The following is a 119,306-nucleotide window of genomic DNA, read 5'->3' as shown; positions in this document are numbered from 1 at the left end:
GCAGTGTCAAGGTCGTCGTCAGTATAAAAGTCGTCGTCAGAATACTCCATCTGCCATCAGAAGTGCAATCTGGGTTATATGAAGCAACGGGAACACTTTTTGTAAGCGAAGAAAACAAAAATAACGACTTTATTCAATAATTCCTTTGTCACCTGTCTCCTCTGTGTCTCTCATTATCAACGTATGCTGTGTATGCTCTTCTGTATCATCCGCGCCACAAGGATGCGCTGTTTTATTTCAAATCAAAGCTAAATACACGTAGAAACAGCGCATCCTTGTGGTGCGGATGACACAGAAGAGCATACACAGCATATGATAAGGAGAGACACAGAGGAGATGATTAATGACAAAATGTTCATTTTGGGGTTGAGTATCCCTTTAAGAGTGCAGTAAATTGTGATCGTAATTAATAAGATTAAAATATCCTAGCCATCTGTTTAAATAACTTGAAGACTATCATTTTGAAGCACTTTTGTATAATAATCCAAATTTGCCTGCTAATATATTAAGACAAAAGCAGAATATTTACAAGTATGCTCATAATTTATTTTAGATCATTTAGGAAATTCCCAGAACGAATGAATCTTTGCCAAACTGGCACAAAATCCAGAAGAACTTGCTGCAGTCTACAAAGGAAGTGTTCTGATTGATCATATCCACTGAAGAGACAGATACTCCCCAAATTCTTTGGTGTAAATTATGCTGTGAATTTAAAGGTGAACTATGTGGTTTTTTTAAACACTTGTGGCATCCAGCAGTTACAAAACTTTTAAACAAACAGGAAGTGCTGTCCCAACTTTCACCAGTCATTTAGAAAGTGCAACTATGTAATAGGTCTCTTAACTGAACTACTCAGATGAGTCTGTTCTGTCTTGCTGTATATATATTTTTTATAAATTAAATCTATATGGAAGAAGATGACAGGCTTTGCAAGCCTGATAATTAAACACTCCCAGTCAAGTCTTTGACATTTAGTGATTTCATGTTCAATATTCCATAAAGGCTGATATCTTAAAAGATGTTTAACATACAATTTGAACTGAAACCATATAGTGTAAAACACTAATTGGCAACTAAAGCCCTAATAGTCTTCTGTGAAGCTAATGTATAGGACAAATGATTGTGGTTTGTTGCATGTCTACACTCCTGACATTTCTCTGCTGGTTTTCCTCACCCCCATCTAACTGATCAAGAGTTCTTCATAATGAACAACATTTCAATTTTTTTTCTTAAACTGTATTGATGTATATAATTGCACTTAATAGTTTTAACGCTGCTCTAAGTGTCATTCCACTTCAGTATATTTCAGACAAATTTCTGGCAAAAGGGGAAAAAAAATCTGTTGCCTTGTTAGAGACTTTAATTGTGCTGTAGTGCTTTGTACAGAATAAACAACATTACACACTTGTTGCTTCTTTGCTGCTGTTTTTACCATCTCTGTAAATAGTGTGATCACAATTGTACTTTTCAAATAGATTTATTGCGTTAATGAAAAGTGAGTAGAAATGTTGAACTGTAAGTCTCACAAAAACTGTCAACAAATGTTTGGGAGATATTTCACCCCAAAATAAAAACAAATTACATTTTGTACAAAGAAAAAGAGGTCTATTTTCAGGATAATTAAAAGTGTTTTGAATTGCAACATTAATTGCATGACAATTAGGCAGATTTCCACATGCAATTATCTTGTCATTACTGTAACACAAAACAATTATATTTATATTGCAAACTGTAAGTATACATAATGATAGTATTAATTGTATATACGCAGACAATAATTTAAGCTTAAATAATAATAATAACTGTTGTTGTATCCAGAGAGGATAATTTTAATTCTGCATTACAGTAATGAGAATTTTATGGAGAATTGGGGCAATTGTCATTAAATTAATGCAAAAATCTTGCAACTAATTAAAGTTTCTTTGTGCAAAAGATCCTGAAAGTGCAGAGAGCTTCTAATTTGATTCCATTTCACTTTCATTTCTATGCAATCTAGGCTGAAAATTTTTTTTTTAAAAATGTTTTCATTCTCTCTTTCTATATATAGATCCCACACAGAGGACACATAAGTTTTTTACAAGACAAATTCAAAATATTCATAATCACTTAATTCTAGTCCTCTGATGTGGTACACTAAATAATAATATTATTTTGGTGAAAGAGTACCTTACTCTCTTAAAAAAAAAAGAAGAAAAGAAACACTAACTTTGATAAGTGAGGGTAAGCAAGAATAGGCAGCAAAGGATGAATATGATATGTAGTAAAAAGGTTATTACTCCTCAGAGTTCTAAGATACATTTACAGTATTATCATTCCAATATCTGGCAGTCTTAAATGACTTGGTCTACTTTGCTTATACTATTTTGATACCTTTAAACAAAATATGCACCAGCTGTTTAAGATTTTTAATGTAATTTCACAGTAAAATGTGACAAAGTATTATAATATTGTCCTTCTTTCCTGTAGGACAACCAGTGAAAATGGCACAATATCAGGATTTCTCTGGAATGACGTAAAATGCACAAAGTTTCACAAGAACCATATTTTTAGCTACAGGCCTTGTTGAGCAGTATTTAATACAGGCACAATATGAACAGAGAGTGAACTAAGGCTGTATGTACAAAGTATGCACAAACATTTTCACAACTGACAAGTTAGTGTCCCAGTTTACAATATCTTACCGAAGTAAAATTAAATAATAATAAAAATAGCATTGTAAACATTAACATCACATTCATCAAATGCTGCACATTGACTTGCTTTTGGAACCCGGTAAAGATATGTAAAATAATGGACAAAAAAGATACAGGAAGCTATGGGCTCCATTATCAAACACGAGTTGAGTTTTTTGTTGATGTTGCTGAGTTGATACTCCTGCATATCAGATGAATCATGATATTATAAATGCCTCAAGTAACTATGGTTATTAGCCTTTGACATTTTGACATCGATTTTTCAATTTAAGAACATATTAATTGGAAACTGCCTTTTAATTTTACTATGTAATTTTCCACTCTATCAACATCTAAATCTTTATCATTATGAGAAAAATGTTTAAATTGGTCTCAGATCTGTGAAAACTGAAACTTAAGTGTGGACATATGAAAGTAAATTGTTCATACATGAGTGCAATGTGATGAATGAAGGGTGTAAACATTACGATCCTCAAAAGATCTATAAAATAGAGACAATTTAAATCATAAAAGGAGATAAATCATTCAAGGCATTGTTTGTGAAAATTGGCAACGATCACCTCCATGCAATGACATCTGTCCCTAAAGCTTGCTTTGTGTCTTGTCTTTTTGGTAAAACGGATTGCCATGCACTGTTAATATTTGCTTCAGTCAACATTCTCAGGTCCAAAAAATAAAATAAAAAACATGTTCCTGATAAAGAAAAATAGGAAAAAGGGGAAAAGTGGATTCCTTCATGTTCTACAGCACACCAGAAAATCATGAAAGAAGGAAGGAAAGAGCCAAAAAAAAAAAAAAAAAAAAAAAAAAAAAACTCCAGCTGATGCTTTGAGGAGTATAAAAGATGTTGAGCCTCCAGTCATCCCAAAATAGACCATATGACACAGCAGTTTTTCCAGTGATAGGTCAGTTATGGCAGCAGTTGTCAAAATAAGAGTCCTTCTTTTGCCCAAGATCCACCCCCTTCTTTTCTGTGAGGATACAATACCAAAATAAATAAATAAATCGGAAATTCAGAATTTGATGCATCATCATCTTAATATTTCTATCCACTTTATTTTGCAACGCAGAAGTAAGCTAATGTCTTTGAATGTGTGACTTCTGATACATTAGCAGGTATAGGGAAATAACAAGAAGAATAAAGTGCAGTGAACAGAAGAGCTATTTGCGCTTCAAACCAGTGGGTTTATGAGTAAAATAATATATTAAAATAACACGACAATAAAAAACAGTTTACGTTATAAATCAGCATAGCATAATTGTGATACATGTAAAAGAACTGAAAGCAGACGACACAAAAGCCTTGCCCATTCACATTACATTTGGCTGCATACTGTATGCCCTTACATTAAAAATAAGGGGGACAAAAGGATTAGAAATTAATAAATACTCTGTACTATTATTGATCAAAGTTAAAAGAGCAGCTACTATGATTTCCCATTAATACTGTAAAAAATAAACATGCACATGGAAATCTGTTATAAAATAACTATTAGGCACTATTAAGCCTGCGTAGGTTAGGTCATGAAATTGGTTGTGGGCTGCTAATGCTAAAAGGTGCAGCTTGTTTTCTCTCAAAGATGGTCCTTGCAAGCAGTTTGCTTCATCTATTGTCATTGTAATGACAAACATTTGTGCTTTTCATGCTTATGCTAAGCAACAAATAACTGAGAGAGTGAGGGTCTGAAAAGCATGGTCCCTGAAACTTACAGACCCAGGTGTAAGTCTAAAATAAGTGTTTTCACTTTGCAGCAAATTCTCACCTTGCATGAACTCTAAAGCACAGTTACTGAAATCTTCAGCCACTTTCTGAAACACCTCATCTGTATGAAAAAAAACAAATAAAGAAGTGAAACTTCTCGGTATCTAACTGTACGTTACACAAAAAGAGTGCTCAGTAGAGCAGATAAACTGAAGCGTCACTTACCAACATTTTTTCCTGTTTTGCTGGAGGTCTCGAAATGTTGTGCACCTATTTCTGTAAATTATAAAAGTTAATGTTGTTTTATTGAAATGCTTTGTAGAAAACAAAAGCAGCTAAATTAATGCATACCATCTGCAAAGTCTTGAACATCATGGTAGTCTACTTGCCGCACACTTCGATCGGCCTCAATCAGGTCACTCTTGGTGCCACACAAATATATCTTGCAGTGCTGAAAATAAAAGAATGTGTCCATAAAGTTGTGCTGAAGATGTTCTCATGTTTTTGTGAGACGTGGGTTTATTTTACCTCTTCACAGTTCTGTAGCTCCTTCACCCAGAACCTGGCCCTTCCAAAGCTGCTGCTGTCAGTTAAGTCTAAGTGTGAAAAACAGACACAAATTAAGGATAAAAAAATATTTAAAGTTTTTTTGAGCTAATTTTAAGCTTGGAATTTTTTTTTTTGTATTTTTTTTTTAAAGAAATTAATATTTTTATTAATGGTTTTATTATACTCAAACTGTTGAATGGTAGTGTTAAAAAAATACATTTACATTTATAGTGTATGAGAAAAAGATGAAGTATTATATTATTACAACAAATTCAAATAATTGTTTCCAGATTTTATTATTTTTATTACATATCTAAGAAAAACTAAACAGAGAAGATTCAAATAAGATAGTATTAAAATAACCAAATAAAATAAAATTATCTTAAAAATTTTGGCAAAATCTTTAAAATGTAGAATAAAAACGTAACATCATATCAATTGAAAAAAAAAAAAAAAAAATAATATATATATAAAATATAATCTCAATGCACATTTTACAGTCCAAAAATGTTTTTGTTATTTTTTTGGGGTCTTTTTAAATTTTACATGGGCCCCTGATTAACTTATTTTAATCAAACACATGAACTGCCTAGCAGGATTGTAACGACTGTAATTTATACACAGAGTGAGCAAGCATGAGCCATTTCCTTGCTCAGTGTCACCTGACTGCTAGACTGAGCTGGTACATGCTGCACTTTGGATTTCTTTCCGACAAAAAAAAAACATTTCCTGTCAAACTGCAACAAAGAGATATACCGTAGCAGACAATGGCAGCGCGGGCTCCTCTGTAATAGATTCTGCTCATAGCTTCATAGCGTTCAGACCCAGCAGTGTCCTATGATCAAAGGAAACACATGAAGTCACTAAAGAGTGGTTGATCAGCATATATAAAGTCCCAAGTAACTACACTTACCCATATTCCCAGAGTAACCACCTTGTCATTGACATTAAGGGCTTTCGCAACAAAGGCAGCCCCTATAGTTTAATGAGACAAAAACAATTCATTAAAACACACATACACACACAAACACATAAAACCTACAAACATCATATATGTCATCGTCAAAGAGCCACTGACATCCGTGGAAGGTGGCTTTACCTGTGGAGCTGGTTTGTAGCATGAGACACATGATTAGAGATTGTTGATAGCCAGTCAAAATTACATCATGCACAAAAATATCTTTAATAAGAACTAACAATCTCAGAAAATGGTCAATTAGCCTACTTCAAATGGACTAATTACTTCTAGAGGCTGCTATGCTAACACACACACACTTACATTTTGATATGGTCCCACAAGAAACCGGCGATGTACGTATCTTTCCACCAGACTGGTTTTACCCACACTCTCCTTGCCAAGCATGACCACCTTAGCATCCACTCGCATGGCAGACATGATTATACGGGTTTGTAGAAAAAGACACTATAAATATAAGCATATAAATGTTTATATAAGACATATTACAGCTAGATATAGAGATATATATATATATATATATATAGACAGTATCATCCTAGAAAACAGAAGTCTGATTAATTGAATTTAATGTGCATTTAATTGCAAAACAAATAAATAAATAGAGCTGTACTTGCAAGTAATATATTAATAAAATAAAACGCCACTTAGGTGTACTTTAAGAGAATACACTTTCATGACTATGTCCTTGACCGACATACTAAAAGCACACGTGAGTTACTTTAAAGTTAAACTTTTAACTTTTAATATTACATAAGTCAATATATTACAAAAAAAGTATAATTACAAATATATTTAAATATATAACATTCAAATTTAAATAAAAATGACATTAAATGCAAATAACGCAGTTAGGTGTTTGAAAGCATTACGTTCAGTTAGAACGTAAGTATATTCTTTTAAAGCATATATAAAAACACTTTTTAAAAGTACACTTCAGTGTTGTGTTTATAAAATTTCTGCCACTACTGTTACATATACAGAGCTAGCTTTGGCTAATAACGCAGTCTCAGTATATCAAATAAAATATTGTCCATATGAAACACACTAACGTTAGCGTTCTCACATTTTTTCTCTTACCTGGGCTTTTGGTGTATCTGTTGACAGGACTTCAGAGTTCCAGAGTGACTCTACTGACAGATCAATACTGTAACCGGGTTGGCTAATGGTTTAGTTAGCAATCCACACTGATGTGCCACAAAAGCTCATAATAATAAAATTGAAGACTACTTGACGCGTAAACACATTAGCAGCGAAGTCACATCGAACTGAGGACACGTTCAAAAAAAATCTAATGTTAAGTGATGTTGAACGTTTTTTACCCAAATACGACAGGAGAGAGAGAGAGAGCAGTTTAGCGTTCAACATCACTAAATACAGCAGAGCTAGAGAACGTCCAAGCCATGTTTCCCAGTTTACATGAAAAAAAAAAAAAAAAAAAACTCTGCAGTAACTGGGCTATGTTATGTATTCGGCCAATGAGGAACTGTAGTGTGTGGCTAGCTGGAATGAACTAGTGTGTGTTTTTTGTTTATATAGAGGAGGATGTGACTTCACTATGACCAGTGGTCGTGTCTCAAATAGCGATGTACGACTCGTTTAAGAATCAATTTTTTGAGTCGAAGCTTTTCAATGAACTGGTTGAACGGATCAGTGGGAATCGGTTCCAGCGAATCGCAGAAGTATCAAGAGTAAAACGTACTGGAAATATGTTTACAACTTCTTTTAAGAGACAGGACTTTTCTAAATAGCATGTCGTTAAATATGGAAATTAATTTAAATATTATTTAATATGAATGCTAATTAGGCCTACACTTAGTCTCAATATAACCTTATTTTTATCAGTTGAATCGTGGTTGTAAGAAACTGAACATGGACACGTTACATTTCAATAAATGCCTGGTAATGAAACGTAATTTATCGCGTGTCATATGCCGCGGAATTACTATGAGGAATTACTTGATGCAGTTTTTGCTGTCTCTCAATCGGGTCTCTTCGAAAGAATTGATTCGCGGAAATGATTCAGATATCCCATCGCTACTGATTGGCTGCTCGACTCACTTGGCGCGTGATTATTCCTCTGTGATTTGCTGCTTGTCTCTGCCACTCAAGGTTTCTTCATCCAGATTGGCTGCTCTGCTTCGGCACCGCTTAAGTTTGCCAAAATGCTGTCTAGGTAGACAGTACATTACGTTTTGAAACACAACCCGAGTATTTAAGGGGAGGAGAATCAGCGCTCGTGTGAAAATGGCGTCTCCGAAAACAGTGCCTAAAGATGCACAGGTACATAATGCTTCAGAAACTGTTTTATCTCCGTGTTGTGCAATATGTGTTGTTTTTAAACCACAGCGATTAAAGCAGCATGTTTAAAGAGCTACTGTGTACTTTACTTGTCTTATTCTTCTTTGTGCACACACTCGTTACCACGCTAACCGGTCCACTCTAATACGGTTTTAATTCGGTGCGATTTTAACAAAATATATTATCATTTACTGTGTTTTTATGAATAAAAATGTTGTGGTTGTATTTACAATTAATGCGTTAAAATGTAATTCAAGCTAAGCTATTTGCTGAAAAATATGCAGGGATGCAGCTAATATATTATGCATGATATTTTCTTTGTGCAGTTTTAACTTTATTTTATTATCTTCAAAGGTTATGATGCAGATTCTTAAGGACATGGGGATCACGGAGTACGAGCCCAGAGTGATCAATCAAATGCTGGAGTTTACATACAGTGAGACAATAACACTAAAAACCCAAAACATTTAAAAAAAAATTAACAAACAAAATCCATCACTGTTCTGTATTAGTGAGTCGTCCAAAAGCATTTTGACATTCACTGGCTGATGTTTTTTTTCTTCAGGATACGTAACAACTATTATTGAAGATGCTAAAATATATTCCACCCATGCCAAAAAGTCCAGTGTGGATGCAGATGATGTGAGGTTAGCAATCCAGTGTAGAGTGGATCAGTCTTTCACATCTCCTCCACCACGAGATGTAAGTTGTTCTTGTTGACTTATGTTTTTTTTTAATGCATAACACATTTGTGACTTCTGATAATTTAATAGTGGTGGTTGGTCCATGGTTTTAGTTTCTGTTGGACATTGCAAGACAGAAGAACCAAACTCCTTTGCCCCTGATCAAACCATACACAGGCCCACGTCTTCCACCAGACCGCTACTGTCTCACTGCACCAAACTACAAACTGAAGTCCTTGCAGAAAAAGGTATTATTTTGAATAATATGTGATAATATACAGTTTTTGTAGTTTGGGTCTAAAACTTGGATTAGCTGACCTAGTGATAACTGATAACAAAGTCTTGTAATGTATTACTGCTGTTATTGGACCTGTAGTTCAATCGTTCACAAGTGGATCCTACCCTTTTTTTCCCTTTTTTTTTTTACCAATGAGTTCACATGACACTTTCAGTCATTTGTGATTTACAGGCTGAAGTGTGTTCACATCCGCAAATTTTATGAGCAAAAAGGTCAGCGCACTGTAGTCAGTAGTATATGAATCATACGTATAAAGCACAGCTCAGACAGAGTAACTTTTTTTTTTTAACCCTTTAACTGTCACCCCCCATTTTTTAAATAGGCATTAAAGTGCACTATCCAAACTTAAATTGTTGTAATTTATGAACACTTTAGAATATAGACCTAAGGTTGGTCTCTTTTTAAAGAAGAAAATTAGCAGATTTTGGCAAAAGTGGAATTTGTTCAAAAAGTTATAGAAGTATAAATGTACTGTAAATAAAATGCGCTATATTAATTTTTTATTTATTATAAATATTTTACAAAACAGGTTTTACTCTAAAATTGGTATAAAATTAAAGCCTTGTGTCTAAATAAGTTATGTTCCAAATTTGAAGTTGATATGAAAAAAATAGAGGTACCTGTGAGATTTTATTTAGGGTGTCATACCACAAACAGCCACTGGGAGCCATCAAAACTCCTTTGAATTTTGTTTAATGAATTTTTCTCTAGATTTCTCTGTCAATTTTACTTCTATCTAAAAATAACCACCAAATATGGAATCCTGAGTCTCAGACCTTTCCAATGATATGTTTTTTGCCAAGATTATAAAAAGTTTTGATTCTAAAAGACTGTAATGCATTTTGTAATATGACACTTAAAGGGATAGTTCACCCAAAAATCAAAATTATGTCATTAATGACTCACCCTCATGTCGTTCCAAAACCCGTGAGACCTCCGTTCAACTTCGGAAACACAGTTTTAAGATATTTTAGATTTAGTCCGAGAGCTTTCTGTCCCTCCATTGAGAATGTATGTACGGTATACTGTCAACGTCCAGAAAGGTAATAAAAACATCTTCAAAGTAGTCCATGTGACATCAGAGGGTCCGTTAGAATTTTTTGAAGCATCGAAAATACATTTTGGTCCAAAAATATCAAAAACTACGACTTTATTCAGCATTGACTTCTCTCTTGGTCTGTTATGAGCGCCGCCGTTCACAGCACACATCGGGTTCGCGGAACGAATCACTCGCGATGTAACCGGATCTTCTTGAACCAGTTCACCAAATCGAACTGAATCGTTTTGAAACGGTTCGCGTCAAACAATAAGCATTAATCCACAAATGACTTAAGCTGTTAACTTTTTTAACATGGCTGACACTCCCTCTGAGTTCAAATAAACCAATATCCCGGAGTAATTCATTTACTCAAACAGTACACTGACTGAACCGAGCCAGATAACGAACGAAAACATTGACTCGTTCTCGAGTCAAGAACCGGTTGCATCGGTTTTCCGGATCACCGGTAGTGATGGGAAGTTCTGTTCTTCTCCGCGAACCGGTTCTTTCGGACAGTTTGATTCAATAAACCGGTTGCCGAAAACGGTTCACCAGTTATTTTGCACTCGACGTAATGACGATGGCGATGATTGCCCTTGATTCAAGCCTTCGGTTTACCCGTGCTCATAACATTAGCACAGAATCAGTTCAGAATCAATCCTCAAAAGAACCAGTTCGGTTCAGACGCGCTGTGTGTCAGTCTGCTTCACGCATGCGCAGTATCATCAGCTCCTCGGGTTCTCGAATCGCACGCGTCCGACAGAAAACGGTTCTTGACTCGAGAACGAGTCAATGTTTCGTTCGTTATCTGGCTCGGTTCAGTCAGTGTACTGTTTGAGTAAATGAATTACTCCGGGATATTGGAGTGTCAGCCATGTTAAAAAAGTTAACAGCTTAAGTCATTTGTGGATTAATGCTTATTGTTGACGCGAACCGTTTCAAACGATTCAGTTCTATTTGGTGAACTGGTTCAAGAAGATCCGGTTTACATCGAGTGATTCGTTCGCGAACCGGATGTGCTGTGAACGGCGCGCTCATAACAGACCCGGGAGAGAAGTCAATGCTGAATAAAGTCGTAGTTTTTTTGATATTTTTGGACCAAAATGTATTTTCGATGCTTCAATAAATTCTAACGGACCCTCTGATGTCACATGGACTACTTTGAAGATGTTTTTATTACCTTTCTGGACGTGGACAGTATACCGTACATACATTCTCAATGGAGGGACAGAAAGCTCTCGGACTAAATCAAAAATATCTTATACTGTGTTCCGAGAGATGAACGGAGGTCTCACGGGTTTTGGAACGACATGAGGGTGAGTCATTAATGACATAATTTTGATTTTTGGGTGAACTATCCCTTTAACACTGCCCACTAAGGGGGAGGAGACTGCCATAAGATTTTAAAGTACCATTTCCATGGTAACGGAATGTCTGATTTCACAGGATGAATTTTAGACTTCTAAGCTTTCAAATGATATATCATTTATTATGATTACTAAAAGATTTTATAGAGAAAAAGGACAACAACAAAAAAAAAGAGCGCAAGCTCCGGTGGGACGGTGACAGTATCAAGTAATTTTCTGTTCATCAACACAGCGAATTCACATAATCTTGAACACGTTGCAAAATCTGTATTGGAATCCCCCCATATATATGTGAAGAGTTTGGTTCCAAAACGCTGTAAATCTATTTTTATTATGCTAGGTAAAAATGGGTTTTCTTTTACCTAGAAAGTGGCAAGATGAAAACCACTATTTTTTGTTTCAAACTTTCACATAGCAACTTTAGGTTATAATAACATTAAAAATTCAAATCCAGATTTTGATTTTAGATAGATTTTCTGAACTTGGTCAATACTAATCTTATATACAGGCACTGGACTAAAAATACATTCATCAGTCATCGCTCCCAAAATGAATTCAACGGGTCATATTGTTGATGCTATAAATTATTACAGCAATAAAAGAAAAATTCATCATGAACAAGAACATGAACAACAATATCACATTAGACCACAGAAATTGCAAAATGACATTTCCCTTACTTTCAACTTCCAAAAGTGCATTCATCTTTGCCATGTTACATTCATTTAGTTGACTAGTGCTATATGCTGTATTAACAAAAACATAAATGGCATTAATGAAAACACTAAAACTGACAAGCTACGCAATATAAATGCGATTCATGTAATGAATGCAATATTGTGTAGCTTGGTGGTGATCTATGGCTCTGTGTATTAAATGCCGCTCCATCTGAAAGCATAAGTTTCACTTTACTGTAAAATTAAGATATTAATGTTAAGACTTTTGCATATTCTAACCTGGAACTTGGATGTGGGAAATAATTACAGTTAGATCCAAAAGATAGTTTTAGCAACATAGCGCAGATGCTACAGAACACAGCACAGTGTGCTACACTAATATTTTACTTCACAGGCATTACTGCTTGTATTTTAACATCCATAATATTATAAAATTAGAGTTTATCAATGGTACACTGCTGTAATTTTTAAAGATTTCATATTATTGTAAGATGAGCTTAAAGGGTGCACTACTAAAAAAATGATAGCTTCAGTGTGACATCAATAAGAAAAAGTATAATTTCATAGATATTGTAAATAATAGCTGTTCATAATAAAATATGTATGAACTTAATACATGACCTAGATTGTTTATTTTGCAAAATCTTGTCATTTTAATAAATATTACATGAAATTAATAAAAAATTATTGCTGCTCCAATTAAGCTCAGTGTGCTCTCTTTAAGCTCTTCCACATTGAACATCTATGTAAATACTTCATAAACAGACATTAAATATTAACTGATGGTTGTCACTTTAAGTTAATCAATTTTCTATAGATTCTGTCAACTAAAATCTGCAGACTGGCTCTGACCTTTGGCAACTAGCATCAACTTCTCCAGACTGTAAATCAGTCAACAATCGGAGCATAAATCATGTAGTGTATTCCAGCCTTAAGAGACTATAGATAAGGTGAAATCCATTTAATAAGAGGCTTCATAATGACGCTAGTTTCTGTGTTCATCCCCATGAATGAAATGTTTTATTGGTTTGTTTTAATTGATTTTTGAATTTGTGTTACTTAGCTGAACATGGAATATTTTAGATGTTGCAATGTGCTTAAGTGACACTTCATTATGAATATATAACTGATTAAATTGAATGCCTTGTTGCTTGATTTTAGTGTTCTGTTTTTTTTTTTTTTTTTTTTTTTTTTTTTTGATGACTTTGTACCTTCAAAAAAAAAAATTTTCAGTTATTCTTTAAAAGTTTTCTAAAATGTTTTTTTAATAAAACAGGATATGAGCATAATGGGAACAGGGGTGTGTGAGATATTAATATTTTATTTTAACATCTTTTTATACTGAAACCAATATCATGTGCACTAAACATCTCAATGTAGATTTTGGTGAGCTTAATAGGTACGTTTACCCCGTGTGTGTGTGTGTGTATACATATATATATATATATATATATATATATATAAATATATGATATGTATGTTTCTTCCTGATAAAATGTAATACTTGGCATAATATGTATGTGTTCTATTAATTTCCTTGACCTTGTGTGGTATCGTAATTTGTGTTATTTTAGAATCATTGAGATACTATTATAGTGTATTAATATTTTGAATTTTTATTTTCATGCTGGTTCTTCAAAGGATACAAACAGATGTAAATTAAAATGTATGGCAGAACGTACAGTCTGATATGGTTTTGATTTGAATGTGTAGGTGCCTTCATCTGCGGGCAGGATAACAGTGCCACGGTTAAGTGTGGGGGCAGTGTCCAGTAGACCAAGCACTCCAACTCTTGGTCAGTTATTCTAAATACTGAAGTATACTCAAAGATTTCAAGAATTTGCATTCACACAATTTCCAATATACATTTGCTAATCTCCATTATTACAAGAGGAGCATCTACTTTTGTTTTAATTTTAATGCTTTTTTTTTTTTTTTTTTTTTCTCTGGTGAACAAGTGCAAAATCTAAACCTGAGTTTAAAGGATCATCATTGTATTTACTACAGGTACGCCATCAGTGCAGACAGTGGGAACTAAAGTGGGGACGCCTGTGTCACTGACCGGCCAGCGCTTTACAGTTCAGATTCCCTCCTCACAGGCTGCCTCTGTCAAATCAGGTAAGTTTCTACCTTAGAATAAGCAGTTCTTCTTGTACGGTCTTCTTTTATATTGAGGACCATATGGAACATTTTGTGCCAAATCAGTGAGCAGATGAAGTTAAGCTATCGATTGAGCTTAGAGAAATAGAAACATGCCAGATTTAAGATCATGCAGTGAATTATAGCAGTAACCTCATTAAAACAATGATTTAATTTGTTTTCACAGCTACTCCTACCACTCCCACAGTTCAAAATGTCCTCATCAACCCCTCTCTCATTGGCTCCAAGAACATCCTAATTACTACCAATATGGTGTCACAGAATTCATCTAGTGACTCCACCTCTCTTAAGAGGAAGCATGAAGATGAGGATGACTATGATGCTTTATGACCTGCTGTGGTTTCTTACTAGTATAGAAGTGATTCTGTAAATAACCAATCGATAACTATGAATTTGCCTTTCAGTAGCTTTGTCTTGTTTAGATACTTACACAATAACAGCCAATTACCATTTATTGTTCATTTTTGGAAGTAAAAAAAAATAAAAATAAATTCATAAATTGTGTGTTTGGTTGTTGTTTCACAAGCTCTTGTATCTCATGTATTTACATAGAATACATTGAGTTGTTTAAAGTTTTTTTTTCCTTTCAAGGACAGATAATTTCATAAATACCTTCATTATTTGAAATATTAGTAGGTATAAATAAAATGTAATTGTATATAGTTCATTTTAAAATAAATCAATGAAATGCCAGCAGAGGGAGCTGGTTATACTGGGAGAGATCTGTATGCTTTTACTCCAGGAATAAATGTTGACACTACTATAATGCAGTTATATTAATATAATATAATATTTAGACACTCTTCTTGCATGTCCTGGTCATCTGATATGGTGTAGTCAGTGGTCAGTACTGATGATGTATGGAGAATATATAGATGTATACTTTAGAAACAGCAAATGAGATTTACACAGTGTATTAAATAAAAATTGTTAAATGGTTAAGTGTACATTATAGCAAGCTAACAGTATCTGTAGCTCAGATGGTAGAGCAGGGTGCTAGCAATACAATTTTATCTTATGTATTTACAGAGAACAAATAACATCAGATGTAAATATATTAGGAAATCCAGAAATGTGTACAGGTCCTTCTCAAAAAATTAGCATATTGTGAAAAAGTTCATTATTTTCCATAATGTAATGATAAAAATTAAACTTTCATATATTTTATTGTTTTAATACTGATGATTTTGGCATACAGCTCATGAAAACCCAAAATTCCTATCTCAAAAAATTAGCATATTTCATCCGACCAATAAAAGAAAAGTGTTTTTAATACAAAAAAAAGTCAACCTTCAAATAATTATGTTCAGTTATGCACTCAATACTTGGTCGGGAATCCTTTTGCAGAAATGACTGCTTCAATGCGGCGTGGCATGGAGGCAATCAGCCTGTGGCACTGCTGAGGTGTTATGGAGGCCCAGGATGCTTTGATAGCGGCCTTAAGCTCATCCAGAGTGTTGGGTCTTGCGTCTCTCAACTTTCTCTTCACAATATCCCACAGATTCTCTATGGGGTTCAGGTCAGGAGAGTTGGCAGGCCAATTGAGCACAGTAATACCATGGTCAGTAAACCATTTACCAGTGGCTTTTGGCACTGTGAGCAGGTGCCAGGTCGTGCTGAAAAACGAAATCTTCATCTCCATAAAGCTTTTCAGCAGATGGAAGCATGAAGTGCTCCAAAATCTCCTGATAGCTAGCTGCATTGACCCTGCCCTTGATAAAAACACAGTGGACCAACACCAGCAGCTGACATGGCACCCCAGACCATCACTGACTGTGGGTACTTGACACTGGACTTCAGGCATTTTGGCATTTCCTTCTCCCCAGTCTTCCTCCAGACTCTGGCACCTTGATTTCCGAATGACATGCAAAATTTGCTTTCATCCGAAAAAAGTACTTTGGACCACTGAACAACAGTCCAGTGCTGCTTCTCTGTAGCCCAGGTCAGGCGCTTCTGCCGCCGTTTCTGGTTCAAAAGCACACACCTGTGCACGGTGGCTCTGGATGTTTTCTTCTCCAGACTCAGTCCACTGCTTCCGCAGGTCCCCCAAGGTCTGGAATCAGTCCTTCTCCACAATCTTCCTCAGGGTCCGGTCACCTCTTCTCGTTGTGCAGCGTTTTTTGCCACACTTTTTCCTTCCCACAGACTTCCCACTGAGGTGCCTTGATACAGCACTCTGGGAACAACCTATTCATTCAGAAATTTCTTTCTGTGTCTTACCCTCTCGCTTGAGGGTGTCAATGATGGCCTTCTGGACAGCAGTCAGGTCGGCAGTCTTACCCATGATTGCGGTTTTGAGTAATGAACCAGGCTGGGAGTTTTTAAAAGCCTCAGGATCTTTTGCAGGTGTTTAGAGTTAATTAGTTGATTCAGATGATTAGGTTAATAGCTCGTTTAGAGAACCTTTTCATGATATGCTAATTTTTTGAAATCGGAATTTTGGGTTTTCATGAGCTGTATGCCAAAATCATCAGTATTAAAACAATAAAAGACCTGAAATATTTCAGTTGGTGTGCAATGAATCTAAAATATATGAAAGTTTTATTTTTATCATTCCATTATGGAACATAATGAACTTTTTCACAATATGCTAATTTTTTGAGAAGGACCTGTATATCGAAATGTACATGTATCTAGTTTAAGAATGTATGTAAAGAGTGCGAAAACAGCTGATTGGAATGTACTTATCCATTTTGTCTGTGCATACATTTCTTCTGTGCATCCCAAGCATGCTTACTGAAGTGAAAAAACAATTCACTGACCCAGAAAAGGGGTTTATTAGAGGTATTAAATATAACTATGATCATATAATGTTATTCATTTGTAACTTTTATGTCTCGTTCCACTTAATAGCCCTGTAAAAACTTGATTTAGACCAAATCCACATAACTCATTCTGTTTAGTAAAAAAAAAAAAATGGTTTGAGGCTTTTAAATGCAACAGACTCCTTTGATTGCACAGAACGGTGAAACATCCTTGGTCGTGTTAAAGGGACACAGTGCAACTGTTTGCTGTTTACTTCACTACAGCCACTCACGTAATTACGTCTTGAGCGGCTCTGTGATTGGCTGAGGAGAGTGTCAATCAAAGCCCCTTCATCCAATAGACTCGTTACTCGCGCTCAAACTATGGCGGCCATGTTGTATCCGCGCCCGCAGGGGACTGGAGGCTGTTCGGAACCGAGTCTGTCTTCAGTCGGGAGTATATGGTGGGGCTCTCGGGCTTGAAATCGCCTTGGTTTTACACCGTTACAGATCTACACTCCTCACCATGAGCCGGCCGTCCTCTGCGGGTGGTGCGGCCGGAGGACTCGGAGCTGGCAAAGCAGGAGGAAGTAAGCATGGAGGTTCTGGAGGAACAACCGCCTCTGCCGCTGCCGCCGCCGCCGCAGCAGCCGCAGGGGTATCCGGCTCTGTCGCGGGCTCTTGTACAGTCCCCGCGGCCGCTGTAGCCCTCCCAGCCGCTGTCCTACCGGGACAGTCAGCCGAACTGACAGCGTTGTTTGAGTGCCCGGTGTGTTTCGACTATGTGCTGCCCCCGATCTTGCAGTGCCAGGCTGGGCATCTGGTGTGTAACCAGTGTCGGCAAAAGCTCAGCTGTTGTCCAACTTGTCGCGGCCCTCTCACGCCGAGCATAAGGAACTTGGCAATGGAAAAAGTTGCATCTACTCTGCCGTTTCCGTGTAAGGTAAGAACAACCCCGTAGCACGGGTGAAATGCATTCGCTGCCGTCATAACCAATCCAAAGTTGCATGCAGTATTGTTTCATTCAGTACTGTATGATGGTAGAGAGGCAGCTCAGATGCCACAGGTGTATTTTGCATCAAGCCACTTCTGCTTCTTTCATATTTTTAAGTCACCTTCTTTTATATTTCCAGTGACACATCCAGCTGAAGTGTGTAAACACTTTCCTCTATCACACCGTGATATTTAGTCATTCGTATGAAAATATCGCTGAAAAATCTAAGCTATTTTTTAAATGTCCCGATCATCGCCAGCGTAAAAACAAAAATTCTCACACACAGTCGCGGTTATAACATTTTCAAAAAAAAATCACATATAGAGAGCTCTTTAAAAACCTTTTAGAAAACAATTGTTGTTTTTGTAATTCCAATTGAAGAAATTGTACATTTCAGCTTTAAAATAGGGGCATAGTTTCACAGGCACCCCATCAAAAAAAATCATCCCTATATAGCCTAAGGCTGATGATACACATTTTGAGTCAATGTTGCAGTCAACAGGCAACCAGGGGCTTGTTTCATAAAACAAGTTTACCAAGTTGATTTGGTTCAAAACAAGTCAGACTAACTGAAATAAGCCTGGCTTGTTTGGTAAACTTGTTTTATGATGGAACAGCAAAGATTTTTATGATACGCCTATGGATACAAGTATGTGCATTGTCTTTACAGTTATAAAATGCACAGTCAATAGTATGTACAGTGCCTGTCATTGTTAAGACTGTAAGTCTATCCTTCACAGCCTTGTTTTCATCTGCGTTAAATTCAATATGCTGTCTAACCTGGCTAAGGTCTATATCAGTCTAATCCAGTGCTGTTGGTTCTGCGTCTTATAAAGTATCCTGTTACTATTTCAGTGTGAGATATCACTACAAACAATTCTGTGCATGAGTGAACTGTCCGAATGAATCAAACAAAATCTCAAACATTTTCAGACATTTTTTGCAAATCTTTTTGATCAGTTAGGAGTCCCGCCAGGATATCTTTCAATTTAAATGACTGATTGTGTGGTGTTAGTTTCCAGAATTTTGTGGAAAATTTATAATTAGTATATCACATTTACCATATTATTAATGCCATTAAACGGTTAGTTCACCCAAAAATTTAAATTAGCCTGTTTTACTGTTTTCCTGGGTGTACATTTAAAAATATATATTTCTTTTACTTTTTGGGTAGTTTGAGCTTTTTTATTTTATATATATATATATATATATATATATATAGATTAGATAAGATATATATATATATATATATATATATATAAATATAAATGCTGTGACTGACCTTAAACACCTTGATTGCATCATCAGTACAATAAAATTGTATTCTCTATGTTATCACTGTCCTGTGAGATTTGATCACTACTCTTGTTCCCTGGGGTAATGTTTCCTCCTTTACAGTGGCTGTAATCAGGACGTGGCTGGTATGTGATGTAGTGCAGTCTCTAGAGTGATAACAGCCATCAATAAAGGAAGTATCCTTGACTTTGTAGTGAAAGTAAAGCTGGATCCGCTGTTGTTTCAGCAACTTAAGGGCTTTGTCAGCTAGTTATTCGATGGTCTGTACTAACAGCATCAAAGTATATGGGACCTCAGTTTTTTTGTGGAGGGATGGTTTGTTTAATGCTACCATCTGATGTTATTTAACACTTTGTTAATGCTAGATTCTTATGGTAGCTTGGGTTCAATAAAATTGTGGTTTTGTACCGGGAGGGCACTGAGATTTGAAAGTTACAGTATTACAAATCTTTTAAGGATGTTTTTTCAGAGTTATGACTCTATGATTTTTTTTTCTGTGGAACACAAAAGGAGATATTTTTTGAAGAATGTTGGTAACAAAAAAATTTTGGGTGACCGGCCATCAATTTACTTTTATTGTGTGGACAAAAGAAAAAAACGAGAGAAAGTCATACACAGGTTGTGGGATTTTGCTCATGAGGGGATGAATAAACGACAGAATTTAAAAGAAATTTCAAATAATGGGATTAAAACTGTTTTCTGGGGTACATTTAAAAAAATATATAATTTCTTTTACTTTTTCGGGGTAGTTTGAGCTTTTTTTAAATTTTATATATATATATATATATATCTATATATATATAAATATAAATGCTGTGACTGACCTTAAACACCTTGATTGCATCATCAGTACAATAAAATTGTATTCTCTATGTTATCACTGTCCTGTGAGATTTGATCACTACTCTTGTTCCCTGGGGTAATGTTTCCTCCTTTACAGTGGCTGTAATCAGGACGTGGCTGGTATGTGATGTAGTGCAGTCTCTAGAGTGATAACAGCCATCAATAAAGGAAAGTATCCCTTGACTTTGTAGTGAAAGTAAAGCTGGATCCGCTGTTGTTTCAGCAAAGGGCTTTGTCAGCTAGTTATTCGATGGTCTGTACTAACAGCATCAAAGTATATGGGACCTCAGTTTTTTTGTGGAGGGATGTTTGTTAATGCTACATCTGATGTTATTTAACACTTTGTTAATGCTAGATTCTTATTGTAGCTTGGGTTCAATAAATTGTGGTTTTGTACCGGGAGGGCACTGAGATTTGAAAGTTACAGTATTACAAATCTTTTAAGATGTTTTCAGAGTTATGACTCTATGATTTTTTTCTGTGGAACACAAAAGGAGATATTTTGAAGAATGTTGGTAACAAAAAAATTTTGGTGACCGGCATCAACTTTTATTGTGTGGACAAAAAAAAAAAGAAAAAAAGAGGGAAAGTCATACAGGTTTGGATTGACATGAGGGTGAATAAATGACAGAATTTAAAAGAAATTTCAAAATAATGGGATAAAAATATTTAATTTTGAGTTTGAATTAGTGCTGTCAGTCGATTTAAAAAAAGAACTAATTAATTAAAACTAATTCATTTTTTTCTGAAATTAATCATGATTAATCGCGATTAATCCCACTTAACATTAAAGATTTTAAATATAGTTTGATTGCAATAATTTCAAATGCAATCTTTAAATTAATGTAGAAACAACATAAAAACAGTATATTTTTAATATTTGTTTAATGGCATCTTTTTTATTGCTTAAGGCCAGCATTTGAAGGCCGGATCCCCCCGGAACATGTAATGTTGACTATGCTAATATAACAGCATAGGCTACTTGAGAGCTAGCCTATCAATTTTAACCTTTATTTGAATTTTTAAAAATAACTTCTAATTTAAGTGAACTTAAAACAATCTTCACATAAACCCATTATAGTAAATGCCATACCTCTGCCCTTCAGCAAGTAGGAAATATACAAAAATTAAATAAAGTTATCAAACACTAAATTCTAAATTAAATATATAAATCCATAAAGCTATGATAAGTTATTGATTTCCTCAGTTATTATTATTATTTTTTTAATTATCAGACTTCACAGCATCTGGGTTATTAGGTTATTTGGCTGCTATTACTTTAAGAGCTGCCACTGCTGAACGTGACATGAATCTGAGACACATGCTCGTAGTTTCATTCGTGCTTTAATATGAAATGATACAGGCCAAAACGCACTCCACCTTATTTGTGCATGGAATTGAAGAGCGCACGCTATGAGCACAGTATAACGGCTGACAGAACAAGAAGATTTGTTTTCACTGACATATGGCCTGACAACATCTCATCTGACCACAGTTCACTGTTGTTGTTCTGATGCTCCCTCGTCACCTGTACCTTTTCCACACTCATCTGACAAGCGCCTGGTTCTGAGTCAAAGTTGGCGTGTGCGTCTTATGTCTCCCGAACACAGATGTGGTCAATAAAGGCATTCTGCATCTAAATAAACACAATACTTGTCAAGAAAAATGAGGCAGAAGCAGCAGTTGTGACTGGGGTGGCCAACCCTAGCCCCGCCTCTGCGTTAACAGCATTAAATATTTTTAACGCCGTTAAACTAGAAAAATTAATCACCTGCATTAACGCGCTAAATTTGACAGCACTACTTCGAATATGTAATATTTACTGATTTTGTCTTTTCACAATTTATTGGTGCATGTTTATATTATTCTAAATGAAAATAAAAGTGTTGGACTTAATAATATCCATAAAACATCCATAAAGCAAAAGGAACTTAAACAGATCTCATCATGCTTTCATCAGCAAAGCGCATGGACTTCTTTTATGTGATCACAGGTTACAAAATGTGGTGTATCTGTGACCATTGTCCTTAAGATACTGTATGTCTGATTATCAAAGACCTAGAGTAACATTAATGGGTGTTAGTGAATAGCTTGGCTTTGGTAGCCTTCTTTAAAAGGTCATGTGGTGTAACCATCCAGTTAAAAGTAACCTTGAGTACACCTTGAGTACATGTAAGTGTACACATCTAAATCAGTATTTTTATTATTAATTTATTTAGCTATTAATTAAAAAATATGATAAAGTTGTTGTGGATTTGCACTGGAGGCTGACCTTGAAACAAAATTACTATTAATTACGTGATTGGGATGTCAGTGTCCAGTGAAATGTCAGCGGGAGTGGGCGGGACCAAGAATCATAATAACACTATGATACCCAACTTTATACACAGATATACCTTTTATATAAATAAACTGTATATTTTAATTTTGAATTCAATTCTGGTTGCCTTGTCTCTTTATGCTCTCCTTCTGTTTGCTTTGGCTGGTTAAGTGAATGACGTATGCAGTCCGTGACGGACAGATCGTTAACGGCTGGTCTGTGTGGTAATATAATACATCGGGCAGGACATCCAAACACACATATGTAGTAGCAACTTTACATGGCTGCTCAATAGAGAAATGTGCAGTTTTCAAGTGTCTGTGCGGAGTGTGGAAGCTGAACAGTAGTGTGCTCACTGCAGGACAGATGGAGGCGCCGGTGCACTCACTTGCTCTTAAAATACTCCGTAATTTTTGTTCATACAGATAAGAGTAATACATCTTTTGAATCTGTAAAGAATCTACATTTATTTGCATGCACTCAGAATAACAACTAATCGTTGCGCTTCTGTAAAATAATTAAAGCAGACAGGATGCGCTTTCTGCTTTCTCGGTCTCTGAACTTGAGTGAGAAACGTTGAAACTCTGTGTATGAAAAATATATCTATAGAGAATGAAATGTCTACTTTCAAATGAACCAATTCAAATAGAAAACGTGTGGGTGTGTTTTCATGGATGATTTAGATGAAATTTAATGTGTGTGTAATGCACACTGTGCATTGTTTAAACTGGCTCTAGTTCAATAAAATAACAAAAAACTATATTTTGGATTTTTATTCAGCTAAGGTGGGCATGCTGTGATCTGTACTGTATTTTCACTGGGACAGATTCTGCCCCAAAAAAACAACAACAACACGGGATTGGAAGGGATTGGGACAGGATGGGATTTTCCCCCAGTTTTTTGTGGGATTGGGATGGGACAGAATTTATTTATTTATTTATTTATTTATTTATTTGTGTGGGAGTGAGGTGGGAGAGGTTTGAAAATCAATTCCCGTGTCACCCTCTAATTTGCACCACATGACATTTTACAACCTGAACTAACCTTCCTTATAATTAAAGAAGGCCAGGTTTCTGAGATTTCTGAGATTTTCTTTCTTTTTTGATGTTGACACATGAGGGAATGCACTTTCTTTTAGTGTGCATGTTTTACCAGATGACTTGAATTTTTCTGATTCATTCTTAAACCTGCTATAGATCCCTGTTAGGATACAACAGAAACAGTATCTGCTTTTTTCACATTCCTAAGAATGATTTATTTGGTTGTTAAGAAACGCACACTTCGGGAAAAGTGGAAAAGGAAATGGAAGACTTGGATATCAGCCGCAGTGTCTCCTCAGATGTCTTAGTAGCACACCTCATGTAGGATGTCTGTTTGGAGTACTGTCCAGAGAGTCTGGCAGGAAGGGAGCAATTCCTCAGAGCTGTCACTGAGCTGCTTTTCTCACACGCCAGGCTCTGGCAGCGGGCGGCTGTGTCCGGCTGGCATACGTAACCAGATTAGACATGGATACACTTAGTCCCCTCAGGCTTGGGCATTTTTGCTGTGTGAGTCTATTTTCAGCCTGTTCTGTGGTTTGTTAAGACACAAGCTGCTGTCACTATGAATAGAGGTGGGTCAACAGCGAATTAGAGGTTTGTTATGATCCCCATCATACACTGTTTAAAGAGGAGAGCACCCCAGTGTGGTGAACACTGGTGACACCTGGCTACTGCGCATGCATCACATTGATTGCAGCACTGAGTGTAATGCTCCTCCAGGCATCTCTGTACACAACACAAAGCTTTGCTGCCTTTGAAAACCATTGTGTTTGTGACTTTACTAGCTTATATTCTTGTAGATTTATTCTGGCATACTTTAGGAAATTTTTATTGTTACCATGATTTACCATAGTTTCCACTTGGCTGAACAAAGTGTTTACATTTAAATAAAAGTAAATAATTTGCTGATATTTATTTATAAATTAAAAATAAATATTAACCAGTATTTAGGTATTATTTATATAAAATATCAAATATTTACAAAAATTGAACTTGAATTTGAAATATTAATATATATTATTAAATGTTTATTGAAAAAGTCAATATATAATGATCTGTGACATTGTTTTTAGATTAAAAAAGAAATATTAACAAATCATCAATATTAACAAATATCTTTATCTAATCTTTACAAACATTAAATAGAACAAATATTAAAATATGTTGTAAAAACGTTATTTAAAAAGTCAGTCATATATAAATTAAATCAATTGGGTGTTGGAGAGTGGAGAGATTGAAAGATATTAATTAACATACTCCATGTATTTTAATTCACAATTCATGTTGATTCTATATAAGATGTTTGTTCATTTTTATATTTACATTTTTATTTTATAAAATATATACTGTTTGTGTGTGTATTTATATATACATAATAAATATGCACAGTAGTACACATATATGTATACATATAATGTAAAAACTTTTATTTTGGATGCGATTAATCGTTTGACAGCACTATTTAATTTATATAAATTTAAAATATATAATATAATTGAATATATAAAAATAATTGAAATTGAGTAAATATTAAAATATTGTGAATTGTTTATTGTTAAATAATGTTCAATCTCATTTAATATCATTTGATTTGACTTTGAATTTTTATTTTGGCAATTTTTTTTTTTTTTTTTTTTGGAATATAATACCATGGTAGTATCTTGTGCCATGTAAATATGTTCCATGGTACCATTCACAATGAATTGCTGTGCATTTTGTTATATACTGTGTACATATATTATACATAACTCTTTCTTATACTTTTTTTTCCTCAATTATAGGCAAACTAACCCAAGCGTGCTGCTATTCATAGACCATGCATGTATAAACACATATGTCACATGCATTATTATACAAATGTACACACATATGCACAGAGCTCTCAAGGCACTCAGTGTCAATTAAGTAAAGTAATGAAAGGATTAATGAGAAATCGGCAGTTTTCACACATGAGCTGTGCTAAAAGGTGGATCAAAAGACCATTTTAGTGCACAGCGTTTCCTCCCCCTCCTGTAATAGCTGCTGCCCCTTCATCATATCACTGGAGGAATGAATGTGAGCAGCCCGTAATTAATTTCACAGATGAGTTGCTCACAGGGTGACTCGCTCGCCCCTCTGCAGCTGCATACACACAAACTGCATGTGTGTGATTGCAGGTAGTTTTGAGAAAGGACATGGTCAGCACGTTGACATGAACTTCAGAGGGCAAAGAATGACAGAAATGAAAGAGTGACTTTGAGTATCTCTGGAGGGCGAAGGCAGAAAGGATGACCGAAGTGAAGCTTTAAGGTTAACGCAGAGCACTTTTAATGGCATCTGTACATTCGGTAATGTAGGATGTGGCCGTCTTTATACTTCAAGGATCCATGTGGTCGATAAAGGGCAATTGTTGTTTTTCAACATGTCATGCACCATAATACCTCTTGCTTCTGCACAGGAAGTTCACACCTGCAGAGATTATAAAAGTGAGCAACGCTGGGCTCAGTGATATCAAGTGTATATATTCTTCATTGTGATCATTTATTTTTTTATTTTTGTGTCTTCAAGTAGTTGTTGTTAGCCGATCTGCTCTATCAATCGGACTTGCAGTATTTTTACTGAACATTGAGACAACACTCTTAAAATTAAAGCTTCTTTGCAGGCATCAATAGTTCCATGAACAACCCATCCACGAAACCTTTCCATTGCACAAAAGCTTCTTTACAGTGAATGAAGTTTCTTCAGATTATTAAAATATTCTTTACTCTAAGAAAAAAAAAAACAATGGTTATTTTAATAATGGTCCACTTAAAGTTTCATAAAGTAACCCAAAATTAATATTTTTCTGCTGTAAAAGCCTCCTTTTGGAACCTTTAATTTAAAGAGTGATTTTTTTTTTTTTTTTTTTTTGCAAATACATTTTACACTGATTTTGTTTTTTATAGATAGTGGCATCAGATGTATCATTGTATCATGTATCATTTTATATATGTTATATACAGTGCCACTTGAAAGTTCGTTAACCCCCTTGCAGAATCTGTGAAAATGTCATTTTAACAAAATAAGAGATCATACGAAATGGATTTTATTTTTTATTTAGTACTCTCCTGAGTAAGATATTTTGCATAAAAGATGTTTACATTTAGTCCACAAGACAAAAAAAAAGCTGAAATTATTAAAATAACCCCATTCACAAGTTTGTGAACCTTTGGTTCTTAATACTGTGTGTGGTTACCTGGATGATCCACGACTGTTTTTTGTTTTGTGATGGTTGTTCATGAGTCCTTTGTTTGTTCTGAACAGTTAAACTAAGCACTGTTCTTCAGAAAAATCCTTCAGGTCCTGTGGAATCTTCAGTTTTCTTGCATCTTTTGCAAATTTGAACATATATATACATATACATATACATACATACATACATATATATATATATATATATATATATATATACATATACATATACATACATACATACATACATACATAGATAGTACAGGTCAAAAGTTTGGAAACATTACTATTTTTAATGTTTTTGAAAGAAGTCTCTTCTGCTCATCAAGCCTGCATTTTTTTGATAAAAAATACAGAAAAAAACAGTAATATTGTGAAATATTATTACAAGTTAAAAAAAATAGTTTTCTATTTGAATATACTTTTAAAAAAATAATTTATTCCTGTGATGCAAAGCTGAATTTTTCAGCGTCATTACTCCAGCCTTCAGTGTCACCATGTAACATCCAGTCTATCACATGATCATTTAGAAATCATTCTAATATTCTGATTTTATTCAGTGAGTGTTGGAAACAGTTCTGCTGCTGTCTATATATTTGATGAATAAAAGGTTAAAAAGAACTGCATTTATTCAAAATAAAAAAAAAATTCTAATAATATATATTCTAATAATATATTTTCTTTACTATCACTTTTTATCAATTTAACACATCCTTGCTGAATAAAAGTATTGATTTTATTTTAAAAAAAGAGAGAAAAAAATTACTGACCCCAAATTACTGACCAGTAGTGTATATTGTTATTACAAAATATTTATATTTTAAAAAACATAGCTTCTTTTTTTTTTTTACTTTTTATTCATCAAAGTATCCTAAAAAAGTATCACATGTTATGAAAAATTATTAAGCAGCAGAACAACTTTTCAATACGTTTCCAACTTTGATAATGAATCATCATATTAGAATGATTTCTAAAGGATCATGTGATAATGATCCTAAAAATTCAGCATTGCATCACAGAAATAAATGATCATTTAAAGTATAATAAATTTAAAAAATGTTTCCAAACTTTTGACCTGTACTATATATATATATATATATATATATATATATATATATATATATATATATATATATATATATATATAAAACGTTATATCCATTTTATAATTTGTTTTTTTTTATAGTGTTTGCAACACTATAATTGAATATTTGCATAAATAAAACATTTATGATTTGTATTTCTTTTTCAGACAAAAAAATACCACAGTCAGCAATATTTTATGGAAAGGGCAGAAAGAATGCAAAGTTAGCTCTTTTAGCTTTATTTAAAGAATGCATGGTAATGAGCAAACTAGTACTAATTCTCACTGCTGCTGCTTGCTGATTCAGTGAATATTTTCTTCGCATTGTCACTTGTCATTTTGGAAGCAGTTGAATGCATACATACCTCTTTGCACCACTGAAGAGCATAAGACCTCTCAATTGTTATGTCCATAGGTCATATTACAAAGTAACAAGTGTAATTGCTATGTGTGTATGTGTGTGTATATATATGCACACGCTTAAAGATAATTCAGTAGCCTTTTTGATTGCTGTCACATTAAGCCTTGTTTGTTTACTTTACAGCTAGCCACAAGGTCAGTGTCATGTTTAGGCCCTTTTATTGGCAGATCTTTTTCAGATCTTGATTATGTCAGTAAATTTTATCAGCACCTCTCACTAAAAGACAAAGCTTTATTGTGTAATGTGCATTTCTGTGGGACAAATATGCAACAATACGGGGGAATTCGAATAATATTATTACTTTTATTGGTTCTGTCTCCCCAAATGTTAGTGTGGAGGCCATCATAGCTAGTGCATGTTCTTATAGCATGATTTTTTTTATATATATGGTCGCAGTTTCAGGCGTTTAACTCCTCCACTTCATTAGGAAGCCCAAAGTAATAGCACATTCCCGTAAGCACAGTAGTTGCATTTCCTGCAGCTCTTTAATATATAAATGGAATTGATTTTCATCACGCGCTGAGCGATATCATCCCTGGCTCCATTTTCAAATTGGATTATCTGATGCTGGAATGCAGTGCACCCGAGCGGCTTCTTCCTCCTGCTCTCTAACTGTAGATTGTGAGGACGCTTATGGAAAATGGTATTGACCTCTGGTGCCATGTCAGCAGCATTTTGTATCTGCCTCGTGGGCACACTGATGTGTCACTCTTCACTTCTCCAGCGCGTTAATGATGGACGCAGCGATCCTTGACCACATTCTGCTCGCCCTCCCTGCCTGGCCTGTTTAATGATGCGACATCTGCCTCGCTTACGATTCTGCCCGAGGGCCGCAACCTTCCAGTGGCTCTCCACTGATCATGGCTCACTGGCCACAAGGAAAATGGCCCATCGTGGAATCTGGACAGGGTAATGGGGTACAACGATCCACAGAAAAAGCAATTAATAATTTAAAAGTTAATAGGTTAATTGAACTCTTTGTGACACATCTTCGAAGAAGCAAACTCTAGCATACTTTTTAAAGAGGTCATATGATGCAATTTCAAGTTTTCCTTTCTCTTTGGAGTGTTACAAGCTGATACAATTGTATCACAGTGGAGTCAGCTGGCTGTCTGTGGCTTGTCCCTTTTCAGGCTTGAACTGATGGTAAAACTACGGACATTATTAACTGTCTTTACATTTATTTTGAAAGATGAAGCTTGTGATTATGGAAAGGGGTGTTACATTTCTGACGAGTGCATGTAGTGTTTGGCCAATCACAATGCACTCAGTCAGTTGGCCAATCAGAGCTGACTGCGCTTTTCAGAAGGAGGGACTTTGTAGAAAACAATGCTGACATTTTCATTTTCAAATGTTGTATGTGTGTGAATGTGTATATGTGGATAAATGTATACATGTGGTTATGTTATATGTAAGTTATATTTATGTATGTTATATTTGTGTATTTTAACTGTACATATGTTTTAGCACTTTGATGGGCCCCAGGAAGACTAGCAACCACACAGTGGAAGCTAATGGGCATAGAGGACCTACAATTATGTACAGTATTTGAAAAATATTGTTTTTTGAACATTAAAGCACATCCAAATACACCAAATACACAAAATAATGATCTTTAAAAAAGCATCATCTGACCACTCTAAAAGAATACTTATGGTAATTATATGCCTTCAACGAATAAAATGACTGTAATGCTTTCAGACACTTAATTATTTACAATTAATCAGAAACAGTTTAAATGCAACTAGGATGATTTTTTTTTCAATCCACTAAAGTAGGACTTGAGTATATTTTTATATATAATTACCTAATTGTTTCTGTTTTCTTTGAAATATGGTTAAAGTGTACTGCTGAATGTACACAAGCATATGGTAAACAGAAATATACTATGTCATGTATTAAAATATATTTGTAATTACACATGTAATGATGAGGTTGCAATTTAGTACATTTAAAAAATTTGACTTTATATGTAATATTAACACTGCACATAAAATTATCATCAAGTAATGTTAAGTGTATGCATAAAATGTACTTTCAAATTTAAAACTTAACCAGCCATTACAAAATGCACCTTTTTTAAAGCAACTTTTAAACTCCAAGTACACTTAAGTGGCCTTTTATTTTATAAAATAATATTAACTGCATATACAGTTTTTACTAAAAATGCTTGTAAGATTTATAATACATTACAAGCGATACAATCAATCAAGCACACATTTTGATGAAGAAAAGATATGTTGTTCCAAACCTGCATGACATACTTTCGTCTGTTAGAAAAATCTTTGAAAAAAATCTTTGTTGTCGGTTTTGTTTGTTTATTCCTCCATACAATAAAATTCAATGGAGACCAATGCCGTTTTGGGCTCCATTGACATTTATTGAATGAACAAAAATGAATGAAACCTTTTTTTATAATGTGTTTTGTGTTCAGCTGAAGAAAGTAAGTCATATGGGTCTTTAACAGAGTCGAACATTCTGATGAATGGAAATTGCAAAAAAAAAAAAAACGTAACTTTCAAGACTCCGTATGGGAAGTAAACCAATTCGAACATCCAGTTAAATATGCATTTAGATGTTTTGATGGATTTTATGTAGTTTAACCTTAAGCCCTCATCCCCTAAGCTTTGTTTAATGTCCATTATAGTGCAGTCAATGAACTCTTTAGCCAGCCGTAATCAATCCCTTACTGGGTGACCTTTCCTCATACCATTAAACAAGCGAGCACTTACCTTAAATCCATGGATGGGTTAAATAAGCTAAGTGAGGGCCACCAATCCTCTTTGTAGATATATGGCTTAATATATTCCCCTCCCAGATCCAGTTCCTCTATGTGAATATGGTAAAAGGAAGTCAGGCGAGATTAATGGGATAGCTCAGTTGTCTCTATTTCAATCATCTTCTCTTTTTAGGCCTTCTACATTCTGTGCCTGTCCCCATCCAGCTGCTTCGTTCATTCACTAAACGGAGCCTTTTAATCAGGGGCCATTTGGAGCAGAGACGGGCAGCTTGGACTATTGTGCCTGCACTGAATGACTCCCAGGAGGCTAAACTCAAGTGGACACAGCAATGTGTCATACAATGGGACTCAAATTAAATGAAAGTGCAATTGAACCTTGTTCTACCAAATTAGGATTTGAGGAATAGAAGATATTTATGGTAGGACATGCCTCTAGACAGATTTTCAGGCCAGATTTGTGTTTCCTGTCATGATGGCAAAGGTGGGAAACATTTGGGAAAAGAATATGAAAACCTATTGCTCTTTCATATCATACTCTGTACTTTTTATTTTTGGGCTTTTTGTTGTTTTTTAAATTTTTTTTTGGTAGGTAGGTAGAAAAGGAGACACAGAATGGGGACACAATGCAGGTCAGATATGAAATGTCGATGCATTACTAGTTTTCAGTTTTGGATTGCCTTTAGTTCCCATGTGGATGGATGTTTTATTGCACTAGATAGCACATCAGTAGTTTATAATATAGCCAGGCGTAAATGCAATGCGAGTCAGCATAATGAATAGTGTTTAGACTAAATGACTTGTGGCAGAATATAAATTTGTATAATGCCAGACATTTCCACATGGAAGTATCCATGTTGACTGCTGCTTCCAATCTGGGAGGGTAAAACCTCCCACTTATAATTTATTCTCTCTCTTCCTTCCTTTCATAGTCTCTCCATTATTTGCATTTCACACTCTGCCGACCCTAAAATTTCCACATTTCTCAGCTCTTTACATTCTGCTTATGTCGGTGTAAGAGCTGCTGTTCTCTCTAGCGTTCGCATGTGCAGCACTTGCAGGAAAGAGAAATGGGAGTGATTTTGGAGTGTGCACACACTGGCAGGCTGCCAATCTCATCCCGTCCCTGTCTCGCTTGGCTCTTTAAGCGCTCTGTGTTGGGGTCTACAGTTGATTGATTGACAGGTGGTCTTCACTGTTGAGCTCTTCGGGTATGGCTTTGGCATAAATCAGTGCCTGTTGGAAGACAAGTGATAAGACTGTGGTCTAGCCTATCCCTCTGTTTGGGTAGGTTTGGAATTTTATACATGCACAGCCCTGTGCTTACATCTATATTAAACCGCAGTTATTTCCGGTCCAACTGGGATGGACTAGTGCTAATATTTATTATAATTATAGTTTTAATATAGGAATTCCATTGTTGTACGCGCTTAGGAAAAATATGTACAAAAAGTGTCACTGGGAAAGTATGCAAAAGGTACTAAAGTTACTAATGATAAATACCATTTAGGTACTAATATGCAGCTTATAAATATTGTACAAAGATGCACCTTTTGAAATGGTACCACCCCAGTGACATCTTTGTATTTATGTTCTTTTTTTTTTTTTTTTTTTTTTTTTTTATTATGCAAACAGACTATTACAAGATTTACAAAAAACAAATTAAATGCAAAAAACAAATTCAGAGACCGACATAACATACATATCAGTACGATTTGTGTGTGTGTGTGTGTGTATGTGTGCGTGTGTGTTAGTGTAACTGGATGAGGGAGTATTTATGTTCAGCAGCTTTACTAGCAGCAAACATTTTTTTATTGGCTAAGCAAAAAATAAACAAATTACCAGACCAGAATGTGTCAGAAATATCCCCTGATGGTGAATATGTTTGTTTTTATTTTATTAATTAATTTATTTTTTTGTAGAAATCATGCCACTAGCAAACATGCTGTTATACTAAATATCAGCACTTATGTGATGTTTCTTTATAATTTCACTATTTGCATTTGAAAGCAAGTGGATGAGCTTGTGTCAGCTGTAGCCAAAGAGAAAATAAAATGTTTTTCGAAAGTTGTTTAACAGAGAGCTGTTTATTCAAGCTACTTTGAATAGGTGAGATACCTTTCAATTCCTGAAATTGATGATATTGCATTACTGTGAAAACATGTTACCTTCTCCTATAAAATAAAAGGCCTAGTGTTGTTGTGCTGAAGTGGTATCAATACGATCTGTCTCTGACCCTGCTCAGCAAACATTCAATTTAAACTGCAATCATGGGTCAATCTCTCATGCCCCATAAATCCACGAGCACCATTGCTTAATTGAATTGCCTGGTTTTGAGAACCCAAGGCAAGTCTAGCTCTCTCTGTCTCCATCCGTCTCAAGCATATCTTTCATATCTCATCATAGGCTCCAAATAGAAATGCATCAGGCTCTTTAGCTGAAGAGATACAGTACACCTTGTTCAGCTCATCCCCTGTGTGTGTGTGTGTGTGTGTTTATCCCCATATTCTCATTACGGCTCAGTGGTATGACAGTGCGTAACGTCTGTCAGTAGAAATGTCAACAAATATCCAGTCCTGCTGTCTGGTACGATATGTTTCCAGCATGATATTAAAAATCTAACAACACCAAGCAAAAATTTTATTCTGTCTGATAAACACAATATCATTTGACAATATCGGTTATCTGCCAATTATTTTATTTCAGTTGATGTTGAATTGTAAAAACAAATTTTCCTAATTTTCACCTGTGCCTTATATGCACACATACTGTTAATGTTTAAATTGAATAACACTGTTAAATTTAATCTTTGGCACCCCCCACCACTACCAAAAACAACAACAACAACAAAAAAAACCCAAAAAACAAATTACACTAATTATTATAGTATTTTCTAAATACACTTGTAATTTTTAATTTTAATTTACAAAATAGTATAGAATTTAAATATCAGCCATTACAATATTTAAGTTATTAGCATAACATTTATCATATTAGACAGAATTTAAATATCGGTGCATCCATAATGAGTAGTCCCTAATTAATAATATATGTTTGTTTGTTTTTTGAATCAAGAAAATAATTTAGGTATTTGGTTAATTATCAAAAAATATCACTACAAGCTTATTTATTCTATAGCCCTAATGCTTTATAGGTTGTGAATTTTCTTGCAAAAATAACTGTGCCGTGATATGAAATTACTCAGGTTGCAGTGTTGTTCATACCACCCACTCCTTATTGCTCACGCATGTCATTGTAATGAAATGAGAATGCAAGTGTCAGACTCCATCTCATGTACCCCTCTATTTGTACCCTCTTGATTGTGCTGCCAGTCATCGTCAGGCTAAAAATAGGTGGCCTTTCTACTGCGGGGAAGCCAAGAGGCTTGTGTGGATGTGTGAGGGCACTCACCCAGAATGTGAAATGGCTAAAGATGAGTAGAATACAGTGAGACAGATTGTCTTTCTCCCTGTGCTTGAATGTAAATAAAACATGTGGTAGTGACGGCTAGATCTACAGTCTTCCAGCTACACAGATGTGTGACTGCATCCGGAATCATCTGAAACACTATTGCAGGAGGGCCGAGAAGGGAAGAGAAGATGAAAGGGAAATGGACAATAGGGAAAAATATGAAATGTTGGAGCTTTGAGGAGAAATCATATTCAGCAAGCCAGCTGTGCTTCAGTAAAGAAAATCCAGTGCCTGGTGTGGTTATTTCCAGGCAAATACACAAACACTTATGGAATATTGAGGATTGGGGCTGCGCAATGTATTTATATACACAAGTCGCCATATGAAACTGAAGTAAGCAACATATATATATATATATATATATATATATATATATATATATATATATATATATATATATATATATATATATATATATATATATATATATATATATATATATATATATATATATGAAATGGATTAGAACATGATTCTGTTTATCAGTATAACATCAGAAACCAAATCTTACAAAAACATTTAATTAACTAAAAAAACAAAAAAAAATGTATATATAACAATAGTAACTAGTTTATATAGACATTTGATGAATTATAAAAGCAAATAAAAAAACAAAAACAAACATACTGTATGCATGGATGAATTATTCACAATACTATAAATAGTATGCATTTAGATATTAGATAAGGTGATTTTTTTTTAATGCCAACTTTGCACTGGTTACAATTTTCAACCTATCATCAACATTGATAATAAGAAGAAATGTTTCTTGAGCACCAAATTAGCATATTACGCTACGTTTACATGACAACGATGTAGTCAAAAATGGAAAAGTTTTTCCCCAAAAGTTTCATGTATACACGACAAGCGATTCGCATTTACACACATCCGCGAAAACGGCCAGAAACGCTGTATTATGTATGCCAGGCCAGTAGTTGGTGCTGTCACCTTGTTAGTAAACAGTACCTGTTACCGTGTGTATATGATGCGTCTCCGCTGTTGGTTGTAATATTGGTGAAGTAAATCCACACTTTGCTGAAGAAGCGTTAGTAAACTCTTGAGCAGCAACAACAGTACCATGTATTCAGCCATTGTTTTGTATGTTTGTTCGTGCTTGCCTTTAAAATCGACATGTACTGCGTATGTCTACATACCTAACGCATACTATGCACGCCACCTGACGTCACCATTTTTTAAAGATTTCCGTATTGGGTGTTTACACGGAAACGATAACAGTGGGGTTTTCAAAAACTTTCACTTTGAAACCCGTTTTCAAAATTATGCGTTTTCAGCCCCCAAAACGCCATTGTTGTGTAAACAAACAGGCAAAACGCATAAAAAGTTTCCCGTTTTTGGCTGAAAACGTTGTTGTGTAAACAGCTGCTTAGATTTATTTTTTTCAAGAGTAATGTGACATTGAAGATTTTTGGTAAACATTACAGATTTAAAAAAAAAAAAAAAATGTGTAGATATCTTTTATTTTTATTTATATCTCCCGTCCCTATAGAGCACAGATGATTTAGATATTCATAATGCATTCATAATCATCTTTTTACGGCTTACTCAGTCACGAGTGTGTATGAATAGTGTATGTTCATATATCTGCCCTTCAAAGTGCCGCAGGGGAATAAACGAGCCCAAATCTAACATGAAAGACCTGTAGATTACATTCTGCTTGAAGTCCACAAATGGCTGTGCTACAGGCACGAAAGAGAGAAAAAAACATGAGCGGAGGAATGGGGAGATGAGAACCCCCCTCCATTCTCTCTCACACACACACACACACACCTCCTCCCACCCCCTCCCGTCGTGTGCAAGCGTGCTGCAGTCCAGAATGTTTTTCCGCGTCCGCAGCTCTGCTGAGTTGTCACCCTCCGGAGCGCAGCAACAACAGAGGAGAGAGAGGGAGAAAGAAAGGAAGGAGAAAAGACTGTTTTGCAGGAATCCCAGTCACTTGACAAGCTGTATTTGTAGGATCTTGCACAATATGGGACGAGGCTGATGCTTTCCCAGGGGCTACAACATCTCACCTGCGATCTCTGACTGTGTTTAGAAGCTTTTTATTGAGGCTGATCAATTTTAACTGGATGTTGTGGTTTGTAGATGTTTTTGAGGCTTATTCTGAGAGCTTTCTAGAAGAAATAATCTGTCTTCACTAATTTGACCTACGTTTGCTGAAAATCCTGAATTGGGAACTAAGGGGAAATAATTATTTTGAATCTGCATGGAATGAGAACAGAATTTAAATTGGGATTGAGGTGTTTCAACAATGACAGTTTCTGTACGGCTAGTGAATCACAGCATGGGTCTCTTTCTGGTCCTGTAGGCGACAGTGCAGTCCATGGTGTTTATTTTGAATCAATAGATCGCTTGTTTGGTTTTACTGTTGTTGCGTGCATGTGTCTGCCAGCATACGAGGAGGCTGCGTCACTTTAACGGGTCCGCGAGGCTTGTGTTTTGGCAGTAGATGTAAAACGTGGTTTATCCCGGCTGTGTCCTTCAGGACATAAAAGAATCCTTGTCAGAATCAGAGGTAAACAGGGAGGCATTCAGTGTAATTACTCAGCGCTGTCGTACACACTTGCACTCGTGGGAATGGTGTTTTCGCTCGAGTGAAAGAGTACAGAGTGTTCAGTTTGCCTCCTTGACTCTTGGGAGGTCAGTAGGTTCATTCCTCAAAAAATCTGAAGTAAATTTCTTTGCAATACACAGTAAGCTTCTTAAGACATTCTCTACAAGTGAATGGAGAGACCCCAAACAGTTTTCTTGCTTTTTTGAGCATTATTTTGGGTTTGATTTTGGACGCTGAAGCTAGAATTAGGTTAGTCTAATTTTGTCCGAGAAGGCAAACGGTCTCAGAACATTTTGACTGAAGAGTTATTGTAGGGTTGTGTTTGAAGTGATGTTGTGCCCGGCCTCCTGTTTCCCACTCCTGAGGGATTTGTCCCAGTTGCGGTGCCTACTCGGTTGGCCACGACAACGAGGTGTTTGTGTCACAGGCACAAATCGACCGGTTTGTCATACCAAGCCACTTCCAGGAAGCAAAGTGAGTATTGAAGATCATGGTTCCATCTTTAGTATATTATGGTTTTTGTTTAGATATCATATATTATGGTAATTGTTCATTAGCTGTTTGATGCAGGAACATACTAGATTTTTTGGCCTTCACTCATTTTACTTGTTTCCATACATGTCAACTGGCAGTAAAGCATGCATTTACTGGTGGTGGTGGTGGGGGGGGGGTTTAATGTAATACAATTTCTGGAAAGACTGAACATTACAGGAACAGGGAATGAAGTTGTGCCACCTATGGGGAATGTTGTTGCGGTGCTTACAGGAATATAATCATGCTTTTAAGAATGCTTTCATAATAGTATAATGGTAACTGAATGCAGAGTTTTAAAGTTGAAGTGAAGCAGTCCGTTAAGTTAACATTATTTAGTGAAGTGATTTCCACTTTGATTAAAAAATATATAACAAACATGATTAATGTAACCATTTTAAAGAAAAAAGGATGTTTTGTTATAGCTTTTGGAGCAAGGGCGCCGCCATCTTGCAGTACCAACGCTTGTGACGTCACGTTGGTTCGTTCCGTTGGCCAGTAAAGTAATATAAGCATTTCTTTACATTTTTAACACACAAATAATTTTGTTTTCACCATAATTTGGATGAATATTCAAAATCAAACTATCTTTATGCTAAATTTTTATCATGGTATCCCAAACATTGTTTTCATAATGCGAGGCGCAACGTGATGTAACAAACCACGCTTCATACAATATCATTCATGTCGCATTTTATTGTTATGTCAGACCATTAAGACATATGCATTACATTGACTGGTTCACCAGTTATATGTATCATATTTTATGTTCACCTGCGAATACAATTAGTTTTCCTGGTGTTAACAGAACGTAGTGTTTAACTAATCACCTATCTGAACAATCGGACCAGTGCTGCTTCCTCAAAGTTTATCATTCTCACATGTTTTAAGCCATTCAAGCATGAGACAGCACGAAATAGATTTCAGTGCGGTATTTGCATGCTGTGATAGACCATTTTTTTGAAAGAGATTTAAATGTGTTACTCATGTGATGTGATAGATCATTTCTTTTTGCACCGGCAGCGCCACACAGCTCGGCTAGCATGTGAGTGGGCTACCAGATTAAGCTTTCTTTCGCGCCTTCATCAGCAAATGCACACAAAAGCATGTTGGAATGACAGTCTTAAGGAGTATCCACATAAATGAGTATTGTTTCCGATCCGCACTTTACCCCAAACCAGCAGTTTCATGACTTCTTCAACCCATAATACTGCTCGTTCCTGTCGCCGTATTTGCTCAAATGCATAGGCAGTTGCAGTTATTATGGACTTAACAGTGCTTTCAAGGTAATCTTCTTCCATTTCAAAACAAGCGTGTGTTCAAAATATAAAGAAATGCTTATTACTTCACTGGCCAACGGAGCAAACCAACCCCGTGATGTCACATGTGGTGGTACTGCAAGATAGCGGCGCCCTTGCTCCAAAAGCAATAACAAAACAACCTTCTTTTTTTCTTTAAAATAGTTACATTTATCTTGTTTGTTATATACTTTTTTTTTTATTAAAATGGAAGTTATTTTCCTAAATAAGGTAAACTTGACTGACTGCTTCATTTCCACTTTAAAGGGATCATCGGATGCCCAATTTCCACAAATTGATATGATTCTTTAGGTGAAAATTGTTTAATATAGTTTGGTTACAATTTCTCAATGGTAGTGTAAAACAACACCGTTTTTACCCTTTCAAAAACAGCTCTTTTCAGAGCAAGCTGTTTTCTTGTATGCTGCTTTAAATACAAATGAGCTCTGCTCACCCCGCCCATCTCTTCCGAGCCGCTCGGTTATTATAAAGTAGCACGTTATTAGGAAAGGCAATTTATAAAGATTCATTTAAAAAACCTTACACTCACTTCGTGAATGTGAGCTGGATCACGAATGATTCACGCGAAGATAGACATATTTAGGTAGATCGGGGGCAAATTCCCTTCACGTAATCCACTGCGTCTTCAGCGGCTCATATGTCGGGAGTAAATGATGACTGCTATGTTCATTATTACATCCAACAACAGAACACCTTAGTCGCTTAGGAGTCATTCTTGTCTACCTCTGCTCCGGCAGTGAAACAATAGCAGAGTGATGACAGCTCACTCAGGGCGGGTCTAAGGTAAGACCCCAGTCCGCTACTGTAAATCAAACTATCCTGGGAGGGGCCTGTCTGTGTGACATCACATAGACAGGCGTCTGAGATCGGCTTGATTTGAGAAAGGGGAAATGATTTAACGAGATTAAAAAAAAGAACACTGGGTGGATCTTTATCATTATAGGGTGGTTGTGTACACACACTGCCAACACACATTTCAGTTCAAACAGCTTGTAAAAGTGCATGTGGCATCCGATGAACTCTTTAAGAAAACATAAGATTAAAGTTAAGACAATAATGGCACAAAGAAACTAGCTTAATTAGTAAAAGGATATGGTTTATGACTTGATTTTTGTATAAGGCATATTATGAAATTAATTATTCCCAAATATTGCCTTTTTATTTTTGAAATTGTAATTATTTTATTTTATTTTGTTGCACTAAAATTTTCCTACTGTACAAAAGTCTCAGATGCTTTTTTTCATCTCAATGTCAATTATACTATGTATATACAAACACATTACACTAATTGCTGTGTAAAAAAAAAAAACATTAAATGTAATTGAAGAACTGAGCAAGAGCGAGATGATGGCAGGCAAGGATTCCCCTCCCCCTCTAACCTAATTACTCTGGCCTTCACTGGGCTTATTTCAGCTTTGAAACTTTTAACTAAATTGCCATTGATTCCAGAGTGGGAAAGCGAGTGTCTAGGCTTCCATTGCAGTGGTTGAAGTGGGTGCAACGGCTTGCCACTGATCAGGAGAAATCAGATTTCTCTGTTCCTGATGCACGGGCCTTTTCGTAAGGCCCCCATAGAGTTGATTCTAATTATGACCCGAGCCCAGCCCCTTCCCAGCAGTGATGAGGTCATGTGCAGACATGGTGTCTTATAAGAGGGGACCAAAATGCTGGTGGCCTCACTTGGTCTCAAGAGCGCTTTCTCTTGCCATTTCATATGCACTCACCCTGTCCTTGAGGGAGAAGGGAAAAGAGATGGTAATGATGCCATCTCATCTGTCCTGGGTTCCGTCTCAGGGGATTTGAGTGCGGAGACGCCATCCTTTTCAACTGACACGTTGGTGATGGCAACTCAAGGTCCTCCTCCTTGTTAATGGAGGAGAGATAAGCCTGCCTCTCATTCATTTCTCTGAATAGGTGTATGGGAAACATCAATAGTTTCTTGAAATGAGGCTACCCAGCACTTCCCAACTGTCAACATTGTGGCCGAGGCATCAGTCATTTGGTAAAAGCAAAGGTACCCTTGAACTGAACGGTACTGGTAGCACAGTGTGTTTATCTGACCATTTGTTGTAAACTTAAGCATATTGCTTGCATACTTTTAATAAATTGTATTAAGTCTGTTTGGCCTTAAGATGCAGAAATACTTTTAAGGACTTAAAGTTGTTTTTTTTTTTCCAAGGTCTAGGATTCTTTTATTGTGCATTGAGAAATATCCAGGCCCAGATGCAGTGTTTAGAAAAAAAATAAGCTCTTTGCTGCTAATGAGTTTTAAAAAATTAAGCATTTTAGCTTCGTGTCAGACAAAACCACCAAAGAACATCTGAAGACTGTGACTCTTATGTGCCCTTTTCCTGTGCTGGTTTATTTCAACACACAACACACAAAAAAATCTAATTAATCAAACTGTCAAAATTAATTGTCATTCATCAAAATGAGAATATCCAATGACTTCCCCTCTTGGCTAAAGTGGCGAGATATAATTTGCAACTTAAATGCGGAAATGTGTAAATAATTCAGTAGCTAAGCTCCCAGCCCAGGGTCTCCACAGGGCTAGCTTGGCACAGTGTCAAGGGTGTACTAGAAAGAGAGCACTTCACTTATTATTTCATGAGGTCTCTGGAGCAATGTACGCTGGTGATAGATTTGAAGTTTTAATTAAAGTGAATTTAATTTGTAGCCAGTGGCAGATGTATTTGTATGTTGGTCCTCTGCTCAGTTTATCAGAATTATACAGTCATTGACTCAATGTTCTGATGCATTGTTGAAACGCACAGTTAATCTGTTCACTTTAAGGGGTAATCAATGCAAGGTAAGTGATATACAGGGCTCACCTGGATTTAGGTATAGTAATGACTAAATGCACACATGCACATACAATCACACACTTAACAGTGTACCCTGAACACTTGATACTATTTCTTCCTACTACCCCAATACCCTCAGCTCCAACAGACTCTAGACAGAGGCTTTATCTCCACCGTACGGCCTTAGGATTACTGCTCAAAATCCTGTCATTCTCTCATTAAAAAGGTGGATAAGAGGATAACTGTCTGAATGGGAGGGAAGAGATGGGACGCATAAACCTTCCACACCTCCAGAAGTCAGATTGTTTGATTCGTAAAAGAAAGGCTGGGAAATGAGGAAGGATTAGCGTAATGAATTTGAGGTTATTTGGACATAGGCCATGCCCTAGTAAAAGACAGTTTGGAAAACCCAGTGTTACGTGAAGGAGATAAAACGATTCTTTCTCCCGAGCTGCTTCTTAACAGCTTTTGACTATAAATGTCAGTGTTTTAAGGCAGTTACGGCCTCTAGAGTCTTCTGGACCACTGGATAACAGCTGTCACTCATTGATTTTTGTTAGGCAGCCAGTGACTTGCCACTCAGATTAATAATTAATTTGGCAGATATTGAAGTTGGGTTGGGTTGGCTCTGAGTGGGCTGAACGCCCACACCTCAAGCTTTGCTCTAACCTGATAGCAAGGGATTATCCTGTGGTGTAATGATTTACTCTAACTGATGAAGTTTACATAGATTTTCTGGAAACTTCATAAGAAAGAATCAGATAATGCTTTATAAAATGATTTTAAATGGGCAAAAAAAATCTCTAATTAATTTTCCCATTCAAGCAAGGATTTTCTTTCTTTGTTTCTTTGTCTATGGTCTGACATTTCTCAGTTGAATTCTAAACCTTTACCTATAATTTGAGCTGAATACCTTGTATTTAATGCAGTTCTGCTAAGCTGATGAAATTCCATGGGAAGGGTATTTATCAGGTTATTGTGGGACAAGTCCATCCTGTAGGCCAGTCAGAGAGATAAATGTTGGTTTTAGAGTGAGCAAAGAAAGTCATGCAGTGTGCACATTTCCAGCAAAGTGAGCAGATTGGGGTAACATTCATATTTGACCTTCATTTATATTCCCTTCCTGAGATAATCAAAGAGAGAGCCTTGCTGTGCAATTCGTCTTAAAGCAAGATGATCCGTCCCACTTATTTTCCCAAACTGCATGGACACCTGCATAAAAAATGAGAGAGCTGTCACAGCTTGACACATGATTAGCAGCAACGTCACTTCTATATCAAGTACACACCCGAACAGACGTAAATTACTCTATGCAATTTATGGATTTGCTTCAAATGATACTGATGTATCTCGACACATGGCCTAGTTTCCTCTTTGCTTTACCTATATATAATTCCCTGTCTCCTGTGTCCTTGACCTGCCCTCCTGAAATCCCCTTATCTGTTTTCCCTTTTTTCCCCTTTATTCTCACCATTTTTCAGCCTCCCACTCACCTTTCCTGCTACTCTAGTCTTTGTCCTTCATCATCAGTTACTCGTTCAGTGTTTTCCCATTACTTACCCGAGCGCTCTTGATCCGAATTCTCTTCACTCTCTTTCAGTCAGTCATTAAGTATCTCTCCAAATGTTTTTTGTACCAGTGCTCATGCAAGTCTTATTTCTGTTTTTTCCGCAGTATGCCTCAGCTGGATGTCTGCTGTCCCTTCACCACAGTGAGAAGCCAGAGCACGAAGAAGTCTGTGAGTTCCGCCCCTACACCTGCCCATGCCCAGGGGCTTCCTGTAAATGGCACGGCTCCCTGGAGGCTGTCATGCCGCATCTCATGCATGCCCACAAATCCATTACCACCTTACAGGGCGAGGACATTGTCTTTCTTGCCACAGATATTAATCTACCGGGGGCTGTGGACTGGGTCATGATGCAGTCATGTTTCGGCCACCACTTCATGTTGGTTCTAGAGAAGCAGGAGAAATACGAGGGACACCAGCAGTTCTTTGCCATCGTGCTTCTCATTGGCACGCGAAAGCAAGCGGAGAACTTTGCCTACCGCCTCGAGTTGAACGGCAACCGTAGGCGACTCACGTGGGAGGCCACGCCGCGCTCAATCCACGATGGCGTAGCAGCAGCCATCATGAACAGTGACTGTCTTGTGTTTGATACCTCTGTTGCCCACCTGTTTGCAGACAATGGAAACCTGGGTATCAACGTGACCATCTCCATGTGCTGAGGTGGCAGCGTAAGGCTTTATCCAGTGACCCAAACCTTGGACAACCTCTGCTCCCTATCAGACTGCAGGGGAGATGTATACATTTGTGTATATTTCTGTTCAAGAGTCATCCGTTAAAACAGCGCACACTTTCCAGATTCACAAGTAGGTTAGTTTGCTAGGTTAGGATGACAAGAGTCCTTCTCGAGATGCTGCGGGGCATTGGTGCAATTGAGAATTTCTTTTGCACATCCCAAGGATACAAACACCTCAACTTTCTGAATACACCTTCAGCAGAAGTTCAGGTGTGGATGAACACCATCACAGTATCAAAATGCTAACTTGGGAAGAGTCTAGGCATGAAGGTGTAACATTTTCCTCAGAAGCTTATAAAACCTATGTTGTACAAAACTGCACTGACTACTTTGGTTTTCGTCTTTGGATATTGAGTGAAACCATGGAAATTGTACATGGCAATGTAAATGGTAATCCTCTGAATTTCATGGTTGTATATTGGCTTGATAAAACAATGCCCATGGTGGAAAATACAGTGTGCATGGTGGAAATAAAATTCACTTGCAAAATGAGTACATAGCCACCATGTTTTTAAGGCAAGAAACTGACCTCTTCAATATGTTTTTTTTTTCCTTTCTTCCTTTCTTTTTTTCAATACCATATTGTCAGTGTTGCAAGACGTAATGAGGACGATACTTAATTTTATGGTCCTTATCCAGAGGAGAGAACTGGTTTGTGATCAACACAGATATAATCTCCATAAAATGACAGAACTACAGCCAGCCATTTCAAATATTGTTACCCATGATCTAATGCCACACATTTTCATAGATATATTTGTATATGATACTTTTTTTTTTTAAAGGGATAGTTGGCCTATAAATGATAAATCTGTTATTTAATTGCCCTCATTTTCTAATACTTACATGTGGACCACCAAAGGAGAAGTAAAGTAGAATATCTCAGCTGTTCTCTTGGAGAGGACAAAAAGCACCATAAATGCAGACCATACAACCTGTGCTCTATATTTCAAGTCTTCAGAAGCCATATGATAGCTTTGTTAGAGGCAGAGACTAAAATGTAAGGCTTTTTACTGAAAATATCTAATTGTATGAAAAAGAGCTGCTCACACATTTTGCTTGATGACTTCTATACATGTTTCAATAACACACGGTGAGGAAATGACTAAATTCTCATTTGTTAATGAACTATTTCTTTTATATAGTGGTCCACCTTTGCTTTTTAGCGTACTTTGTCTTGTCAACAGTGACTGTATGTAAAAGATTTAGCCTGTGCACAAACAACAACCTGTTATTTGCTTGTTGATAAAAGTGTCCACATTTAATTGGTTTTGTTGTCTTTGTACTTTTTCTTACTTTATTTTTGAGGTTATGTTTAAGGTATCTTAAAAGAAAAGCTTTTGTAAAAAATATAAACAACTTTAGTTTTGTTGGTATTTGTTGTTACTGTTACGTCTCTTACGATCGTGATCGATCTTAATGATCGTTTAGTCTAGCTTTGTTTACTCTAGTTCTTTAAAACCCAGTAAGATCTGAGCAATTTCTCACTCTCCTCTTTGGTCAATGAACCCACACAATGCCTTACTTGTATACAAACTCAGTCTTTTAGAGTCTGCCGCCTTCTAGGAGTTCAGGTCACTATCCTCCAAACCTCCAGTGTCTTGAAAGAGACTTAAATTTTTGAGTGGGAAGGACATGGCACGTCATTTTACTTTGTCCCCAAAACCTGCTGCAGTACCAGTTTCACTTACACCGTTCAAGTACGGATCCCAGCCTCTTTTCAAATACCTCTGATGACTTTGGAGATGTCTGTGTGAGAAGAGCATTGATATCCCTGAATGTGGTTGGTTCTGTCGAGATCTCAAGTTTGATGCTTAACTGATGCTCTCAGCTCTTCTTTATCTGTCTGCTGTTTTACACCTGAAAAATTATTTAAAAATGTAAATTAAATGTTTTATAAATCTGTTGTGGAGCAAATGTATTTTGTTGAATTTTTTTTTTTTTTTACACATTTAGAGAACCATAGGACCAGATGAAAGTGTGCTCATGTGGTCAGTGTCTCCACTCCTCAAACATGTGGACAGACTCTCGTACCCCATGCTTGTTCTCTCTACATGCAGTTGTCATGGCAACTAAATATGCAAATGAGAAATCTAGCTCATTCATTGCTAGAAGAAAATTCTTGTATTTTTTTTTTTATTATTATTCTTGATTAGTCTGAAATCACTTGTTCACACTAAAATTAGTAAATCTGTCATATTTACAGGGTCATTCCTCTAAAGATCTATAAAAAATTATACAGTTGAACTAAATGGATAGTGACTGTACAACCTCTATCATTTTAAGTCCTGCGTAAAAATATCAAATGCATGTTGAACAGGACAAAGTACCTGCATGTAGATCACAAGCCCTGAAGGAAGCTCCAAGCTTCCAGGTCTATGTGGTATGACTCCTACGGCATTGGGATGACAATGCAAAGCTTGTGCAATAAAGAATAACAATTTAGTCTCAGAAAACCTAACCATGCTCAGTTTGCACATTTAGCCTAATCCGTTTCTATTTTCAAATAAAACACTGATATATTCTGATGTCTTAACTCTGATATGACCATCCACTTCTTGTAGCTTGTTGCAGATTGGTGAGCTCCAAGACAGAGACAAGACATACCATGTCAAAAGAGACCACCAGCCATCTGTCTCTCTCCCACTGCATTTTAGACTCCCCTACACAGAAGTGAACACAAAACTGAATAAATACATTTTAATGAAGTGAGCAGGTGGTTTCCTGAGCTGTGTGCCATGCCTCGCAATTAAGCCATCACGATCAATATTGAGGACCACATCCTAATGAACTTGCGAATAAACAAGTCTCCGTCAAGGCCTAGAATACTTAAAGGGGGACATACAGTGGGTACGGAAAGTATTCAGACCACCTTAAATTTTTCACTCTTTGTTATATTGCAGCCATTTGCTAAATTCATTTGTTCATTTTTTTCCCCTCATTATTGTACACACAGCACCCAATATTGACAGAAAAACACAGAATTGTTGACATTTTTGCACATTTATTAAAAAAGAAAAACTGAAATATCACATGGTCCTAAGTATTCAGACCCTTTGCTCAGTATTTAGTAGAAGCACCCATTTGATCTAATACAGCCATGAGTCTTTTTGGGAAAGATGCAACAAGTTTTTCACACCTGGATTTGGGGGATCCTCTGCCATTCCTCCTTGCAGATCCTCTCCAGTTCTGTCAGGTTGGATGGTAAACGTTGGTGGACAGCCATTTTCAGGTCTCTCCAGAGATGCTCAATTGGGTTTAAGTCAGGGCTCTGGCTGGGCCATTCAAGAACAGTAACGGAGTTGTTGTGAAGCCACTCCTTCGTTATTTTAGCTGTGTGCTTAGGGTCATTGTCTTGTTGGAAGGTGAACCTTCTGAGGTCCAGTCTGAGGTCCTGAGTACTCTGGAGAAGGTTTTCGTCCAGGATATCCCTGTACTTGGCCGCATTCATCTTTCCCTCAATTGAAACCAGTCGTCCTGTCCCTGCAGCTGAAAAACACCCCCACAGCATGATGCTGCCACCACCATGCTTCACTGTTGGGACTGTATTGGACAGGTGATGAGCAGTGCCTGGTTTTCTCCACACATACCGCTTAGAATTAAGGCCAAAAAGTTCTATCTTGGTTTCATCAGACCAGAGAATCTTATTTCTGTTTTTTAGCAAACTCCATGCGGGCTTTCATGTGTCTTGCTCTGAGGAGAGGCTTCCGTCGGGCCACTCTGCCATAAAGCCCCGACTGGTGGAGGGCTGCAGTGATGGTCTCCCGACTGCATCTCTGGAGCTCAGCAACAGTGATCTTTGGGTTCTTCTTTACCTCTCTCACCAAGGCTCTTCTCCCCTGAAAAGCTCAGTTTGGCCAGACAGCCAGCTCTAGGAAGGGTTCTGGTCGTCCCAACGTCTTCCATTTAAGGATTATGGAGGCCACTACGGTAGAACAACCCCGTATTTTTGAGAAACCTCATAACTTGATTTTTAACACTTTTTTGATACATCTCCTAGATAGATTAACTAAAGTAAGCGCTTTTCCTTCTTTATATAGGACTGATGTTAAACAAATACGCTCTTCCATATAATTATTACACTCTATTAGGACATGTTCAACTGTTTCTGGCTGACCGCAATAATCACAACCTCCTGTCTGATGTTTCCCTATACGGAATAAAGATCTATTGAGACCTGAATGGCCAATCCTTAAACGTGTCAGCATTGCCTCCTCTGACATGCACTGTGAGCTGTAAGGTCTTATATAGACAGGTGTGTGGCTTTCCTAATCAAGTCCAATCAGTATAATCAAACATAGCTGGACTCAAATGAAGGTGTAGAACCATCTCAAGGATGATCAGAAGAAATGGACAGCACCTGAGTTAAATATATGAGTGTCACAGCAAAGGGTCTGAATACTTAGGACCATGTGATATTTCAGTTTTTCTTTTTTAATAAATCTGCAAAAAAGTCAACAATTCTGTGTTTTTCTGTCAATATGGGGTGCTGTGTAGTGGGAAAATTTGCATAACACCGCTCAAATGTTCGCGCAAAGAATGAAGACGTAACTTTTATTCTCACTGTTGCCGCCACCACCATGTTGTGGAGACGCTGTGTGTTTCGAAACTATTTTGTTTGGTCTTCCAAAAGAGGACACAAATCAGTGGTTAAGCTGTATTTACAACATTGTTCCAGAACTGTTCAACCCAAATATTTAAATGTGTGCAGCGCATTTTACAGAGGATGAGGACTGTTTCCTGTGAGAGTAGCCTACAATGCCGGTGTCTGTTTCTATAAAATGTGGCAATTCCAACTTTGCAAGTACAGTCTGGCGCTTCTGACTCACAGCCTGTAAGTAATTTTTTTATATTTAAATAATTTGTCAATGATGATTCAAACGCGAGTTTTGAGCAGTGTAGAGTAGCACTTGTTTGTCGTTTCTCAGAACACAAATGCAGCCATGGTTTTATGTTTACGCAGCGTGATACACAACGCAACGCGTAAAAAGACAGTATAAGTCATTATAATCCGTAATTTTGTCCCCACTGGATGCAACAAATGCCTCGTTTATAATGGGTTTTATTGTTTTTGTCTTTTGCACCAGGACACACAGCATCACAGTATGGTAAATGGCATAACATTTCCTTCACATACTTGAGGAATTTGGCCAATCACAACACATTGGATAGCTGGCCAATCAGGGAACACCTCGCTTTTCAGAACGATGAGCTTTGTAAAATTCTACGCATTTCAAAAAGGCGTGGCATAAAGGAGCAACAGTAATGTACATTATGAGGAAAATAATGTGTTTTTTGAACTTTAAACCGCATAAACACATTGCATTACACCAAATACACAAAATAATGTTCTTTTTAGCAACGTCATATGACCCCTTTAACATTCACGGCAATGAAATGATGAGATGTTTCCTGTGCCAACCGAGTGATACAAATATTAGCATGTGTGAGTTTACAGGTCCATCAATATGAAAAACCCTAACTATAGTTATTTCAAATGCATGATTTTAAGAAAATGTATTTTAAATAAGTGGAAGGTTAAAGTCACAACGAAACACAAGTACTGACATCTTTTCTTCTGTACCGTGATGTACATCTGAGTGAAACGGATTATCAAAAAATAAACAAAATGTAGGGTGGAAACATTTTTCCTTGTGGCAGAGTTGTAGTACTACAGGTATTTGGAAATCTTCGAAAATCACAGGGTAGGTGAGTTTGATCAGGGTTGGAGCGCAATGGCCGTCCAAGGCAAGATTTGAGGAACTCTGATTTAGATGTTGAGTGGTGCTCTTTTATATGCAGAGCACAATTTCAAGATAATTTGCTATTTATTATTATATATTTATGTTGGTTTCTCTGAATCACATGTAGCACATTTGAGAATTGAGATCTGATCACAAGCAGGACAGTTTCTATGGAACAATTTATAAATGAGGCTCCTGAATTTCCCGCTTGTGATTGTCTTTTTTGTTGGAATTCACGTGCATTCAACTCGTAAATACAATATTTCAGAAAAGATTTTATTCCACCTTTGCAGTCGATTGTAAGAAAAGTGTAGTTCAATAAATTGTTCACAAAAAGAACATGCATTTAGAAAATCTATGAATTTATTACGTACATATCATTTAGTAAACAAAACCTGGAACATATACTATCCATCTCACAGAAATCGCAACCATTTCAATAATCAGTACTGCAATAAATTAGTCTTGCTTTCTTACCCAATTCTACTTTTAATTTGTTTTTAGAGGCTATTGTAATTTAATTTGCAGTATTGAATAGTGTTGCTGCAGAAAACTAATATTTGCTTTTGACATGTTTAACATTCTCATGGTAAATATTCACAATTTACTTTAGAAAATACTGACTGTGGCTAAAATGCCGATAAGACTGCTTACAACTACAGAAGATGGCTTCATCCAAGGACCTGATGACCTGTGGCAGCTGTTTGTAGTTTCATTAAGAACTAGCGTGAACATCTTTTTATCTCTATTTTTGATAGCTTATTCAAAATGGGGCTGGTAATTGATGTAGTCTAGCATGTGAGCATTGCAAGAAGGGACATCACACAGGGGTGACCCAACAGCATACACTATTAAAGTTCAGTGCAAACAGATTTGACCTTTAACCTTGAGTATTGACTTGAACGTTTAGTGTCTGTGACAGAACAAGACTAATGGAGTCACATCTGCAGTACTCCTGATTGGCCAATTATGAATACTTCGTATTTGACCGTTCATAAATTGAACAGATCATAGTAACTTGAGATTAAAACAGATTGACTTAAGGATGATTTGCTTAATTTACTTTATTGTTTTGCTATGAAAAGAAATTGTTTTGGGCATGAAAGGAATAGTGTGATTTTGTTATTTATTTTTTAATCAGGCTAGATAAATTTACAGCAACAGATTTCCAATAATCACACCACACATTTAAATGTTCAACTTAGTGTTTATTAGTATTGAATTATGTGTGTGTTTTTTTACTCAGAGTATATCTGTGTAATTGTTTTATCTTTTCTTGCTAGGTTATTGAATATGTTGTCGTGGCCATAGTGATCATTATTATTCAAAATTAGCGACAAAATGCTTTTTCCTGTTGTGCAGGTATAAATGAGTAATGTGCACATCTGCTTGGTCTGAGATGTTTTTTTGTAGTTTTTGTTTTTTATTTAACACCCTTATCTAAATGTTTTTTTTATCCATAATGATTCGTGTTCTTTGATTGCATCGTAATTTTGGAGTTTATTGTTGACACTATTACGACATTTTTGGTTTTTGTACCATTTAAATTCAAATAAATTAATTTATTTGTCAAATGAGTGTACTGTGTGTAACATAATGCCAGGTAGCCATTATACAGTTAATTATTGCAGACAGATATTTTAAAATTCTGAACATTTATTTACATTTCTGAGGTACACACACAAAAAAATAGTAGAGTCCATTTTGTCCCCCTCCCCGCCCCCACCATGAAAGTTAAATTACTATCTCTGTTCAATTTCGCCTGTATTCTCTTTCACGACTGTGATCTCTGTGTTTGGAAAACCCTTGGTCACTTCCTCTGTCTCGCTCCCTTCTGTCTCTCTCTCGTTCCCTGTCTCTATCACGTTCCCTTTCTCTCTCACGCTCTCTTTCCCCATTATTCTCTCGATCAAAACCTCTCCCTTTGTCTCTTTCTCTGTCTCCCTGCCGTGTGTCTTCATGTCTTTTATCCTCTCTGTTTCTGTCTGTCTTTTTGTCTTCCTCTCTATCTCTTTCCCTCTCACCTCTATACCTATCTCTGAATCTGTCCGCCTCATCTGCTCTGTCTTGTGGGTTCCTGAAGTCTTGTCCTGATCGGTCCCTTCTGCTTCCTGCCGGTCCTTTCGCGGCATACTTCTCATATGCCGTGTCCTCCTTCTCCTTCTTCACTCTGACAGGAGATGATGCTGACGGCTCAGTCTGTGCCTCACGTTTCTCTTCCTTTAGTGCTTTTTTCTTCTCTTTCTTCTCCTTCTTCTTTTTTTTCTTCTCCTTTTTATCTGAAGTATAACAACATAAATCAGTCATTCAGTCAAAAAAAAAATACTGTTTATTAAATAATAAAAGATAAACATCTTGAAAAAAATCATATCAAATGTAATAACATTTACTGAACAAATATAACCTCTTTTCACCTTTTTTTGGCTTTTTCACAGGTACAGCATATTCTTCCTCAGACCCTGACTCAAAGGAGGAAGGCGGGGGGAGTTTAGGAGCACATCCCTCTTCTCGCAAACGTTTAGTGACATCATCAATGTCTTCGTTGTCCTTGGGTGGTCGATAATTTGCTACATGGTCCACACGTATGGTCCGGCCCTTGATCTTTAAAGCAGAAAAAAAAAAATTAAGAAACAAAAATATATGCAACAAATGGGTCAATTACATGACACTATTTTTTCCCCGATATATGAGTTCCTTTCTTAATGAATAGATGAAGGAAGGAAGGAATTAAATAAAATATAATCATTTGACCTCTTTATAACAAACTAGGGCTGGGCGATAAAGGCAAAAATATTATCACAATATATTATTTTCCATATCACACAATACTGATATTTATCACAATATTAATTTACCATTAATGGGGAATTAAATACTGTCCACGTGTTTCTAGGCCTTGAGAATAAACAAAAAAAAAAACTTTTCACACAATAATAATAATAACAAAACAATAAAAAAAATTTAGGGCCCCATGAAATTCGCTATATTTTTTCCTTAATTCTTTTTTCCTTTTTATTTTTTTCTGTATTTTGTGTTTTATGATTCAATACAAATTTATCAAAAAAATGGTGTCTAATAAAATAAATTAATAAATAATAATAAAATTAATAGTTTGGTCATTCTTTTAAAATGTAATGAAAATAAATAAATTTACAACAAAACATTGCATTTTTATTGTCAAGCATACTGTATAAATGAATGAAAAATGCCTGTTGTATGTTATTCCTTAAAAATAATAATAACAATAATAATACTTTGAGAATTATATTTTAGTATACAAGTGTAATATATTTCTGACAATTTCTTCAAGTTAAACCAGACTTTTAATGTGACATGTTGTCGTGAAGTTCTTTCAGTTTCAGTGTGTATTTGATGGTAGTAGTTTTTTTTATTTTTTTTTCAAATGAAACAGTATAATCATGCAGACTTATTAGCAGCATGCATGGACTGGCTGCTTTCGCCTTTACTTCTGCTGTGTAATAGACTGTAAGGTTAAACCATATCAAGTAAAAATGTCCAGAGCTTATCATCTTCAACATAAAATTTTACCGCAATCTCAATATGATATTGTTTTATCACCTATCCCAGGTGATATTGTAAAACAACAACAAAACTTTTAACTAATAAATAATGTCACTGACCTACATCTATCATTTACCAATTTACATTTTAATATATATGTAAGAACATTAAATATGATTATTTTAACACGTAGAACATAGTCCATTAGTAAGCACACAACTGAATAAGCAACTGGAAGAAGCCTTTCACCTTGATTCCATTAAAGTTATCCACCGCCAGAATGGTGCTCCTTTGATCTTCATAGCACAGGAAGCAGAATCCTTTGGATTTGCCCGACTTTTTATCTCGCACCAAATTGATGTTGGCAATCTCTCCGTACCTGAGATGCACAGATCAAGCTTTACTAGGAGAAAAGTGCTGACTTCTTTAGCAGGAAATGAAATGTAGGCAAAAACATGGGGATGAGCAATTAGGACTTACTGAGAGAAAACACAGATGACGTCTCCTTCTGTCAGCTCATATGGAAGTCCACCTGTAGATTTATTACAGCATATTTACATACAGTGCTGACTGGGTTGGCATTAAATAAAATAAATACATAATTCACTAACAAAATGTTGTTACATTTTTTAACAGTTCTCTTTAGTCTAGCAAATATATGTGAGATAAAAAGCAATGAATATACATCACTTTGAAATCTGACACGATCAAATCAGGATTACAGTACTGTGTACTAGAACGGGCTTCAGAGAAAGACTGAGATTGTGCCATTTTGTACAGAAGCACATTTTCAGTGTCAAATAGGTGAATGCCGCCACCATCTGGCAGAATATATCCTATCCCAGAGATCTCCAACCGTGCTACCCGAGAGTTACTTTCCTGCAGACTTCAGTTCTGCTTCAACACACCTGTCAGTTATTTTCAAGTAACTCTAAAGACCTTGTATGGCTGGTTCTGGTGTGTTTGATTAGGGTTAGAGCAGAAATCTGCAGGACAGTAGCTCTCCAGGAGCAGGATTTGAGACCCTGGCCTATGCAGAGAGCATTTTAGTGTTTAGTCTAAGAAGCCCATTGCCCAGTATTGTTAAAGGGATACTCCACGCCAAGATGAAAATTTTGTCATTATTCACTCACCCCCATGTCGTTCCAAACCCGTAAAAGTTTTGTTCGTCTTCGGAACACAATTTAAGATATTTTGGATGAAAACCGGGAGGCTTGAGACTGTCCCATAGACTGACAAATAAATAACAGTGTCAAGGTCCAGGAAAGAATGAAAAGCATCATCAGAATACTCCATCTGCCATCAGTGATTCAACTGTAACGTTATGAAGCGACGACGATACTTTTGTACACGAAGAAAACAAAAATAACGACTTTAGTCAACAATTCCTCTCCTTTGTGTCTCTCCAAATTAGCGCCATTTTGGCAATTCTGAGCTGTACACAGCCGGCTTACGCTCTTCTGTATCAGCCGCGCCACAAGGATACGTTTTTTACGCGTATTTATGTTTTGGTTTCAAACAAAACACAACATCGTAAATCCCACAAACACAAAAAAGGACATAAACCATCTGCGTACTGCTCAGATTTGCCAAAATGGCGCTACGCTGATTTGGAGAGATACAGAGGAGAGGAATTGTTGAATAAAGTCGATATTTTTGTTTTCTTCGTGTACAAAAAGTATTCTCGTTGCTTCATAACGTCACGGTTGAACCACTGATGGCAGATGGAGTATTCTGATGATACTTTTCTGGACCTTGACACTGTTATTATTTGTCAGTCTATGGGACAGTCACAGGCCTCCCGGTTTTCATCCAAAATATATTAATTGTGTTCTGAAGACGAACGAAGCTTTTATGTGTTTGGAACGACATGGGGGTAAGTGAATAATGACAAAATTTTCATTTTGGGGTGGAGTATCCCTTTAAGCAGTCACTTACCGATAAAGATCCAGGCGCTGTCCTTATAGACTGAGTGCCAGGACACACTGTCTTTGACATCAAGTTGAGCCTCTTTTTCATTCAGTTCATTGATGAGTTTCACTTTGGTAAGCGGACTGCACATAAATAACAGAGATAAAACTAGCATACATTTGCATGTCTTTTATCCTGTACGCAATTTATTGTCTCTATTATTGTTATTCTGTTGTGGGGTCTGCATCATAAGATCAACGTGTGTAAGAATTTACGATTCATCTATCAGGGGCATTTATGACTACTTGTAGTCGTGAAAAACTAAACATTTTATCACAAATATTTAAATGTGGCAATACAGTAACCTATAATGTAACGTTGATAAGAATTATTTTTACTATGTATTCCGAAAGATTAACGTTAGTCGTCTTAGTGTTTCATTCACGTTAACCAATTTAATTTTCTTGTTATTTGTCGGTGTACTATAAATTAATCAAAAAGAATAACTGAATCGAGAATAAGTAAAGTAGTTTACGTTTATGTGTTAGCAGATGAATAATTAGCATTTGGCTACTGCTGCAAAAACCGAGGCCAGTTATTTAGATTTCAACTTCCTGTTTCAATCCTGACGGCTCTAGGAATTTTCTTAGACTTATTAGAATCATATGACAACAAATGCACGCGAGATTTTTTAATTCAAACATTCAAATCATCGCTTACTTCATTGTGATGAGCCGCAGTCACTCCAGAACGATTTCTTTCCGAGTTTTCGAAGTTCACACGTGGACTATTTTCTTCCGGGTTAGGAACAAAGGATTGTGGGATATGTAGTTGACTCACTGAGCAGTGCAGTTTCTGCGTTATCATTACATATTGTGTGTTTGTAACTTAGAGTGTATTTCTCAAAACTAGCTATTGATTTTACAGTTGAAGGGCTGAAGCAAACACTGAAGCAAGGTCTTCAATAAATTAAAATAGTAGCCTAAACAGTTTGGTTGGTGTATATATTGCCTGTATATGGAACCCAGAACACTGTGGCAGGGACCTTTGGGAAGCTCTGGGTGACTCCATTATTTAAACATGTCTGGGTGCAGCAGAACTTAAACTTAACTGTGTCCACTTAAGTTAAAACTTAACTAACTATAACTAAACTAACTAGTCCTGCAAGACACTAAAACAATTTGGAAAGTAACCTTCCCAACACTGGACCCTCCTCACCATGAAATGTTACAAATTAGACAAATGGTATAAAAACACAACTTGTCATCTGTGCATTTTATGAGGATTGACTATATGACAGTTGCAATGAAAACATTGGAAGCAGCCGTCCATATTCAGATCATATTAGAACAAACTAAACCAACAAACAAACAAATATCAATATATTTGCTCTTCAGGCAACCCAAATAAAACAGCAGCATTCTGTACAGAATGATGGAGTAATGCCTGGTTATTACCTTTAACTTCACACCTGCTTTCTAAGCTGGAAAACATGAGTCATGAGGCCATCTTTTATAAAACCACTGTTTTTCTTTATTTGTATGATTAAGAATTGAAAGAGTTCAGATGCAAAAGTCTCTAAGTGCCGTTTGAAATTTCACTTTAATAGCAATGAATAGGTACTTTCCATTGCCGTTTAATTGAAATAACTGAATAAACATAGGAGCCTGATAAAAAATGCTGTTTTAGAAGAAAATTTCAAATGGCACTTTGGATCTCTTTAATTGCAATGCTTCTTTGTTGTAATGAAGATCTCACCATCTAAGAAGCCACTAGTATCCATCGAACTGATATCTCTGCTGTCTGGGGAAAAGCTGGTGATCATGCAAAACAGCATTACCTCCAGCAACCACACCGTTGCCTTCTTCCCACGGTTCTCACTCTTTTCAAAGTACTCAGGAGGGCACTACCTTGCTGTCCTGGAGGGCAGACGTATGTTTTACCACTGCATGTTTTGTCACTTTACTCTGACATCATTTAATTTGGTCTATGAAAACACTGTTATGATTGGCTTTTTTTTTCTTTTTCACTCCACATTCTCATCCTGAGTTTTGGTGGATTTGGGGTGGGACAAACAAACCTCTAAAACCTCCTTGAGGTCGGTGGCTGTGATTGGCCCCATGTACACACTCCTCTCCTCACTCCTTTCTCTCTACGAGACCATTGTTGTCCCATGATCAACACAATAAAACTCACTAAAAGTGATTAAACAACTGTATAGGCTACACAATGTAAACACGGTTGATAACAGCAGGTGAATTTCATGCTTTATATAGTCCAGTGTCACATTCTGAAACCCATAGAGAGCTAAAAGCAGGAGATTGTCATTATTTAATGTTAAAACTATATATATACATACACACAGTGCCATGAAAAGGTTTTTGCCCCCTTCCTGTTTTGTACATTTTTTGCATATTTGTCACACTTAAAATATTCAGATCATCAGACAAATGATGATTTCATTTTTTAAGGGAAAAAAGCTGTCCAAACCTACCTGGCCCTACATGAAAAATTAATTTTCCCCTTGTTAAATCATGAAAGAACTGTGATTAACCACATTATTTTAGAAAGCTGAGCTAAATTTCACTAGCCACATCCAGGCCTAATTACTGCCAGACCTGTTGAATCCAGAAATCACTTAAATAGAACCTGTCTGACAAAGTGAAGCATGCTTAAAAAGCAACACATCATGATCTAAAGAAATTCAAGAACAGATGAGAAACAAAATAGTTGACATGTATCAGTCTGGAAAGGGTTATAAAGCCATTTCTAAGGCTCTGGGACTCCAGTGAACCACGGTCAGAGCCATTATCCACAAATGGAGAACACTTGGAACAGTGGTGAAGCTTCCCAGTAGTGGCCGTCCTACCAAAATTATTCCAACAGTGCCACATATGACACATCCAGGAGGTCATAAAAGAACCCAGAACAACATCTAAAGAACTGCAGGCCTCACTTGCCCCAATTAAGGTCAGTGTTCATGATTCAACAATAAGAAAGAGACTGGGCAAAAACAGCATCCATGGGAGAGTTTCAAGGCAAAAGCCATTGCTGACATAAAAGAACACAAAGCCTCGTCTCACATTTGCCAAAAAATATCTTGATTATCCCCAAGACTTTGGGGCAAATATTCTGTGGACTGATGCGACAAAAATAACTTTTTGAAAGGTGTATGTCCCGTTACATCTGGTGTAAAAACAACACCGCATTTCATAAAAAGAACATCATACCAACAGTCAAACATGGTGGTAATAGTGTGATGGTCTGGGGCTGCTTTGCAGCTTCAGAATCTGGATGACTTGCCATAATTGATGGAACCATGAATTCCGTACTCTATCAGAAAATCCTGAAGGAAAATGCCCAGTTGTCAGTTTGTGACCTCAAGCGCCCTTGTGTTATGCAGCAGGACAATGATCCCAAACATACCAGCAAGTTCCCCTATGAATGGCTCGAGACAAACAAAATTTAAGGTTTTGGAGAGGCCAAGTCAAAGTCCAGACTTAAATTCGATTGAGATGCTGTGGCATGCCACATGACCTTAAACAGTCCATTCATGCTCGAAAACCCTCCAATGTTACTGAACTTAAACAATTCTGAAAAGAAGAGTGGGTCAAAATTCCTCCACAGCGATGTGAAGGACTCATTGCCAGTTATCACAAACACTTGATTACAGTTGTTGATGCAAAGGGTGGCACAACCAATTATTAGATTTAGGGGGCAATTTCTTTTTTACATAGTGACATTCATACCCTTAAAAAATTAAACCATTAATAAAAAAAATCATTATTTCAAAACTGCATTTTGTATTTACTTGGGTTATCTTTGTGTAATATTAAAATTAGTTTGATTTGAATCATTCAAGTGTGACAAATATGCAAAAAATAAAAAAATATTCTTATATATTTTAAGTTCTTTAAGTTTAGGCTATTAATCTTTGTGTGGTTCAAAATGTATATTATTATTAGCAGTAGTAACTGTATACTGTATACAATGTAGAGATTTAGTTTTAACATTTTACACAGCACTTATGTGACGAGATTTTAACATGATGTAATGTGCTGCACCTGTATTATTTTTTTTTCATTGACCATTAGATTATTTAATAATTTACCTGAAGAAGTGGCTGATAGGAAGTGGTTTGGATTCCTCTCAGAACCACATGTGGGCAGCAGACATTGCTTTTAATGCCTTTCTAAATGACCTTTTTAAGTGTTTGGTTCTTTGAATCAGAATATACTGAAGAATGTCCTTTTATAGAGGACTACAAATATTTTACTAATTGTACTTTGTTAATTCTGTAGAATTATTTATAATTCCTATATAAAAACCAAAGCAAATATTAAAATATTTTATATATGTACTTCATATAAGTCTAAAATATTTTTTTCTACCAGCAATGGTAGACATATAAGAAGAGAAACATTTTCAATCAAATTGTTACAATTTATTTATATAGTGCTGTTCACAATGAATATTGCACAAAACCATTTAACAGAGAATATTGCCCTATCACAGATATCTTATTAAAATGGCTCATAGCCACCAAGGGTCATTTAACCATCAGTGGGCAAGATGACAGTGATGATGAGAAACACTTTACAAAAATACAACAAAAATAGTATTTAATTTATAGAAATAAGTGATTTGGTTATAATGTATTGTGTTCAAATAAAAATAAGTGATTTGGTTATAATGTATTGTGTTCAAATAAAGCGTTGTCTGTTGTATTTGGACAGATACTCTGGGCTCTGTATCCATTAATGGATGTAGCATTTTTTCTAAACCTTTTACAGTTTCATGGTCAGTGGACTAAAAGGATATCCTATCTATTGGAAATATTTTCTGGATGTTGTTCAGGAATTGTGACAGACCTATAATTTAATGGGGTGGCTAGCATCTTGTCATGAAACCTTACTGCCTGAGTGACAATCGGGTGGTCTGTGGGGCATCTGTCTGCCGTCTCAGAATGTGTCACACAACGCAACCCAACTTTAATATGAGCGAAGATCTCACAGATCTGGCTTCTCACCTCCCGCTGCCAGCAAGCATAAACAAGGGGATTTATTAGGGAGTTTGAGAGCCCCAGCAGCCAGAGTTGGTTCTCCAAAAAGTCATAAAGTTCACAGGTTGGACATAATGCCTGCACAATACTGACCACAAAAAAGGGGCACCAGCAGAGTGTGAAGCAACCAATCAGCACGGCAACAGTCCGCAGGGCTTTTACATGACCCCAATAACGGCTAGACGTCAGAATGCGTGAACCTGCTTGCTGGGCACGGATGCGCTTCTGATGGCCACAGGCAATTTTCAGGATGTCCATGTAAAAATAGATGAAGACTGAGAGTAATGGAAAGAAAAAAAGGCAGAAGACCACAATGATGCTCTTTGGCTCTATGACGGAGAAGAATGTGCAGACTTTGTGATAGCCTTCCTTCTGCAATGTTTTCAAAATGCTGGGTGAAAATCCCACAGTCACTGAAATGAGCCAGACGGGAACCAGAGCCCCAGCAATCATCTTACCGTTCATTAACTGCGAATAGCGCAGTGGCAACTTGATAGCTACGTAGCGGTCCAGTGAGATCAAGAACATGGTTAAGATGGAGGCTGCAGAGGGTGCCATGATAAAGGTCATGCGCAACAAACAAATGCCCTTCTCCATGGAGGCCGTCGTTCCTTCGAGAGCATCGGTGGCAATGCCAGTGATAGCCACGCCAACCAGGATGTCCGCTATGGATAGGTTTAAGACAAAACACCAGCTCTGGCAGCCCCTCTTGCGGATGAGGAGGACCAGGGCAATAACGACTAAAAGGTTGGTGGAGATGATCAAAATGGATACCGCACTAAGAATATAGCCCACGGCCACGACTTCTCTTTCTATCACAGCAGGGGTTGTGAGCTCTGGACTGGGTGCTGTCACTACGTAGTTTTCTCTCATAGTTTCCAAGGATGTCTCCTGAGTCCCATTGAAAGTGATCATTGTTGCATCAACTTTGATAAGAATTTTAAAAGTTTAAACAGACCAAGATACTGATGGTTTCAAGATTAAGAAATGGACACTGAGATGTAGATTTACTTTTCTCACATGGAACAAAACAACTTCCTTCTTCTGCTTCTGTAGTTTTGTTTATCTGCCCCTTGCTCTGTTTGGCTATCATCCAGGTCCCATCAGAGCATACTTCCTAGTGGAAGCGGCTATAGCCATGAAATTGCGATTATTTTGAAATTACAACCTAACCTTTCTGAGGTACAAGAAAATGTAGATCTTTTGATGAAATCTTTATCCTTGACTTTTCATAAAGAAATATTCTCAGGATACTTCTCAGAAGTTTAAGACACTGAAAAAGCGATAAGAGCCGATGAACTCCTTTCTCATGAAATCCATTCTCATCACAGTGAAAAAGTCTGATAAATTCAACAGAGAACATATTCCAACTGTGGAAAAGATGTCCAGAAGAAGGATTTCGAGTGAGAAGTCATTCTTGCATCTCTCAGTGCATCTTTCAGATTCGGTTGGCTTTAGGATGAAGGCAAAAAAATCATTTCTTCCATTTAAAATGAGGTGATGTGCCAGTGTCCTTTTTGTTGTCCGCAGATGTTTCTCTACCAGCATGGAATCAGTCTTCTAACTTTGGACAACCTAAAAGGGGGAAAGGAAACTGATGGACATGAAGAGAGGGTTGGGTTTGGAAAGAGGGCTGGGAGGTGGGTGGACACTAATAGCATGACTGTGATTACTCATGAGTGAACAAACTCTAAATAAACAGAAGCACTCACGGGTGAATAAATGCTTACCATATCCAAACCCTTTAACATTTTATCATTGGAGTCAGGGTGAATGCACAGATACTGATATGTTTGGGACCAAGACAAATCACTTAAAGCAGCAACCTCTTCAACTTCTCTCTGGAGTCATGGGAATGAGTCAAAGCCCTCAAGTACAATGGACTTAAAACCACACAACTGGTTTTTAACAATCTGCACATAGTCGTCCATACCGAGGAAAGATCTGACAGTGCTACACAATAAAGCCAGACTCCCACTGGTCAACAATGTGGCAATGTTATTCATCCCTACTAGACTGTTCACTGCTATTGAAAGTGGATTTTGGTCAGCAGTTGTTGTGCCCTCTGCTACACTCTGCCCACAGAAAGCTCTTGGATGTGGTTTGTCCTGAACTTTGCCAACCCCTAAACTAGACATCACAGCCCGTCTTTACATTGAGCTGCCTAAATAAGGAACATCTTGGGCTCTTTGAAAGGAATACTAACAATTGTTCAGGTTGTTTAGAGCACTGGGCAGAAGATGTCTTTAAAGCGAAGACTGCTTTCCATGTTGCTGTGCTGTGCGTACTGTTTGGCATCACTCTTCTGCCTTCACCCGGACAGAAACAACTGCATGTCAAATGGTGCCCGGTGAGTTTTTGGTTACACTTGTATTACATTTTTTAACACATCAAAATAAGTTAAAAATTTGTAACTTTTTAAAAATATGTTATACAAGATTCAACTCAAGTAGTTAATGTACTTCAGTGTATTTTAATGTATTGTTAAGTTAGTCTGTAGGGTTCAGGGGACATTTGGTTTGGGATTTATATGTTGTTTTTGATTGTTTGCTTTTTGATCTTAAACATATTATTTTATACTAAATTCCAATACCAGCTACCATACCGATCCCATATGTTCCTGAATTTTTGCAGTATATCAGATCCTCCTGTTTGTAAAAGGGGTGTGAGCAAGGTCATGATGTCTCAGATTTTATCATGGAAGGCATTTATAGAAAACCATAATGGGCACAGAAACTATAAAGCATCTAATCCTAATTGTCAATAAGTTAAAGTGATAGAACATAAAGGAAGTTATTTTGAACATTTACATTTATTCATTTAGCTGATACTTTTATCCAAAGCGACTTACAAATGAGAATTACAAATGCGTTTCAAGAACGTTTCAGCTGTTTGGAAAAAATCAGCAATTTGAGAGTGAGTAAATGACAACAATTTTTACTATCCCTATCATATAACAAAGTTCCCCATCTTTCAATTTGACATCTTTTGTGTGTTGCAGGAATCTGGTATCAGTTGTTCAGCAGCTGTACCAGCGTGTGATGAGGCTCCTACGCACCACTCTGTAACATCACAACTGCCTCAAACTAGAGGGAAGGTGAAACCGCTACGATCATCTACAGACTGCTTATCACGAGATCAGCATTACTGATATAAAACTGTGGTCATCTGAGCATGAAAACTTTAAAAGATATTCCCCGACATCATTAAAAGGTGCATCTTGTTTACAATGAGTTTGGGTGTTCGAATTTATGGTCCATAAAGATGCATTAAAAAAGTCATAAGAGAGATTTACAATGACACTTTATGCGATCTCTTTGCAGGTTGAGGTGTTCATTGCACATGCTGGTGTGTATTTGTAGGAGCACAGTCCTGTTAGAGATGGACAAACGTTGCTTGCATTACAACATGTGATATGCCATATCAAAACTTAGCTCATGATCTGAATAAACAGAGCAAAGTTGTACACGGATGAAACAGAGACAGAGTCAATAGGTGATTATTTTGTTATATTAGTGTCTCTTTGTTCAACTACATACTGTAGATATACTAAACATATGAAAAAAGGGACTTTGAAATAACTAAGACATTATCTTTGCAGTATTTACATATTAGGTATTGAGTTCAGTGACTGAAGGGTTCACAGTTTTAAATAAATCTTTTAACATTTACAAGGCCTACTGTAAGAATTTAAACAGTACTTTTTCACAAAACATTTTATTTTTGTAATTTTACGGGGAAGGAGCAGACTGCAGACTACTAATGATAAAAATGTGTAAAGATGAAAATGAAATAAAGTTACTAAAATTGGTTTGATCTCTGAATGTTGTTATTTTTGGTGAGCCAATACAATTTACTGCTTGAATGAAAACATAACCTGTAAAAGGTATTACATGAAGGATCACCCAAATTTGACAATTAATTTATTTTCTTTAAAAAAGGGTGAAATGTAAATCAAAGCGCACTGATTGCTTCCGCTTGAGAGGCAGGGTGACATTGAAAAGGGGAGGGGGTGGGGGAGTCTAGTCTCTTTCAAACTTCCGGGCGGGAACTTCCGGTAGAGGTGAATTGAGTTCCTGCTAGTGACACATGATGGGAAACTGAATGCCGTATGTGCGCTCCTGGAGTTTGACTGCGAAAAGTACAGTAATCCTACATGTGGTCGAGACGATGGAGTCCAAAATAAAATAACAGAGGTGACTGAAGCACCAAGCCCTCAGGTATGTGAGCTCACGAGGCGATATTAACTAGAAAGTCGTGATTACTCAGTTTTGTACTTTATAATGGTGAGAGGAGTTCTGCTCTAAGTTACCTGGCTAACAGTTGCAAGCCGTTAGATGTTCGATACTGAACCAAGAACAGCGATCTTTCATGCTAAGTCAGCAACATAGACACATCGTATTATATTCGTGCGTTTGGTGGCTATACGCTACTCTTTTAAATTTCAAACGGTAACCTTAAAAGTTAAAATGTTACACGATTTGATCAAAACAGGCGAGCCGCTGCTTGCTGTCACTCAACCTTCTTGGTGGCGGAAGTGGGTGGAGCATCAGATCATTTCGACTAATCGGCATGGCTGACAGAATTATTGACAGCGTGCACAACCAATAGGATTTCCGCAAATTTCCTATGGCGCTTGCAATGAGTCTTTAATGCGGTTCGTCTTATTCCGGTGAACATTTGTCTATACGTCTGACAAGACTGGCTGGAACACAGACGGGTAGCGCTATGTTGTACAATGTGAGATTAAAACAGCTGATTTGCTCCTATTTTGGCATTCTGCTGTTTTTAGTAGGACTCCATCAAGCCGAAGGGGCCGCAACAGAAATGGCAAACCTGAACTGGAAGCCGTTTGTTTTTGGGGGAATGGCCTCAATGGTCGCAGAATTCGGTGAGTCTGTGCACCTGCTGTTTTTACATCATCATCATCATCTAGTACAGATCTCTTTGGTCATTAATGGTTGCATAGAGCATGCCTTAACACATGTTAAGATCTCAAATGGACTGTCATAATGCATATTAATATTTGAAGGAGAATATAGATATTTTAGTTTTATTTATTTTTTTTGCTTACATGCCCAATTAACTGATATATTGAAACTTGTTTCTAATTTTTTGACACACTTAAAAGTAAATAATCATTAGGTGATGACAATAAAATGTATGCATTGCAAGTAAATTTTTATTATTAACATTATTATAATTATTATTGGTTAAATCATTGTTATTGCTATTAGTTGCTTTATTGAAATATACTGTCATATAGATTTTACAGTATTTTCTTTAGAAGCACAATTACTTTTTTTGCCACATTAAGGGACTGTGATTTGTTAACGCAAGAACGCTCTTGTTCAGCACAACGTTGCAGAGCATGAAAAACAACATTCCCCACCACACGGTGTACAATAAAACTGAAAAAGTCTGGGGTGGGATATTAGATGAAATATAAGAGAGACGGTATATATTTACAACTGAAGCTGATAATAGATAAAGTACTAGTATGCAGCATTAATATTAATATTAAATCACCATTGATCATTTGATAATTAAATCTTGCAGGTACGTTTCCCATTGATCTCACAAAAACACGGCTCCAGGTTCAAGGGCAGACGCACTGTATGGAGGTCCGATATCGGGGCATGTTCCACGCTTTGTTCAGGATTGGTCGTGAAGAAGGCATCCGGGCGTTGTACTCTGGGTGAGTGCAGGTTATTTGAGTATTCTGAGTGACAGCAAATGCTTCAATTGTGGTGGAGCATTTTTGTTTTACTTCAGCAACAGTGTTATGGTGTTTTGTCGTATATTTTCTGAAGATCGTAGTTGTGTTCCCTTTTAAAGGCATATTTGCAACCGATGCAGTGATTTAAGGGTTTTAAATACAGCTGATAGCTGTAACAAACTCTAAATATAGATGATATTTAATTCACATGGTCTGCACGGGTCTGTAGAGGAGCTGAGTCAAGTGAAACTGGGTCCACTGCTTTGGCATGAGCAGACTGCTGTCGTTCGAGTTTAGCTTATTCGTGTTGTCTGTGTGTCACTTGAGCATTTTGTTTTTCAAACCATCATCTCACATATTAATGTGCTTTTTTTTTGTTGTTTTGTTTTTCTCTGGCCAGAAGCTTACTGTTTCTGTCATTTCCTATAATTTTAGGTCTATGCATTCATTATTATTAATAGAAATTTTGCATTTAAACTTTTTTTTTAAAACTTTTTTTTTTTTAGTGCTGTCAAATGATTAATTGCGTCCAAAATAAGTTTTTATTTACATAATATATGTGCGTGTAGTGTGTATATTTATTGTCTATAAATACATACATGTATATATTTAAGAAAAACATGTTGTTTATATATTAAATATTTATCTATAATATAAATATATACATGTAAACAAATTAAACATAACAAAAAAATATATATAAATACATATATAGATATATATATATATATATACAATATATATATATATATACATATATAGATATATATATATATATATACATTAAACACATTAGAAAAACATACTTTTTTTTTTTTTTTTTTTTCACTTGTCTTGCAATAAATCTGTCATCTGATTCATGAACTATTCACTGGGCTTGCAAATCTCACAGGATGATGCTTTTGTAAATTGGACCCATCCAGTCTCAAATGTTCCTGAGTCAAAAACCCACTGATTCAATGATTGGGTCAGAGCTAAGTCTCCAGGGCTACTTCCAGGTTCAGGATTATTTGGTCTTCAGGGTTGCTTGATTAATACAGGCAGGTGTGCTGGAGCAGAATTGGAACTGAAGTTTGCAGGATGGTAGCTCTCCGTGGGCATGGTTGGAGATCGTTGGTGTACTACATTCACCACTGATCACAACACTTTCGCATCATGGCAACATTTTACATGGACACAGAAACTTTTTTTCAGAAAAAACAAAATCTAGTTCTAAATGTATGTAAGAAATATCTTTTCCTTTTTTTTTAAAGTGCTGTAACTTTGTGACTGTATTAGTGTAAGTTATTGAATATAAAGAATATTTGTCTAAATCTTAATTATGAAGTGGGACGATGCTGTATTTGTCTAACAAATATATTTTCTTACAAAAAAAAAAAAAATCTGCTTTTGCTGTGAAATCAACTATGGTAAAATGTCCTACTTCTGTTGAACCTCTTTGCACAAAACTTTGCATATATGCTTTGCATGATTTTGTCATTGCTTTATGAATGGGGAAAAATGTTTGATGTGCAGTCTTCAATGTTTTCTAACACTAACAAAGACCATATTGATGCAGTTCTCTATTTTGATTATTCTGAAAAACAGCAATGGCTAATCATTCAAGCTCTGTGTTAATCCTGACATTATGTGCTTGTTAGTCTTTAACCCCAGTATGGAAATAAAGCATTGACCTTGAAGTTTTGTGCTTTTTATTCACAGAATTTCACCTGCGCTCCTCCGGCAAGCTTCCTACGGGACAATCAAGATCGGTACATACAACACACTGAAGAAACTGTTTGTTAGTCGTCCAGAAGGTGGGTTTACGGGATGTCAAAAAGTATGTCAAAAGAGTGCATGTTTTTTATTAGCATGCATAGATTAGGGTAGAGTAATACTGTTAACAGACTCTACCGAAATCAATGTTGAGCATTAGTCCAGCATTCATTTAGTTGCCATGAGTAGTGTTAGTGTGGATATGCCTAAGTAATGCATTTTAACGTGTAAGAATGCATTTTAATTAGCTACCTAAAACTGAGATTGTAAAAGTAACACATCATATTTAATATGCAAATTTCTAAAGCCTCTAAATTAACATGATCAAGTCTTTGCTGAAAAACCTGCTATGTACAATTTACTACATGCCATCTTATTGATCATTAATTTTTTTAGCTGCCTGAAAATCATTTGAGTGTAATTCTATAAATATCCCTCAGGTTTCTTCTAAAAAATGATGTATGGATAGTCATGTTAAAATGTATCAAGGTTTTTGAGAAATAATTATTTGTACTTCTCACAGTCTCCGAAATATAAACACCAGAACTTAATGATCATAAAACTAAGCATTTTAAAATCACATTATTAATATTATTGTGATGTAGACTGAAAACTAAAATGTATTTTCTTTTTATGTTAGTGGTCTACTATACTGTTATAAAGATCTTACTGATTTGCATTACAAACTATCAGAATTTCATCTTACTTACTGGCTATATTTTGGCTCATATTAAAATCCTTATCATATGTGATATTTGGCAAAAAGTTTTTACAAGGGTTAATAGACATGCAACAAAATGCTATTGCTTTAAAGGATGAACAAATTTAATTTAGGCTTTTATTCACATATAAACATTGATCAAAGCACTTGTATAGAGCACTATTGTAAATGGAAGCTCAAATGTGCCTGATTGACTTGCAGGAACAAACCTTATTGGACTTTATTCTGTTTTCTCACCTGTGACTGTTGCTTCAGCTGGTGGCTTTTGACTAAGTGAATGGTGTAACACACAGTGGGATTTACATAACAGGTTTTTAAGGAATAGGTTTTTTTTTTGAGACTTAAATTGAGCATTTAGCTCAATTTTCCACCATTACCCAGCTCTACCAATACTGAACTACAAAACAAGGTGTAACCACCATCACTAATGTGCGGTCCAAACAAAAGGTGCTAAAGCGGCAGACAGACACGTCTCTAGCATTACCTTATCTGGTGCTGGCGCCAGCCGATTTCCATCTGACATAGTACAAAATCTTCTCTTCTCTGCAAACAGTATCTGTATTACTTGAATCTAAGAATGGCCAGGACCGTAGCTTTTTATTGTATTGAATGAACAGGCCTTATTTAGGCTCTTCTGGCCAATTTCTGTTGCTTTCACTCTGCATGCTTTTCCAAGGATGTTGCCACTTTGTGTCAAATGCTTATTTTGATGTACTGTAGGCGTAGCTTTTTTCTCCTGTCATCATCACACTGAACTCTAATCTCATTCATTCATCTATCTTTTGTGTGCCTTGCTCAATAAAGGCTGGGTGCCACATCTTAAAGTAGTGGAACAAGACTTTACTTAAAGAGCTTTTACAAAAATAGGGCTTTTTGGGTGATTTTTAAATTAGTTTTTGAATGAGTAATTTGATTATTGCTCGTCTATCTTTTTCCTGCCTTACTCTCTTTGTAATATTATTGATTTATTATTGAATTGTTAAACTGTTTTTGTTCTGTGGCTTTTTGTAATGACGTATTGAAAGACATTCTGAAACTAATGGCTGTTCTTATTTTTTTTTTTTTTTTTCAGATGAGACTATGGTGATTAATGTGTTCTGTGGTGTGGTGTCTGGAGTTTTGTCATCCTCTTTGGCAAATCCAACTGATGTGCTTAAGGTAAGCAAAATCAAATCCACATATCCTTTAAAACCAGTCAAAACAAATGTTGGCATAAATAATCCCAAATGTGTTAATGTAATTATGCATAGTACTTATAAAGCAATAATGTTTTTTTTTTCTCCTGGTTTGAGATTATGAGTGTTTTTTTTAGGTTATTTACATTATATATTCATTAGGTTTTAGCAGTTGCGTAATTATATAGAAAGCAGGGTGAGTCATGGCTAAGATAATTCTTACATAAAATAACCTCAGAGTTATTTTGATTATGAATTAAAATTTGACAAAGTCACTTCTGTAGTGAGAGCCAGCTCTCTGCAGTTTAAGTAACTTTGCAAGCTGAAAAATGTCTTCCTTTTAATTATTTGGAGACTGTCATTCATGCATACATTTTAACCAAGCTAGATTACTGTAATGCACTTTATGCTGGAATTAGCCAGCCCTTACTTTCACATCTACAACCAGCACAGAACCCCGCAGAATTGACCAGTGTATAGTCTGGTACTTTATATGAAGTTTTGTCCATACAGGTGCATCTCAATAAATTAGAATGTCGTAGAAAAGTTCATTTAATTCAGTAATTCAACTCAAATTGTGAAACTTGTGTATTAAATTAATTCAGTGCACACAGACTGAAGTAGTTTAAGTCTTTGGTTCTTTCAATTGTGATGATTTTGGCTCACATTTAACAAAAACAACAAATCTCAACAAATTAGAATATGGTGACATGCCAATCAGCCATGCAAAGGTTTCCTGAGCCTTCAAAATGGTCTCTCAGTTTGGGTCACTAGACTAAAAAATCATGGGGAAGACTGCTGATCTGACAGTTGTCCAGAAGACAATCATTGACACCCTTCACAAGGAGGGTAAGCCACAAACATTCATTGCCAAAGAAGCTGGCTGTTCACAGAGTGCTGTATCCAAGCATGTTAATAGAAAGTTGAGTAGAAGAAAAAGATGCACAACCAACCGGGAAAACCGCAGCCTTATGAGGATTGTCAAGCAAAATCAATTCAATAATTTGAGTGAACTTCACAAGGAATGGACTGAGGCTAGGGTCAAGGCATCAAGACGTGTCAAGGAATTTGGCTACAGTTGTCGTATTCCTCTTGTTAAGCCACTCCTGAACCACAGACAACGTCAGAGGCGTCTTAACTGGGCTAAGGAGAAGAACTGGACTGTTGCCCAGTGGTCCAAAGTCCTCTTTTCAGAAGAGAGCACGTTTTGTATTTCATTTGGAAACCAGGGTCCTAGAGTCTGGAGGAAGGGTGGAGAAGCTCATAGCCCAAGTTGCTTGAAGTCCAGTCTTAAGTTTCCACAGTCTGTGATGATTTGCGGTGCAATGTCATCTGCTGGTGTTGGTCCATTGTGTTTGTTGAAAACCAAAGTCACTGCACCCATTTACCAAGAAATTTTGGATCACTTCATGCTTCCTTCTGCTGACCAGCTTTTAGAAGATTTTGATTTCATTTTCCAGCAGGATTTGGCACCTGCCCACACTGCCAAAAGCACCAAAAGTTGGTTAAATGACCAAGGTGTTGGTGTGCTTGACTGATCAGCAAACTCACCAGACCTGAACCCCAAAGAGAATCTATGGGTTATTGTCAAGAGGAAAATGAGAAACAAGAGACCAAAAAATGCAGATGAGCTGAAGTCCACTGTCAAAGAAACCAGGGCTTCCATACCACCTCAGAAGTGCCACAAACTGATCACCTCCATGCCACGCCAATTGAGGCAGTAATTAAAGCAAAAGGAGCCCCAACCAAGTATTGAGTACATGTACAGTAAATGAACATACTTTCCAGAAGGCCAACAATTCACTAAAAATGTTTTTCTTTTTTTTATTGGTCTTATGAAGTATTCTAATTTGTTGAGATGGTGAATTGGTGGGTTTCACAATTAAAAGAACCAAAGACTTAAACTACTTCAGTCTGTGTGGATTGAATTTATGTAATACACGACTTTCACAATTTGAGTTGAATTACTAAAATGAACTTTTCCACGACATTCTAATTTATTGAGATGCACCTGTATATTCAGATAGATCTCATGATTGGTGTTTTTTCATTTAGACATTAACACACGTTGTTCAAGTACACAAACTCAGCCGCAGCATTTGACCATTTGCATGCGAACACATTTTGGGTAGTAAGAAGTTAATGAGCTTAAGTATGCATGCTCTTGGCTCTGTGTGTGTACTTGTGTTAAAAATCTTTTTGGCTTTATCTTTAACCTCACTTTTTAGTTTTTACAACACCGATCACATTGAGTTTTCTTTTTTTTTATCTTATGTCCTGTTATTTCCCTCTGCTTTTTCAGATTCGCATGCAGGCTCAAGGCAGCCTGTTACAGGGAAGCATGATGTCTAATTTCATCAACATTTACCAGACAGAAGGCACGCGAGGCCTGTGGAGGGTGAGTGCTTTCATTGTCTCATCTTTCACATCGGTGGTGAGATTTTCAAATGTGTGGCCATCAGTTGTTTGAATTGCTCTGTAGCATTCCAGCTTTTTAAATGTAACACATTTATAGGTTTTGCTTTAAAACTGTGATGTTTTCATTGTTTTCAGGGTGTAATTCCTACTGCACAAAGGGCGGCCATCGTGGTGGGTGTAGAGCTGCCAGTTTATGACATCACCAAGAAGCATTTGATTGGTTCAGGCCTCATGGGAGACACAGTGCTGACTCATTTCATGTGAGTATCTCTACCAGTACTTGCTGTGTCAATTCAAAATGTAATTTATTTATGAGGCACAAACTTTGACTTTGAGGAACGTGATCCATATCGTTTCTTCTGTTTATTTAGTTCCAGTTTCACGTGTGGTCTGGCAGGTGCTTTGGCCTCCAACCCAGTGGATGTGGTGAGGACACGTATGATGAATCAACGTGTGGTCGCAGGTAACCCTCTGTACAAGGGCACCCTGGATGGACTCATGCAGACCTGGAAAAACGAAGGCTTTTTTGCTCTCTATAAAGGCTTCTGGCCCAACTGGCTGCGTCTGGGGCCCTGGAACATAATTGTATCCTTTAGCAATAAAATATACGGAGTGTCTAGTTACACTGTGCAAATAGCCCGCCTTGTTGGCAGAGGCTATTTACACTAGCTTTATACTAGCTCTACCCACAAACGTGTGATAGGGATGGTCAACACTGTAAAAGACGGCAGACAATCGTCAACTCCAGTGGCGTAGATGGTAAAGCGCGTACCGTAGTCTTTTTGATGCAGTCGACCCGGGTACGAATCCGCCTTTTAACAAGCTTTTTTTCCCCCTCCCTTTTCAAATCTCACATCACAGCGGGAAAGCATTTATTTTCAGTAAAAATGAAGGAAATAATCAAAAAGTTGAAAATCGCGTATCGGTTAGGTGTAGGGAGGGCTTTTTTGTCGCTATAAGGTGACATCCATTTAATAATTTGCATTAAAATTATAATTTACACTCAATACGTTATTACTGCATACTGTTTTATAATGTACTATAATACTGATGTGTAGATAATTGCCACTTTTTACAATAAGTAGTATAAATAGCAGAAAATCCTGCTATTTTAACAGTGTAAATAGAATCTATAGCTATCTGCACTTATTGTAAATAACTTCCATCACTATTTGCACTTATTGTAAATAGCATCTATTGCTAAGAAAATATGCTATCTTCACTTAGTGTAAATAGCCGCTGCCTAAAATATATTGTTTTGACTTCATTCATATTTTGATCCTTGGTTTTTTAGTGTTTGCATAGTCCAACCACTAGAGGTCAGCATATCATAACATGAAGTTGGCTGGCGTTTTCACATAAGCTATGAGACATTTTCTTTACTACACAAGTTAGTACTTTTCTTTCCCCTTTAACTGACAGCACATACAGTAATTGCCTCTGATTGTTGGCTGTTTTTATACACGCACATATATATAGAGTGGCCCCAAAAAATATTTGGACTGTTAGACCACTAAGGATGTACTGTGTAAGTATGTTTGCATCAAAAGTGAAATTTTGCTAATCAATATATGTAATGGTAAATTTCTCTGCTTTTAGCATTACATTACTTGCTCACCAATAGATCTTTTGCAGTGAATAAGTGTTGTCTGAACAAGAGTCTGATAACAACTGAGAGCTGATAAAAACATCACCTTATTCCACAAGCAATCCACACGATTCCAGTCCATCAGTTCACATCTTGTGAAACGAAAAGCTGCATTTTTGTAAAAAAAAAACAACAAATTCATTAAGGTGTTTTTAACTTCAAACCATTGCTTCTGGCTGAAATGCATCCATAGTCCAGAGTTTTGTCTGAATCAGGAGAGAAATATGCACAGATCAAGTACTGTTTACAAGCAAAAACGGTCTAAACCAGAGTTATCGGCCAATAAAAGGTATTTTTCCTTCACCATTGGCAGATGGTTTAAAAAAAAGTCGATGATTGGGGCCGATTATTTACTGTTAGTCAAAAGAGGGCAGAAAAATTTGTCAGACTGTAACTCATACTGTGTTTTAAGAAAATCACTTGTGTTGACTTAAGGGCTGTCATCCGATAATACTGCGCCAACAGTTAAAAATAGTGAATAGTGAAGTCATACCACAAAATAAACATGAATGAATGTCAGAAGTTATGTTGAATGATACAGGACAACTTACCGAAATTTTGATTAGTTTCAATTAAAGGCATCAAATAAAACAACTTGTGTTCAGTATGTCACTTGACCTTGCATTTACCTCAGGATAGATATTTAGTGTTCACAGTTGGTTAGTTAGCTATAAAAAAGCATATCTTGCCAGCAGTGAATTCCCCTTTAAGTGTTTGAAAGTAGGGCTGTGCAAAAAATCGAATACGATTTTCATGCGCATCTCGTCAATAAAGATTAGTAGTAAATCGCCAGCATGGGCTTTCAGACGGAGCGGCATTTACTACACAAGGCCGTAGTTCACTGACAAGCTACACAAAATTGCGTTCAAAATCCCAGGCGATTCATTGCAGATTATGAACACGATTTTGTGTAGCTTGTCATTGAACTATGGCTCTGTGTAGTAAATGCCGCTCCATCTGAAACAGGGTTGCCAGGTTTTCACAACAAAACCTGCCAAAATACTACTCAAAACTAGCCCAATCGCATTTCAAAGTGTCCAAATGCATTGCGAGGACACTGTATATAAGAATATTCATTCATTCCCAACAAACTATACTTCAGATGTGTGTGGTTATTGAAGTCATGCAGACAGTCAGTCAATAATGATACTCACACAAAACTTTGGATATAGTGATCATTGAAAATAATGTTCAATAATTCTGTGACAACGGCCATCTTTGAACCTCTCTCACTGTATGACATAGGACCACTGATTAGGAGCTACGATCACAGAAATTGCTGTGATTGTTTCACAATATTAATCTTTTGTCTGGGACACCCAAAAATCGTGCAGTGTGTCTCAGGCTTAAAGGATTGGCCAGACTGATTCAAATGGTTGTCTTTTTGATCCTTGTTTGTTTTTAACTATTCATTAAAATAATTAGCTAATAAGAGTCAGTCTTGAATCAGACTGGTCGAGCTGTATGATTTTGTTTTCTTAACATTTAAAGTTCAAATAAGTCATTTGATTAGGAATTGGAATACAATGGCGAATTGTTTGTTTTTGTGTGCAGCCGCAACACATTCAATACAAGTGGTGAACTCTGGGAAATATTTAATTTATGAGCACCCCTGCTGAAAAGCAGTGCATGAAACACTGAACTTCGCTCCAGGCAAAACATAATTCATATTGTGACATAAGCATAATATTTGTGTGTGGGGTTACTTCTGAATCTCTTGGATGAATGAGTTGACTGTATACAGAGTCTATGATGTTCTTGTGATCCTTGACTTACGTTTCAGTTCTTCATCACCTTTGAGCAGCTGAAGAAGCTTCCATTGTAGAGTTTGTGACTTGACTGAACTGTGTATGTGCTTGGGTGTGTGTGTGTGTCTATGGCTTCAGCATTTTCCATCCCTTCTCCATCACACACCTATAATTATTTTTAGAACATTTATTTTGTTCTCATTTGCATTGTACATACTTGACCTATTTAAACACACTTGTTTTTGCACCTAAATGCTTTATTTTTCACTTCCGGCAGCTATCTTGTCCGACAGCGCCATGTTCACAGGCCCAGTGGTGTTTTCATAGTACATGCTTGAGAAGCCACACTGGTGAATATTTGAGGTAAAGGGCTATAGTGAAAACTGGAAACCACCAGACATAGTTTCTCCACACTGGCTAGAGAGTTTGGAATTATAGCATAGTGCTTAAAGTTACTAAAAACACATCCGCCATGTGGGAGATGTAGAGCAATAGTTTAGTGTAGAACTGAATGCAGTTGGGGAATATAAGCAGAAATATTTGAGGTCCACGCACTCCAAATTAAATATTGTCCTTGTAATTTAAAATGCTCACATGTAAACACAGCTTCAGTGATAAGAATGTAGTTTGCTTCATCTGTAGACTGCAGATGTGATTGCCCATGTTGCAAACTTCTAGACAGCCCAAATTAATATCAAATGAACTAATAAGGGGTGCTGTGGCCTCATATCCTGTATCTTTGAGCTCAATGGGCATTCATAAAACACAAGCAAATTTCAGTGTAGCTTAAGTCTGTTCTCGCCCAAGTGGTCGCATTTAATTCAGCATTGCACAGAAATTCTGTTGTGCGCAAAAAAGCTTCTTTTATCCCATATTATGTCAAGGACCCCTGAAAAGCTCCTTGGAAATGGGTGAGAAGTTTATGCTTGAACATGTACAGAATTCTAAGCACTCGTGACTGCGCACAAGCTTTTCATTTCCTTATTTTTTATTTTTTTTTGCAGTGTTGTCTTTGTTGCCATGTACATTTGCATGTGTGTATGTAGCGTGTGTGTGCTTGTGTTCTGAGAAGCACATGTAAAATGTCAAATATTTTGGCAGCTGTGAAAGTGTGTAAATACTGCTACTGTACGGTAGAATAAAACATTAGCATATATAGTTTTTTGTTTGTTTGTTAATTTTAAACTAGATTTTGTGGAAATGGGTGTCAGTAGCATTTTTGAGTGCTTGCCTCTTTGCCAAAGTGTACATGTATTAAACCAGAACTGCACTGATGTTGCTGGTTTTTAAAAGTGACACATTATTATTGTTATTATTGGGAAAGTACTGTTACATATTTATTATTGTATGCCGCCATATTTCAAGCCTTACCACTTCCTGCTTTTATATTTATGCCTTTGCCTGGTTGTTTTATGTCTCTCGGTATGCTAGCCAAACATGAAGTGTTGAACTTCTGTTATAATTTACTGTCTATATTGTTCATAATCTTTAAAATGCAAATCAAACTGTACTGTAAACTTCTAAGCAAACATCCTTGCTTAAGTATTATGGACACGCTGTTTCTTCATATGACTTTAAGGGGACAAGATTAAAAGGTTTAATGTATGTAATGCCTGGGTTATTCAGGGGTTTTCATATTTGTTATACTTCCAATTTTTTTTTTCTGAGCTTTGGCTTTTGCTAGATTGGTGACTACAGCATGGTGCATGATGTATTCCTCTCTAAATAACTTTGGAAAATGCTATTTCATTATGTGCAAAGACCAAGAACCACATTAACCCATGTGCCAGTGTTCTTGCTTCAGTTTACTGTTAGTAACTCACGAATCGTTAGGTTGAGAACATTTTTGCTGTTATGCTCCCTCAGGTTTTTTTTTTTTCTTTGCAAGTTTTTTATTTTTTTTCTTCATATATACAGCTTTATTTATATTTTTATTTATTTATTTTATTTTTTTGTTTGTTTCTTTTGTGCAGAGGTACTTTTTAAATTTGTTCGTTTGGATGTATAATGGAAATCAGGATGAATTTTCTGACAATGTTGTACATTGAGGGAAATTATAGAATGTATTACCCAGATTAATTTGATAAATGTGACCCTGGAGCACAAAAGCAGTCTTAAGTCACTGGGGTATATTTGTAGCAATAGCCAAAAATACATTGTATGGGTCAAAATGATCGATTTTTCTTTTATGCCAAAAATCATTAGGATATTAACTAAAGATCATGTTCCATGAAGATATTTTGTAAATTTCCTACTGTAAATATCAAAACTTCAATTTTGATTTTACATTGCTAAGGACTTCATTTGGACAACTTTAAAGGCGATATACTCAATATTTTGCTTTTTTTGCACCCTCAGATTTCAGATTTTTAAATAGTTGATTTATTTAAATTTAATTTAATTTTAATTTATTTAAATCTCAGTTTTGAAAAATTGACACTTAAGACGGTTTTGTGGTCCATGGTCACAAATATGATATAATGAAAATGTGCAGAATAAAAAGGGGTATATACACACACAAATTTGGTAATCAAGTATTGAATAGTAAATATTATATCATGTAGTAACTTTAATACCCGGCACAGCTTTTCCTCCTACATGCAGTTAAACCTTTGATACATTATATAATTGCTTAATATTACCAATTTCTTTGTGATCCAATCTTTTGGTTAAGTGTCTTTGGTGAACACAAACATAATTTATTGATCTGTTGCTTGGATAGACAATGAATTGTATCGAGAATGCCTTTTTTCTTTTGTGGATGGTTTGATTTATTTAGCTTTGTTTAATGTAACTGTGCACCCTGACAATAAATACAATGTTCACTGAAAATTGCTTTGAATAGGTCCCATTTAGTCCCATTGAGGCGTAGGAGCAAATGATGGTATGTTATTTTCAACAAAAACATCATACAAATCTTGTATGTATTTATTATTTTTTAATATTATTGCATACAGGTTTAGCAGCTGAGGTGCATACAATGCTATAATAAATGTAAGATTGACTTTCTGCATTGATTTGTTAATGCAGTTTATGAGGCTACAGGCATTGGATTAAAAAAGTGATTCATATTAATGATATTCATATTATTAATATAGCATCATACAAACAATGCACTTCCATGCTAAGTGTTTAGCTTGGTCCTGTATTCACAAAACATTGTATCTTGCCCCTAAGAGTTCTCATAAATAGCAGAAGTTCTTAGGCAAGAGTCTTCTCTTAAAACCTGTTCACAAAGCTGCTGAGGGATGGGGAGAAATCTTAAGCTAAGAGAAAGTGCGGGGTTGCCCTGGAGCCATGGATGATATCAACAAGTTTAATATGCCCGCAGTGATTGACTGATATAGGGGATATGTTTTTGTCAGTGATTTAATCATAGAAATATTGTAAAACAAGGTTTCATGTAGCTATATTAGTGGCTTAGGATGGAGACCTCTTGACTACCCCTAACTTTTCACAGGTTTAGGATCTGATTTTGCACTAAAATACTTTGTGAAATACTATTAGAGCAAAAATGTTAAAGGCCAAAAAATAGGACTGATATAATTTTTAAAGGGGTCATATGACGTTGCTAAAAATAAAATTATTTGGTGTAATGCAATGTATTTATGCGGTTAAAGGTTAAAAAAAAAACAAAAAAAAACATTATTTTTCACATACTGTACATCAGGGTTATTCAAATCTTACCCTCGAGGGCCAGTGCACTGCAGAGTTTAGCTCTAACCCTGATCAAACTCACCTACCTGTGATTTTCTAATGATCCTGAAGACACTGATTAGCATGCTTGTGTGTTTGATCAGGGTTGGAGCTAAACTCTGCAGTGCACTGGCCCTCGAGGGTAAGATTTGAATAACCTGCTGTACATTATTGTTTCTCCTCTATGCCCCGCTTTTTGAAACGCTGCGGTTTTTACAAAGCTCTGTGAAAGCCGATCCGGCAATCCACAGCACAAAGTTGATGTATTTCTTAAGCGACCAGCACGGATCAGCTCCAGGCATGACAAAGCGGATCTCATCCTCTTTTGTAAGGCCAAACAAAGTAGTTTCGCTTTCACAATGAAACACACAGCGTCTCAACAACATGGCATGTGGCAAAAAGTATTACAGTGTAGTACCGTGATTTGTGGGACCTGACACCATGGTATTACCACGGATATTTGGAAATTTGATGTGGTATTCCTTTATTATCTTATGATATAGGCACACACAGAGGTGCAACATCTATGCACTATATGCAGTGCATAGGGCCCCATTTCCCCCAAATCATTCTGTGAAAATCTTCATTAAGATTCATTTAGACTTCATTTAGAAATAATCAAAAGCTTATTTGTAAAAATAATAATAATAATAATAATAATGAAAGGATAATTTTGTATTTAACTTTTGTTTAGACATTGAAATTAGTTAAATTATTAGCAAGTGAGCACAGCTGCTCTACCTTAAACATTACTGTCACACACACAGTCACAGGGGCAAAAAACAAAAACAAATGGAAATTGGAAAAATATTGCAATAAATAAGGACAACAAATCCAAGTGAAAAACAGATTGGTAAGCTTAACCTATCAAAAAAAAAAAAATTGTGGTATGTTTGTGAAATAAATGTTCGATTTACATACGAGAGAAACAAAGGAGATTGTTAATAGGTATTCAAAATATTTACATTTCACTGTTTCAAATTCATGTAGATGCAGGGAGTTTTAAGTTTTTAAAAACTCTTGCTATTTCACACTTCAGTACAAAACAGTGCTGGACTTTTAAATATTACAATAGAGATTATTGCTACAACAGTGTTTTTTTGTTGTTGTTGTTTTTTAAATGTCAAAATATAAATCTAAAAGCAAAACAAGTGAAAATAACTATATTAGGGAGTGGGAATGGCTGATGAGCCAACGAGTAATCCTGTGCAGCCATGGTTATAGTGGTACAATCATGTCATTTTTATATGTAAAATATTTGTTTAAAGTGGCAGAAATCTTCCACGTGTAAGCTTGGCATATTTTCCATGAATTATCTTTATGAATAAAAATTAAGGGGAAAAAAATACATATCTTCTTTAAAGTGAAAAATATGAATACATTTGAGACAAATAAATAACAAAAAATACCATACATGCCCCCAGAACTGCTTAACTAGAAAGAGAGCAATATTACATGTATTGTTTGAAAAAAATAAGTTTTAGGGTATTGCCTCAGGTCAAACAGCCTTAAGAGTTTGTCTGTTTGTTTGTTTACTTATTTATTTATTGGTTTTGTTTTGTTTTTGTTAAGGCATAGAAAATGGGGGAGTGGTTGCACATCTTTTACCCCTGATAAGTTTGAATTTCTCCAAGCAATTATGCTTTTGGCATAATCTGCTATTGCAAATGAGAAAGTTGTGTCGAGAAACTGATTTGATTTGATTTGAGAAAAATTATTTGAGAAACCACTGAATGTGTGAGTAAATTACCATTCATATATAATTTAATAATTACAGAGCCGAAGTTATTGACTTGCAGAAAGTTCTGTAAGGGTTAGTAGCTATAGGGCCGGGGCACTCAACAGGCGGTCCATCTGCATTAATTATGCAGCCTGCGTCATGCTGAAGATTAATGTATTTTTATTTGCACATTTTGTATAGTTCTCTTATTGCTTCAGACGTTTGTTCTATTTGAACGAAAGTGCCCTGTGAAGTGGACATCAAAGGATATTCCGCCATGATTCCAGTTCGAAGCGAACATATATGTTCCATTCAAAGTGCATTGAAGTGTGCGAGACGTGAATTTAAATTGTATTTATTTACCGAGGTGTATGATGTCACACTTGCCAGTGTGTGAAGATGTTGCGCAGTGCAAATCCGTGAATAAATGTTCTGAAGTGAAGTAAACTTCAACAGATTTCCCCTGCTCAGGGAGTAAGGAGCAATGAACACTGTGTTGGGACCATGTCAGTCGGAACACAGTGAGCATGGAGCTCACTTCTAATGAGCTGATTATCTAAATCAGGTGTGTTAACAAAGAGAGACATACAAAATGTGCAGAGCAGGGGGTTGCGAGGACTGGAATTGAGAACCGCTGTTCTATACGGTAATAAAGGCTATGTCGATTAGCATTGGATTATAAATATACTTTATTATTATGAAAATACAAGATGGCTTAAAGAACACAGATATAACGTCTCAGGTTACGTATGTAACCATGGTTCCCTGGGAAGGGAAATGAGACACTGCATCCTCTAGGGGTCGCTATGGGTAATGACTTCAGCGTGACCAGTGTCTGAAGCATACATCTAAACTCGACAATAACATTGGCCGGCGACAGCCTGTGACATCATCACCCAGCGCAGCCACAGTATAAAAGGGTGCCAGGAGAACACGTCATCCGCTTCTTCATCTGAAGCTTACGTCTGAAGCATGGCAAGGGAACTAGAGGACACAGTGTCTTGTTCCTTTCTCAGGGAACCATGGTTACATACGTAACCTGAAACGTTCCCTTCCGAGAGAACTGTGTCCTCTAGGGGTTGCTATGGGATATGGAATGGAAAAAGGAATGGAATAATTTACAAATCTCATAAACTTATATTTTATTCACAATAGAATATAGATAACATATCAAATGTTGAAAGTGAGACATTTTGAAATGTCATGCCAAATATTGGCTCATTTTGAATTTCATGAGAGCTACACATTCCAAAAAAGTTGGGACAGGTAGCAATAAAAGGCCGGAAAAGTTAAAGTTACATATAAGGAACAGCTGGAGGACCAATTTGCAACTTATTAGGTCAATTGGCAACATGATTGGGTATAAAAAGAGCCTCTCAGAGTGGCAGTGTCTCTCAGAAGTCAAGATGGGCAGAGGATCACCAATTCCCCCAATGCTGCGGAGAAAAATAGTGGAGCAATATCAGAAAGGAGTTTCTCAGAGAAAAATCGCAAAGAGTTTTAAGTTATCATCATCAACAATGCCTAATATCATCCAAAGATTCAGAGAATCTGGAACAATCTCTGTACGTAAGGGTCAAGGCCGGAAAACCATACTGGATGCTTGTGATCTTCGGGCCCTTAGACGGCACTGCATCACATACATGTAATGGAAATCACAACATGGGCTCAGGAATACTTCCAGAAAACATTGTCGGTGAACACAATCCACCGTGCCATTCGCCGCTGCCGGCTAAAACTCTATAGGTCAAAAAAGAAGCCATATCTAAACATGATCCAGAAGCGCAGGCGTTTTCTCTGGGCCAAGGCTCATTTAAAATAGACTGTGGCAAAGTGGAAAACTGTTCTGTAGTCAGACGAATCAAAATTTGAAGTTCTTTTTTAGAAAACTGGGACGCCATGTCATCCGGACTAAAGAGGACAAGGACACCCAAGTTGTTATCAGCGCTCAGTTCAGAAGCCTGCATCTCTGATGGTATGGGGTTGCATGAGTGCGTGTGGCATGGGCAGCTTACACATCTGGAAAGGCACCATCAATGCTGAAAGGTATATCCAAAGTTCTAGAACAACATATGCTCCCATCCAGACGTCGTCTTTTTCAGGGAAGACCTTGCATTTTCCAACATGACAATGCCAGACCACATACTGCATCAATTACAACATCATAGGGGTGTAAATCGGATGGTTCGTCACGATACGATATGATATCGATTCTCATACCCAACGATACAATATTTTCCGATACCTCAAAAAATTCTACGATACGATTACGATTCGATTCGATACAGGAGTATATCGATCGATATATCGATATTTTGATATTTTATATCTATTTTAAACAACCATCTACATTTTTATTAACTCACAAATGCAACCAAAGTATATAACAAGAACATTTATCTGAAAAATTTTCATTCTGTACCTCATTTGACACACACAAAAAAAAAAAATGACTACAAAACATTTTTTAAAAAATAAAAAAAAAAAAAAACAATTGGATAAACGATTCTGGCTGCTACTATGGGCTCAGTGCTAAAAATCTTTTCTACAGGTAACCAAATTATGAGCAATAGCAGAAAATAACTACAATACAACAAAGACACAAGTTCAATAAACATTGCTTTTCAGGTTTTTCAGCTCAGTCAAAATTAAATTTTCTGGTACGCTACAGAAATGTAATAGGCTAATCAAATGTAAAATAACTGCACAGTCTTCACTCTATAAATTAAATATAGATTTCTGATGTTATAACGGTTATTTAGTCAGGAGCAGTGAGCACTTGTATTTTTCTTTGACCGCATTAGATTTATTATTAGTTTGCTTTCACTTTAAGAACGAAGCACGGATTTAATATACTGATACACACGCCTTTTCTTTCTGAACTGTTTATGTTAAGACATATGCCTAACGACTGTGTTTACTAGGATATCCGTCAAAATGCGCATTTTGATTTAATTTTGTCTGTATTTATTCATCCATGCACAAAAAGCAGAAGAGAGCTCTATTTAGTATTCACACGGTCTAGACGCGGCTGTCTGTGTGCGTGCACGCGCTTCAGATGTGTGCGCTGAAAACTTCTCACACAGCGCTCAACTGTTCCACCAACAATCCCGAGCGTCTTTTATGCTTCACCTTGTGCCTTCGGGCAAGGGCAGTCCTTATATCGAGTCCTGATATGTTTTGTCCCAACTTTTTTGAGATGTGTTGATGCCATGAAAATCAACTTATTTTTCCCTTAAAATTATACATTTTCTCAGTTTAAACATTTGATATGTCTATGTTGTATTCTGAATAAAATATTGAAATTTGAAACCTCACATCATTGCATTCTGTTTTTATTCACAATTTGTACAGTGTCCCAACTTTTTTGGAATCGGATTTGTATACCCACGCCGCCATGCTGAGGGGAGTGCATGCCAGAACCACTGAGAGCACTAAGTACCAACTCTACCATAGCCATGGGAGTTGCCCCAAGGAAGTCTTGACGGCTGTCAGTGACATTATCCCCTTCGGCAAAAGGCCTGAGCTGCATAACCTAGAATAACTTACCTGTTAAGGGCTAGGCTAGGAAGCCCAAGCCTAGGGCAGAGCTCAAGGCCTGGAATCAAAAGAAAGAGATTCCTTTAAGGGGATACAGCCAGGTGTCTAAAAACCAAACCAGACCCTGGCCTGCCACTGAGGGGGACTACCAACAGTTCTGAATAAACCTGTTTAAAGAACTGACTCGACAGATCTTTGGTTGCAACACCCTGTTCAGAAATGTATCAACAGAGATTCATCAATCAACAGAGAAGTTGAGTGGAGCCCAAGGCAAGAACCAGGGCCTAAACCAACTCAGAGAAATGGAACGAGGCTTACACGTAACCCTTACCATACAGTATTTTAGAAAGTGCGCAGAATGCTTAGTGTGCACACTTACCACAATGTGGATTTAGAAAGTGCACAGAAGCTCAGCGTGTGGATTTACCATAGCATGGATTTAGAAACACCGTTGCTTAAGGGGTAACCGAAGCTGTATTAAACCAGCCTAGGAGTCCTACGTGACTGTGGCACGCTCACAGAACAGACTTTTGAAGCATCTGCTAACAGATGCCCATAAGGCAGCGGCGTACTTGCAAGAGGCACTTCATATTGAGAGGAGCCAGCTCACTTAACAAGCAACAAACCAGGGAGGCAAGAGATGGCCTAGCCGCCTGGCATGATTGCTTTCCGGAGCTCAAAAGAGCGGAGGCCCAACTTCAAAAATAGAAGGGGGACTCAGATGCTCAGATCGAGAGGGGCATGCTCATATGAAACCCCCAAGGGCACTGCTAAGCTCGACCCACAAGGAGAGCGGCTCAACAGGGTTGGAGGACTCGATAAGAGACATTCACAGATGCTCAATTGGAAGCAGCAGGCTCAAAGGCAACCCTCCGGGCTGAGGGGAGCACTGCCTGGCTTGACCCAAAAAGAGGCAGCTTATCAGGGAGGCAGTAAGCGGCCCAACTACCTGATGTTACTGCCACGGGGCTCAAGAGCGGCGTGTTCAACCCCTATCAAGGAGAGAGAGGAACCCAGCTCGGCCAAAGCGATCAATGGCCCAGGATCAGACGACCTAACTCTAAAGTTGAGAGGAGGACTCACCCAGTCTGCCCAGGGTAAGCTCAAAGGGAGCCATGTCCGGGGAGCAGATAGATCGCAAATGGGACATCAGAAATAGGATCCTGCTGGAAGGGTATCACACATTTTTACAGGGAACAACAGGGTCCCAAAATAGAGGCAAATGACCAAGGAGGTGAAAGAAACGGGCCTATCACTCAGTTTTGTTGCAAATTAAGTTTTTCAGGAACAATGCTTTCTGAGGCGGGCCCTTACAGCACACGATTCATAGCTAACCCTCACATTGAGGGGGAGCACTTCTCTGCTAGATTAGAAGGGGTAAGACAGCAGTATGTGTTACGATTTTTGTCTGATTTTGAACTGAATTTTGACTCGTACAACTCTTTTTTTTGAGTCAGGCCAAATTTCAGCTTTGTCGTGCAACGTTTGTTGTGCAGTGTTCGTGCAGTGTACAGGGGGAAACAAGAAGCGACAAATCTCTCCCGACAGGCAATCAGACGGTCGGATGAATTTCTGACATGTCAGGAATTTTGGTTGCCCCTCGTGAAGGTATCGCACAGTTGAAGCAGAGCTACGATCCGACTGCCCTAAACTCAGTGCTTTTTCCTTCACTGTGCCTGCGCGAAAATTTAACTTTAACCATTTAATCTTTAATATTGAAAGAAAGAAAATGAAAAGAGGGAGATCTTTTGATAAAATGTTATTATCACGGGAAATGTGAACCATTGTCCATCATTTTGCAATTAGTGATAAAGACAAACACAATGCAAAATTATAAATATTTCAGTTTTAAAACAATGAAAGCAAGCCAGTGCATGTCACACAAAAAATATGCAAACTGCATGAGCGTTATGCCCATGAAGAAGTTTTAAACTCCAGTCAATTCATTAAGCTACAGAAAGTGAAAGTAAAAACTGACCGAGCTGTCAGTATCTGATGCTTAACAGCACATATTCTCAGAGAAGACGAGAGACATATTGGGTAAAAAACTCTTATAGCTGATATAGGGCCTACGTAGTGAAAAACAACAACAACAACAACAACAACAGATTTGAAGTATTTTGTGTTAAACAAGTATTATATTTTCATTGATTGATTCTTACAGTGTTCGGACATAGGCTACTTTAGATGGAATTTTAATTATAAGCCTATTCATTTTGAATATATCTAAATGTTTTAAATCATTTTCAGTGAGGAGTAAGCTAATTGAATCATTTATTATCTGCACGTCAGTTGTGCGGTAATGAACTGTGAAATTATTGCAGGGCAAATTAATTGTAGTAGATCTATTAATTTAATAATAGAGTACTAAAATAATAATAATAATAATAATAATAATAATGATAATAATTTAATTAATTAATTGGAAATGCCAATATCCTCTCAATATCACCAATAGCTGATGCTATTTTATTTTTTTTTATTTTATTTTAGATATCTCTGGCTATCGTCCATATACAGTGTCATTGTCTGCGCAACTCAAGTATATTTTTTTGCTTCTTTTTTTTTTCGCACGGAAATCGCACAGTATATGCCCGGCATAAAAGTGCAGCTGGACACAGTCTCATGCTCTCGATAGAGAGTGTGGGTCCCGTATAACCAGGCCCGATAGAATCTGAAGAAATAGCGGCACCCAATAATGATTCATGTGTACAGAGCTTACTGCTCCACAGAGCAGAAGCATACAAGAGGGGTTTCCACAAAAACACAAATCCATCTTACCTCAGGGAACGCAGTGTACTCAAGCCCACTCCACAGAGGGCCGATTACTGGTTCAACCATAAGGGCAGTGTGACAGGGAGGACCTGCAGGCCTGACCGTCTACGGAGTGTTGAGCTCCTCAACGCCTCAGCGAGAGGAGCTCTAACTCAGAGAAAGTGCATGATGGTTAAGGAAAGACTCAAATCTCAGGGGACCCCTCAGGGAGCATGTCACGAAGCATGTACTCAGCAGAGTACTAGCTCGTGAGAAGGACCTGCAGGTCCTGAGATTGCAGCGTTATACTGTGGACCTGATGCTGAGGAGACTTCCGCAGAAGCCCAGGCTGCGTGTCCAAGCTGAAGATGAGGGCTATCACCAGCCTGGATCCATTACCGATGACTGAAACCACCACTGTAATCAGTCAACAGCAGGAGGTCCTGACTTAGCAAGGGGGTCAAACTTAAAAGCCAGAAAATAGAACAGGTCCGAGTAGCACTGTAGAAAAAGGCTAGTACTGAATACACAAGACCTAGCAGTAGAGTAGATTAAATGGATCATACTCACCAACCATGGCTCCCACGCATGACTCAGGCTCATGGATATAGGCTGGAGGTAAAGTCCGAAGAGCACTGGGGTCCGGAACATCAGTAGGTAGTTCTATGAGACATAGAAACTAACCAAAACATCAAAATATCATAAACCCAGCATAAGAGCCTGCAATGCAAGCGCAGGAGGCTCCTACCTAACCTCAGTCAGGTGGGAAGCTTTTTAGGGGAATTAAGGGGAGTAAGATGAAAGCAGATGTAATACTCTCAGGGGGAGGGGAGATGGCTCAGGTTTTTCTCTGGTCCAGATGAGAGCATTGAGAATGCCTAGTCTGGATCACCTCCCTCAGCTCTTGTCTGACACCCTTAGACCCACGCCCCTTTTGAGCCCTACCAATGGAGATCAAGAAGGCTTGGAAAAATCCATTCCCGTCTCGCATCCATAGATTCCACCATGTGAGAGGAGGCGATATGTGATCTGATTGGATATGACTTGTTATGCTCGGATGTGATTGGTGTGTGCGATAAACATTTTTTGTGTTCATGCGCATTCCGCATTTGCAAATCAGTCTGAATGAACAATATAATGGTGTTAATGGGAAGACTAATTGTAAAAAGTAAGTAAAGAGCTCACACACTTAGATATAACCACGTTGTTACGTGAAAATAAGACTTAAATGGGCTGAAAACTTGATCTGTGGGAGCTTTTAATGAGTAATCAGCTTGGTTAAATTTGAAGTAAATCTCCATGTCTGTGACCAATATTTACCAAGCTTTGATGACTGATGATCCAAACAATTAAAACATAGCCTTGTTAAAAGTTAATTATTTAAAAGAATAGCTGAACATAAGTTCACAATAAAATATATTGTTTAAATTGTTACTGCCTTTAGTTATTATTTTGGAATAAATAATCATTTATTTAAAAATAAAATAAAATAATTATTTTGGAATAAAAAATCCCATTTCTGACAGACCTATCCTTTGTGGGGGCAGCTGTGGCCTAATGGTTAGAGATTTGGACTTGTAACCAGAAGGTCGCAGGTTCGAGTCTCTGTGCTGGCAGGAGTTGTAGGTGGGAGGGAGTGAATGAACAGCGCTCTCTTCCTCCCTCAATACCCATGGCTGAAGTGCCCTTGAGCAAGGCACTGAACCCCCAGTTGCTCCCCGGGCGCTGGATATATAGCTGCCCACTGCTCCGGGTGTGTGTTCACGGTGTGTTCACTTCTCACTGCTGTGTGTGTGCACTTGGATGGGTTAAATGCAGAGCACCAATTTCGAGTATGGGTTACCATACTTGACAAATGTCACGACTTTCACTTTTTTTAAAAATGTAAAATGAGATTCATACATGCCTTTAATAAAAAGAATATTCATTACATTGTTAATGTAAAAATATTTGTAAAAAAAATATACATTTTTTTGATAGTGTAAGTAATGTTTATTTAACTAAGAAAATGTGACTGGGATATGAATTTAAATTTGATTTAAAAAAAATGCCTCCTCATTTTAGAACACCACTGCACATCTCTGATAATATATATATATATATATATATATATATATATATATATATATATATATATATATATATATATATATATTCATGTTCAGTTTTATTTTAAAAAGGACAAGCAAGACTTAAATTAGTAATAAACTGCACTTCTAAATTAGTAAATCTGCAAATATTGATTATTCAAATTGTAGTTTGTGGCACTTTGCATTTTATGTGGTTAAATGCGGCCCACTTGGCCTCTGAACTTAAGTACCCCTGTATTAGCCAGGATGTTGTTTGACGATGATAGTGCCGAAAACACAACTGAGTACAATTAATTTCTACATAAATTTAATTGAGATATTTGTGAATTAGATCAAGTAATACTGAATGAATAGGACAATTTTTGTATTATTCCTCACCTCCAGGTAATAAAGGGCTCATTATAGCTTTATTGCTCAGTCAGCTTCTAAAAACTCCCAAATGCTTGCTCTCTAACATCGCATACTCAAGGATGAGACATATAGATAGTGATAAAAATGTGAAAAAGGCCGGAAGTCAACAGTAGACATAAATGCCAAAATATTATTTTATGCATGTAAATGGTTTCATTTTCGCATATTTCGTAGTATAAGTGCACTGTGCTCACATTTATTTGTGCATTAAATTACAAATAAAAAAATACATATCAGCTTGTGCCTTATATTGTGATCTCGAATGGCAGAATTAGAATATATTTTAGTACATGCATTTAAGAGACGGTCTTGTGTGCTGCGTAGCCTATACATGCAAAGTTTGCAGCTAATCGCCTTTTTGGTAATTTCATGACTAAGCTGACGACAGAACTAGTTATATATGCTCATAACTCTTGTGCGGGTTATTTATGATGAAGAGCGTGCGCAACATATTTGCGTACTGTTGAAGAGTGTGCGCTGTGAGCATAGTAAAACGACTGATGGGACAGGAAAGTGTGTTTTACTGATATAGTCTAAAAACATCTCATAAGACCGCAGTTCACAGTTGTTCTACTGAGGCTCATTTGGTTGCTGTAGCTTTTCGCGCTCGTTTGACTCGCGCATGACGCTGAGGTGAAGCTAATGCGCGACTGAAAATTCTCCCGTTTGATGTCATAAAGAGATACGGCGGTTCCGCATCTTAATAAATGCATTTGTTGTCAAGAAAAAAAGGGACAAAAACTTCAGTTCCACGGCCACCCCCTGGCTCCGCCCCTGAGAATGGGAGCGCCAAACATCTTGAATATCCCCTGCAAATGTGTGGTTGCCAACGTTGACCAGAAAGGTAAGATAACTCATTAGACTTTAATACAGCCACAGTACACAGGTGAAAAACGACAGCTATCACTTCGCCTCCTCCCTTTGGTTTTGTTTCGGATAACTACTTGGATATTTGAGCTGAGGGAGGAGGGATTAGGAAAACACGCCTCTTCTCATTTATACAACTTCACTGGAGAAGTTGGGCAGCGGCGCGCAGGAGAGCTTCGCTAACTTCACCCAGCACGTTTTTATATCAGTGGTTTTTCTTCTTAAATTTTCTGGACTTACAAAACCGCAGAAATGACTCTACCATACTCCCAAAGCGTAACGACACTAAAGACAGTGACCGTAGCGGAACCGAGCACACAGACTGTCTTGACATCCACTCCTATCGGGATAAGCGAAGGGTCGACCACTTACCGAACGGTAAACCTCGCGGGAGCTCAGCTGCAGCCGGTCCAGTACATTAACAGCCAAGTGGAGGGGAACGTGATGTACGGCGGCGCACGTTACCTGGTGCCTGTGCAGCAGCGGCCCGCGGAGTCATACGTTTATCTGAGTCAGGCGCCGCGCGTCGTGCAACCGGTGTACTTACAGAACATTCAGCCCGTCAGCATCAGTAGCGTCGACGAAACCGACACCTACAGACAAATAGTGAGTGTTCATTCTTATTGCTTCCAAATGTTGCATATCACTAAAATATAATTTAATTGATTAATATATAGTATTTCACAGTATAACTGTTAACGGGGTTCCAGGTAGTTTGAAACAGTAGAAATTATTACCAAAATTGGTAAAAGAAAAAAGAAAAGATGCTGCTGATCAGATGTTGTCGTGTCAATACAGCTGTTCTGTATTGAAGTTAAATGTCAGTACGTAATGTAGTTCAAAAGTTTTAGGTTTCTTTAGCGCCCCCTAAGATCAGACATTGACATAAGTACCGTAAAAAGTTTTATGAAATCTGGACATTGCTTTTACAAGATACAGATCAATTAGCCATTATGGGCCACACCTATACAAAAAAAGTAAAATACAAAAAATGGACAGATATGTCCATTTACCATACAGTCACATTTGTTATTAGCTAATTATAACTAGACCTACTTTTCTTAGTAATATTTGATATACAGCCTATGAATGATGCTATGTTTGTGTATGCTAGATTTCATAATTAGCCTTGTAGAATTTAAATTTAATTTAATGCTTGCATCATAGAAGATGGTATGCTAAATTAAAGCTACACTAAGTAACTTTTATGTTTAAAATTAACAACATAACAAGATAATAGGTAGTAAAACATATCCATTTTCCAAACCCTTTTTCTTTTTTTTTCTTTTTTTTTTGGTGCCTTACCCTGAATCACTCTGGTAAGCCTGTAATAATTATTTATATTTAAAAACTGTCATTTGGTCATTAATTTTTATTTATATTTTTGGCATTCGTTTGTGTGTTTGTCTTGTTCATAAATAAAGGGAAAAAAAGATCAGGCTACTCTAGTGAAAGCTGTCATGGTATATTGAAGCCCCAACAAATTAGCCTAATTAGCCTAAGAGTTGTAAAAAGGGAAAGCTACTGTGCCATAATAAAGCATGTTTTGATTTCATTGCCTTCAACATATACTCAATGTACACTAACTTCATGTTTTTTTCTGAGTTATAATATTTTCCACTGTTTCCACTTACCTTATCTGATATGAATAGCAATCATTATGTCTAATATCAGTTACCAAGCATTTTTTTATTTTATTTTAAAACCATTCATTTAACAAGTGAAAACAGCATCACACAAAAACAAAATGCATATTTTTCAGATTTTCTCGTTTTGTTATTTATTGTTTATATATATTTATAAAATGGTCAGTTCTATTCCTCAATTCTGATTGGTCAGCAACTGTGTTTTATTCATGGTGCAGCACGGCTATGACAGCTTCACCCAACGGTTCTGTGTATCACTGAGCAACACCCTTAGCAACCACCCTTAGCCACATAAACAATCAATAATATAGCATTAAAACTGTTCCGTGTATTATGTATTATGGCAAAATTAAATGTTTGTTATTTATTTAATGAAGAATGAGTGACCCCTGCTGGCATTGTGTTGCATCTTTCATCTTTAATTTTGAGACCCCGCCCTTCCTTGTCTAATAAATGCTTCTCAAATGGAGATATGTTGATGTGTGTGCACGTCCACAGTTTCTAAAGTGAGGAGGGAATATTACAGTATTTATTAGTTCTCTGTTTCAGGTATGATTCTGCATGTCCATATGTCCATCAATTTACACTGTAATGACACTTGAAAACTCGTGTTGTGCCGTGAATCGGTCTGTTTTACAACTAAAAGACGCAAAACAGACTTTCCTTTCGATTCGGTCACTCTAATTGCTATGGGAATTACCCTTTTCTCCAAATACTACTGAAGCCTTATTGAATCACGCCAGTGAAACTGGCCAATGGCTTTCAAGCACGCAAAATATGAGGGGCCCCCACTCTATATGTAGCAGCACTTGTACATCATCCATTCAGAATCTTTTTCTTCAGCCAACCTTCTACAAGAAGTAAGAAGCCTATCAACAATACTACTCACCGTGATCTACACGCTGCAGCGGACATGCCTTCTCTTCCCCTGCTGTTTTCCGGTGAGCTTCGGAAACAAGGATGACTCGCGATTGCCTCTCCTGCGCAGAGCTAATCGAACTCTCTGATGGCCACAAGTCGTGCATCTTCTGCCTAGTTCGCGCCCACACAAAAGAGGCGCTTGGGGGGTCGGACTGCCCCCACTGCATAGATAAGAGCCTCCGGACTCTTAAGCTCCGTGTGGCCATCATCCAAGACAATGAACTCAGCCAACAAGCCCTGCCACGCTCTTCCTCTGCAGCTTCTTTCGAGCCAAGGAGGAAAGTGCAGCGAGCTTCTGATACAGATCTATCAGGGTCAGGTGACGAGCACCTCACCCCTCTGCTGCAGGTCCCCTTCCAGTGCGCTTAATAACCTCTGTTCTCCACCCCTCCCCCATCGCTCAAGATGTGGTGTCCTTCGGTGCCATGGAGGGCGCTGAAGAGGAGGATGATGCCATTTCGGTGACAGCGTCTGCGAGAGAGGAGTGGTCTGACAGCGACGGCAGCGACGCGGGGGACCTCCGTCATAGTGATGTCGAGCTCCTTAGCATCCTGTCCAAGGCAGTTGATGAGCTTGGTTTGGAGTGGGCGCCTACTGCCGAGCCGGCCAGAAGCTGTCTGGACGAGTGGTACCTCCAGTCGGATCACGGCTAAAAGGACACGCCGCTCACCAGTCGAGTGCACAACCCAGAATCCTCCTTCCTGTCTCCCATGGATGGCACTGACCAAGTAGGGTATGTTAAACTCCCCCCCCGGAAGAAGCCGTCACTGCCCATCTCTGTCCTTCAGCCGCGGCGAACTGGAGAGTGGGAAACAACGAGTCTCTCCCCTCTAAACCTTGCCGCGCCACTGCAAAGTTCCCTGGCAAGGCTTTCTCTGTGGCGGGCCAAGCAGCATCAGCACTACACATGATGGTGATACTCCAGGTGTATCAGGCCAAGTTGCTCAAGTCTGAATGAGGACGGGCCGGACCCTGAAGTGTTCAAAGTAGTGGTCGACCAATATTGTTTTTTTCACAGCCGATGCCGATGTCGAAATCTTGGAAAGCAGGGTGGCTGATAGCCGATATAAAGCCGGTATAATTTTATTTAGTCACTGAAAAGAATTATACTAAATTTTTTAAAGGTAAGTGGTTGCAAACAATGCAGTGCAATAAAGTCAAAAAACATACAAAACTCACCTCAATATCAGAGCAAATCTCCTCCTCTCACTCCCCTCTCCTCATCACTCACTCTTACACTTGTGTGGTATAAAACTCCCCGCCCCCCAACGGCGAGTTATGCCTCATGGTGTGCAGTCTGCCTCGCCCACTGTCACAGTTCACAGAAGCATGGCAGGCACTGCCAGGGGTATCAGAGTGGGTTATGAAATCAATAAAGAACGGCTACACGCTTCAGTTCTTCTGCAAGCCACCACATTTCAGCAGTGTGTTAATGTCCACTGTATGGGAGCGGAATACCTTAGTTCTGCGAAAGGAAATACACAACCTCCTTGCAAAACGCGCTGTAGAGACAGTGCCCCTAGCAGATCGTGAGAGCGGCTTCTACATTCGCTTTTTTTCTGGTACCAAAGAAAGACGGCAGACTCCGCCCAATTTTGGACCTGAGACCGCTGAATCGCACACTTTCGAAGTGCTCGTTCAAAATGATTACGCTGGGACAAATACTCTCACACATCATTGGTTTATCTCTGTGGATTTAAAGGATGCTTATTTTCACATCGAGGTAGCCCCTCGCCACAAGCGTTTCCTGAGATTTGTATTCAAGGGGATAGCGTACTAATTCACAGTCCTAACCTTCAGTTTATCCCTGGCCCCTCATACATGTACGAAATGCATGTATGCCGCTCTCTCTCCTCTGAAGCAGAGTGGAATGCGCATCCAGAACTGTCTCGATGACTGGCTAGTCTTAGCCCAGTCAGAGAGCGCACTGCTCAGCGATGAGCTCAGACTCCTCGCTCATCTTTAGAGCTTTTAGGGCTGACTGAATATGCAAAAGAGCATGCTGGTGCTGAGCCAGAACATCTCCCTTTTAGGAGTGGAGCTGAATTCAGTCAATATGTGAGCGTGTCTGTCGAAGGAGTGCTCACAAAAACTAATTAGCTCTCTCGCAGTCTTAAAGTTAGGTCACCTTTCCCCCGCTGAAATGCTTGCAGAGGATGCTTGGCCAGATGGCTGCTCGCCTCAACAGTGTGAAAACTAAGGTTCCTACATATGCGACCGCTTCAGCTGTGACTAAAGGGCCGGGTGCTACAGAGCGGATGGTGCATGGGCACCTTATGTATCAAAGTGACGCGTGACTGCTGGGATGCGCTGACCCCTTGGCGCGATATGACGTTGTATCGCCGGGGTGTTCTTATTGGCCAAGTTATCTGGAGAAAGACTGTTACAACAGATGCATCGAACACGGGCTGGGGAGCCGTATGCGTATGGGTCTGGAGCTCGGTGCTGTACACTTAGCGCTCAAGTGCTTTCTCCTGGACATTCTCCACCGTCGTGTTCTCATCAGGACAGACAGCATGACAGTGGTAGCGTCTATAAATTTCCAAGGGGGCATGAGCTCGCGGCCACTGCTGCGGCTGGCGATCTTCCGTGGGCAGATCGACACCTCCTCTCCATCCGGGCAGTACATGTCCCCAGACGCCTGAATTACAGTGCAGATTTACTGTCGAGGGGCGGGGTAATCCACGGGGAGTGGAGATTACACCCTTTTAAAGTCAATATGATTTGGAGTGTATTTGGCAGGGCGGAGGTGGATCTTTTCGCATCAGCAGAGGACACTCACTGCCCACTGTTTTATTCACTGACACACTCTCCCCTGGGAGTGGATGCACTAGCTCACAGCTGGCTGAAAGTAAGCAAGTATGCTTTTCCTTCAGTGAAACTACTGCCTCGCGTGCTTTGCAAAATCAGAGAGGAAAGGAAATCTGTTCTGTTAGTGGCACTGAAATGGCCCAATCAGCCATGGTCCCCAGAACTGGTGGAGATGCTGGTAGCACCCCCCCCTCACCCAATGTACTATCCCTCTGAAGAGAGACCTCCTCTTATCAAGCACAGTTAACGATATAGCATCCAAATCCAGAGTCATGGAGCCTTCTTCATGTCTTGCCGCTCGACAGGGCTTGCCTGTAATGGATGCACTTCCTCAGCGCATGTTGAACACTATGTCTGAGGCTAGGGCTCCTTTCACTAGATGTCTTTATGCACATAAATGGAGAGTTTTCACAAATTGGTGCGGGTTGCGGGGCGAAGACTCTCAAGACAGCGTTCCTGCTCACACGAGCTGGGGACCTACAGGCACTGTCAATTGATGACTCCTGTATTGAGTTCGAGACAGGTGATTGCAGACTCAACTTAAAGCCTAGGAAAGGTTATATTCCTAAAGTGCTTTCGACTTCATTTAAAGCGCAGGTCATAACACTATATGCTTTCCGTCCCGAAACACTGGCCGGGCCGGAGCTGCTTAATACACTTTTGCTGTGCCCTGTAAATGCGGTGCACATTTATACCGAGCACTGTATACAGTTCAGGCTCTCGGTGTAGCTAGTTGTATATATGCCTTGGAGGGTGCACAAAAGGCCTGCCTGTGTCCAAGCAAAGGCTGTCACACTGGATCGTCGATGCAATTGCTTTGGCTTATGGCTCTAAGGGCGTGAAATGTCCTATAGGGGTTCGGGCCCAGTTATAATCTGAGTTGCCTGCCTCAGTGGTTTCTGCTAGGTCGTATACACCCCTGTATTGACGTACCACTAATTCAGTGCTGTCCCAATCAGCTTATCACATTGTTATGACATTGTTATGACATTGTTCATGACGTCTTTTAGGACACGATCACCATCATACTCTGCTTATTTGAGCACCTGTATGGCCGTTGCATCATAACACATAATTTCATTGAAATTAAACAAACTTCAACTAATTTATATGTGATGGTGCCGGAGACACCACCATTTCACATTTGTTTCACCGGCGTTAACTCCGCCCCTTGTGTGATGCGGTATCATTTAAATTTGACTTTTACATGGTTTCGACTAGGTCCTGTAGACCTGAGCTGTGTTTAACAAGAGCGCCAATATCATTACTGCTCTCATTATGGTTACGTATGTGAAACTTGACATACTTAGTTGAGCCAGGCTCCATCACTGTGACAATGGCAGGATTTTATATGTTCCCATAGCAATGTAGAGTGACTGAATCAAAAGGGAACGCTCCCGATTACTCGCATAACCTTGGTTTTCTGAGATGAGGGAACGAGACATTACTCTTACTGCTGTGTCTCCAAGCTCAGGATCTTAGAATGCCAAGTACTTCAGGCAGGATTCTGAATGGATGATGTACAAGCGCTGCTTTATATAGAGTGGGAGCCCCTCATATTTTGCGCGCTTGAACACCATTGGCCAGTTTCACTGGCGTGATTCAATAAGGCTTCAGTAGTATTTGGAGAAAAGGGTAATTCCCATAGCCATGTCTCGCTCCTTCTTCTCAGGGAACCAAGGTTACGTGAGTAACCTAGAGTGTTTTCTCATGCTGAGAGATCAGTAGATGTATGTGTGTGAGAAAATATTATATATGGTGTTAAAAAATAAATGATCCAGCGGATGATAAGCTATTTACAGAGCCCCGCACATGACATGCAAGAAAAAATAAATAAATTGTGTGCACGATTTACTAATTCGTTCCCTTATTGTACTAAAACGTGCACACTATTACTATTGCGTTCCTTCGATTTACTATTGCGTTCCCTCGATTTGCTAAATCATGTGCACAATTTAGCAAATCGAGGGAATGAATTAGTAAATCATGCACACAATTTATAAATCGAGTGAATGAAATAGTAAATCGAGGGGACGCAATAGTAATCATGTGCACGTTTTAGTACATTGAGGGAACGAATTAGTAAATTGTGCGCACGATTTAGCCTACTATTTTTTCCTGCATGCCATGTGCGGGGCTCCGTAGCTATTCTCTGCTGTTCTCTGTTTTTATTTAAGCTCCATTAGATGAGAGGCATGTCGGAAAATTCTCTTGCTGTTTAAAAAAGCAACAATTCAACAAATATATTATTGGAAGGATAGCATTTAACAAACTTGCTTCAAAAAGTAACATTTCAGTACATATATTTTTGGTTTTAATATTTTTTTTTTATTGTGTGGTAAACGTTTTATAAAAGCAATAAAGTACTTGAGGCAGTGCTGTATTGTGAATAAACGAACTAACTAACAACTTCACGATACAGCACGCCCTCTAGTACCTTATTGCTTACATATATTATATTGGCATATTTTAGCAAATGAAGTATAAACTCACAAAAAACTACATTCGAAACATATATAAATACAATAAATGTACCCATTAAGCTCACCAAAATCTACATTGGAGACATTTTTCAGTGCACAAGATATTGGTTTCAGTACAAAAAGTTATGTTAAAATAAAAGATTAATCTCTCACACAAAAATATTTAATTTTATTTTAAATGACAAAAGCATTTCAATTAAGATATACATCATTAAATGCAAAAAGTCTGAATGTGCTTAATGGGTACATGTTTGTATCCTATAAGCACACCCCTGTTCCCATTAAGCTAACATCATGTTTTATTAAAAATTCTTGTTTATTTTAAACAAGCTTTTTAAAGAATAATTGAAAAAAAAAATGTTTTGAATGTACAAAATCAATCACAAAAAAACAGAACACTAAAATCAAGCAACAAGGCATTCAATTTGATCAGTTATATATTCATAATGAAGTGTCATTTAAGCACATTGCAACATCTAAAATAGTCCATGTTCAGCTAAGTAACACAAATTCAAAAATCAAATAAAACAAACCAATAAAACATTTTATTCACAGGGATGAACACAGAAACTAGCACACTGTACATTTATACTTCAGTTGCTGAATGGACAAAAGTTATAGTATAGTTTTAAATAATTGCAGAATTATAATACATTTTAGCTCTATTGCTCCACAATTCCTGAGTTGTTCTTAAAACATCCTGCTGTTTACAGGTTTTAGGTTTTGTTAAATGTGGACTTTATGTTCATAAGATATGGGTCTGTTGGGTTCTGTTCAGTTTTCCAATGTGGACTACTTTCAAAAAATTGTATTTGTTTGACAGTTCATTTGTTCAAAATTATTTGGATTGTTTGACAGTCCTTCAATGATACACATCAGATTGACAAATATCAGCTTAAAGATACATATCAGCTTTAAAATACTATGACATCTTTTCCTACATACAGATGTCTGACCCTTAATTTTACAGTAGCCTATGTATGTTTAGGTCATTAGAACCACTCACGTAGACACAGTAACATGAACAGTGTTATGTGAAGTATAAATGTAAAATCACTTTATAAAGACTTAATATGTAATTAGCAAATTGAAAGTCAGTGCATGACTGTTCAAGAACATTCAAATATAAATGTTTATAAAAATTATTATTATAGCAAAAAAAGCTCTTTCGGTGTTCGGCCAAGAAAGCGAATAGACTGAATAAATTGTACCGAACAATGATATGATGCAATCAAATAGCAATCAGTGAAGAGGGAGAGGTATGCACTCTTTATAATGCAGCACACGTCAGCAGTGTGAAAGCATTTAAAACTGTCCCAGAAAGACGCAAAAATCATTACAAGCACCGAGAGCGAGAGACTGTTTTAGTACCTCATCGCATGTCTTTGATGAGAAGCGGAAGGGGTGATTGTTGCTGGTTACTGTATGATGATTGAAATCGTAAAATGGCCTTAAACAATTAGTAAATAAACTGCAGAATGTTATATTTTCTAATACATGCACGCATTTCATGTATTCTGACAGCGCTGCACAAACTAGCGGTGGATCTGCTTGCTAACCAGTGCTCCGAGTCCAAAGCGCAAGGAAAATCTGCGCTGAAACAGTCTTACTCGTCAGTTGCTCAGTCACATTTTTAATGAATTTTTACAAGGCACGTGACAATGTGAAACATACGATGTATTCGTAATGAGACTCATTTTTAAATCTGCTGTTGTCAACAAAAAGAAGCATTGAAGTCTTCCTGCGCGTTTCTGCCAAAATAAAAGTTGAGAAAAAGCAAGAATTCTATCAACATTCATAAATGTTAGTATTGTATTTTTACTTTTGTTCTATAAAATAAAATAAAAAGTAAGAAAATAATTGATACTAATTATTACAACAGCTCTGTTAATACATTTATTTTAACATTCACACTGTCACGGTTTGCTACTGGAGGTGACCAAGAGACCAGGAGTACTAAACTAAGGAATTTTTTTATATCGCGGGGAATCACACATAGCACAAGGAGTAGACATCAACAATACCGGACGCTGGACTAAACACAGGGAACACTATTTATACACAGAACATGATACTAGGATGACAAGACACACCTTGGATCAATGGAAACAACATAGTAAACACCTGGAATGAAATCAATGAACGGGAGACCGAAACTGAGACACGGAGCACATGGGGAACAAAAACACAACCAAAGCACAGAACAGAGTCTGACATAATGTCCCTCTCCGGAAGGCGTTCTCAAGCCATATAACATCCAATGGGGAGCGGGGGGCGCTCTGGAGATCCCTCAGGACAGACACAGAACAGTGGACCTCCAGAGTGGCACCTGTTCGGGGCACCATGGTGGATCAGGGGACTCGGGAGGCCATGGTGGAGCAGGTGAGGCCCCCGCCTCGGCCTCGGCCTCGGCCTCTACGGCTACGGTCCTACTACCCACCCCCCAAAAAAAAAAAATCTTTGGGGAAATTTTCAGGGCTGTAATCAGGGCCTGGAGCCCTCCCCGAGCTTAACGGGGGATCAGGAGCCCTCCCTGGGCTTAACAGGGAAACAGGAGCCCACCGTGGGCTTAACTCGGGAACAGGAGCCGTTCCTGGGCTGAACTGGGGATCAGGATACCTTCCTGGGCTAAACTCTGGATCAGGAGCCCTCCGTGGGCTTAACTCGGGAACAGGAGCCGTTCCTGGGCTGAACTGGGGATCAGGATACCTTCCTGGGCTAAACTCTGGATCAGGAGCCCTCCGTGGGCTTAACTCGGGATCAGGAGCCCTTCCTGGGCTGAACTGGGGATCAGGAGCCCTTTCTGGGCTGAACTGAGGATCTGGAGCCCTCTGTGGGCTATGCTCTGGGGCCTGGGCCAACACTGGAGCTAACTCTGGGGCCTGGGCCGACACCCTTCTCCTCACTCCTAGTTTCCTCTTCTGGATCGGGGGGAAAGGCATGGTCTGGGCCAACACTGGAGCGAACTCTGGGGCCTGGGCTGACAATGGAGCAAACTCTGGGGGCTTGCCACATTAACATCCGGCGGGCTTGCCATATGAACGGCCGGTGAACTTGACTCGGGAACTGCTGGCTGACTTGACACGGGGAGAAGGAGGAGAAGGGGCGCTGCTTACTTTTTGTATTGGTCAGGTATTCTGTCACGGTTTACTACTGTGCGGGAACATGGAGCAAGGAACCAGGAGACCAGGAGAACTAAACCAAGGAATTTATTTATATCGCGGGGAATCACACATAGCACAAGTAGTAGACATCAACAACACAGGACGCCGGACTAAACACATGGAACACTATTTATACACAGAACAGGATACAAGGGTGACAAGACACACCTGGGATCAGTGGAAATAACATAGGAAACACCTGGAATGAAATTAATGAACTGGAGACAGAAACTGGGACACAGAGCACATGGAGAACAAAACAACCAAAACACAGAACAGAGTCTGACACACACATAGTGTCCAAATTAGGATCTGTAATATTTTAATGTTTAAAGAAGTCTCTTCTCAGCAAGGCTAAAAAAATACACGCCTGATTCAAGAAGGGCGTCTGATAAATTATTTACCAACTTATTAATTTTAAGTAAAATTATTATTGTGCTTTGTTGGTATAATGTCTGCTAGAATGTTAAAAATGGTCAGTGTTAAATATTTTTAAATTATTGTTTTGTAATTTATTTTATTTCTTTGAAAAGCAAGACAAAACAGTAAAAAGCGCATTTTGGCTATTTAATTTATGCAATGGTGAAAAAAATTTTGAACCAAGAATTTTCATTTCAGTGCATCCCTAGTTTAAATTTTGTTGAGAAGCCTGTTATATGCTATTTAATATCAGGTTCTGATACCACACCCTGCTATTGATCAGTGTATGTTCATTGAACATTTTTGTCTTTTTCTGGGCAATAACTGTGTTAAATATATTTTTGTTAGTCGACAAAGTTTATTTACTAGAGTAAAAAGTGTGACAAACATGAGTGTTTACATGTGTGTAAGTCTTGCGTGTTAGCACAAGACAATGCATTATGAAGCCCTTATTTATTAATGTTTTCTTCTTCTCTGTATTCAGAACATAAATGGACAAACATCTGTCTTCAGCCAGTTATCCAGTCCAGTCAAAAGCCCTGAACCATCTGAGGTAATGAAATAACGTTTACTGTGTATACAAACAGGCACATATAATCAGTAAAATGTACAGTACACTGTTTGTATGTATTCATACGGTTAGCACACAAACACACACCTAAAGTTTCTTCTGGGTTTGTACATGCCTTTGGTAGTTGCACGCACACATGCTTATATGAAAACAATTTTTGTGTTTGAGCACAAGTGCAGTACCTGCAGGGTTTAGGGTGTGTCTGACAGAAAGAATGGACTCGGTAATTCCCAGAGGAGACAGTGTGTTAACGCCCATTTAGATTGGACCAGACAATGTTCGTAATATTGCAAGGAAAGTGTCAGAGGGAGTTGCCCTTTAACGCAACTGTTGCTGACAACCAGCCTGCAGGTGATAAGAAGATGACAGGTGTATGTTGGAAGAGCTTAAATGTGTACTACCAAACAAACACCTTGGTTTGGTTTATATGACAAAACATTATTTCACACTATCACACTAATATCATTTTTCAAAGTTAGTGTACTTATTTATTAAGAAAAAGACAACAAGAAAAAGACAACGTCAGTAAAGATAATGCTTGAAAGATAAATTAAGATGTGAATTAAGTTAAATATTACTTGTGAACAGAACATGTTTTTGTGCATCATTTAAATTCAAGCTGTAAGTTTGTCAAATTATGTAAAATGTGTCAAAAAAAATTTATGTGTAGTGTGTATCTAGATATGAAATTAGGCTTGGAAAATGGGAAACAGGATAAGATGTCACATCTTTTTTTATTAAAAAAAGAAAAGAAAAAGAAATCACTAATAAATAATACCAATTTAAGCTGAAAACCTAAAAACCTTTTTATTTTTTTTTTGTTCAATAAGGTCAATCTCTGAGATTTACACATTTCCTTCATTGGTGAAAGTCTTTTCACTGTACAAATTTGCAGGTCTTTCAAACATGATACACAGCTGCAGAAGGCAAAACATGGTTGCATTCATTTTGTAAGCTGTAAGGTTTCTAGCAGCTTTATATATAAGATGGTCTGTATAGGTGTTGAAAACTTATTCTGTGGGTTTAACTAATGGATGTAAAGGTCTAGTGCGTTCCATGTAAGGTTGAGTCATCAGCCTTTCATACAGCAGTATGAAAAGCATTACACGCAATGATTTAATGAGGACTGTCATAGGGTTGTGCTGGCAGACATGCTGGGACAGGAGTTGGGAGTTTATCTTCTGCTTCAAGTTTCGTACACATAGGAGAATTTTATTGTAATTAATTAGGCATCTTGCACTCAGACATACTTGGGTTGTCTTAAATTTTAGGTTTGTAATGTAAGGTAGCATTGAAGGCTGGTCAAAAGTTTCACACGATGTCATTATGATGTCATTGTCCTGACACATGCAGTGATGAATGCAAAAATGGACTTGAGTTACTGAGTATTTCATGAGAAGAAAGTGTGATGCATAACATTATGTGAGGTTCTGTTATGTTGAAATACTGTGCAAGAATTGAAGCGATTTTGGCAGATGTGATGTTATAAAGAAGTTATCATAATTGCTGAAGTCAAACTTTGGTTCAGTTATGTTGAATGTTTAAATTACTCAGTCTTGTTACTTGTTAAATGACAATTAATAATCCAGTATTTATGTACATTTGAATTTTTCAAACTACTCTCTCAGAAATTAGGATTTGAGCTGAACGAGTGGAGATTTTTAGGAGACGTTTGTCAGAACGTATTAAATGTGTGCAGGAAAATCTGTTTATTTTATGGGATGAGTTGAACAAAGGTGCAACACACTCTTCAAAGTTCAAGCTTTATTAATAAAACAACATGATGTTTCAGCCGTCCAAGGCCTTCATCAGACAACAAGAGTAACAATCTCACACAGCTATGTGTACTCTGATAATCAACAACAGGTATGCAACTCCACTAATTGTACTGATTGAGAAGTAGTTTCCTAATAGGATTAGGAAGAGAAAATGAGCTATATATGTATTTATATGATAAAATAGATTTGCATCTAGCTGACAAAACTTGAAAACTGAGCTCCTCCTGCATTTCACTGTAGACCAGACCAATAACCTGCTGTTCTTACACTGGAACACAGAGGCTTTTGACTCACACATTGACCCATTTTTGCAGACAGTAAGGTATTGTGAAAAGCGAAAGCCAGAAAGGAAATACAGGCAAAGGTTTAGTAGCAATGATTGCCTTTACTTAGTGTCTTCTCATAATTCATGGGAACATGCTTATCAAAAGGTAGATAAGATTTAACTGTTAGTTCCTAATTTCTGGGTAAAAATGTACACACTTTTGCCAGCTCAACCAAAAGTAAAATTTCCAGAACCCAATTTTAATTTTTTTTTTTTTAATTTTTAATTTTTTTTTACAGCTTTTGATAACCAACAGACTTGTGTGAATGGACTTGGTCTCAGCCTTGGACTTCACATATACAATAAGTTTGATGAAAATTATTAATCAAAGGACAATCCTGATTTAAAGCCCAAGTACAAAGTATTTTTCAGATCTTTATTAACATGTATACAATTTGTGTTTGTTTGTTTTTTGAATGGACCTGATAATTTTTTATTTTAGAACCACAAATTGTAATGTAATGAAGCACTTCCTACGCATTCCTTGCAGAGTTGCTCAATGCTACTGTGGGAACCGAGGTTACAGCATTACAACCAAATGAAATTTGCTTATAAGAGAAAGTTCAGGTTATCTGGAATTACTCCCAGAAATCTTCTGTGCACTGACTCTTGTTACAACTCATTTATCATTTTTAATGCACGCTCTTACTCAGCATGCATAAGTGGGAATTTGTTGAAAAGTTAGTTTTGGTGATACTACCTCTAGTGATTGAGTGAAACTAGAAGCACTAAACTCTGTTATGTGCCCTTGCTTGCTGTGTGCAGAACCTGCAGCGACTTGTCAGACGCTAAAAGTCCAAATGTCCAAAGTACATTTCAATCATTGATTATTTCTTATCTTTCTAATCTTGTAAGAACACACCCAAAAGCAATCTTTAATTTACACAACTCTACATTCACTCATGCACAGCTAATCCTGTAAAAATCACAAGTTTAGTAATATGCGCCACTGTTAACAAGCTTGGCTCATTGTTGTTGCAGCTTCAAACCGGTTTTGGCACAGCGGTCTAAGTAGTGAGACCACACAAACACACACCCAGTTAACACCGTCACTGCTGGTCTTTCTGCCACAGAATGTGAGGAATGTTCTCAAGGGCTGACACACCCGCTGTCAAAAACACTTTTTTTGTGAGAGCTCTCAAAACAGATGCTAATGCCTGCAAACACCTGGACAAGTTTCTTAATGTTTCTGCTGCACTTTTAAACCTGCACATTTTTTTACTGTGAGAGAACAGTTAGGATACATGCTCCCGTTGCTGGTCTGGTAGAGCATGGCACTAGCAAAACTAAGGCTCTGCAGGTTATGTTATTCCATCAAAAAGCACTTTCACTAACGTACTGACTGCAGTTGATGTAAAAAAAAAAAAAAAAAAAGAAAAAGTTAGATAATTAAATAAAAATGCAGTGATTTTTTTAAAATTGTTTATTGTTTGAGAACTACAGTGGGATTCAAATGAGATCACTACTGAGAATAATAGAAAAAAGCTAATAGTGAAATGTCCAGTTATTGCAGTTGTCATCTTTATTACAAGTTTTCTGAAATGTTATGTTTACATATGCAAATGAGGCATAATTTAATTAAATATGCACTATTTTGCATACATTTCCAGAACACATAAACACTCAAAAAGTGTATTTTGGATGTTTTATTTCCTCTAGTCTGAAACAACAGAAAGGCCAAAAAGCCCAAAGTCTCAAAATTGATCAGTACCTGAAAAAAAAAAAAAAAATAATAATAATTTTTGCTTGTAGTGTCTTGCCTTTATTAATTTCTTATTTAATTTTGTATCTTTTTATTTTAGGGTGAAATATGACCTGGCCATTTTTGGTGAGATTCAGCCAGTAACTTCTAACAGTTTTACTTAAAGTAGATAATGTCACATGGGTAAATGACTTACAATTATGTCAATAATCGATTTAAATATTTAAACATAAGACCTTGTGTAGTGTCAGTTCATTTATAATTCTGGATGAAACTAGACCCTGAGTGAACCCTCAATGATCCTCTCTCACGGATGAGTGGAATCCGGCCCAGCCACTCCGACACACCTCTGGATGTTACCGCAGGACTGACAGAACTGTTGCTCTAAACCTTGCATTCAATGTTGTGCCATAAATCATTTTTAAGTACTACTTAAACACTGCTAATGCTTTTAGAATGCAAAAACATCAATCAGTTTGAAACACTATTAACTAGGGATGAAAGCACTATTCATGCACCTAAATAAAACATTTGGCCAGTATTTATTTTTAAAAAAGTAGTTTTCACAGCTTTATATATTATCTAATCTTAAAGGGTTAGTTCACCCAGAAATTAAAATTCTGTCATTAATTACTCACCCTCATGTCGTTTCAAACCCGTAAGACCTTCGTTCATCTTCTGAACACAAATTTAGATATTTTTGATGGAATATGAGAGCTGTCTGACCCTGCATAGACAGCATCGCAACTGAAATGTTCCAAAGTCCAGAAACGTAGCAAGGAGATCTGTGAATTAATCCATGTGACATCAGTGGTTCATCCGCAATTATACGAAGCTACAAGAATACTTTTGTGTGCAAAAGAAAAAAAAAATAACGACTTTATTTAACAATTTGTCTCCTCCGCATCACCCTGGTGCCATTTTGGAGAATATCTCCTGGACCTATTGCTGTTCTGTGTCCAACTTTATCTGTATAGATACAGTGTACTCATGTACCCCACATTATATACTATAACATCATTATATTCTGTAAGGCTGCTTTTGAACATTGTGTACTGTGATAAACTATACAAATAAGTTTAAATTGACTTTGAAAAATCAGAGCAATGCAGATGATTTAAAAAATGCGTATATTGGCTGATCATATTGTGCATTTCCACAACTACTAATGTTTTCTAGTGGATGACAATGTACAAAATGCAGAATTTGCATAAAGGCCCTTCCATCAACAGCTTCAGTAGCTGCATGCACCAAATTTTTTTGCCGCTCCCCAGGATGCCTAAAGTATGTGTGGTTCACTCAGTTCTCGGCATGTAGTTTTGTTTGCTGCTTTTAAGAGTATTGTTAAAGAAGTCACTCAGGAGTGTCTGATCTGGATTGAAACAAAGGGGTGTGGTGTTTTACTTTCTATTATTTGAGGTGTGGACTGGCTGATGTCTCTCACTCACAATCTAGTGTAAAGAATTTATAACATACTTGAAAAAGTGAACCCTCATTTCTAAGCATACATAGACAGAGGTTGTTGTCTTCTTGTGACATTTCCTCCATGTTGACCTACTAAATGTTATGTAAGAATCACATTTTGCATGTTTCAAGGAAGAACAGTGTTGATCCTGTAGCTGATTTGTTTGTTTAGTTGATTAGTTATTAAATTTACAGCATAGTATCTTTTGTAACTAAATGAATGTTTAGCACTCCCACTCAAAATATCCTGTCCATCCTTTATGCCTTTTTCCAGTCGGAGCTGGTGGAGACTTCAAGCATTCGAGAGGAAGTCGTGGACCTGAGAGAAATAAAGAATGGTCTTTCTGAGATTAAGACAGAGGTTATCGATGTGGAACCGATCGCCAAGATGGACAACCGTTTCTTTGGCGAGCTTCTTGCCGAGGTTTACCGCAAGAACTCAGATATTCACACCTGCATCTCTGAGCATGTGGCCAAGATTCGCGGAAGGTGAGGTGCTTCTCTTTATTTATTTTTAACGATCTAGCACATCCTTAAGAATCGTAATGTAATAATATATTATTGCATATTATTGCATCATTAAATTACAATTTAGATGTAGTTGTGCTATGCAAATTGCATGTTCCATTCTTAACTAATTTCTCTGTATGTTCTAATGGTAAATTCAAGTTGAAGATTTGCATACAGGTAACACTTACCAACCATTAACCCTGTCAATCTAAATCATTGAAGACTTGACACATATTGAGAAAACCAATTACAGGCCATTATCTAAAAGGAAATCTCATCTTTTTACTTAATCTGCAGTCACTTTCACAAATGAATTATTAGAGTGTTCAAAAACCTGAAACCTCTACACCTTGTCCAAATTTGTCCAGACTTGCAATGCTTAACCCTGCGATTAATGGCAAGTTAAGAAGTTCTGTACTTTACACGTTGGAAATGATTGTGAGAACAGCAACACCTCTGGACGCCTCTGCTTTAAGGCTCTTTTTGTTTTGTTTTTGACTCATTCAAATTGTTCTTTGTCTCTGCAGGAAACACCTTCTGGACCCCACCATTGACTACAAGGTAGGGAGTGGCAAATTGTTCAGTTCCTATGGATTTCAGTTTGTTAATTCTAAACCTTAATGTTATCATGAGCAATGAAATTGAGTCATTAATATCACTTTTGCATATTTTGAAATTTGCTAAAAAAAAAAAAAGAGAGAAATGTTTTTCATGGAGAGTAACTTCAGTGCACCTTCACTATAAGGAAAATGTTTTTAAATTTCATTGATTTCATTTTCATATTTTTGTTGGAACATAAAGTAAACACATATCAAGTTTTAGACAAATAGAATTGTCCTGATATCATAATAAAGAAAGAATAATAATTTAAATGTAATTTTTGAAAAGAAAAGCTTAAGTAGTATGCAGTGCATAAACTTTTTTTTTACCTAGTATATTATTTTTTACTTTTTACACTGAAGTTGATAAACACATATATCTGTCTGTGTGTGTGTGTGTGTGTGTGTGTGTGTGTGTGTGTGTGTGTGTAGGTGGAAAAAGAAGAAATAGAGAGTGTCATTCCTGAAGGAGTGTCCGAACTGACTAAGCAGCAAATCCGCTACCTGCTGCAGGTGAGAGCTTATAGACACATTATGAATGTCTGCCTTGCCCACTTCCACTCAGCCCCACCCACCTCTCAGTACACCCCACCCTCAGATGCCTCTCCTGACAGCAGTAGATCATTTGTTTATGAGCCTGTCCCAGGAACATGTTCCTCCGCACAATGGAGTCTCACAGTCATTCTGTTTATTTCACATGGGAGTACAATAAAAATAGACACCCACAGATAGTTTTTTAAAAGTTGTTTAACATTATAGATGTGTGACACATTCAACTTTGAGTTCGATTAGATTAATTGCTGTCAATTGTTTTATGTGTTTGTTTGTTTTTGAATGACCCCTAAGTTCAGTAAAGAGCTTAAAAACTTTCTCTTCTTTCTTTCATGTAGACTCGTATGACGGCTGATAAGTCCATGCGTCTGTTGATGGCCACATTCAGCAGTCTGCGAGAGGAGCTAGTGCATATGCAGGATGATCTGAGGGTGAGTACAATCATTCTACCACTAAACCAACCAACAGCCTCCTGTCCTGTAAAAACAGTTCCCATTTTCCACTGTATGGTGATGAAGTATATCAGGTTCTGCCCCTTGGGCGTGCATTTGTTGCACAACCCAGCTTTCAGCTGACCTTGTCTTTTTCAAGGTGTGATGCATGTATAAACAGATTCAAGGCTATGATGTAACTGCTACACAACAGCCCTTCAATATTACGTTAGCTTCATTTTGTTGCATATAAAACTATTTTTATCAAAGTATTTATACATATACTCTTATACATGGGAAATTACAAGACTTCATATGTCAACTATAGTAATATGCATATTGTTTTTGCAAGTACAAATTCAGATTATTGTGGAATGTCACAAGTATATCACAAAAATCCAACCTGCTTTGTTGGTACAGCAAGGGGTAACTTTTCCAAAGCTTTAATTTCCTGTTTGACTGAATCTTCCGTTCAGTTAAACAAAAACCATCATTGGGTCACCGCAAATACATGCACATCTTTTCAGTCAGTAAGCCAACATGGTGTGATCAACAGCTACTGAAGACTACAGCAACTACATCAGTGTCTGTGCTGCCTTTAACTTAAGTATGGAAAGCGTTTCTCCCTTTTGAAAACCCAAAAGCCTATTTTTATTAAACTAACCATGCAGAGTTACATGGTTGGTTGTATTTGGATTTATTGTGTGTGTTTTATTTTGCAGCGTCTGGAGAGCGAGAAGGAGGAGCTGGAGAGAGATCTGAGCTTCAAGGCAGATCAGGCTCTGCAATATGACCGACTACTGGAGACCGTTCGTGAGCACAACAGACAACTGCAGGTAGGGGGCGCCACCACAAAACTTCCCTTAAAGGGATACTACACCCCAAAATGAAAATTTTGTCATTAATAACTTACCCACATGTCATTCCAAACCTGTAAAAGCTTTGTTCATCTTCAGAACACAATTTAATATATTTTGAATGAAAACTGGGAGGCTTTGTGACTGTCCCATAGACTGCCAAGTAAAATACACTGTCAAGGTCCAGAAAAGCATCATCAGAATAGTCCATCTGCCATCAGTGATTCAACAGCAACGTTATGAAGCGACAACAATACTTTTCGTATGCGATTAAAACAAAAATAATGACTTTATTCAACAATTTGTCTCCTCTGTCACTCCACATCAGCGTAGCGCCATTTTAGAGAATCTGAGCAGTACGCAGGCAGCGTACACTCTTCTGTGTCAGCCACGCCACAGGGATACTTTTTCTATTTATATGTACTCTTTGATTTGAAAGAAAACAGCGCAGCTGACACAAAAGAGCGTAAGCTGCCTGTGTACTGCTGATGTGGAGTGACACAGAGGAGACAAATTGTTGAATAAAGTTGTTATTTTTGTTTTATTCAAGTATAAAAAGTTTTGTTGTTGCTTCATAACGTTACGGTTGAACCACTGATGACAGATGGACTATTCTGACGATGCTTTTCATACTTTTCTGGACCTTGACAGTGTATTTTACTTGGCAGTCTATGGGAGAGTAAAAAAACCTCCCAGTTTTCATCCAAAATATATTAAATTGTGTTCCGAAGATGAATGAAGCTTTTACAGGTTTGGAACGAAGTGGGGGTAAGTGATTAATGACAAAATTTTCATTTTGGGGTGTAGTATCCCTTTAATCACCCTTCATCGCTTCTGCAAAAAATCCAACATCAATAACACTCATATAATCATGACATTATATCATAAATCTCTCAGGCTGCTGTGAAGGAAAGTAATAATGCTCAGCGTATTCTAGAAAGTCAGCTACTGACTATGCAGAGCAATGACCCCAGCAAAGACTTCCACATTAAAGAATTGGAGGGCAGCAAAAGAGCCTTGGAGCAGGAAAACGAGCTTCTCAGGAAGAAGGTAGGCAAAATAAACTCAGTTTTTACGATTTAATCTGTCTTTTAATTGCATGTGTTCAGTAAGTGACCAAAATGAATCATTTCTGCGAATGCAAATATTAACGTTGAAAAAAATACACACTTGCAGCATAATACATTTTTACAACTTTTTATTATTTAAATACTACTTATTACAGAAACTTGTTGTGAACATGTAAATTTAAGCCTACGTGTTGTTACATGAACAGTTATAAAAAAAATAAAAATTTGTTATGCATGACACAACTTACAAGAACAGCTCTCAGTTCATTTCCAGAAAGCTGGATGGTTCATTGAGTCACATCCATCACCGCTCTGTTGGCCTGTTTTACTAAACTTTTCATTAAAAGAACTGACACAGAGTCAGTCGTTCATAAAGCTGACTACACTGGTCACACTGCATGTCTGTGTGTGGTGAAGTGTGCAACAAAGGCAACTCAGATGGTTCATGGACATTTAAACTCAGCACATTCCATTCACACTGTAAACTCACAGCTCAGAAACAACTTTGTGATGTTATAATTTTATGTTTCAGTGTTTATTGTTGTCAAATACAGCGATAATTAGCAGTCTTGTATCTTGTGTAAATTCTAAGTTCTTATTTTTGTCTTCCCTCGTTGTCTTCCTTTTAATGTTTTGTGTGGATTTATGGGTATCTGTTCCACAGTTGGCAGGGCAGTGCAGTAGTTCCACTGTCCAAATCAAAACACAGGAGCTGTCCAGAGAGTATGAACAGATGCTGAAAGATCTACGAGAGGAGAAGGACAGAGAACTCAACAACCTGCGGGTAAATAAATAATACGTAAATAAGGAGAGAAAAAAACACCTATTGTCACTTTTAGCTAAAACCCACTTAACAGCTTCAAGTTGCTTATCAATTTTATAAAATGACGTCAAGACCAATATGATAACAACTCAAATGTAAACTGACTCAAATATAGTTCAAATTGTAATGTGTAGGTTAAACAATTTAAAACTACACTACCGTCACCACCCTTTTAAATTGCGTCTTGTTTTCCAATGTTCTTAGCAATGCATATTACTAATCAAAAATTAGGTTTTGATATATTTACGGTAGGAAATATCTTCATGGAACATGATCTTTATTTAATATCCTAATGATTTTTGGCATTAAAAGAAAAATCGATAATTTTGACCCATACAATGTATTTTTCGGCCTTTGCTACAAATATACCCGTGCTAAAAGGTCAAAATATGCTGATTTTGCTCAAGAAACATTTCTTATTATTAAATAAATAATAACAGTTGTGCTCAAACTGAAAACCAAACTTGTGAACGGATTTCTTTGAGAATTGAAACGTTTAAAAAACATCAAAAAAAAAAATAGAACTTGTTTAACTGAAACTAAAAGTCTCTACTATCAATTATAATCAATCCAATTCATACAAAACTAATAAATTACTAAAAATAAATTAAAATAAATAAAAAATCAAACTGAAACCAAACTTGTGAACGGTAGTCTATGGCCAATACATAAAAATTAAATTCTATATTACATTCAATACATATAGCATATACTTATTTACTCTTTTCTAGACTCAACTTGTAAAGATCCAGACCGAGCGCACCATTATACAGACCTCTGACAGCGGTTTGGAGATGCGCATCTCTGAGCTTCTGTCCAAACTAGAGCAGCGTGAAAGTGTCATCAAACACCAGGAGGAGGTACGTCAACTCTATTCTACAGACATAAGATGCTTTGTCAGTGCTGTTTTTAACAAGCACACAATTCAGTTGTCATCAGTTCTGCCATGTGATGCGTCTTGAGTGACATTTGCCCAATGTTTCATTGAGTTATGGCCATGATCAGTAACCAAAATGTGACAGCTTGGAAGCCTGCTAGAAAAACATTAAGCTCAATGTGTTGAGTCGTTGGCTTTTCTGAACCTTTAATTTCTGTCATGCTATGTAACATATGCTGTCTGTCATTCTGGAAATGCCTCAGCAACAAATTTATTTTTTTTTTTTTTTTTTTTTTTCATTTAAACCCTGACTTTTAATTTATGGAGCAACAGGATTACAGTTAATCAAGGTTTACTGTAAAACCTGGGAACAAGGAAAAAATAGATTTTTTTTTTAAACCAGGTTTAAAGTTTTGTGCAGCTAAATTAGTAAATAAACCTAGATTTAACTGAGGTTAAAGATTAATTCAGTCATTTGTTATGTACAATATTTATGTAATTTTTCATTGTAAAAAATTATTTTTAATAATATTATTTAAGCAGACCATACTGACATGTTTAAGGAAAACAACATGAAGTCTGTTTCTGAACAAGTCACAAATGAGGACACAGTTCTCATTATAAGGAGCGGCAATTGGCATCATAGTTCACATTCTTTTGCTTTTTTCAGTCTCTGTATTACCTCAGCCTCATTACTTTTGAGGAATGTGAATTCATTGTACAATTTGAACAGATACCTCTCTACTGGAGTACTTCATTCTGACCTTTGACCTTCCATTTTCAGGAAATCAGGCGACTCAAACAGCAGAAGGTCGACTCCAACTCCAGCAGTACAACGAGGACTGTTGTTACCAAGAGGTGTGTGTGTGTGTGTTTATTGCATATAAGAACCATGTGGAAACTAAACTGCAATTCAGTCCTAATCATCATTGTGAACTTTTTCTTATCATGAACAGATACATGAACCAGTACCCTATTCTGGGTCTGCTGAGTGACGAGTACCAGTACACACCACCCATTAAAGAGGACAGGACTGTCGTCATCGAGAGTACGGGGGTCAGCACGCGAGTCATCTAGACTGTAAGACTTTAAATTGTTACGAAAGGGACACATTTCTTTAGGTGCAGGATAGAAATGACTTTTTTGATGTTTTAAAATAAAAGCTTTAAGAAGAGGAGGGCATTTACATTTACAGTCTTAAAGGTACTGTAACTCAAAACTAATATTAAAAAAACTTTACAAAATCATACTGACCTCTACATTTTTTATACTGTAGTGTGTAATAATCAGTGACATTGGGCTACAGTTTTCAGTTCTCAGTGGTACATGTATATTTCATGAAAAAGAAACCAAATTGTATGAAGAAACTGTAGTTGCACTGGAAGTTTCACATGATTTCCATCATTTCACACCTTGTCCAAAGCATTTATCTTAAGCATGTGTTTGTCAGGGAACAGAACACTGAAGTACACTGTTCAGTAGTTAATAATAGATCACTCCCTGGAGTAGAGGGCCCATGCTAAATTCTACTTGAGCTGTCATTCTGAGCCCAACTTATGATGTCATTGAACTGGTCACGAACTCGTTTTTGCTAGTGACCTCATTATTTTGCACACAATAAAGGACGAAAAAACAAACTGATGCAATATAGCAGAATGCATATTTAATCACATTGCTGCTTAAACAAAGAATTGTCTTGCCATAAGCACAACAAAGACCACTGAAAACAGAGGTGCTGTGATCTTGCACTAGTTTTAAACGTTAACTGCAACATGTGCTGTAAGTTTCACCAGTACTGCTGTACAGCCCAGTGAATGTTTCCATTGACACCGGCAGTGCCAGAATGTCTTTAGAAAATGTGTTGAGCTGACAAATTTCAGAATGGATGAACTAATTTTTCAAAGTCTCATTGCTGGGCGTACTTTCTGGGAAGGCAGCCAGCGCGTCTGTATCCACTGAGTTTCCACATATTTGCATCAGAATGAGGACAGACTGGGCTGGAATTCAAGGTTTACTACAAAGAAAGTTTGCCAGCAACATTTTATCATTCATACTACTATACAAAACAAATCATGAAATCTGACAAGCATTCTCGAGCTATAATAAACGCTGACGGCTAGAATAAGTCCCAGAATTAGATAAGATAGTTATCAGTTGGCCAGTGAATAAGAATAAGTTGTCTAGTGAATTCCTCCCATCCATAAAGAACTCTTTCTTTCTGACAGGAATGAACAGGAAGAAGATTTAGAGGCCTCCCCGTGTTCCCCGTCCAAATCTCATTTCCTCCCTTTCTCCCTGCATGCTGCCCTCTTCCCAGTGGCTTCTATTGGTGATGGTGGCGCTGACCTTTTAGTTTCCATGCTTTGGAATTGGATAATGCCGTATAAAGTAAGAACTAAAACGGCGTTTAATTTATTATAATACCTTGTGACTACTGATAGTTATTTTTATATTTTGAGTCATCTCCTCATATGATGCACCACATCCTTTAGTAGCCTCCTATCAGCACTACTGTAAACATTTAAATATTTGGAGAGAAATAATTTGCTAGTATCATATACCTTGACTGGAATAAAAGTTGAGCATTGTCAGTAATGTAAAAGGTGATTGCTGATTTTCTTATTCAATTGGGTATATTCATTATGCAAATTTTATTCGGTTTAGTCGGCCGATGCACGTTTTTGAATGGCCCATGCAGATATCCAGAGAGCAGGATGATACACTACAGTATATAGAAATTTTCTATTTCAACATTTTCTGATGTTTCTGAAAGTCTCACCAAGGATGCATTTATTTGATCATACAGTAAAAACTGAAAAATTGTGAAATATTATTATGATTTAAAATATGTTTTCTATTTTAATATATTATAAAATGTAATTTATATGTGATATTTTTCAGCATCATTACTCCAGTCTTCTGATTTGTTTCTCAATAAACATTTCTTATCATCATCAATGCTGAAAAAAGTTGTGCTGCAAAACCTTTTAACTGTTTTTGACAAATTTTAATAAATAAAAAGATTAAAAGAACAGCATTTATTTGAAATATACATTTTTGTAACAGTTTTACTGTCACTTTTGATCAATTTAATGCATCTTTGCTGAATAAATGTATTCATATAAAATAATAATAATCATAAAAAGAACTGATCCCAAACTTTTAAACAGTAGTGCATACATAAACTGTAGAAAATTTTAAAACAGGAAATCAGATTATCTGTTTACGAAGCTGTCAGATGTTGTAACTGACACAAGGAGGCGCTAACACAGTAATAACACAGTCTTATTTATTGGTTTGGCTAATACTTTGGTAGACCACTAATATGTAATGAAAGCTGGTGAGGGGTTTTACTGCTTTTAAGTGGTTGATAGCACATGGGGTAACAGTGATTGCTGTAAGCTATCTATAAATTCTCACAGCTATACTGTATGGAAAACAATATCTGTCAAATGGTCAATTTTGTCCTATATCTAAATATTGGTTAGAAGACATTTTTTAAACAAAAGGAACAAACAGAAATACTCTGCTCAGTAGACACTGGCAGCTATAGGGCCTCCATAAACATTTCTGTTTTTATAGTAACAGGTACATTGAATGTTTCTGCAATATCTGCATGAATCAAGTGGTTTTTCCACTATATTATTCTTCATAAGACTCTGATACTTGCTGTGTTTGAGTGTGGAGTTTTCTAGGTTTACTTTTATTTCTGTTCAATTGTTAGTGGTGTGCAAGACTTGAGAGTGGTTTGTGATGTCATCAAGCGGTAGATTGTAGCATCACAGGTAGCTTGGATATCTAGACATTTTTTAAATATCTTGATGTGACTAAAGAAATTCTTCTCTTAGAACTCTATAACAATGCTGTGTTCAAAGAAAATGATGTTTGATGTGTGATATCCTGACTAAATGCATCTTATCTACTGAAATGTTGGGGTGCCCCTTTACATTCTTCAACTTTACAATGAAAGTGTTCCATCTGCAGCATTTATCTCTTTTGTGGATGTAACTTTACTTCTTGTAACTGTTTGAGCTTGAAATAAAGAATTTTTTTGACCTCTTGACATCTGAGGGTGTTTATTTAGAATTCCAAAGTACTCTGCTTTGTTTCCTAATTATATTTCTGGATTGGAGTTTTGTTTTGGAGTTTTTTTCACATTGCAATAATAGTTCATTTTTTTATAGAATTAGTGTTATTTTAGTATTATTTTTATACTATTTTATCTTTTAATATTTCGAATTTGATTAGATTTTTATATTTTGTTTTTACTTTCATTTTACTTATGTTCATTTTTTGTCTAAATAGTTTTGATTAATTCTATTAAATTAGCTTAAATAAGAGTTTTTCTATATTTTATTTTATTTCAGTTCATCCAGTTTCAAGTAACGAAAAGTTAACGAGAATATCCTTGGAATGAACTGCAAAAAGTAAAGCTAGAGTCAAGAAATAGCTAGTCTAGTCACCAGAGGGCGCTAAACATTAAATTTTCCTTTCTATCATTGGACAGCGATTAAACTTCCCCTCCATCTGCACAATGAGGTCATTATATCTGAAAGGGCTTGACTACCATTTTGTTTCATTCATATCATAAAATGGAGTAAATAAAAGTATTTTCTTTTAAATGCCACTTACGATAATCCTGAAAGTTAATTTCAAAATGCAAACAACGTAATTTATCAAATATAATAATGTCACCAGAGGTCTATTAAATAAAACGTATATAAGTGCGCTGAAAGACACAGTTTGTTTGCACCATACTGCACCATTTACAAAGATGAGATCCAGTAACTGATAACGATGACATAATCAGAGATCAAATCTAATTGGATTTTCAGCTCAAATTTGGAAGAACCTCTTCAAAAAATCAGCCCACACCCATCAGCGAGGCACTAAACACCACCAGTGCCTACTGTCCCACAACACCTACAAAGACTTTAAGAACAGACATCAGCCCAGACTAATGACATTTCCCCCTTCACTCGTTTGCCAGCTTTCTCTCTCTCAAGCGCTCTCTCTTTCTCTGGATGATCCCACGGCCCCGCTGTGCTGTACAGTGTAGTGGGAGAGCAGGGGCAGTAATGCAAAGGCATTGATTATGGCTGATAATTCAGAGCTTTGATGTGGATAATGCAGCCCATCTCTTCCTGCACTGGCCGTGCACTCCCAGCCCCTGGGGCCACAGAGGATATTGGGTTTACAGACACTGCTCAGTCTCTCTCTCTCTCTGTATCACTCAGTCCATCTATCATGTGCACTATTATATGTGCTTTTGACTTTGGCAAGATGCAGTATTTTATTCTACAGCATTGTATTATAATACTGTATTTTATTAACCATTAAGCTGATTATTTAAGAGGAAAGATTGAGGTTTTTCTGTCTTGCTTTATGTTTGTATGTGTGTGTTCAGGTAGACCTTACTTTAAAGGCAAAATTGTTCCCACAAAGATGGCAATATCCAAAATCCTTATCCTAGTAGGAAAATTTTTTGGTCCTCATGAGGAAAAATCTTTTTTTTTTTTTTTTTTTTTTTTTTTTTTTTTTTTTCTTTTTTTGTAATGTAAAATGTAGAACATTTTCTGTAATGGGTAGGTTTAGGGGCAGGGTTAGGGTAAGGGGATAGAAAATACAGTTTGCACAGTATAAAAACCATTACATCTATGGAATATACTG

The 119,306-nt window shown here is 37.1% G+C and overlaps 7 protein-coding genes across 10 annotated transcripts; 4 read left to right on the top strand and 3 right to left on the bottom strand.

Annotated features, from left to right (window-relative positions):
- Positions 1–2,390: 2,390 nt before the first annotated feature.
- LOC109098890 (ras-related protein Rab-24) lies at positions 2,391–7,466 on the bottom strand. The gene is made up of 9 exons (XM_019112410.2): positions 7,001–7,466; positions 6,224–6,367; positions 5,858–5,926; positions 5,701–5,779; positions 4,924–4,991; positions 4,747–4,846; positions 4,621–4,671; positions 4,457–4,516; positions 2,391–3,664 (listed from the first exon to the last, which is right to left on the bottom strand). Exons 2-9 carry the CDS (start codon positions 6,338–6,340, stop codon positions 3,600–3,602), a joined length of 609 nt encoding a protein of 202 aa, XP_018967955.1. The 5' UTR covers positions 6,341–6,367; positions 7,001–7,466; the 3' UTR covers positions 2,391–3,599.
- Positions 7,467–8,057: 591 nt separating this feature from the next.
- LOC109098895 (transcription initiation factor TFIID subunit 9-like) lies at positions 8,058–14,944 on the top strand. Its single transcript, XM_042747647.1, has 7 exons — positions 8,058–8,203; positions 8,576–8,657; positions 8,787–8,923; positions 9,018–9,152; positions 13,999–14,080; positions 14,293–14,403; positions 14,612–14,944. Exons 1-7 carry the CDS (start codon positions 8,168–8,170, stop codon positions 14,773–14,775), a joined length of 747 nt encoding a protein of 248 aa, XP_042603581.1. The 5' UTR covers positions 8,058–8,167; the 3' UTR covers positions 14,776–14,944.
- A 2,598-nt stretch (positions 14,945–17,542) lies between these two features.
- On the top strand, positions 17,543–46,036 carry LOC109062921 (E3 ubiquitin-protein ligase Siah2). Its single transcript, XM_042748544.1, has 2 exons — positions 17,543–18,132; positions 43,506–46,036. The coding sequence occupies exons 1-2, from the start codon at positions 17,716–17,718 to the stop codon at positions 44,055–44,057; spliced, it is 969 nt and encodes a 322-aa protein (XP_042604478.1). The 5' UTR covers positions 17,543–17,715; the 3' UTR covers positions 44,058–46,036.
- Positions 46,037–51,422: 5,386 nt separating this feature from the next.
- On the bottom strand, positions 51,423–56,154 carry LOC122141270 (RNA-binding motif protein, X-linked 2-like). Of its 2 annotated transcripts, XM_042748111.1 has the most exons (6): positions 56,029–56,154; positions 55,336–55,451; positions 53,878–53,929; positions 53,647–53,776; positions 52,290–52,476; positions 51,423–52,154 (listed from the first exon to the last, which is right to left on the bottom strand). In XM_042748111.1, the coding sequence occupies exons 1-6, from the start codon at positions 56,031–56,033 to the stop codon at positions 51,628–51,630; spliced, it is 1,017 nt and encodes a 338-aa protein (XP_042604045.1). In that variant the 5' UTR covers positions 56,034–56,154; the 3' UTR covers positions 51,423–51,627. The 2 variants fall into 2 exon arrangements, with proteins under 2 accessions (XP_042604045.1, XP_042604044.1); XM_042748110.1 differs by lacking the exon at positions 56,029–56,154 and having other exon boundaries at positions 55,336–55,459.
- Positions 56,155–59,986: 3,832 nt separating this feature from the next.
- LOC109111561 (glucose-dependent insulinotropic receptor-like) lies at positions 59,987–61,346 on the bottom strand. The gene has a single exon (XM_019124520.2). The coding sequence runs from the start codon at positions 61,283–61,285 to the stop codon at positions 60,131–60,133; it is 1,155 nt and encodes a 384-aa protein (XP_018980065.1). The 5' UTR covers positions 61,286–61,346; the 3' UTR covers positions 59,987–60,130.
- Positions 61,347–64,403: 3,057 nt separating this feature from the next.
- On the top strand, positions 64,404–77,763 carry LOC109111565 (brain mitochondrial carrier protein 1-like). Of its 3 annotated transcripts, none has more exons than XM_042747887.1 (9): positions 64,404–64,590; positions 65,166–65,261; positions 65,930–66,068; positions 67,791–67,885; positions 69,638–69,723; positions 72,043–72,138; positions 72,294–72,418; positions 72,530–72,743; positions 75,590–77,763. In XM_042747887.1, exons 2-9 carry the CDS (start codon positions 65,198–65,200, stop codon positions 75,629–75,631), a joined length of 861 nt encoding a protein of 286 aa, XP_042603821.1. In that variant the 5' UTR covers positions 64,404–64,590; positions 65,166–65,197; the 3' UTR covers positions 75,632–77,763. The 3 variants fall into 3 exon arrangements, with proteins under 3 accessions (XP_042603821.1, XP_042603820.1, XP_042603819.1); XM_042747886.1 differs by having other exon boundaries at positions 65,163–65,261; XM_042747885.1 differs by lacking the exon at positions 64,404–64,590 and having other exon boundaries at positions 64,679–65,261.
- A 12,982-nt stretch (positions 77,764–90,745) lies between these two features.
- Positions 90,746–116,508, top strand: LOC109045630 (protein POF1B-like). The gene is made up of 13 exons (XM_019063474.2): positions 90,746–91,238; positions 102,562–102,630; positions 108,192–108,406; positions 108,955–108,988; positions 109,459–109,539; positions 109,917–110,009; positions 110,732–110,845; positions 111,764–111,916; positions 112,601–112,720; positions 113,491–113,619; positions 114,421–114,494; positions 114,593–114,716; positions 115,862–116,508. Exons 1-12 carry the CDS (start codon positions 90,885–90,887, stop codon positions 114,711–114,713), a joined length of 1,557 nt encoding a protein of 518 aa, XP_018919019.2. The 5' UTR covers positions 90,746–90,884; the 3' UTR covers positions 114,714–114,716; positions 115,862–116,508.
- The last annotated feature ends 2,798 nt before the right edge of the window (positions 116,509–119,306 follow it).

This window comes from Cyprinus carpio, chromosome B21, assembly GCF_018340385.1.
Source record: "Cyprinus carpio isolate SPL01 chromosome B21, ASM1834038v1, whole genome shotgun sequence".
NCBI lineage: Eukaryota > Metazoa > Chordata > Actinopteri > Cypriniformes > Cyprinidae > Cyprinus > Cyprinus carpio.
The sequence above is the reverse complement of the archived record's forward strand: the minus strand, read 5'-3'. Positions and strand labels throughout refer to the sequence as shown.

What these genes read in the sequence shown, in the direction of transcription:
- LOC109098890 (XM_019112410.2), bottom strand. Translation starts at nt 6,340, where the DNA reads ATGTCTGCCATGCGAGTGGATGCTAAGGTGGTCATGCTTGGCAAGGAG. An exon ending in CGCTGCCATTGTCTGCTACG is followed by an intron (nt 4,992 to 5,700) that starts GTATATCTCTTT and finishes TTTCACACTTAG; the next exon opens with ACTTAACTGACAGCAGCAGC. An exon ending in TGTTCAAGACTTTGCAGATG is followed by an intron (nt 4,672 to 4,746) that starts GTATGCATTAAT and finishes TATAATTTACAG; the next exon opens with AAATAGGTGCACAACATTTC.
- LOC109098895 (XM_042747647.1), top strand. Translation starts at nt 8,168, where the DNA reads ATGGCGTCTCCGAAAACAGTGCCTAAAGATGCACAG. An exon ending in AATGCTGGAGTTTACATACA is followed by an intron (nt 8,658 to 8,786) that starts GTGAGACAATAA and finishes TTTTTTCTTCAG; the next exon opens with GATACGTAACAACTATTATT. An exon ending in TGAAGTCCTTGCAGAAAAAG is followed by an intron (nt 9,153 to 13,998) that starts GTATTATTTTGA and finishes TTGAATGTGTAG; the next exon opens with GTGCCTTCATCTGCGGGCAG.
- LOC109062921 (XM_042748544.1), top strand. Translation starts at nt 17,716, where the DNA reads ATGAGCCGGCCGTCCTCTGCGGGTGGTGCGGCCGGAGGACTCGGAGCT. An exon ending in CTCTGCCGTTTCCGTGTAAG is followed by an intron (nt 18,133 to 43,505) that starts GTAAGAACAACC and finishes TTTTTTCCGCAG; the next exon opens with TATGCCTCAGCTGGATGTCT.
- LOC122141270 (XM_042748110.1), bottom strand. Translation starts at nt 55,459, where the DNA reads ATGTGCAGTCCGCTTACCAAAGTGAAACTCATCAATGAACTGAATGAA. An exon ending in CAGCGCCTGGATCTTTATCG is followed by an intron (nt 53,930 to 55,335) that starts GTAAGTGACTGC and finishes ATAAATCTACAG; the next exon opens with GTGGACTTCCATATGAGCTG. An exon ending in TGTGAAAAAGCCAAAAAAAG is followed by an intron (nt 52,155 to 52,289) that starts GTGAAAAGAGGT and finishes GTTATACTTCAG; the next exon opens with ATAAAAAGGAGAAGAAAAAA.
- LOC109111561 (XM_019124520.2), bottom strand. Translation starts at nt 61,285, where the DNA reads ATGATCACTTTCAATGGGACTCAGGAGACATCCTTGGAAACTATGAGA.
- LOC109111565 (XM_042747885.1), top strand. Translation starts at nt 65,099, where the DNA reads ATGTTGTACAATGTGAGATTAAAACAGCTGATTTGCTCCTATTTTGGC. An exon ending in ATCCGGGCGTTGTACTCTGG is followed by an intron (nt 66,069 to 67,790) that starts GTGAGTGCAGGT and finishes TTTTATTCACAG; the next exon opens with AATTTCACCTGCGCTCCTCC. An exon ending in ATCCAACTGATGTGCTTAAG is followed by an intron (nt 69,724 to 72,042) that starts GTAAGCAAAATC and finishes CTGCTTTTTCAG; the next exon opens with ATTCGCATGCAGGCTCAAGG.
- LOC109045630 (XM_019063474.2), top strand. Translation starts at nt 90,885, where the DNA reads ATGACTCTACCATACTCCCAAAGCGTAACGACACTAAAGACAGTGACC. An exon ending in AAATCCGCTACCTGCTGCAG is followed by an intron (nt 109,540 to 109,916) that starts GTGAGAGCTTAT and finishes TCTTTCATGTAG; the next exon opens with ACTCGTATGACGGCTGATAA. An exon ending in AGGACTGTTGTTACCAAGAG is followed by an intron (nt 114,495 to 114,592) that starts GTGTGTGTGTGT and finishes TATCATGAACAG; the next exon opens with ATACATGAACCAGTACCCTA.